The sequence below is a fragment of the Acartia tonsa genome, chromosome 4 (genome assembly GCF_053477335.1).
Source record: "Acartia tonsa isolate MP-2025a chromosome 4, ASM5347733v1, whole genome shotgun sequence".
Taxonomy (NCBI): domain Eukaryota; kingdom Metazoa; phylum Arthropoda; class Copepoda; order Calanoida; family Acartiidae; genus Acartia; species Acartia tonsa.
The window spans coordinates 28,913,874-29,047,250 of record NC_137263.1 but is presented as its reverse complement, the minus strand read 5'-3'; the positions used below and the strand labels follow the sequence as shown (position 1 = coordinate 29,047,250).

The 133,377-nt window shown below is 32.9% G+C and overlaps 14 protein-coding genes and 1 long non-coding RNA gene across 31 annotated transcripts; 4 read left to right on the top strand and 11 right to left on the bottom strand.

Moving 5' to 3' along the window:
- The first annotated feature begins 12,284 nt into the window (after nt 1–12,284).
- LOC145316680 (tRNA:m(4)X modification enzyme TRM13 homolog) lies at nt 12,285–21,534 on the top strand. 2 transcript variants are annotated; one of them, XR_013878648.1, is made up of 12 exons: nt 12,285–12,605; nt 13,011–13,151; nt 13,426–13,585; nt 14,019–14,117; nt 14,635–14,711; nt 15,027–15,237; nt 16,002–16,157; nt 16,580–16,701; nt 16,914–17,025; nt 19,929–20,012; nt 20,632–21,293; nt 21,473–21,534. XR_013878648.1 is itself a non-coding variant. In XM_080157346.1 (11 exons), the coding sequence occupies exons 1-11, from the start codon at nt 12,431–12,433 to the stop codon at nt 20,825–20,827; spliced, it is 1,533 nt and encodes a 510-aa protein (XP_080013472.1). In that variant the 5' UTR covers nt 12,285–12,430; the 3' UTR covers nt 20,828–21,534. The 2 variants fall into 2 exon arrangements, 1 of the variants encoding a protein (XP_080013472.1); XM_080157346.1 differs by having other exon boundaries at nt 20,632–21,534.
- A 1,634-nt stretch (nt 21,535–23,168) lies between these two features.
- cdm (importin-13-like protein cdm) lies at nt 23,169–36,870 on the bottom strand. The gene is made up of 16 exons (XM_080159433.1): nt 36,744–36,870; nt 36,427–36,552; nt 35,937–35,972; nt 35,401–35,536; nt 31,562–31,695; nt 31,020–31,130; nt 30,713–30,885; nt 30,348–30,486; nt 29,658–29,780; nt 28,894–29,423; nt 26,613–26,773; nt 25,958–26,084; nt 25,021–25,738; nt 24,209–24,309; nt 23,905–23,995; nt 23,169–23,709 (listed from the first exon to the last, which is right to left on the bottom strand). The coding sequence occupies exons 1-16, from the start codon at nt 36,816–36,818 to the stop codon at nt 23,599–23,601; spliced, it is 2,892 nt and encodes a 963-aa protein (XP_080015559.1). The 5' UTR covers nt 36,819–36,870; the 3' UTR covers nt 23,169–23,598.
- Mettl14 (methyltransferase like 14) lies at nt 36,867–41,239 on the bottom strand. Its single transcript, XM_080159439.1, has 7 exons — nt 41,107–41,239; nt 40,773–40,816; nt 40,014–40,537; nt 39,724–39,770; nt 39,427–39,497; nt 38,918–39,104; nt 36,867–37,465 (listed from the first exon to the last, which is right to left on the bottom strand). Exons 1-7 carry the CDS (start codon nt 41,177–41,179, stop codon nt 37,233–37,235), a joined length of 1,179 nt encoding a protein of 392 aa, XP_080015565.1. The 5' UTR covers nt 41,180–41,239; the 3' UTR covers nt 36,867–37,232.
- CRIF (growth arrest and DNA damage-inducible proteins-interacting protein CRIF) lies at nt 41,189–43,442 on the bottom strand. Its single transcript, XM_080155401.1, has 3 exons — nt 42,591–43,442; nt 41,801–42,171; nt 41,189–41,645 (listed from the first exon to the last, which is right to left on the bottom strand). The coding sequence occupies exons 1-3, from the start codon at nt 42,679–42,681 to the stop codon at nt 41,253–41,255; spliced, it is 855 nt and encodes a 284-aa protein (XP_080011527.1). The 5' UTR covers nt 42,682–43,442; the 3' UTR covers nt 41,189–41,252.
- Nucleotides 43,443–43,516: 74 nt separating this feature from the next.
- LOC145318092 (long-chain-fatty-acid--CoA ligase ACSBG2-like) lies at nt 43,517–62,312 on the bottom strand. 10 transcript variants are annotated; one of them, XR_013879232.1, is made up of 17 exons: nt 62,211–62,312; nt 54,508–54,626; nt 53,708–53,907; nt 52,595–52,699; nt 51,640–51,737; nt 51,201–51,318; nt 50,830–50,889; nt 49,819–49,919; nt 49,136–49,248; nt 48,639–48,735; nt 48,191–48,308; nt 47,753–47,901; nt 47,160–47,449; nt 46,491–46,835; nt 45,958–46,094; nt 44,482–44,746; nt 43,517–44,171 (listed from the first exon to the last, which is right to left on the bottom strand). XR_013879232.1 is itself a non-coding variant. In XM_080159434.1 (17 exons), exons 2-16 carry the CDS (start codon nt 54,523–54,525, stop codon nt 44,554–44,556), a joined length of 2,142 nt encoding a protein of 713 aa, XP_080015560.1. In that variant the 5' UTR covers nt 54,526–54,626; nt 62,211–62,312; the 3' UTR covers nt 43,517–44,171; nt 44,513–44,553. The 10 variants fall into 10 exon arrangements, 5 of the variants coding, with proteins under 5 accessions (XP_080015560.1, XP_080015562.1, XP_080015561.1 ...); XR_013879233.1 differs by having other exon boundaries at nt 43,517–43,945; XR_013879235.1 differs by having other exon boundaries at nt 43,517–43,903.
- Nucleotides 62,278–80,875, bottom strand: rictor (rapamycin-insensitive companion of Tor). 6 transcript variants are annotated; one of them, XR_013879231.1, is made up of 24 exons: nt 79,930–80,875; nt 79,202–79,415; nt 78,918–78,993; nt 78,510–78,590; nt 77,737–77,788; nt 77,103–77,217; nt 76,186–76,289; nt 75,905–76,006; nt 75,310–75,551; nt 74,728–75,096; nt 73,927–74,614; nt 73,546–73,675; nt 73,125–73,293; nt 72,724–72,875; nt 71,908–72,054; nt 71,568–71,675; nt 69,680–71,057; nt 69,020–69,145; nt 67,970–68,139; nt 67,552–67,659; nt 66,990–67,452; nt 66,710–66,868; nt 66,194–66,455; nt 62,278–62,637 (listed from the first exon to the last, which is right to left on the bottom strand). XR_013879231.1 is itself a non-coding variant. In XM_080159431.1 (23 exons), exons 1-23 carry the CDS (start codon nt 79,982–79,984, stop codon nt 66,393–66,395), a joined length of 5,271 nt encoding a protein of 1,756 aa, XP_080015557.1. In that variant the 5' UTR covers nt 79,985–80,875; the 3' UTR covers nt 64,422–66,392. The 6 variants fall into 6 exon arrangements, 1 of the variants encoding a protein (XP_080015557.1); XR_013879227.1 differs by lacking the exon at nt 62,278–62,637 and adding an exon at nt 64,422–65,154 and having other exon boundaries at nt 65,730–66,455; XR_013879228.1 differs by lacking the exon at nt 62,278–62,637 and adding an exon at nt 64,422–65,154.
- A 5,858-nt stretch (nt 80,876–86,733) lies between these two features.
- On the bottom strand, nt 86,734–89,027 carry LOC145318288 (uncharacterized). The gene is made up of 2 exons (XM_080159599.1): nt 87,628–89,027; nt 86,734–87,284 (listed from the first exon to the last, which is right to left on the bottom strand). Exons 1-2 carry the CDS (start codon nt 87,692–87,694, stop codon nt 87,037–87,039), a joined length of 315 nt encoding a protein of 104 aa, XP_080015725.1. The 5' UTR covers nt 87,695–89,027; the 3' UTR covers nt 86,734–87,036.
- A 106-nt stretch (nt 89,028–89,133) lies between these two features.
- On the bottom strand, nt 89,134–91,194 carry LOC145316679 (uncharacterized). The gene is made up of 4 exons (XM_080157345.1): nt 91,114–91,194; nt 90,757–90,888; nt 90,144–90,254; nt 89,134–89,949 (listed from the first exon to the last, which is right to left on the bottom strand). Exons 1-4 carry the CDS (start codon nt 91,191–91,193, stop codon nt 89,865–89,867), a joined length of 408 nt encoding a protein of 135 aa, XP_080013471.1. The 5' UTR covers nt 91,194; the 3' UTR covers nt 89,134–89,864.
- A 411-nt stretch (nt 91,195–91,605) lies between these two features.
- On the bottom strand, nt 91,606–95,316 carry LOC145316678 (uncharacterized). Its single transcript, XM_080157344.1, has 4 exons — nt 94,589–95,316; nt 94,170–94,256; nt 93,341–93,688; nt 91,606–92,991 (listed from the first exon to the last, which is right to left on the bottom strand). Exons 1-4 carry the CDS (start codon nt 95,292–95,294, stop codon nt 92,180–92,182), a joined length of 1,953 nt encoding a protein of 650 aa, XP_080013470.1. The 5' UTR covers nt 95,295–95,316; the 3' UTR covers nt 91,606–92,179.
- A 2,821-nt stretch (nt 95,317–98,137) lies between these two features.
- Nucleotides 98,138–100,405, bottom strand: LOC145316677 (uncharacterized). 2 transcript variants are annotated; one of them, XM_080157342.1, is made up of 2 exons: nt 99,211–100,405; nt 98,138–98,982 (listed from the first exon to the last, which is right to left on the bottom strand). In XM_080157342.1, exons 1-2 carry the CDS (start codon nt 99,298–99,300, stop codon nt 98,662–98,664), a joined length of 411 nt encoding a protein of 136 aa, XP_080013468.1. In that variant the 5' UTR covers nt 99,301–100,405; the 3' UTR covers nt 98,138–98,661. Both variants share the same exon structure in this region; 1 of them encodes a protein (XP_080013468.1).
- Nucleotides 100,406–100,470: 65 nt separating this feature from the next.
- Nucleotides 100,471–103,875, bottom strand: LOC145316676 (uncharacterized). Its single transcript, XM_080157341.1, has 3 exons — nt 102,687–103,875; nt 102,248–102,422; nt 100,471–101,780 (listed from the first exon to the last, which is right to left on the bottom strand). Exons 1-3 carry the CDS (start codon nt 102,765–102,767, stop codon nt 101,167–101,169), a joined length of 870 nt encoding a protein of 289 aa, XP_080013467.1. The 5' UTR covers nt 102,768–103,875; the 3' UTR covers nt 100,471–101,166.
- A 95-nt stretch (nt 103,876–103,970) lies between these two features.
- Nucleotides 103,971–105,228, bottom strand: LOC145318286 (uncharacterized). The gene is made up of 2 exons (XM_080159598.1): nt 104,440–105,228; nt 103,971–104,186 (listed from the first exon to the last, which is right to left on the bottom strand). The coding sequence occupies exon 1, from the start codon at nt 104,763–104,765 to the stop codon at nt 104,460–104,462; it is 306 nt and encodes a 101-aa protein (XP_080015724.1). The 5' UTR covers nt 104,766–105,228; the 3' UTR covers nt 103,971–104,186; nt 104,440–104,459.
- Nucleotides 105,229–105,695: 467 nt separating this feature from the next.
- LOC145316675 (uncharacterized) lies at nt 105,696–109,889 on the top strand. Its single transcript, XR_013878646.1, has 5 exons — nt 105,696–106,359; nt 106,753–106,819; nt 107,052–107,119; nt 107,548–107,666; nt 108,452–109,889. It is a non-coding gene; the product is annotated as an uncharacterized LOC145316675 (long non-coding RNA).
- Nucleotides 109,890–113,447: 3,558 nt separating this feature from the next.
- On the top strand, nt 113,448–116,665 carry LOC145315418 (uncharacterized). The gene is made up of 5 exons (XM_080155400.1): nt 113,448–113,519; nt 114,543–114,706; nt 114,957–115,043; nt 115,770–115,881; nt 116,289–116,665. The coding sequence occupies exons 1-5, from the start codon at nt 113,450–113,452 to the stop codon at nt 116,663–116,665; spliced, it is 810 nt and encodes a 269-aa protein (XP_080011526.1). The 5' UTR covers nt 113,448–113,449.
- Nucleotides 116,666–116,910: 245 nt separating this feature from the next.
- Nucleotides 116,911–126,731, top strand: LOC145315417 (uncharacterized). Its single transcript, XM_080155399.1, has 8 exons — nt 116,911–116,996; nt 118,711–118,810; nt 118,933–119,434; nt 120,700–120,858; nt 122,815–122,925; nt 123,406–123,544; nt 126,044–126,270; nt 126,540–126,731. Exons 3-8 carry the CDS (start codon nt 119,201–119,203, stop codon nt 126,729–126,731), a joined length of 1,062 nt encoding a protein of 353 aa, XP_080011525.1. The 5' UTR covers nt 116,911–116,996; nt 118,711–118,810; nt 118,933–119,200.
- Nucleotides 126,732–133,377: the final 6,646 nt, after the last annotated feature.

The following is a 133,377-nucleotide window of genomic DNA, read 5'->3' as shown; positions in this document are numbered from 1 at the left end:
GGGGGAGATAAAAAGACGAAATTCTTTAAAATCCTATTTTATTTGGGGAAGGGAGGGTAAATACTTCCACCAAAATGGTTGTTGGTAAATTTTTTGGTTTGGGGGGGGGGGATGAGTAAAATAACATTTTTTTCTTCTTAAATATACATGGTGCCTGTGACATCCCCAAATGCGTTTTGGGTGTGTGTATGTGGGGAGGGGGGTAAACAATAAACACACCCTTGGACATACCTGACAAAACAAAGTATTTTCATTTTTAACCTTTTTAGGGTGTCCCAAAGTGAAAAAAATTATGCATAAATAAGACACAGTTTTAATTAGTAATTAAAGGCCTGTTTTATGTCACTTGGAAACAAAGTAATCAAAAATTAAAAATTCTCAGTACAGAAAATAAGTTTATCTAACAAGATTTAATGCCAAGAAGAAGAATTGGAGAGAGCTAATAAACATACAGACATAGTATACAGTATTGGAGCCATTACAAATAAGCTGCTGAAAAAAATTAAAGGCATTTAATTTTCATAACAATGCTTCACTACTAAATGAATGACTGTCCCACAAAAAAAACATATTTAATTATTTGGGAATCGTCCCTTTCGTAACATGGCCCCATAAGGGGTGATTCGTTGCATTTTTAAAATGGCTTTTTATAGGTTATTTTAGGTTAGGTGATTTCCCCACAGGGTTAGGTAATTGGCTCCGCAGGGTTAGAGCCACCCCGCAAGGACTAGAAATAGGAGATAAGCTACTGTTTTAAATACAAAGAATCGCCCTATAAGGTGCGATGTTACGAAAAGGACTACACCCGATTATTTTTATATTACTATGTCACCTCACTTTTTAATAATTCACTATATTTTTCAAAAACCTTTTTTTCACCCTTATAATTAAAAATTTCTTTTGCCCACAGGGAGAAAATATTCTTTTTTTTTCTTTCTAGGTATATCAAATGGCTGGATTTTTTAATCATTACGACATGCATGTTTAAATATAAAATAGAGACAATGCGGGTTTTTTTTAATGTACAAAAGTAATTTTATTACAAGAAAAAAAGAGTATCTTTCATTAGAACTAAAAGTAGCTTTTTGTTCATGTTAAAAATCCTTTTTATGTTTCTCAGAAGGAATATTATAAAATACATGCATGCCTGAAAATTAGTTTAAAAAATTCGTATTAAAAAGGAAAAAGAAACTAAGTCGTCGTTATATTTATTGTTTGTTCTTTTTGGTGTAAGGTTTTTTTTAATGAAACTTTTTTGGATCTCGTTAATTCGATTTCTGCGGATTTTCTGGTTGCCAGAAATGAAATCTACGCATCTTTTTTAGCTAGATGGCATTTGTCTGGTTAAGATTGGATAAAAAATTCTTTGGTTGGTTAAATTTAATAAGTGTGTATTTTTATAAACTTGGCTTTTTCTTTAGTTTTATCTTTAAGCAAAGTTGCTGTAAATTGCATAAGGATTTATAAAAATAATATATCTGACCTGTCAGGGAAATAAAACTTCAAAATGATTTTATGGGGGCTAAATATTTACGAAATATAAAGTCACAAATAAAGCAAATGTAGGCATGGCTTTTGAACTACATAGCCACAGCTGTAATACTTTCAAATGTACAAGTTTTTTTATGGTGTTCAACTTTTTTAAAGAAATAATTATAGGTAATAAATAATCGTCCCAAAATCAAGGTTTTCTTTGCCATTTCGTTAAATCATATACAATTAAATATAAATGTTTTGGGTTAAGCTAAAAGTTTTAAGATTAAGGAAATTCTTAATCTCTCCTTCTGTGATATTTAAGAAAGTTTTTAAAAATTTAACTATGCACATAAAAACGGTGCAACTTTGTTAAAACTTTAACTGACTTCTCTGCTGTTTATCCATCAAAAGTTTGTGGCTTTATTAAAGAAAAGTTTGGCTCGTATACACGGAGAAAGTATTTTATTCTGAAGTCAAACCACAATAAAATTGTTTTGTATTTTCAACTTATTATGCACTTTTCTTCCTATATCTATATTTATTGGGCACAACTAAATTTATTGAAGTCAGATTTTAGAGCACAGCCGCTCTAAATAGAATTATTATACCGTAAACAATAATGGTTAGAGTAGGTGAAATGCCTTAGCACAAAACAGGCACAACTCATTACCATGCAGTGAGAACTTTCAGACAACTGTCGTGCAATCAATTCATTTTCTAAATTTAATTTTACTCCATTTAGGGAAAATATCCTTATATTCAAGTAACAGAAAGTCCATCTGTCTATTTGTACCTAAGAATCTCGCTAACCGCTGAACAGATATGGTCAATTTAGCTTCTCATGGGTACTAGGAAGTTTTATAACTATTATAGGGTAGGGTACAAACACCCTCTTAAGAGAAATTTCCTCAGTAAAAAATGTCTACCCTTGTCATACAGAAGCTTGCACTACTAAACATTATACAAAGCTTTCCTTTAAAAGTAAAAGAAATAAAACGTAACATGATTCTAACATAATTTAATTTGTCTCAACTCGACCAATGTCATCTTACATCAACGATTCAACATCTCCCACAGATTATTTAAACAAGGATGACAACTTCATAGTTGCGAACATTAACAAATCAGACAATTAAACAAAAATTAAAACTTAGAAAGTGCACTTTCAATATTCAAGAAATTAATTACAAAATGACTAATTTGAATGTAATTACAAAAAAATATTATAGAGAGGCTTTGCCTGTAAGTACCCTAGGGGTTATCCCCTAAAGCATCACCATTCCGAAAATTACATTAAAGGAATAATATGTTAAATGGTGTCAAAGATTTAAAACAGACACATGGTTACTTTTGAGTTTTGATTGTAGAGTTGCTAACTTTATATTTTGTCTAACAGGATTCATGACACAAAGTTTGAGATAAAATCTATAATTACACCTTTCCATCACAAAAGAATGTTTTTAACTGTAGGAAAGCTACGCTTTACACAAATTCTAATACATTAAATATTTGGGATAAAATAACAAATATTTTCCTACTGGTGAAGCACCTCTTAAAGTTTGTATGTCGTTCCGAAAGTCACGTTAATTCTTGTCTCTTATTGAACGATCTGTTCAAAAATGCTCTGTGGTAAGTCTAAATATTTCATATTTCTCCTCTCCAAATGTTAATTTTTTTAAATAGCTTTGAAATATCAGAATTTATTTAATGTCTTTAATAGACTAAACCCTAAACTAATATTACATTCATGTAAATATAAAATAAGACTACTACCACTCGTAGAAAACATTGCAAAAGGGTTTACAACGAAACTCTTGTCATTATAAAAAGAACATTCATTACTTTTCTGATTGAAGGAATAAGGGATTGGGGAGTGTAAGAGTCCGTCAGTGAGGAAAGATGACGCTTATCCTCTGCACTTAAATAGCTTCAACACTTTGAGATGTAGTCATCCTTGCATATTTGAATTTATCGTCAAATTTTAACTTTTTCAAATATGATCTGTATTATAAAATGATTTTTTTAATATGAAATATTTTCCCTTACTAAAAAAAAATTAAGTTTGGTTTCACAAATACAAATGGGTATGAAGTTGTTAATATTCTAAGCTGAAATCTGAATTTTTCCTGTTTTTTTTTACTTATTTGCTAAAAACTTTTCATCCTTGTTTCCTATTTTAATGGAAGTATAAGTATGATAATTTATAGTATTTTTATACTAAATTGGATAATATACAACTTTTTTTTGGTTGAGAATTTTGTAGAGAAAATATACATGAAAGAGAAAATATAATCCCTCTACAAGATTTCCCTTGGTATTTTTCTCACAAAATTTATTCCAAAATTATATCATACTTAAAAATTGAAGACTTTTTTGTAAAAATTATAAGAAAGCAAATTATTACAATAAATAAATAAAATATAAATTTGTAAAAGCAATGATAAATTATATTTTGTAAACATGATGATAAACACTTTTTAGGTTATTTTCCTTTTTCATATCAATCACAGTTTTTCTATACATTACAAGAAATATAGACTACTTTTACTTATCATTAATAAATCTTTCTATTTGTTAGATGGTTTGGTCCGCAAAGTATCTTACGAGTATTACTAATCCCTCCCTGCCTTTCAAAAAAAAAGGGAAGAATATTTTTCCTATGTCTAACCCCTCGGGGAGCCCCAATTCTGTGTTACGGGACTACCAAGTAAACCATATAACTTAACCTAACCTAACCTAGTGTAAGTCATGTTCATGTTCATGTTCCAATATAAAATCAATCGGGAACCGGACGAATGTAGAATTAACTTTAGTATATAACTTATAATAAGTTTAAATGGATCAAGTCGAAAATACAAAGTAGCGGAGTGCCTCGTTCTTGTAGATCGGTATTAATCGCGTGTTTAAATGCGATTCGCATTAATGTTTCTGGTTATACCAGAATACTTGTTTTACAATCTCTTGTGAGCCTTCAAGTAGTTGGCAGCCAGTAGTTATAGAATAAAGACCATTGATAAAAAAAAACTTGCTTTCGTATTTCCATTATGATCCCTTTTAATGTATAAAGTATTTACAAACGTTCATTGCATGTTTATATATTAAGTATTTTTTTATTTAAGTATTCATATAACACAAAAATATAAATATTCAGCAAAATTTTTATGAAATTCTAAAAAAATATGTAGTAAAGGATCTCTAAAACTACCGGGATATATTTTGTTATGCCTTTCAGTCAAGCTGTGTTTGTAGTTTTTGGGTAATTCGAGAGCCATACTTCCTTCATAGGCATTATGGGCAGAATCAGATCGTCTTTAAAAGAGCAACTTAATTATCGAAAAAAATAAGATCTAAAAATTTTAAAAAGGCTCCTAATATTAGATGTATAAATATTTGGTGTGTGGTAGAAACACCATTTTCGTTATTATTGTTGCAACAAGAACCAAATAACAACTAGAATGATTATTATGCATTTTACAATACCAATATTAAGACATTTATTCAACATATTTAATGCATATGTCAAATCAAAACGTTTTAATACAAATAATTTTTAGTAAAATATTTTATTATCATTGAAAAATGAATACAGCAACAGATATTTCCTTATATTTTATTTGAGTTTACCCAAAGAAAAACTTTTTACCATTTCTGCAAATCAAATGACATAACAGAAAGCTGTTTTATAATAAATTTGACTTGTGGAAAAGTTAAATTCTGAGAGGATTTTACTTTATTATGATTATAATAAGATTGTAATGTAAATTCTGTTTATGTGCTTTCGCCAAAAATAAATAGAATTTATAAAATTATAAAAAATTTTATAGAAATCTTTATTAAATGCTTTCTAAGGTCTAGGTGTAATTTATTGGTCTTGATGAAAACAAGTAAATGAAATATACTTTTTAAATTTGAAAATATATTTTGATTAAAAATAATTTGTAGTTATATAAAATTTGAAATGGAAGAGAATGGTGTCAACTGTCAAATGCATTGTTTATGTCTTTTTTTTATAACAAATAGACCAAACTATAGATTACTCATTATTTTTCGGTTTATAAACCTCAAATATAAACATAATAGCGTTGCTTCTCTATAGTTAGAGTAATTCCGTACGTCTTGCTGATGAAGAACGTAAGGAAGTATTGTTATACCTACATAAACTGTATAAACTTCAATAGTATATCTCGTGATACATGTACAATAATTACAAAAATTTTACTTTTCTGTAATGCTTTCAAATGTTATGTGTTATTTCGTCCTTATTTGCATTTAAAGAAGTAATTCAACTAATCTGGTAACATTATTTTCTCATATTCAACCAAATCAAAAGATTCATTATGCATCTTACGTTTCATGAAAAAAAATAAAAGCAACCCTTTGGCGGCCTCTAGAATATTTCTAATATTTGATTGCAAAACTAAATAAATGCACAGCGAATCCCATGAATAGTGGGGAGGGGATGTGGGGGAGTTGACTGATAAATATTATCAAGCTGTACACAATAAAAGAGGTCATGCACTAAAGCGGTAAAAACATAGTATATTTCAAATATTTTGGTATACTTTGGCCTTTTAGATTGATATTTATATAAATTTGCAAGAAAAATAACGTCTCTCCGATCCTTCATCACTCTGAGCCCTAAAATATTCAAACTTACCATTGTTTTAAGCATTAACCTGAAATCTATAATTAAATTTGGGAGGGCCAAGCTTATTATATAATAGAGATGTTTATGCTTTTTAAAAAATATGCCCATTGTTCAATTCATATCAAAGTTTGATGCTATTTTCTGGGGGAATGGGACACCCATCTCGGAAAATTGGCACCAGGGGTCCTAAGCCCCAAAAACAAAATTAAGCTAAATGCTTATCTGTAACATATTCTAATAACATCATAATATAAAAAAAAGTTTTGTCAAGTTATAATTGTCTATCTAAAGCATTATTCTAGATAACTACATAAATATATTGTCTGATAAGAATATAGATACAAGTGATTAAGTATACTAATTCTTAATCTTGTCTTTTCCTTAATCAAATTATTATCGATCTCTACAAACGACATAATTATACATCCTTCGATGTCACATTATATTATAATCTTTTGGTGTAAAAATACAACCTTTAGCTAAAGTCTAACTTAATTGTTTACAATAAACCCAGTCTGTAGACAATGAATTACAAAAATACGGGAAAAAATATAATTCTGTTGAACTTAACTGAGCAGCTTGGTCGCATTTTTTGCGCTAATTAATATTTTTTGTCTGAGTAACTATAACTTTTAAATCAATATTTTTCTTCACTATTTCACTTTAAATTATTGAAAGAATATTCTTAATTTACATTTTCAAACTTTTAATAAATGTTATTATGATATATGATAATTAATTATATAAGGATATAGCCAATGTTACTCCTATATTTTAATTCACAAATTAATTAAAATTGAATAAATGATGGTTTTCAGTTGGAATTATTAAACCAACTGGAGTCTGGGGGGAAGCCCCCTAAAAACCCTCTCCCCGAAATAGTTAAAATCTCTTTCCTCACGTACGTTTTGCTGTTCCTTTCCATAAGCTAGAATACAGTTTCCATTTCTGTATGTTGTTCCTGTGGTTGTGTCTGTGTTTCCCGCGTTTCTATAACCCTTCCATCCATTGTGAACCAAATTGTTGAGGAGAGCTTTGCCATACCTGTATCAAACACTCCGTACCTCCGTCGGAATATCTCTTCCAGCAGACATACATTCTTTCCAATATGCCCCTCTCTCTCTCTCTCTTCTTCGTATCTTTTTCACTCTCTTTTTCTGGCCTCTGAGAATTGTCCATAAAGAGTGAATAAGGAAGTGTATAGAATGAAGTGGAAGGTAAGAGTGGGTGCAAAGAAATATCTACAGGTCCTACTCCCTCTCTCTTCCTACAGGTCCTACTCCCTCCCTCTCTTCTGGTCCTGCTCCCTCCCTCTCCCTATCAACTCTCTCTAATACCTCTCATGTTTACTAAGAGATATAAGTTTTCCGGAATTGTAATGTAGGGAGTAGATTTGAAATCTGCATCAAATTTTAAGGATTTTTTATAAAATTCGTTTTTTGTATAATTCTTTATCTAAAAGCGGAAATACAAATTAAGTTAATTAATTTTGGCATCTGTGATTGGTGGATTTAAAAAATCTGCGCTCTGATTGGATGTCGTACATCATTCAACCAATTAGAGCGCAGGTAGTTTAAAATCCACCTATCCTATTGGTCAAAATTAATTAACTTAAAATGTATTTTCGCTTTTAGATAAAGAATTTTACAAAAAACGAATTTTATAAAAAATCCTTAAAATTTGATGCAGATTTCAAATCTACTCCCTACATTAAAATTCCGAAAAACTTATATCTCTTAATGTTTACCCATATTTTTTTTTATATCGCAGAATATGGTTAACCCCCCTCTCACCGCGGTGACGTATTTATACAAGAAAAAATTTATCAAACCACACTTTAAACTCAATGTGTCTCAATTTATCCTTATTTCTTTGGAGCGTGACTACTCTGAATCCAGAAGGAATAATGTCCAATAGAAAGAAGAAATGCTTCAATTTTAATGAAATGATTTTCTGTAGATAATTAACTTACATTTTTTTAAAGCGATGGTTTCCTACAATTAGGGTCGGTAAGTACACATTGCGGATAGTTCATATAGTTATGTTAATTGTGTTAGAATCGTACAAATTTAATTTAAAAAGATTCTTTGAGCTTCTATCGATTTTATAATGTTGATTCGTGGATGATATAGTGCGATGTTTTAGAAGATACATCTTTATAATCTTGGTAAATAGAATCCTATTATTTAGTTTTTTTGTATGAGAACTTTTTGAAAGCAATTTTACCCCTCTTATAGTTATCAGAACTTAATGATTAATGGCTTATTTTCTTCGTTTTTTATAACCATTAATAGAACATCAAAAAATATTTCAGTTTTTATTTAAAAAGTACAGTAAAATCAAAATATCAAAATTTATGTGTCAACATCTAAAAATGGTTTTAACGCATTTTTCTTATGCAAGAATGGCTGCAAAACGCTTCAAAGTTGAGATACAGAGTTAAAAATATATACAGATACTATTGGGGACATGTACTAGAACATTTTAAAGTTTAAAGGCCATATCTCAACCAGGGAGGTAAAAGATGGTAACCGAAATTGTTTCAAAGTTGTGTTCTCGATACATCTTTCCCCCCCCCAAAAAAAATCCCCCCCCCCCCCAATAAAAATTTTTTTTTTTTAATTTTTCTTTTAAATCTAAAATACGAAAAATTGGTTTGATTAAACCTCTGAGGCAAAGCCCCTAGAGGCTACGGGCGAATCCGCTAGTGTGATAAAAAGCAGACCATTTGAAATGGCGGAAGCACAAATTTTTGTCTGCAAATACATACTTGTATTCTATTAAATAATTCATTTCTTCAGTAAGAAGTTTATATTATAAAACAAGGATGACAACATCCATAAGTACCAAAGCTCAAAGGTTATAGATGGACAATTAGAAAAATTAACTATAGAGCAGTGTCATAAAAAAATAATAAAATCAATCACATAAAGTTTTAAAAGAATATTATGACGTGAAATTCTAGGAATCAATCTAGCAAATCCCAATGAAATTAAGTGGAAATGTGTTGAATGAAAATTTATAATTCCTGAAAATTACAGCCGTCTATCTTAAATATGAGTAGAGAAAATCACAAAAACCGGAAGCTTTGTGTCAATGTGTAGAATGTGAATCACAAAAAAATAGAAAATCTAGGAATTGATCTAGCAACCCAACCTAAATGCAAATCTTAATGAAATTTGATGGAAATTTGTAGAATGTAAACTTATTCAATCTCTGCTGTCTTTCTTGAATAGGAGCCGAGAAAATAGCGTTTCACCCATATTGGTACGGACTGGCTGATGGAAGGTCAGACAAAGTGAAATATAGAGTAGCTTTGCCAATAAAAATAAATATGCTTCCCATTACCTGTTTTGTTATGTTCAGCATAAGCAGATTACAACTTTTCCTCGGGGAGGGAGAGGACATTGGGATGTTTTCTACAGTAGTCCCCAAAGTTTTACAAAAACGATTTTCTTTGTTGGCTAATCAGTAATCATGTTTGGAGCCTTTAGTGGATTTTGGTTGATTGATTCATTGAGTTGAGTGTTCAACATTTTAACCATTAATTTAAATCTAAAATTAAATTTTGTTTATCATCATTGGGTATGTACACCAATTTATCGGCCATTGTCTTATCCCTTTAGATCCCTGACTTTTCCTACATAAGTTAAAAAGTGTATTGGTAATAATTCTAAAATATAGTGGATTTTGGTTGATATATTCAATAAGTTGAGTGTTCAAACGTTTCAACCACTAATTTTAATCTGCAAAAGGGGAAATTTTGTGTATCATCATTGGGGATGTACACCACTATATGTAGTACTGACCTAATACAGGTTTGCTTAATTCATTTCTCATTTTTAACGTCTTTAGTTATGATGCGTTGTTGGGCCAAGATTCGAACCTATCACCTCCCCAACGACAATCGGATGCCACGATTGCGGGTTGTTGGGAGGGGGTTGGTAAAATGGCCATACTTTTGTATGAAATGGCAAAATAATTACCATATTTGTAAAAAGTAAGGGTTTTGAACCATGGAAAAACTTTTTTGAGGGATTTATAAGGTTGAGGAGGGGAGAGGGGATACCCTACATAAAAACTTTTGAGGATGCCAATGGCCCATTAAACTTTGGGGGGAAATGTTATATAATTTCTAAAATATTATCCTGAAAAATTACACTTAAAGGGACTGTGAACGAAAAAATTCTCATCAGATTATCATACATTAACTTCATCTCATTCATATAATCAATGATAGGGCAAAACGGGCTCTCATTTCCTTAAAAAACTGCCTTTTCTGCTGATTTTTAATAAATCTAAGATTGGAAGAAATTTTTCCGGAGTATATATATGTATATGTGCAATTAATTGTCTTTTTCTCCGTCTATAGATAAAACTAATTTTTATGACATAATTCTCTATTTTTCCTAACAGTTAAGCCTACTTGTAATAGAATCCTTGCCAATGTATAGTTACTTAGTAATCGATACAATAAGCAATATTTTTTATTTAATATCAAATACATTAATAAAGCTAAAAACTGGTTTATTTATTACTAACCAAGTAACTTCAGTTGGCCCATCTCTACTTTTGATTACAAATCTTAAAATAATAAAGGTGCAATATTTTTTTTTATAAAAAGTCAGATAAACGTGTAATCTCAATATCCTAAGTGGGTTATATATTATCAGACACAATAAAAAAGGATATTATCATTTTAAATGACCTCTGAGATTCAACCCTTAACCCAGCCAGAAAGTAGCGTCACTATCGCGCTACTATAGCGCACGATATCGTGTAGCAATCGAGCACGAGTTCTTACGATATCGCTAAATAGTCGTCCAATGCACATCGACGATATGTTACGATAAATGGTCGAAAAGGTACTTAGAGCTGCGCGATACACCCACGAAATCGTAAGCGATATCGTGCCAAAATCGTGAATAAAAAGTACATTTAAAAAATATTTAACATCATGTAGTTTTGTTTGTAAATATTGTATGTAAGTAAGAGGTTGCATAAAGAACCCATTTCATACTGTGCATGCAGACAGAGAAAGAGAGAGTGAGAGACAGAGAGAGATATAGTGTAAAGAGAAACCATTCTCTGTACCAATGTATACTCTCAAAATTTTATATGAACTTTGATAGAGTATTTTTATGTTTATCATACTGAACGGCAATGATTTAAGGAATATTAAGACACACATTTAAAAATGTTGCTATTTAGAAAGAAAACTTTTTAAAAATACTTTTATTTGTAATATTAAACATAAACACATTATGACAATTTTAGTTATCAGTTTTATATTTATTTTGTTTGACAACAGAAAAAATGCAATATATTTTTTAAAATAATGTGAACTTCTAGCGGCCAATTTATAAACTATATTTCTCACAGAATGATGTTGATTATATGTTGGTTGTGTGTCTGTTTGTAAGTGTGTGTTGACACACATAAAATGCTATTGTTTACGATATCTTAGGGAAATCGTGGTTGCCGCGATTTTTACTACAAAATCGAATTAATTAATTAAGCGATTTTTTTCGATTTTTGCTATAAAATCTTAAATAAGATTTTGGCGATAATATACTACATATCGGATGCGAGTTTCCTTACGACGTTTCTAGCTGGGTTTGTAGACAGTGAGATACCTTTTTTTGTCAAAAACTTTTAAAACAGATCTTTATTTCCTAATTACTATGTTCTTAAAGCATGAATTGGCAATTTTATGTCAGAAAAAGAATCATTAACAGTTAGTAAATTGTTTCAACTATATATGACAAGTTAAATATCCCTAGAAACACTATAATAAACAAAAACGTTTAGATTTTCCTTGTTTTTCCATTTTTCCCTCCCAAAATGCCACAAAATCACGGCAAAAATACTCGATATTTTTGTTAATAGAACGTTTTTGGTTGGTCAGTATAGTGAAAGGTGCTTAGAAAATTGTTATGATTTGATAATCAGATGAGGATTTTTTACGTTCACACTCCTTTAATAATTTCATAAGCTTTATTTCAAAACTTTTTTTGTATTTGAATAAGTTTTAATATTGAATATGCCTGTCGTGAAATAATAGATATTAGAAAAGAATGTATTGAACATAAATAATATCAATTTTAAAATAGAAATAAAGTTTCTATTTTATTGTTGTTTAAATATTCTATGCCGAGTATAAGTGGCGCTCTATATCATATATGCTCATATTACTACGCGGCATTTCACACTCTAGATGCGCACCACTGCAAAATTTTGACAAGACATGCAAAAATTGCAAGAAATTAGCTAAAATTTCGCAAATTGTATCATTATTTGTCAACAATGGACGCAAACACAGATAAGAGTGAAACGGACAAAGGTTCTGTGAATGAAAAATCAATGCAAAGTAATGGAGAAAGTGAAGATTGTAAAGAAAAGTTGAAAGAAATAAAAGTAGAAAAAAATGAACCACCTTCAGTCCAACAACCTACTAAAGAACAGGAGAAAAAGTGTTCAGGTTATTTTATTATATGTTTTTGCTAGTTATTAATTTTATTATCATCTTAACTCTTTAATATTTTGGAATAAAGGATATTCTACTGTGAATTACTAAAGTTCATTTAATGTTATGTTAAATTCATTTTATTATCTAAGTTTTGGGAATGTAATTTGAATGTTATTGTTATTGGTTTATACCAATCTAACGACAATCTTCGTCTAACTATTTTTAAACAAGTTTTTAATATAGTAGGTAGGAAACTCCTTAATTTCTTCTTGCTGGCATGTTTCATTAATTTTAGACAACGTATTTAGTATTTACATTATTACCTATGTCTTTATCAATGGGTAATTAATAATTTAAAAAGAGAATAAACGAAACACACGAATTGATCTTATTTAGACTGATGAAAGTATTATTAAGGTACAGTCATTCAGCGGCCCGAGGCTGGCAAGTGTGGTTTCTACGTCCAACGGAAGAAAAGATTTTGTCGGATGGTTGTAAAGCCAGGAGCTCAGTATTGTGGGGAACATACACCTCTACCTGTCACAGAACATGAAATTGGTGGGTATATTTATATTTCGACCTCGTTTTTGAAAATATATGGCTTCGTAATATCCACTGGTAAACAACCTGTTCGTAGCCTTACTGAAAGATCGTGTATCGTATTATAGACAATTTTCTACATATATTTCATTTTACCAACCGCGGAAAGCTTTCCAAAATACAAAACGATAAATGAAATACCTACATTTCATAAATCTAAAATGAAATTTAATTTCCTTATTAATAGCCAAGTGATAACATTCGAGACTATTATATGAACTCAATTATTTAGGTTCCAAACCCATTTCTGAGCTTCGAGTCCCCTGTCCATATGACCCGAAGCACACCTGTTTTGCCAGTCGTATGGACAAGCACCTGAAAATTTGCAACTCTAAGCCGCCGCTAATATTACCTGAATATATTGTGCCTGGAATTAACAGTGGCCACCCAAGGTATATTTTCCAAAAGATTTCATGGATAATTTCTTTCTATTTCATTAAAAAGTTAAGGTTCACTTTATGAAAACGATAAAAAGTGAAAATGTTTAGTAAACTACGCCTTCTAGTTTCTAACAGAAATTTAATACCTATGAGATAAATCAAAATTATTAATGATGAATCTAAAAAATTAAAGAAATTATACCTATTAGTATTGATGTATACGTTTTCATATTTATCCCTAACAGGATCTGCGTCTGCTTGTCTGTAACCGCTGAACCGATATGGTTCTCCTTTACAATGTAGCATCTTATAAGTCTTAACAGCCCCCCCCCCCCCCCCCTGAGTATCCATAGAATCTTCTAGGGGCGTAGGCTCTAGTAAAGATATACTCGTAATAATGTTTTTCTAGTAGTAGTATGTTGATTAAACATTTTAAATCTTTTAGGTGCGCTGGACCCATTAAGTTTGACCGGCTAACAATAGCAGATGCCTCTGATGAGAAACTAATCAATATCATTGGACAACTTATGGCAACTTATAAAAAGTGAGGTTTTATTTTTTATGTAAATCTTATACCTATATCTAGCGTTTTTACTCGAAAATATATTGGGATAGCTTAATTCATTTTCACCAGGAAATGCTGTTTTATTCCACAGCTCCGGATGTAAACATTTTTAATGGAGAGAGCGATCGTAAGTGCTTCATTAACGTTGGCTGGGATATTGAAGAACCATGATGAATCAATAATATGACTTTGCACTGTATGTACTATATATATATACTAGCGGCTACGCCCCTAGAAGCCTCTAGGGGCACTGCACTGGTAGGAGAAGGAAAAGTCGACCTCATCCTATTTTAAATTTGAGTTTCCAAAGAGTTATAAAAATTATTTTTTGGGGGAGAGGGGGGTTAAGACACCCTCTCGAAAAATAGTTTAAAACCTTCCCATGACCTATAAGAAGCTTCACTGTAAAGGAGAACAATATCGGTTCAGTGGTTAGCGAGATCCTTCGGGACAGACAAAAAACGCTTACTACTTTATATAATAGGATATATTATAGGTTTGTTGATGGTAATATTGTAATGGAACATCTTGAACACAGTGCTATGGAGGAAGAATTAAATAAACTTGAATATGGTAAGTGTCCTTTTTATACAAAGATGCTCTAGATTTTCGCGTTTCATAAATTTCTAGGAGGATAGGAAAATAGCTTTAAACCACCCAAAGTTATTTATAAAGCCTAACTGTCGAGATTTTAGCTTCTGGCATAAAACTTTATTACACCCATAAAAAAGATACCTACCTAAATATTAAATTTTATAATTATGACAAAAATATGATTCAGGAAAATCATTTTCACAAAAGTTTGCTTTGCATTTCGTAGTTTTGTATTAATCATGAACAGGGATATCGCACCTGATAAATCTTTTTACACATTGATTTTATATTCAGGTCCAAGCGTACTGAAGCATTTATTCCAGAACTCCAGTCTTCTTGGCCAACTTGACAAGTCAGGGTTGTTAGAAAATGGAAATACTTTCATAGAATTCGGGAGTGGCCGTGGTCAGCTAACGTATTGGCTGACCAAGGCGCTACCAGATCCTTCCACCTGCCAGTTTATTCTAGTTGACAAAGCAAGCCATAGACACAAATTTGATAATAGGTAGGAAATTTGAATTTAATATAAAATAAATCTAAACTATAAATAAAAATGTAGAAGGCTTTTTGCCTTTGAAATCATTTCTTCATTAAAGTGTTGTCCTTATTTATTTCTGTAAATTTGATTTAAAAAATGGGATCTACTGCAGTTCACGGTAAAATATTGCTGGTAACGCAATTTTCCAAAAATCTATTAATTTTAAAGGCTGCTAGCTGCCAAACAGCTGAACGTACAGATCATGCCCGCACACTGTTTTAAGCGGCATAAGAAGGCCTACAAATAATCTGGAATAGCCATAAATCAATAAGGCATAATTATCTCGCAGTGCAGAGAAATGCGCGAAAAAGACCTATTTTACGCCTTTTTTTTCAGTGAAGCTTTCCCTGTGCATCATTGGATCTTGGCTATTCTAGATTATTTGTAGGCCTTCTTATGCCGCTTAAAATGGTGTGCGGGTATGATCAGTACGTTCAACTGTTTGACAGCTAGCAGCATTTAAAATTCATAGATTTTTGGAAAATTGCGTTACCAGCAATATTTTACCATGAACTGCAGTAGATCCAAAAAATGATTTATAATATTTTGACGCGTCCTTGAATACAGAACAAATAAGATCTATTATTCATTTAAAGAATTAAGCATAGCCTATTAAAGAAAAGTCACAACCTTAAAGACTTTTTTTCTATAGGTATGTATATTACAAAAAATAAATCAAAACACTAAAATTTGGTCATTTTGAAACATATGTAACTTCTTTATTATTTTAGGTTGCGGGACTGTGAGGATATAGAGCTGGTCAGATTGCGGGCAGATATTCAAGATCTTTGTCTAGCGGGTCTTTCACCTTACCTGACAGATCAGAAGGAGAGTGTCGTGGGCATCAGTAAACATCTGTGTGGTGCAGCTACTGACTTAGCAATAAGGTAAAAGCATAAAATAATTACAATACAAAAAAAGTTATTTAAGTTTGGATAATTATAGATATAATTTTTATTTTCTATATGAAGAAAATAAAAATAAAAGAACTACAAAATGAATAACAAATATCTGATTTTCCATGACGGTTTTTTGCTGATAATTAAATTAGCAACAAAGAATCCACTTGCCCTTTTTCCCACTTGGTAGCCTTGTAACATTACGTCACATTTATGGTTTTCAGAAAATTATTTTTTTTGAGCTTACAAATGATAATTCCCCATTTAAAACTAGACAATCGTTCAGGGTTGTTAAATTTATATTTTTCTATATTTCAAGGTAAGGATATATTTACATGATTTTACTTCATAACTTGGGGAAAGAAATTCAGCCTGGTTGCAAAATATTCACTCTGAAATGTTAATTCTAGATGCATGACACAGACTTTACGAAACACATGTTCCGACCTTGTTGGCATTCTTATTGCCCTGTGTTGCCATCATCGCTGTGATTGGGGTCCTTATGTTGGCAAAGACTTCCTTTTAGAACAAGGTATAGTATAATTTTGTCAAAACGTCAGATTATGGAGATTTAAACAAATAAATTCAAACCAATCTCTAATAGATAAAAAATATTATGAATTCACCAAATTTAGGACGGGGATCATTCATTATTTTAAAATATTTTCCGACATTAAATTAATATATACATCGCAATCAACCTATGTGGCCTAGTTTTTATTTCATTAATATTAAATTTTGTAGGTTTTACGGAAGATGATTTTCCCTTGTTGACGTCTATAACAAGCTGGTATACCTGTGGATCTGGTAAACCTCGTTCTGGTGGCGCTCCAGCTCCTCCTATAGACCATCAGGAACATATGCTTCCATTTTTATATAATAATAGTTCATAATATCATTTTAAGATTTGATTGCATTTTAATGGTTGACCGGGAGGGAATGGCATCCTTATACTAAAGTAACAGGATATCGCTAACCGCTGAACCGATATGATTCTCCTCTACAGGGTAGCTTCTCATAGGTCCTGGGAAGGTTTTCAACTATTTTGGGGGAGGGTACCACCACCCTCCCAAGAGAAATCACAAAAAAATCAATTGTTTTACGCAAGAGACTTCAACGCAACATAATTTCAAGGTGTAACTCTGAAACAAATCTATCAGCGTGGCCATATTCTTCAGTATACTGAAAATCTTCAGTATTCTTCAGTATTTGGAAATTGGGGCTTCAGTATTTTCAGTAAATACTGAATATTCAGTATTTGAAAATTTTATTCAGTATTTTTCAGTTTATGGAAATTTTTATGATTCAGTATTTTCATTATTTCTTAAATTCCAAAAAATTTTGCATAAATAAGATGTTTTTTCAAGTAGTTGATGTCAGATTTTTTTCGGCGCTTCGCGCCTCACTTTACTTTCCTTTAAATTACCCTATAACTTTGTACATTAATTTTGTTTTTTTATGGTAATCATAGACGTCCAAAGGGGGGGGGGGTAAAGGGGCGATTACCCCCCCAAATTTTTTTTCATTTTACCCCCCCCCCCCCCCCGTTTAAAATTTACCCCCAACCATTAAGGAGGGGGTATTTACCCCCCCCCCCAAACAATTTTCGGGGGGTAAATACTAGGGTTGGGCCGGATACTTTTTTGGCCGGATACCGGATATCCGGCTGATTTCAAAAGCCGGATATCCGGTTATCCGGCCGGATAACCAGCCAAATTACCAGATATTAAAGTAGTAAAAAAAAATTTCTTCAGAAATCTTATATAAATTTACATAAAGTTAAACTTATTCAGAAAAAATGTTCTTCTAGCTTCAATAATAAGAAAATTATAGCCATTTAAGATTTTAAAAAGCACAGATTTTTGGTGTAAAGTATAAAAAAATATAGAGCCGGATATCCGGCCGGATACTTTCAATATCCGGTATCCGGCCGGATATTGAAAATAACCCCCCCCCCCAAGCAAATTTTACCCCCGGGGTAAAAATTTTGGGTGGGGTAAAAAAAATTGCGACGCGCGAATTTTACCCCCCCCCCCCCCCCCCCAAAAAAAAAAAAGCGTCTATGATGGTAATATACATTTTTTTTCAATTTCATCTCAAATATAAATTTTTTAGATATTTGAGATGCTTTTATACAGTATTTTTTTCAGATATTTTTTTTGTCTATTAATAGAATGAATAATCTAAGGTGAGTACTTTGCATGATTATTAAAGGTAAAGTTTTTTAGCATGCTCTTAAATTAACTAAATAGTATTTAAGTTTTGTAATCATTTAAAATATTTATCAGTCATTTTCTGCTTAATTGGTGCAAGAAAATCTAAGAGGCAAAATTAAAAGGTCTTTAAAATATCCCCCAAATTATAAAGGTATGATATATGAAATTTTGAAATGAGGAATCATATAAAAAAAATACTAATTCAGTATTTGTATTTTTTTGTTCAGTATTTCAGTATTTTTTCTTATTTTAGGATTCAGTATTTTCAGTATTTCCTTTTTTTTCTTCAGTATTTTCAGTATTTTTTCTTATTTTAGGATTCAGTATTTCCTTTTTTTTCTTCAGTATCATTATTTTTTTGGTTGTGGCCACACTGAATCTTGATTATGAAGTGATTGATACAATATAGAACATGCTTTTCTGTGTCCGTAACAAAAATTGAATACGCTTTTCTAACGGAATAAAAAGGGGGGGGGGGGGGGGAAATGTGGTGACTCGTGCCACGACATACCAGCAATTTTATTTTGGGTGCTACTCCCTTAGTTTTAGAGATAATTGGGTGAAGTCTTTTGGGCTGGGTCACTTATTACCCCAACTAGAGGTATCTTTCAAAAAAAACGGCGGCGGGTCCGCCGCTCCCGCCGTTCGCCGCCAAAAACCTTTTGAGGTAGATCAGTAAAAAATATTTGAATAAAAAATGGCGGCGGTACCGCCGCTCCCGCCGTCCACCGCCATTTTCCGCCGTCGCCGCCAAATTTTTTTATTGCATTTCTCGCCGAATTAGGCAATTTGGAATCATTTGAGACCATATTATTTTTTTCAAAAATTTTTCCCCTTACAAACCGTCCTGTGGGCGGCGGAAAATGGCGGTGGATGGCGGGAGCGGTGGTAACGCCGCCATTTTTTATTCAAATATTTTTTGCTGATCTACCTCAAAAGATTTTGTTTCAATATCTTTATAAGCACAGGAGAAGCACTGAATTTAAGATATACCTTGATAAACGAGAATTTGAAAAAAATGACTAAGTCGGGGTTGGTTATAAGGGGAAAAATTTTTGGAATTGATTGTCCCCCCGCAGGGTTGGTTATAAGGGGAAAAATTTTTGAAAAAAATAACATGGTCTCAAATGATTCCAAATTGCCTAATTCGGCGAGAAATGCAATAAAAAATTTTTTTTTGGCGGCGGCGGAAAATGGCGGCGAGCGGCGGACCCGCCGCCGTTTTTTTTGAAAGATACCTCTAGTTGGGGTAATTAGTGACCCAGCCCTAAAGATTTCACCCAATTATCTCTAAAACTAAGGGAGTAGCACCCAAAATAAAATTGCTGGTATGTCGTGGCACGAGTCACCACATTTCCCCCCCCCCCTTTTCATAAGCCTTGAAAAATTGCATGTTTTCCTTTTAACTATCGGGCTAAAGATTACGGTTAAAAAGAATTGATTAAACCTTTCCTTTTTCAAAATTCATGAAGACAAAAGGATTCTTGATGTTATTGCTATAAACTACTATAAAGCTTGAGAATGAAAAGTATTGTGTCCAGGACTCTCCCATTGATGAGCTGGAACTCCTAGATGATGTTGGACCTTCCTTACCCGGAGCTCCAGAACCTGCTGGCAACAGAGACAGGTATGAAAGAGTTTCAGTCGACAAAGAATCAACTGACTTACTTTGTAATTTAATTCTAAAAGTAACAGGATGTCCGTCTGTCTATTTGTTATTTCCGAAGGATCTCACAAACCGCTGAACCGATATGGTTCTCCTTAACAGGGTAGTTTCTCATAGGTCCTGGGAAGGTTCATATCTATTTTGGGGTAGGGTACCACCTTCCTCCCATAGCCGCTAGTATTACGATAAAATATCAAATTTTGAATACTTCTAACGAGTGTTTAATATTTATACTTTGTATCTTTACAAGAGAAAAAAAATTGCCGAGGATTGTTGTTTGACCAATTAAGCCATGCTTAGCCCATTACACGATAAATAAAATTTTACCACAGTCATTTAGAATTGAATATTTTAAGTTATTTCAATATTTGTTACTAGCGGGTATGCCCCTAGAGGCTTCTAGGGGCACTTGAGGAGGGGAGAGTCGAATTTGATAACCCAATTTCTTATTTCAGATTTTAAAGAAATAGTAAAAAAAAAATTTTGGGGGGGCGATCGGTTCAGCGGTTAGCGAGATCCTACGGTACACACAAACAGACATCCTGTTACTTTATTATAAGGATTTGATTTTTTTTTCCAGATACACCCGCCTCCAGCTTGACCAAGCAACCAGAGAGGAGATAGGACGACAGTGTAAACGAGTTCTCGACTTTGCACGTCTCAAATATTTACAGAGCACAACAGATCTTGACGTGAAGCTAAAGTATTACGTGGATCCTTTCATCTCATTAGAAAATGCACTCATAGTCTGCACTAAGCCTCTAACCAGTGGATAGAGTTTTTTTTATATTTTTTTTGTATAAGAATGATGAAAAGCGAGAAAAAGGTGGGACAGACAAATGGTTAGGATATTTTTAACTTTGGATTTATAATACTTGGATATTTTTGTCGTCAATTTAGGTTGCTAATAAAGTTCTCAGATATTGGTTAATACTTTCCTCTATTTTTTTTTAACATTAATGGGGTTTAAAGAGAGTTCAAGTACGACTGATAAAATAACTCAAGAGTAGCTATTTCCATTTTTTTTAAATGGGATAATTACATATACATACGTTATACATATGAGTTACATTATTAAATTATTAATATAAAATTTCCGTAATTTTTGTCTGTCCTGTTATTATTTTTCTCTTATTTTCGCTCCTAACAATTCCAACCATATTATTTTCTACATCTCATCCTTTTTTAAATTTTGTTGTATGGATATCGCATATTAATTTACAAAAAGTTGTACTTTTTAAGGTGCGTGGTAAAAGAGAATTTAAAATTATTAAGTTGTAAAAAAAAGAACTGTTACAATGTCTTATTTGTCAATTTTAAATGGAAAAGAGCATCTTTATGTCGTTTTTCGCCTTGAAATAAATACTGCCAAAATTTTGTAATTCTCTCTTTTACCATGCTTCATAAATTTGTTTTTGTAGTATGTTATCAATAATGTGTAAAAATAAAATTTTTGCAACAACAAATACATTTGAATACCTTTCATTGTGTTATTTCATACTATTGGCAGCGTCCCTAGACGTCTTTGGGGAAAGGGCTACGTTGGCCCTTCAGTCTAAAATTTAGTTTTTAAAAGTGTTGGATAATTTCTTTAAAAAATCTTTATAAGCTAATAGGATAACTGTGAAGGTACTGGTCATTGGTTGAAACATTTATGAGTCTGCTATAAATTGTTGCATATCTTAGGATAAAGCTTTTCGTAGGTAAATTATTTCGTGTAAATTTTCTTCTCTGTTTAATGAACATCATGACAAAACGTGTAATAAGTTAGTTATGAATTTCTTAGAACAATGTTAGCCTCTATATTTATAATCGTCGAAAAATTTAGTCGATCTTGTCTCGTAGGTATAAAACAAAAAAATGATTTTGACTGCAAAAAAAATCCTTTTTATGGTTTAAAGAAAAATGGGATGAGATGGAACATATATTATGTCTATCCAGTGATCCTTCGCTTATCAGTTATCACAAACACACATCCTGATATTTTTATAAAAGAATCAATTTAGCTCTATCTATAAAAGCAAGGTTAATTAACTTTAATCATAAGTCCCATCCTTCTATTACAATCAATACAATGGTATTTTACAAGTTAACAAGGATGACAACATCCATAAAAGCGAAGCACTGAAACGGTAGGACAAACGGACATTAACACTTGTATAGTATCTGAACTGAAAAATCGGAACATAAATGTATAAATGTCGAATCAAAATTGTAGGTAAATTTGTTGAAAAACTGCTTATAAACAGGATAATGTTTATGGACATACTTACATTTTTGGACTTGATTATAGAGTTGCTTCGCTTATAATATTGTTCTTTGTTGTCCCAGGAATCAATATACCAAACATCAGATCAAACGGATAATTAAAACACTTGAAAATTTGTTGTTAAAAAAGTAGAAAAATCAACATGTTAGAGTTGCTACGCTTTCTAAATCGTACCCAACTACTACAGGAATCATCATGCAAAGTTTGAAATCGATAGGACAATTCTAACATGCCTAAATTAACGAATAAAAGCTATCTATCTTGGACGGACCGACCCTAATTATAGAAAAGCTTCGCTTTTAATAAAAAGAGGGAGGGAGGGGAGTAATGACATCTAAACTTAAACAGTGAGCAAAATGGTCTAAATATTGAGCTAGATTCTTCAAACTTGGTACATAAGCCAAGTCCTAAAGGTACTACATCTAAATGAGAAAAAAAATTCTAGATTTTTAGGTTAGGTAAGAAAAAAAAATGCGGCAATGGGATTTTTAGGCCTTTTATTGGCGGGAAAAAGGTATAACCAACAAGCGAAATAAATTAAAAATAATTTTTGGGGGGCAAACGGAGAGTTCGTGAAATTTTCAATGTGTTGCCCCCAATGACAGCTGAAAAACAAGTTAATTGTAAGTTTATACATCAAAATAGACCAAAAAAGGTCTGAAAACACCATTTCCGCAGGTTTTTTTTGTACCTAACCTAACCTAAAAACAATTTTTTTTCATTTAGGCCTATGTACCAAGTTTCAAGAGTCCAGCTAAATATTTAGGCCATTTTGCTCACTGTTTCAAGTTTAGATGTCATTATATCAACATTGTGTGATTTTTATAGATAAAAAGTATGCATGAAGGTTTTGAATAATTTCATATTTATTGACGGATATTAGAAAAAATATAATTAACAATACTGTAAATATTACATTCATGTTTACAAAATCAATATAATCATGCTAAAGAAAACTTTTACAAAAAAAAAAACTAAACTGAAAGAATATCGAGAAAAAAAAGTAAATATATTATGTACAAGATACTTATTGTAAAAAAGGAAAATTTAAAGCAATCTTCTTTATATTTTTATTTTGCTCACTTTCATTTGAGCAAATAAACTTGGGGTTTCATCCCTGAAGTAAAATTTATATCCCTTAGATTGAAGCAAAATTATTTCCCTATAAAAAAAGTCATTTACTTAAGTTTATTAGAGATGAAAACTACTCATTCAAAATAAAAAAACAAAATTTACATATTGAGTCTTGTGATGTTAGTATAATAAATTAACATTAAATTATAGTCCGTATTGAAGTAATTGAGTGGCATATTCAGAACCAATAAGATTGCGACAGATCAAAGAAAATTCTCTCACGGTTTCTTGGAGCTTTCTCTTATTGGCTCTCTCCTGAAAAATAATATTTTATAAAGTTTCATAAAGAAATATTTTGGTCCAACTTTAATCTAAAATAATGTTATGGTAAAAATATGCTATGTATAGTGTATACATAATCAATAAAAATATGTAATTGTATACCTAAAGAAAATATTTTACACTTGTAAGATAATGAGGAAAAAGATTTGTTGATACAATTTTCCTTACCCTAAGAACTGTAGTTTTAAATGTTTCTTTCTGTTCTTTTGTACAATATTCAGATGGGAAGTTTGGAGTTACCACCATTGCGTTCAGGTATCTGTAATAATAACAACTGTTAACTCGGTTTGATAATTCTTGGATAGCAAATAAAATACGTTGCCACGAAATACGAAATTGATCCTTTAATTTCTTATTTATTTTCCATTTTATTATCCGCGGATTTAATACATTGCACCGATAAACAACTAATGAAATATTATTAAATTTTACTAGAACTTTTTTTAACAAAGCAGATGTAAAATAAAATTACCTGTTCAGATTATCAAAATACTTTTTATTTAATGCAAGAAGAATATCCGTATAATAATCAAGGAATGTTCGGTTTGCCTCTCCTCCAATACATCTCATTATCTAGAACAAGTCAATTTTAAAAATTAAATTCATTTTGGCTAAGTACCTAGAGGTTGGCCTAGTACTCATTGCAGAAGGTTATTAATTCTATTATCAGGAAATAAATTGATCGAGAAATCGATAAATTGATGTACCCACCCATAATTATAACCAACAAAATTACCCCATATGAAGATTAAAATTATTGCTAGTAAAGTTTGGACACTGCACTGTTGGATTGTACTCTACAACCAAGATTTAATAAAAAGTGCCAAAGTTTCAAAGCTAACGAATGCAGGTATAAGGTATAGCCAACGGTAAATTAAATCTTAAATAATATTTTGGGGGCAAATGGAGAGGTCGTCAATTTTACGATATAGTGCCCCCAAAGACAGCTGAAAAACACGTATAGGTTTCGTGATTTTTTTTCCTAATTAATATCGTTATTGGTATAAGCTGTAACAAATGAGAGAACGTGTTATATATAATTTGGGGACCAATATAATAAGCAGTCCAGTGTCTTCTCCCTCCATGATATCAATTAACATCTAGCTATATATTAAAATGGCCCGTTGTATATGCAAATATATTTTGGTTTCAAACAATATTATAAATCAAATTCTTTATATTTTTACTATGTAATCTAAATATGGTGACAAGAAGTATTGAAGGCATAGAAATTATAATTATGGACGCTTAAAGAATTATAATAAATAGAAAGAAAGTATGAACCTGCATGAATAAAGCTTCTCCGTGACTATTAACCAGGGGAACCAGACTTTCTGCCTCCCTGGACACATTGATCAGATGCGTCAGGAATGTGGCAGCGGACTTCACCGGGTGCTGCTCAGGCATGGTCAAGGAGTGAATGGCACACTGAACCAAAATATTAGAATCCATCTCGTTGTTTATGAAGAGTCCTGTCTGCTTTTTTAGAACTTGTGCCAACATGGCAAAGAAGCAGTCAATTAGTTCAGTATGATCAGACATAGTCACCCCTGACTGTATGGTTCTAATGGTCAAGGCACACAGTTCATTTAATAATCCTTTCAGTGGCTGCTGCATATCTGCATCGCGGCCGTACATTATAAAGAACTGCTTGACAAGATCCAACGCAGATGGTTGTGGGGACACGCGGTAGCAAGCCATGGTCAGGTTTACAACATCCTGTGTCAGCGGTCTTATTTCTGCTTGCAAAGTAGATACACTTTGCTTTAACAACATGCAAACTGAATTTATGATCTCTGGATCATCTGTGTTGTGTTCACAAATACTGCTCAGCAACGGCAGACACTGTTTAACAATGACAAAGACTGGTTGCTGTGCTGGCTCGCCACGGCTGTCTGTGGGCCGGCAGGTTTCACTCTCTGGCTGGTCGTCAGCCCGTCGGGAGATATTCAATGTTTGAAACAGTGTGCTCATCAGTTTTAACACAAATATCACTTTAGCCCTAAACATAAATTATTAGGTATTTACAAAAGCAGAAAAAAAACTCATAAAATCCCCAAAATATTCTAAAAATTTTAATTATATTAACTTTGAAGTTTTGGGAATTTTGATGGTTAAGGGCTGTTTTTCCACACTAGATGCTTGGGGTGTAACCGCTTGTTACCAAGATCAATAAAGAAAAAAATGTTAAATAGCCCCCCTTTAGATGCTATTTGTTTACCTTATTTGTGGATCTGATTGTTTAGTACTAGCAGTGCCCAGGGAGCTGAGCATCTGTAAATGAGGTGCAACTATTGGCTCCAGCCGGGGCAAGATGTGCTGGGATGGCAGCAGTGATAACATCTCACCTAAAAATTTTATATTAAAAAAAATATAATCTTATATGGTGGAAAAATACGGATTTTGTAGAAAGGTCACTAGGTACCCAAGTATTTTATGAAATTATTTTTAAAAAAATCATTTTATGATCATTTTACTTAAACACAGATAAATATCAATGTTTGTTAAATGCTCTTTGGTGAGTAATTCTTGTTCTTACAAACAAAAATACTCTATTAATCTAATGTTATTGTTGAATTACTTCAACTTTAGTATTTAATTTTTGAGAAATGAATATAGAATACGTGAATATTGTGAGAGATTCTCGTATAAACTGATTAAATATTTCTTCTAGTTGCTAATATAACGAGACCCTCCATCAACTCCCCTTATCTCATCCCCTCCCACTGGAGGAACAAACTGTCCAATAAATGAGGACCATAGCTTAGTAGCAACCTAAATTCACAAAATTTCTGCTGTCATAATATCTGCGTTTTCTTTATCCATAATAAAGAATACATTATTGCGAGTAATTTTCTATTATTGTTTAACCTTACCTAATGGATACATTAGTCTAATAATTTCATTAGTTTGTAGGTTATTTGACTGTATGGCACGATGAATGGCTTCAATAACATCTCCAGCAAATGGCTGCATACACTCGTTACAATCTCGGGAAATGTCCTTGAGAGCCATTGTAGCTGCTAGGCTTAGCTCTAAACCAGATTATTATTATGTTTTGCTTAATTTAATTCTAATCATTGAAAGAAATATTTGTCTGCTAAGGGGGGGGGAAGTTCTGACACATTTGCGTAAACCTGGTGTATAGGCTTTATCTTTGGACTGAGAGGATAGGTTATTAGGGATAAAATCATTCTTAATATGATAAATTTCCCCCAGATTTAAGCTTTTTTGGATAGGCCTCCAGGTTCCGGAGCTCCAGGCCTCCAGGTGGTCTCTGTACAGGTAAAAATTAAAAATAAGATTTTTTTTTGAAGAGTTAGAGGTTAACTTATAAAACAAAATATGCTTCTTTTTGATTGTTATTCACATATTTGAAGAAAAAACATACATATTTTGTCTCATAAGCTGACATCTAACTCTTAAAAAAAAAATTTTTTTTTCATTTTTACCTGTAGAGAGACCACCTGGAGGCCTGGAGCTCCGGAACCTGGAGGGGTCATCTCAAAAAACGCCTATCTCAGAAAACGCCTATCTCAAAAAACGCCCATCTCAGAAAACGCTTATCTCAAAAAACGCCCATCTCAGAAAACGCCTATCTCAAAAAACGCCCATCTCAGAAAACGCCTATTTCAAAAAACGCCTTTTACATAAAATGCCTACTAGGTTTTAAAAAATAAATCATAATTTATAGCCAGTATTCAATAGAATAATAAAATACTTGTCATTCATGATCTATTATATATAACACAAATAAACAGTTACCAAATCAACCAGTCAATAAACTATGTACAAAGATGGATAAAATGGTAAATTAAAGAGTAGCTGCTATATTAAGAGAATAGGGAAGGTTTAAATAAATGGGGGATGGGAGAAAATTATTGGAGGGAGAACTCATTAGAGGAAAGGGTTTAATTATTGAAGCTTATTCAAAAGTACATCATTTTTTAATCTGATAAAAATAAGAAGGAATATAGGGAAAAGACATTAAAATACCCTCACCCTATTTTTTCCCCCAAAATTTATCATCTATGGAAAGTAAGATATAACAAAATTGCTTAATAATTTTAATTTTTTATTTTGAGGAACAGCTATATAATTATAATTAATTTATAATTTATGATAATAATTCTAAACTTATCTTTTATTTTAAGGAACAGCTATATAATTCTGATAATTTTAAAGCATATCATACTCAATAAATATTTTGTATATTATTTGTGTATGTTAATAATTATACAATATGAATCTAAAATTTCTTTTAAGCATAATAAAAGCCAGATCAAAATTCCACAACTTCTTTATGAATATCTCTTAACAAATTTACTTGGAGGCTTATCCAAAAAATCTTAAAACTTGGGAAAATTCATTATATAAGAATGATTTTATCTTTTATAACCTATCCTCTCCGTCCAAAGATAAAGCCTATATTCACTGTTTACGCAAATGTGTCAAAACTTCCCCCCCTCTTTTTAAAAAGCAAACCTTTAGTATGTTGTTGCTCAAAATGCTTTAAAAAATAAAAAGTGCCTAAGGAATGTACAAGAGTGACATTATACTTCAGGGATAGATATTTTGAATAAGAAGATTTATAATGTACATATTGTACAATATTCACAATACCTTAGACTGGCATGTTTCACTACAAGACAATTTTTAAAAATGTAGTAGGCATTTTATGAAAAAGGCGTTTTTTGAGATAGGCGTTTTTTGAGATGGGCGTTTTTTGAGATAGGCGTTTTCTGAGATGGGCGTTTTTTGAGATAGGCGTTTTCTGAGATAGGCGTTTTTTGAGTATAGCCACCTGGAGGCCTATCCAAAAAATCTTAAATCTGGGGGAAATTCATCATATAAGAATGATTTTATCCCTAATAACCTATCCTCTCAGTCTAAAGATGAAGCCTATACACCAGGTTTACGCAAATGTGTCAGAACTTCCCCCCCCCCTTAAACACAACGCAATTACTTCTAAGCAGTGAAGCTAGTATATAACAACGCGTAGTCCACCAGTAACTTAAAGTTAAAATTCAATCATATATCTTATCTGGAATGTAATATGCTTACTTTTGAGGCGTTACTTTTTTTGGTATAATTTCAATTATCTTGTTAAATGGTTACATATGAATATTTACAATAGGATAATATCAATCTGTTCCTTGGTTAGCCAGGGCAGCTGTTACAATCGGAATGACATGTGGCAGAAGCTGTGGAGCAATTGCAAGCCAATCAGAAAATCCGCCAATGCAGTCCAATACTGTCGAGTACACACGCATATTCTTTGTAAAGGGAATGAGCGCGAGCTTAGATAAAAATCTTGACAGCAAAGGGTTGGCGTCTTCCTCCTCTGAGTCAGCTAATGATTCAGCAACAGCATACCACGCGTGAAGGCAGGATTCTAGCGGCGGCCATGATCCTTCATTCGCTAGACATGCAGTTATTGAGACGTCCAGATTTTGTAACAATGTTTCCAGTAATATATCGCGTAGTATATTGAAGCTGTACATAATCGTATCCGCGACGTCTGTGCGGTAGCAACGGAACTGTTCCCGTTGGTCAGCTGTCCACAAGTGGTCCTGTGGGTCGTACATGGACTTGACAAGCATGGTTTGTACAAGGGCTGTATATACAGGACCAAATAGGGCTACACACATTTCATACTGTTCCGGCTCACATGCAATTATATCGTCCTTAAAAATTAAATCATAAGAAGATACTTGTACCTAATGGTTTTACCTTTTTCTTTACATTTAAAGAGTAAGATGTTTGTTTGTGTGTCCATTCTGATATTACAGACTGCTTCACAGGGATTTAGTGATAAATGAGTTTCAAAAATGAATACCTAGTCATTTTATTACTTAACAAATTGTAATAAATAAGTATTATCACAGAAAAAAATCCAGCTTAACTTGATTGAAGCTTACCTGTAGAATATACCAGAATCCGAACGGCATTTCTGAGATGGTTTCATGAGTAGGAAACTGGGCTGGACACGATGATGCCGCCAAGATGGCTGATATCATACGCAATACACATTCACGACCCTCCTGAATTAAGCATTCTTTCTTTTCAAAATATTTGATTGTTGGTGACACAAAAACGACCACAAAGGCTTAACTGTACTCATAGAAGTACAATTCCGATATAATAAATGGAAATTATTTTTGTTTACTTAGGTAGTCCCAAAAGAATTTGGAAATTTAATCCGTTGAAAAGGGCAAAGATACGAAAAAAGAAAATCTGTTAGAATAGTAACCTTAAAAATCAATCGAAAAATTGCTAAAATTAACCTTTTCAATTAAATAATCAAAACTGTCTACAAAACTTAAAATACTATTCTTATATATCACTACTAGCGGCTAAGCCCCTAGAAGCCTCTAGGAGCACTTAAGTCGACCTAATCCAATTTTAAATTTGAGTTTCAAAAGAGTAAAAAACCAATTTTATTGTGGGGAGGGGGTGAAGACACTCTCCCCAAAAATAGCTTTAAACCTTCCCAGGACCTATAAGAAGCTTCACTGTAAAGGAGAACAATATCGGTTCAGTGGTTAGCGAGATTCGGGACAGGCAAAAAACGCTTACTACTTTATGTAATAGGATAAATAAACACAGACCTGAGAGGTTGTAGACCAATCAATGAGAAGTCTAGAATGTGATTCTCCGAAGCTGATGAACAATGAGAGGACAGGTATAGCACACTCATAGCTTCCCTCGTTCATGTACTCATACAACAGCTTGTCCAGTGGTAATAACCTATGAAAAAGTTAGTTAAACAATGATGACAACAAAATAAAGAAACATCTATGATGGACATATCTTATAAGGTACAATTATGGAATAAATAAGTGCTCTATACAATAATACTAGTAATATACATAAACAATTTTACCTTATGTGTTTAAAAATGTTCGAAACGCATGTACGATTTTAGGGACATTTATTAAATAACTGCATAAAATATTATCATATTGAGACTAACCTTTTAAGTAGATTCATTAAATGATTTGGGTATTTATGTGTCTCTGGATGGGTGACCATACTCGAAAGGCTTTCAAAGGCAACGTCTGCCAATTCTTCATCTTGAGTGGCAGCTAGAAGACGCTCTATCAGCTGCTCAGATTCTTCTATTGGTACTCCAAACTGAACCCAAGCCTTAAAAATAATTTTCAAAGTTTTTAAAAAAGTTATTTGAAACGTGTTCCTAAAGATGCTAAGAATCTGTTTTTATATATAATAAAATTAAAGTTAATAAAATGAGCGCTAAAAGACATTATAAAAACCAATACCTGTATACTTTTACATGCTTGTACACTCACTTCTGAATTACTTTGTTGACTCATTACTTGGATAAGAAAATCAAGAACATCTTTCAAATTGTTTGAAAAACATGCACGCACCTTAATAAAATCAAAATATAAGATAAAACATTTAGGGATCTTAGGGGATAAGACAATGGATGATAGAATGCATCCCCAATTTATGATGAACAAAAATCAAAATAATAAATTTAAAAGTTTGGATACTGAAGTGAATATTTGTTCAACCCATTCAGATTTAATGAAAGTCCTAAAGTTTTAAAGCTAGTTAATAAATAAATGATTGTGTTTATAAAACTTTATGGAGCAGTGTGAAGTTTTCACTCCAATGTCCCTTCCCTTCCTGCCCACATCTCAATTGGAAAATAAAAATAAAATAATATTGACTCTAATCATGTGACTGGACATTCTTCAATCAAACTTGTTTAACTGTGAAAATATAATACTATACAAATAGTACCAATATTTTGTACAATTTAAAGAGTTGCTGCGCTATTAAAACTAATCCCTACCTGACTGCGTCGTTTAGAAGTCAAATAAATGGTAGTGAATTCTTCAGGAATCACAGTCAGCAACTCCAGTAATAATAGCAAAGGACGTAAATTTTCTGCTGATATCAGAGGTTGAAATTTATTCATCAAATCCTGGGTTTTAATAATCTTTTATCTTCTCCTCTTTTTTTATTGCTTGTAGCATACCTAGATATGTTAAAACTTAAATTTTATGTTAGGAAAAATATGTATTTTTTTGCATTTCACTAGGTATGACCTTTGAGCAACCAATATTTCTTGATATATAAGCAAATGGTTTAATATTTCAACTATTCGCTACTTCTAGATTTTGTCATCCTTGTTTTATTTTTTATAATTACTTAGCTCATTAATGACATCGTCCTAGTCTAAAGTAAATATAATGAAATATGTCGAATTTTCATCACCCTTGATTAAAAACCAGTTCTTTTATACTTTTAAAGAAAAACCATTTTATTTAGTAGGGTGGGTCGATTTTGGGATTTCACATTAGTAGACATTGGCAAGGGATACTGGGCCAATATAAAACCCCGTGAAACTTGAAAGAGGTTTTAAAATCCAAAAACAACGGGCGCGCGGGGGATATAAAATGTGCCCGCCCTCTTATAAAACCAAAATTAGAAATATCTTCAAAAGTTCAAAAACAGGCATGTTGCATATCAAAATGACCGCATTGAAATACGGATTACAGATCTGAAAACCATTTTTAAAAAAATTAAATCAGTCTGAAATGATTTTTAAATAACCTACCAAAATGAACAATTTTGACTAAATCAGCTGTTTTTAGGTACTTAATGAGATCTTATTCGAACTAGGAGCAATATTTTTCAAAACGGTTTTCAGATTCGTAATCACCATTTAATGCGGTCATTTTGATATGCAACATGCCTGTGTTTGAAGGAGTTTAAATTTTTGGTTTTATAAGGGAGTGGGCACTTTTTATACCCCCCGCGCGCCGGCAGCCATAAGAGCCAAGTCACTTTAAACTTGAATGGGGCTTATAATACATATATATGACTTCCACAACTTATGATAACAGTAAAATCTAAAAAAAAGGGGGAAATGGACCCAGCCTACCATTTAGATTCTTTTATCTTATTAAAAAAATTTTTTATTACTGAGAAAGAAATATCATCATTCCATTAATCTGATTGCATTTTTACAAGTCAAACGTCTCTTGTCAAATTAGATTATACAAATATTCTTTTTTTAAAAGAAACTTTTGCATTTTCTGCAATAAATATATGTATTATGAATCTTCCAAGAAAAGTATAAAATCAATCACAATAGAGGTTCTCATTTCAAAAGGGTTACCAAACTATTGCAAAGATCTCGTAATCCATGTATTACTAGGCACAATTGAAATAAAAACTAATGTTTATTAGGTACTTGACCGTAAAAAATCCCTGCTTTGTTTAATACCTAAATAAAAAAAAATATATAAGGTGCATTATTTGCCAAATGTACCACTTTTCTGCACTACCTCTCCGATTTTGTTAATACTCTATATTTTGGTCTGTTGGGTCATTCAAGGATGCTGGATGGCCAAAAAAAAGTTTCAGAGTCCCTGGATGTCTAGATATCTAGCTATCTATGAAGGTAGGTAACAAAAATGTAAAAAACACCCATTTTTTCACAATTTTAAAAATGAATTTTTTCATCAATCTTACATCCAATCTATACATTTTATACACCAAAATGATCGTTTATTCATGTAAAAAGCGCACATAATGCTATTTTGGCCAAAACTCTAATTTTACAGGGTGTCCAACAAAAAGTGTATTTTGGATATCTAGCGTAATACCCAAAATACCTGTCCAAAAAAAATCATTTTTTTTGGCTTAAATCCTGTGTTTTATCTGTGTGCATATGTGGTATATAGCGGTTCGGACCACCCGGGACTATAAGGTTGTCAAATTTCACTTTGGGACACCCTGTAAATGTGATTTTTGCGTCTGTAGAGCTAAAACTTGGTCCAAATTGGCTATTTTTTTCAAATTACTCTAATATGTGTCTTAGTATGTTTGGACATAGTGTTTTCTGACCAGATCAGTATTTTCATATTTTTTGGACACCCTGTATTTTCAAAAAAAGAGAAAAAAATTTTTTGTTTTTTTTTAAATTTTTTTCTATTTTTAAGTTACTTAAAACTGTCATATAGATACAGATTTTGACTAATAACAATAATATTTGCCTATTTTACAAATTTTTACACTTTTGGGACACCCTGTGCATGTTTTTGAAAAATGATGGTTTTTGCCCATTTATGGGGGGAAGGAGTCGTTTAAGGGCCATAGACTATTTCTTCATTTTTGTAGAACTTTTTAAGACACATCATTTGTTATTAATGCAAAAACCGCAAAAACCGAACCGTTTTGCCGTTATTCACCGCCAAAGGCGGAATTTTTTTACGTTTTTGCCGTTCCGGAGGTTCTAATGGGCATTTGTGGTAAGAAAACGTTGATTTATCAAGATAACTGTGAAATACTTTTATTTAGGTAATTTAATTTACTAAATTTCATGTGAAGTAAATTTTTTTGTATATCCAACCGATTTTTGTCAAAAGGAATTTCAAATGCACATGATTTATGTTTCTTTTATCACTTATGTTATAGCAATTATTTATGTTATATTCACTTCATTTTCTTGTTTTAACAATTGAAATCCATCTCGACGAAAAACGGTTAGCTACACAAAAAATTTTACTTAATATGAAATTTAGTAAATTAAATTACCTAAATAAAAGTATTTAAGAGGGATCTTTATAAATCAACGCTTTCTTACCACAAATGCCCATTAGAACCTCCGGAACGGCAAAAACGTAAAAAAATTCCGCCTTTGGCGGTGAATAACGGCAAAACGGTTCGGTTTTTGCGGTTTTTGCATAAATAACAAATGATGTTTCTTGAAAAGTTCTACAAAAATGAAGAAATAGTCTATGGCCCTTAAACGACTCCTTCCCCCCATAAATGGGCAAAAACCATCATTTTTCAAAAACATGCACAGGGTGTCCCAAAAGTGTAAAAATTTGTAAAATAGGCAAATATTATTGTTATTAGTCAAAATCTGTATCTATATGACAGTTTTAAGTAACTTAAAAATAGAAAAAAAATTTAAAAAAAAACAAAAAAAAATTTTTCTCTTTTTTTGAAAATACAGGGTGTCCAAAAAATATAAAAATATTGATCTGGTCAGAAAACACTATGGCCAAACATACTAAGACACATATTAGAGTAATTTGAAAAAAATAGCCAATTTGGACCAAGTTTTAGCTCTACAGACGCAAAAATTACATTTACAGGGTGTCCCAAAGTGAAATTTGACAACCTTATAGTCCCGGATGGTCCGAACCGTTATATCACATATGCACACAGATAAAACACAGGATTTAAGCCAAAAAAAAATGATTTTTTTTGGACAGGTATTTTGGGTATTACGCTAGATATCCAAAATATACTTTTTGTTGGACAACCTGTAAAATTAGAGTTTTGGCCAAAATAGCATTATGTGCGCTTTTTACATGAATAAACGATCATTTTGGTGTATAAAATGTATAGATTGGATGTAAGATTGATGAAAAAATTCATTTTTAAAATTGTGAAAAAATGGGTGTTTTTTACATTTTTGTTACCTACCTTCATAGATAGCTAGATATCTAGACATCCAGGGACTCTGAAACTTTTTTTTGGCCATCCAGCATCCTTGAATGACCCAACGGACCAAAATATAGAGTATTAACAAAATCGGAGAGGTAGTGCAGAAAAGTGGTACATTTGGCAAATAATGCACCATAAATATGAAGATAAATGATATTTGTTCCTTGATGGGATTTTCCCAAGTGTGACCAATACTGTGTATGACCAAGCCGGCCACAGCCACACATATTCTAGTGAGCACAATCTTAGGACCAGTGTAGGTTACCACTGTGTCCATAAGGCGCTGCCGTAGGCCTGGTATCTAAATATAATTTCATAGGATATTTACTTATAGGACAACTTTCTTATGGGTTGAGTGTCATCTTTTATATGATTTTGCTGATTTAAAAAGTTTGAAAATATTTGATATTATCATGATGACCAGACATTTCTAAGGATTTAATATTTAAGGTGTACTTTCTTGAAAAAAGACAAATATAGACTTATCCTCTACTAGCGGCTTCCAGTCCCCTTCATTCTCCATTCTGAGACCTCATGCAGAAAAATGTTTTTTTTTCTCGTAAATAATGAGCCATATACTAGAGCAGAAACGTTTATAAAGTTAATTAAAAAACAAACAAAAAAGCTTCATATGTATTCTTCTTACAACTTTTTTTACTATGAAAGGACTTATTAACAAAAAAAAAGATATTATCTAATACCTGTTCAGGTTTCAGTTCCATCCATCCTCGGGAAACCTTAATTTTAATAATTAAAAGGCGTGGTTGCACGAAGTGCATTTAAACTTGAATTTAGTGAACTGCATATTTCATTCTGTTCAATGGTTTAAAACTACATCTATAGGACAAATATTTGAAAGAATTTTAAGTTTCTACCAGGTAGTTTTAAAATATCAAGACTTAAAACTCATATTTTATGGATATATGCAACATAAATGATTGTCCAGTTTTCACAAAAACAGCATGATGACTATTTTGATGGTGCCTAATTAATTGCTTTTTATTGTAATACCAAATTATAGGTATATGTTAGATGGTATTCTTATAACTTATGCTTGCAATCAAACTTGTTAAATGCACTTCATGCAACTATCCCTTTGGGTTTATTTTATTTTGATTTAAAGGTTAATTGGTAATTTTTAATAAAAATAGTTTTATCTTAACATCACTTAAAAACTAATAAATAATTCACCTTTAGTGCCAGACAGGAGGCGCCAAAGAACTGTACTTCCGGTGCTTTATTTTGTTGTATAAGATCCCAAGAAAAGCTCCAAGCTTGAGGAGATATCTGTGCAACTGTTAACCACTCATGGGTTGCCTAATATAATATTGTTAATGCTATAAAGAAATAAAAAGTTATGGACAATGAAATTTAACCTTTATGAAAGTCAATTGATACATCATTTATTGAAGGCAAAGTTGTGACTGTTCTTTAACTTTAATATGATAAAACTTGTGTAAAAAACTTGTTAAAGAAATCTTATTTGGCAAAAAGGTTCCCCTATTTACCTGAGTAGATATTGATTGATAGAATTGAAGAACAGCTTGCTCCACATTCTCAGCTGTAAATGCCACAGCAGCCATTTTAAAAATACTTTACTTTAGCAATGGATATACCTATTTTTCATTATGTTCTGAAATATCTTGGGTGGTTAGAACAACACACAATAATGTTGTCCGTGTCAATTTCTTTAACCATTTAACAATAACATAACCAACAAGCAAATTACAAAAGAAATAGATATTTATACGAAGATTTTTTCATTGCTTTGAGCAATTTGTACCTAATAACATTAAATGCAAGATAATTTAAAGAAATAAAATGTTGATGCGACACATTAAAAATATTATTTTTACCTAATGCACTAAGAAATATGAAATTTTAGAGATAATGCACTATTAATTATGATAGGTTGTTATTAGGTAATATTATTGTAAGCAGCTTAAAGCACAAATCACAAAAAAATACATCAATATAACTAAGAATTCATTTTTTTCTCAAGTTCTTCCTGTCCTGGGTCTAGAATCCCGCCCACCGGCGGTCATTATTCTTTTCTTGCCGCCGACACCACCTCTGCCACCACGCGCCGCCGACTTTGGCGGCGGAGACTTAGGGCGGAGCTGCTCGATTCTATCAGTGCAGCCGGTGGTTAGGCCATTTGCCATGTAGGATTGATATTTGTTCCAGTCATAGTTGCTGTTGGATAGATCAGGACCAACTGTTAGCCATCCTAAATATTTTACATTTAAAAACTTTGTGCTACAAAATCAGTTCTCTACGTTGTTAGAGTTACATAATAAAAAGAAAAGGATAATGGATAAAAATCAAGCAATTGAATATTACGACAACAAATGTTATACCTATCAACATAGACGTCCAAGGGGGGGGGGGGTAATGGGGCGATTACCCCCCCCCCCAAACGGCACCCCCAAAATTTTTTTCATTTTACTCCCCCATTTAAAATTTATCCCTACCCTGGGGGTGCCGTAGGCACCCCCAACCATTTAGGATGGGGTATTTACCCCCCCAAACAATTTTTGGGGGGTAAATACCCCCCCAAAAATAAAAAATCTCTAACAAAAAAAATTTTTCGCGCATTTTTAATACTAAATTTTTGATAAAATTTAAATTACCCACCCCAAAAAATTTTACCCCGGGGGTAAATTTTGGGGGGGGTAAACCAATTTTACCCCTGCCAACAGATTTCAGGGGGGGTAATTACCCCCCCCCCCCCAAGCAAATTTTACCCCCGGGGTAACCCCCCCAAAACAGAATTACCCCCCCAAAACAGAATTACCCCCCCTTAAAAAAATTTTACCCCCCCCCCCAAAATAAAAAGCTTGGACGCCCCTGCCTATCAAAGCTTTTTTGAGTAACATGTTCCTACTAGTTACCAATCTTCATTTCCATACCAAAGGGGGGGGGGGGAAATGTGGTGACTCGTCACACGACATACCAGCAATTTTATTTTGGGTGCTACTCCCTTAGTTTTAGAGATAATTGGATGAAATCTTTTGGGCTGGGTCACTAATTACCCCAACTATTGGTATCTTTAAAAAAAACAGCGGCGGGACCGCCGCTCCCGCCGCCCGCCGCCGTTTTCCGCCGCCACCAAAAAAAAAATTTTATTGCATTTTTTTACTGACCTACCTAAAAAGATTTTGTTTCAATATCTTTAAAAGCACAGGAGTAGCACTGAATTTAAGATATACCTTGATAAACGAGAATTTGAAAGTCCCACCGCAGGGGTGCTTGTAAGGGGAAAAATTTTTGAAAAAATTAACATGGTCTCAAATTGCCTAATTCGGCGTGAAATGCAATAAAAAAAATTTTTTTGGTGGCGGCAGAAAACGGCGGCGGGCGGCGGTCACGCCGCTGTTTTTTTTTTTAAAGATACCAATAGTTGGGGTAATTAGTGACCCAGCCCAAAAGATTTCATCCAATTATCTCTAAAACTAAGGGAGTAGCACCCAAAATAAAATTGCTGGTATGTCGTGTGACGAGTCACCACATTCCCCCCCCCCCCCTTTAATCACCAAAAAAAGCTTAAATAGAATTCCCATGCGCGGTTGTAAAGCACCGGTTTTTAATCTTGTGCAATAAAGAAAAAAATTTTATTAGAATACTTTACACACATTTAGTTTAAGCTGTCTCGATTACTACATAAAATTATAAAACTGACCTGGCCTTATTGACTGATCCCTGCCAAATATATGAAGCCTTCGTTTTCCCAGGCAAAAGTGTTCAGCAATATGAAACATTTCTACTGGCTTCTCGAGAGAACCATGCTCTGGCTCCTCGTCAATAATGAGATCAATGTCAACATTTGCGTGGATAAAGTCTCCGTCTGTAGAGCGTCGTACAGTTCCCTAAAATAAATCATCATATAATCAATCGTTACAAGGGTAAGTAAGATCCTCAGGAATCAGAGCCAGAAATTATTTAATCTAACACCCGGGTCATTACACGACCATTGTAAGGATTTCTAACTAAATGGTAATATGTTTCGTCTATTCAAGGATCCAAGCAGATGTTAGGTGGTACTGTTTTTAACGGCTTAAGTATGATCTTATAAAAATAAATAAGAGTAAATATTAGCTTCACTTCTTTACAGATGGTAAAATACTGCCTCCAAAAAGGATTTTTAATGTTTATATTTATAGTTGAAGATATTACAAAAATGTAATTTACCTTAATGCCCATTAAACAATGTTCTTTTGTTCTTGTAAGAACAGCTTTTGGTTCCATCAGTGAATGTTGACCTGAAAAATAAAATACTTAAAAACAAACTTTTCATTTGCTTATACAAAATACCAAATAAAAATAGTTTTATAATAAAACAACATCAAACCTAGTCAGTCCTCATAGTCAAAGTTGAAATCAATTATATGAGCTCGTGCCAAAAATATTCATGCATATGTTTTTATCTCAACCATAGATATGAAAAAAATAAAGGCAACAACATGATGTAAAAATATATTTTCAAACCTTTATTTTTCATATTGGTACGAATCCAGCAAATATCTTCACAGCGCCTAAAAAATATATTTATAGTTACCTAACTTGCAATAAGTGACGTAAGGAAATAATGTAAGGGAAATTTGAATATTCAAAATTATATTAATATGTTTAGTAGCGAAGCTACTCTAAGGATCGAAACATCTGTCTGTCTATCTGTCCGTATGACACGTAATTGAGAATCGTGATTTTCTCGGCTTATATAAATGTAAAATAGTTTCTGATGTTCGAGAGAAATTGTTATTTTTTATAAATCTGACCTGAAGCCCCAATTTTGTAGACAAAGCCTGCCTAGATCCAAGCCATCACTGCTGCCACACCACAAGAAGACAAAGCTACGCTGTGCAGATATCTCTACAATATCCAGCGCCATAATCTTGTCCCAGTCCCAGAACTTTGTATTCGAAACTCCATACGTACGACTGTACTCCTCCAGCGGGGGCTCAATTAGGATAACATCAAACTTTGTGTTCAACTGTTTGAGGTCATAGTTCTCCAGGTCGCATTTCAGGTACATTGGTGGGTGGGCAGTGGTGGATATCAAGTCATCCTTCAGCCTAATCAATTCCTGCAATTTTGGATACTCTTCAAATCTATTCGTCAAGCCAGTATCACGGATAAAGTTTTGCGGACGTTGTCCAGTGTCAACAAAGTTTTGGCTATAATCATTGTGAGGGTTCAGAGATTGGGTTCCTTTCAGAAAGGCGGTGGAGTCTCTAAACTCTTGTTCTTTGCTTTCATCTTGTTCTTGTTCTTCTTGACTGTCAACACTTAGTTCTTTCTTCTAGAAATATATTATTACAAATTTTCAAATATTTATAAAATTTGTTTTTGGCACTAACAGAAAAATGCCCAATGAATTTCAAGAAGTTGCACATGAACGAGGACAACTAATTATATAAGTAAAGCTCCAGAAACAAGCGAACAATATAAAATTAAGTTGTTCGATATTCTGACGAACAAACCCTTAAAACTTTAAGTAAGCTTTGTTAATATAAATATTAAATATTTTTTATTACCTTTTTAACATCTGAACCTAATGCTTCTGATAAATCATCAACACCTTAATATATTTTGATTTATTAATTACACTAAAATAAACAACGGTTATACTAATATATGTACTTGTTCCTATACTTCGATTAAATTTTGAACTAATATATAGATATTCATTATATGCCTATTTATATTAACTAGGTACAAATTCTTCTATAAAAAATGCTCTCTTATAAGAAAAGTCACTTTATATTTTTAAATGGTAGACTTCTCTCTCATTTTTTGGCTTCGCAATCATGGAGGTTGTCTCTATTTTTTTACTATTTTTTTGCATTGAAAATATATTTAAAACCATACCCAATGAATGTTTCAACAGTTCTTTCCTTTTCTTTGATTTTTCCCGTAACTCTTTGACTAAATTACTGGGCATTTTTTAACATCTGCAAATATCAATTAATTTTTATTCATATCAAAAGTTAACTAAAGTTTTAAGTTAGGTGTATTTATGAATTTTGAGCTTTTTTCTCTAAATTCTCAGCGCGCATTTTCTTTTTCAATTCTCTTTCTTCTTTTACCAAAACCTTTTCTCTTTCCTGAATTTTCGTTTTCATAATTTCATCATTAGGATTAACATCATAACCAAACTCCTCCTTAAGTTCAGCCAAAATTCTATTCCTCCTCTCAGTAGCTCCCAGGGCCAAGCGATTTCTCTGTTGAACTCTGGTCTGCCAGTTGGCCACGTTGGTGGCGTGCTTAGCAAGGTTCTCATCAATCAGTTTTTCTCTTTCCATTCTTATTTTGATCAGATCTTGTTTCTCTTGGTTGACTTGATCAATCATTTGTCTTAAAGGAACAGGTTGGTATAAGCTCTCCCACTCCTTGAAAAAAAATTTATACTCTCATTTTCTTTAACAAACTTACATGGCCAATAATAATTCTAGTAAAAGCTAGTTTATCCAGGTTTTTACTAAGGATCTCTAAAACAGCCAGATCCATTAAACTATGCTTTTAGGGAAGTTAAATATTAGAACATTGACAATCAGAAAATTTAAGAAATACTACATATCGATATAACATTATTTTTTGTAATTTCAAGTGTAAATTTTTCCTTTGCTAGCTGCACATCCTGTTCAGTTGGCCACAATTCTCCAGGATTAATACCGGTCATCCTACTGCCATATCTACCAAGCATTGTCCTTTTAAATTTGCGTCCTCTGTGATTGTCACTGTACTGAAAAGAAACGCCAACATATGGCGGTTTACCATTAAGTATTTGGCGGTCAGAGGCGGCTAGGCGAGATTTGTTGCGCCTGGCTTCAATATATTCGTCTCTTGCCTCTCGTTTTAAAGCTTCAATTTGTTTTTGGTATTCAGCCATTTCGTCTGACTCTTCAGCTATTTCGTACATGTCAGTTTTTTTGCCTGTAAAACAATACATTAACAGAACCAAATTAAAAGGGATAGTTCCATGAAGTGCATTTAACAAAATATGGATTTTTGAATATCTGATGAAAACGGCTTGTATCCTTAACTTCTTTAACAGAAGCTTAAGATTTCGGAAATTGCTGGTACGAATGCTTTTCAGGTAGTCTTTATTGAAGTCTTAGGGCGGTTTTAAGCTAACTTTCCTGTCATCCCCCACCCGCTCCTAAGTTCAACTAGTACAATCATAGACAAATAACCAAGTTTTATAGAACACTGTCTTAAGGCCCGTAGGACCTGTAAAATGACGAAGTCCACAATGAACTAATTTACCAATAGTTGTAATTGTAAGTAACTGGTATATAAAGATATTTTTCTCTCAAAAAATGACAAAAAAATTACCTAATAAAACAACTTACCTTTTCTACTGAACGGATTCCAACTGGATAAAGAACGTACACTAATTTTATGCTCAGCAAGCACCCGTGAACATTGACGAATACTTAACATTTCTAAATATTCAAGTAATTCTGAAATATATACATGATATATTAAACCTTTTATATACCTGCAGCCGGTCTATGAAAAAACGATAACGGCATTTGATAAAAACATAATTCCGTTACAAAAAATAAATCTAATCTTAGATGATATACTTAAAAATATATCGTGAAAAATTTAGTAAAAATAGTTCCGGGGTAATTTAATGTTTATAATTTAATTTTTTCCTGATTTAGTCATTTAGGATTAAATTCAACACAAATTTGATAAAATTAAAATCTAAGATTACCCCACTAACAATAAAAAAAATAACACAAATTAAAATACTTTCCCCTAACAAAAATATATATTATATATTGAATACATAACAATCACAACCTGCAGTTTAAAATTTTACGCGGTGTTTGAACACATAAATGTCGCCTTTGCATAAAAATAAGACTTTTATGGTCTTAACTCGCAATGATAAAAATTTGAGACAGGATATCCTAATGTGTTTACAATGATAAAGAAATAACAAAAACTGTAAAAGCCAAACTTTTCATTTATTCCAAGCTAAAAGTGTTCCGGCTTAATCAGACAAAATTTATATTATATTCATTTGATATAAATCTTATTTGTTTTTAATGTAAAATTCCAAGACACAAGATGAAATCTTAACTAAAGAAAAATCCTGCAGCTGGGCAAGCTAAAATTAAATTAAAATAAATAATTTTTTTATTGGAGGATATCATTCGATTTAGAAAATAGATACCAGCGATACATACATAGTTGCAGACAGAGTTCGAGTAACAAAAGTAGACAACTTTAGTATTAACCACATCTGTTATTAGAGAAAATAAAATTTTACTGATATTGTTTATTAAAACAGTTTAAAAGTCTAGTAATAAAAATATTTATGGATCACATAATTTTTTACACTGGAAGCTTTTGGAAAAAAAAACTAAAATATAAATAAATAAAATTCTTCTAATTTCATTTTTAATACATAAAAATTGAAAATATCATTAAAGTTAACAATTTAACAATTCATAACATTTAAACAATCAAACATTTCCCTTGCCTACCAGAAATCAGGTTATTGCATTGGACTCGATGACAATATTTTAGTCAAATAATATGGATAAAAAATAATCCCTAAAGCTCGTGTGGAACTACTAAATCTTTATGCGAGTTTCAAAAATTGGTGATTTCACTTAAATTGAAAGGTTAACAATTTTTTTTAATTGAACTTATTTTTAATTCATATTTCATGTTAGAGCTCTCACATGGGCTAGAAACATGTTTTTAAGAGAGAAAAATCAGTGAGTGTTCCATGGCCGCCCAAGATTTTTTTGATGGCATTGTAATGACGGTTTTTAAAATGCTTGCGGGGAGGGGGGGGGGGACAATCAAATGTATTTCTTAAAATTTGAGGTGGTAAATTGAGCGTTTCAAATTTTGAGGGCGGTAAACACCCCTTTACCCAACCCCCTCTTGGACGTCTGCTACGTCAAACCCTAGATACGTCAAACAGTAGATGCGACAAATGCTAGACAGACAAACAGTATATGCGACAAACCCTAGACTACGACAAACGCTAGAATTTTTAAAAAACTTTATTGCAGCCGAGCCCTAAAAAGTATGGATCATTGTTAAAAAATAATAATTCTACCGTTTGCGTTTCTTTTGTTCTTCGCATTCAGAAAAAAATCTAGCGTTTGTCATGTTCTAGCGTGTGTCGCAATCTAGCGTTAGTCGCATTTACTGTTTGACGTATCTAGGGTTTGTCTGTCTACTGTTGGTCTGTCTAGCGTATGTCGCATCTACCGTTTGACGTATCTAGGGTTTGACGTAGTACCAAAATTATATTACACATTTTGTAAATAAAAGATTATTGCTCTATGCATCCCACAGGCTAGTTCTATCAGTGGTTGCATACATATTTTCTATCACATCAGCGTACTTCTTCTCCACTGCATATCTTTTTAGTTTCATAGTGGGGCCCAGCTCACCCCCACCCACACTAAAATCTTTTGGAAGAATTGTAAATTTTCTTATCTTCGCTGCTTTGCTAGGTGTCTCCTTGTTCACTCTGAAATCAAAAATTCTTACTGATAGCTGTTAAGAAAATGTGCAAAATTTTGGCCAAATAACGTATTATAAGTCCAATAGAATTAAAGTTAAAAAGGCTTAATCCTTACAGATCGGGCCCCAATTCCCACCTTATGAGATCGGGGGTGGGAATTTCGGCTCCTGTTACAGATAAAGACGTAAAATTTTTTTCTGGTGGTTCATGTGTATTTTCAGAGAAAATTACTTTTTCTAGTCATAGCGCCAGCCGCTAAATTTTAAAACAGCTGTAAAGCGGCCAATTTTGCAGCTAGGATAACCAAATTTTAGGACGAACTTTTATTTTTCATAACAAAAAAATTACTATTTCTGATCATCGCCGAAAAACGGCAAATAACGGAAACCGCCATTTTCGGCGGTAAAATGGCGGTCGGCGGCGCCAATTAATATTTTTATCTGTTTATTGTTGCTCAAGGATTTACCAAAAAAATTTTATAGGTCTCTAGCTGTAATAGAAGCCACGATATTCATGATATATGTCTCTAGTAAAAGCCGGACAAAAAATCGGTCATAAAGTCGGTCAGGGAGCGGTCAAACGGTCATAACACCACTTTTCTCAGAAGGTCATTGATATTCAAGTATTCACCAAAAATTTTTTTTAGGTTTTTACCTTATACACAAAAGTCATAATGTAGAAATTAAGATTTATTTAGAATTTTTTTCTAATTTTGGTGCTACCTAACCGACTTTTACCGGACACCACGACCGACACAGACCAGATATCCTAATAAAATCAACTCTTGCCGACGTATAATTATTAAACTTAAAAAGTCATGAAGTCACAGCTCTCCATCTTACCTACAAAAAATGACATTGAAAAAAACTAGAGGGGGGCCTCTTGGAGCCCCCCCCCCCCCTTCGATCTGTAAGGGTTAAGTAACTTACACATGTGCTCAGAATCAGAATGGAAAAGTAAAGGATTCAAAAAAATTTCTTATGATACATCAAAGATACATGGAGCCAGGGGAGTTTTAAAATGACCCGAAATCAGAGCACCATGTAGGATGGTATTGGGGAGTGTCTGTGAATCATGCCATGGACTGGACGTCATGGAGGAAATAGCCTTATATTCTGGACTGCATAGTCAAATAGAGAGACGCGTTTAGTAGTAGTAGTACATATATGTTTTAATGCAAACTTTAAACGTAGCACTTTGATAAAATTAAGACTTACATTTCCACCACACTAAGAATAGCATCATAGACACCATCATATTTATCCTTATGAGCAGCTAGATCAGAAACACTCTCAGGTTCATGACCACAGGATCTGCAGTACTCCCAGGCACACGCTTCCAACTGATCTGTTATCTGTAAAAAGGAAGAGATAAAATAATAGACAACAATCTTCATAACTAAAATTATCATGAAAAGAATTACTCCTTTGGTAGCTTAAGATTGTTGAACGAAAAGTCAACATTATGATACAAAATGTTATGATGCAAATGAAACAAAAATATATTTCGTGCATCTTTCCGAATATCTTGGATATTTCGGTTTTATTCATCTTAATTCAGCTTTAACGTAATTGAAAACTTAATGCAAAGATGAATTGAAAGAGGAAAGTAGCTAAATATTTCGATTCTTTATCACCATGAAAAGATTTTTGTTAAATAATTTAATTGATAATCGGAAAATTTAAATATCAGATTTCGTCGAACAAACATTAGGACAATATTTGCGTGTTGAAATAAAGCTTTCACTCACCTCAAGAGAAGCTGGATCGATAACAGCTCTAACAGTAATCAAAAGGGCCAAATGCTTCTGTTTATCCCCCACCAACATACAATTACTGACCAAGTCAGGCAACAGAGCTTTGATCTTTTCCTCAATAGGATAGGGAGCAATATTCTTTCCGCCACTAGTAATAATAATATCCTTGATTCTGCCCTTTATTGTGACGAATCCGTCGTCATCCATTGTAGCCATATCTCCTGTCAGCAACCAGAATGCGCGATCAAAAGTTTCTCTTGTCTTAGTAGAGTCAGATAGGTAGCCCATAAAGACATTCCGACCCTGAGCGGCCACCTCGCCAATCCCATCTTGTGGGTCCTAAATATAAGTTTTATTATATTATAACTCTGGTCTCTAAAGATCCTCTATGCCAAATTATTTTCAAAAAGAAGGCGCATTTCAAGTATAAAACTATTAAGTTTATTAAACTGTGCATGAAAGAAAGCAATGTTGAGCACCTTCCTAAAATGACGTTAGGCATATTTTTTTGTAATCGCAACTCATTTTACATTATAATTATTTATTCACTACTTTAACAGAAACCAAAAAATGACTGACATGACAGCTACATGGAAGGTGCTGAACATAACTTGCCCTCATTCGTGAATTGATAAGAGTTTAACTTGAATGTATATTATATACCTTGAGATGAAGCCTTGTCTGTGTTCCTGGAGCACTCTGACCAACACTTCCTATCCTAATTTTAGCACCTCTCTCCTCAGGATCATAAATATTGGCAGTATGATTAGGAATCTCTGTCATACCGTACAATTCTGACACAACAATGCCAAGACTTTTCAAGAATTCAATGGTTTCTGGGTTGAGGGGAGCAGCACCGCTATACATACCAGAAAGGCAGCGGTCCAGGCCAAGTTTGGAGTGAATTTTACCCAGTAAAAGTTTCTCTGCCAGTGAGTATTTAAGGCCGAGACCTGTCAAAAGAAAACAATCAAAAGTATATTTTACAACTTTGGAAAACAAAAGCAAAATATAGAAGAGCACTAATAACCTTTCTCTTTATTTAAAAGATAAATAAGTCACAGTTAATGACTTTCAGGATATAAAATTTATTATATATTATATATTAAATTTGTTAGGTTTCGTAAAAATGGTAAAATATTAAATGATTATTACAATGTTTAGAAAAAAAAATACCTAGAAAAGTCTATTGGTAATATATAAATATTATCACAATGTGAATAACATCACACCTAGTGGTGAATGAAAACAAATACCTGTCCCGCCAGAAAGGATTGAGTTGTGATGATCAGTGGCAACACTACGGCACCAGTCCACAAGCTTGGCCTTACCCCGGCTCAGTCCTGCCAGCTGAGACTCAAGCTGGGAATGCATCTTTTCGTATACACGGGGTACAGCGACAAATCTGAATTATCATGCCATGATAAAAAAAGGTTTAAATTTTTCTTCATAAAAGGTTTAGATCTTGCTAACCGCTGGATCGAACTGTTTCTCCTATACAGTAAAGATTCTTTCAGGTCCAGGGAAGGTTTATAACTTAAACTATTTTAAGGAGTCCCCCCCCCCCCCCCCACGTATTCATAGAGGCCTATAGGGGCGCGTAGCTGCTAGTATTTATCAAAACACCAGAATTATGTAAGATATTAAGAGAAACTTTACCAAAGTACCTTCTGAGAAAAATATCCTTTACTTACTTAGTAGGACGTACTTCAGTAAGCGTTTTGAGAAGTGTTCCTTTAAGAGCATCTTTATCGGCAAAATGTACAGTTCCACCACCACTTACTGATAACCATATATCAACAATTTGAGCAACTACAAAATAAACAAAATTAGCTTTCATGATATTTTACACCTGTTATAAAGGTAGAAAATAAGTAAAAATGCTCTTTATAAAAAGTGAGCAAACGATGGGGTTTTTAACGATTGATTTTTTGGGACATAACGTGTGCTGCTTAAAAAGGGGTTAAGAGAGGCGTGATGTGAAAAATTGCGTGAGGGGGCATAGGCAATCATCAAAATATACTTAAGTTTTATTTATCTGTTCCAACAATTAAAAACAGGTTTATTCAGGTTTATTAAGTAGTTAATGGAGGATCTTTCAACGGAGGGATATTTGACGACTACTTAAGTATTGAATTTTACCTATATGTGATAAAGGCAGATAAGAAATGATATGTTCTTCACCATATCTAAGTTTAAAATGTTCTACAGCACTGGCACAGGTCCATGTCAAGTTGTCCTAAAAAATATAGGTATTGATGAATAGGGAAACAAAATAAAAAGCTCAAAATTTGAAGTTGAAAGGAATTACATGACTGAAAGAAAGGGGGCATCGTGGCACTGTAGTAGCACACTGAGTTACGGTGGTGAGAAATCTGCGAGGGTAAGGAAATAATGAGAACGAGATGGTCTCATGAGATAGCGAGTCAAGTCATAATTTGCTTGAACGTGGAGCTTACGCTGGTCCTGGTGGCTACTCAAGTGTCTTAGCCTACCTGAACACGACTTAAGTCCAAACAGTAAGAAATTATGGCTGATCAATTGCTTTGCCTTTCAGAATTGAGATGTAAATTAATCCATTGGCAACTGGTGTAATTATATTTTTTTATAATTATGAAAAAAACCGCGTAACTAACAACCTGAGAAAGTAAGGCTCCTTTAGGATTAGATGTAGTTCCTGAAGTGTAGCAGATAATTGCTGGCTGGTTTATGGCTTGATTCTCTAATCTGTTCTGTAGTTCTCTACCATGAACTAAATAAAGATTATGGTAGTACGTGATATTAAATATGTTAAATCAAAGGAAAATTTAGTTTTAAACAAGGATATAATCATGCAGTGTCAATTCTAAATAGCATTTAGTACACGTCTTAAATGTTACTTGGCCATGATTATAAACGTTTAGCTTTAAATCCAGTTAATTTCTGCTGGGTTAGAATTGGTTCTGAGGCCTATTGACAAATCAAGTATCGTTTTGTATTATACGAAAATTTTCCACTGATAATAAAAAATAAAATAAAAAAATCTTAAGGTCATCAAAACTATAGGTAGGTAATTATTTTACTATCCGCTTCCTATAATACGAATCGATAAATATCTATAATATTTCGTAAAATAACTGAAAATATTTACCAACTAAAAACCTATAATAACGTGTTACTTATTCTTATTTTATACATCTTATTTTATACATAGATAATCATTTAATGATTTATGAAACAGTAAAACGGTAAATGAGAAACTTTAATTAGCTAAATTTGTAAATGGTTAAAACGCTTCTATTTTTTTAATTTAAAGAATACCTAATAAAACGTAAATTATTACCAGAAGCGCCAATATTCATAAGCTCATTCCATGAGATGACCCCATGTTCAACAGGTTTCTCGCCATACATCACAATAGCTTGCAGGTCAGGTAAATCATCTCTAAATTAACATGCCATGTCATTTTTATTTGCAATGGGCCGATAATTTGATATTATTTTGCACACTTTAATTAAATAGGTGAATTTAATTATACATTTATGCACAAACTGCAGTTATCTTTCAAGTTCTTTTTCTTTTTCAAATTAAAAGGAGGGAGGCGGATGTGTCACTTTTTGAAACCAAAAGTAAAACGTGCATGATCTCAGCCCATAAAAGAGTTTTAATTCTAAAATTCGGCACAGCAGTTGCTTTTGTGGAGAACAATATGGAACTGTGAAGAAACGGCGGCGGAACCGCCGCTCCCGCCGAAAACCGCCGTTTACCTCCGATTTTTTTGCCTTTTTTCGCCAAATTACAGTTCTCAATCATCTGAGATAAACTTTTTTTCTCATAAAAATTTCCCTTACATTTTCACGTGACACTTGTAATATTTCAAACATGTCAATATTAAAAAAATTGCAAGTGTAAAATCTTACAAGTTTTAAGTGAAAATATAAGCGGAATTTTTATGAGAAAAAAAAAAGTTTATCTCAGATAATTGAAAATTGTCTATTATGGCGAGAAAAGGCAAAAAAATATTTGGCGGGAAACGGCAGTTTTCGGCAGGAGTGGCGGTTCCGCCGCCGTTTCTTCAGTTCCATAATGTTCACTAAAAAAGCACCTGCTGTGCAGAATTTTAGAGCTGTAACTCTTTTATAGGCTGAGATCATGCACGTTTTATTTTTGGTTTCAAAAAGTGGCACATCCGCCTCCCCCCTTTAAAGAGTGGGGGCCCGGGGGGAGGTAAATTTTTCCAGGGACGATTTATCTTGGGAGGGAAAAGCGAGATCCTGGGGTCCACATAGATAGACAGACAGACAGACAGACTCACAGAGATCTTGTTACTTTTATAAAATGAATTTATATTAACCTGAAAGGAAGTATTTTCTCTAGTTGATGGTGGTCTTCAACAACAGCTATATTCGTCTTACTAACATTTTTTATCAGATCCACAGCAAGAATGGAATATAACTATACAGGGACAAGGGACATGGATTCTCGAAAACAATCCTCTCTGAAAAATTTCCTTTATTTCTCCCCTTAATTCAATTTCAAACCAGTTTAACTCTGTGTTTACTCTGATATAATATTTAAATTATCGGAAATTTCAAGTCGAAATATAAGTCGCATGTGAATTGTTTTTGTATCTATCTATTTAATTTAAGAGTTCTTTGACTGTTTGTTGTTCTAGCTGGTACAGTTATTAAACATCAAATCTGATAAAAACTGATAAAAAAATGCCTGTGTTTGAGTTGATAAAGTACAGAATGTGAATTGTTGGTTGTATAAACCCCGGATGAAAGGCCTCCAGCAAATATGGCACCAACCGCAGACGTAAACCATTCAGGAGAATTATTACCTACATTAAAATTTTTTAGTACCGCGGCTATTACATAACTGAGGTATGTTTGTCACTTTATCCGTCGACGAGACCTAGTTAAGATTTAAATGACTAGTTAAATGATGAATATCAATAATTTAAAACTTTTAAAGCTTAGGATAAAGTTAGCTAGCTAGTGAAAATGTCACAAGCAGTGCCTTGTTGACAAGCAATGCTTTAAACAAATTTCAATGCTTGCTACTTTTGACATATTTGTATTATTTCAAACATTATGATTATTGAAATTAAACCTGCGTTTAGTCCATCCAACGATACTTGAAATTTTTTTTTTTACTTTACCTATGATTGCAACTGTTCTATGAGGGTTAAGGCCAAGCTCAATGAAACCCTTAGCTGCTGTGTTCATATCATTAAAATATTCTTCATACGTCCATTTTCTAAACAAACAGATTTCAAATTTCTCTACGATAATATTGTTTGTATTTTTATACTTATCTACTCAATAAAAATTTTTGACAAAAAAAGATAAGAACTGTACATTAAGATATATAAGTTTTCCGGAATTTTAATGTTAGGGAGAGATTTGAAATCTGCATCAAATTTTAAGGATTTTTTATAAAATTCGTTTTTTGTATAATTCTTTATCTAAAAGCGGAAATGCATTTTAAGTTAATTAATTTTGACAAATAGGATAGGTGGATTTTAAACTACCTGCGCTCTAATTGGTTGAATGATGTACGCCATCCAATCAGAGCGCAGATTTTTTAAATCCACCAATCACAGATTAACTTAAATTGTATTTCCGCTTTTAGATAAAGAATTATAGAAAAAACGAATTTTATAAAAAAAAATCCTCAAAATTTGATGCAGATTTCAAATCTCCCACAAACTTTAAAATTCCAGAAAACTTATATATCCTACTGTACATACATATACATTATACAGCTACAATGTTTATTTTAAGACTTCGTTTGATTTTTATAAAATAAGTTTAAAAGCCCTTGTCAGTTGGTACATTGACAATTTATAAATGAAAAATGATCTTTCCAACGAAATTTTAATATAAAAGATAAGACTATTAAAATATTCCTTTTCCTGACAACTTGTAAACTAATAAAATTCAGTGTTTAGTAGGTATTATTTTTTGTTTTTCCTTTAAGATTTTTGTAGTCTATAAAGTTTTATGTCTAGAATAATTTATCTGTGAAATTTCGAGTGTCTGTTGAGTCTTGTCTAGAATTTATTTAAGTTCGTGTGTCTAGAAAAAGGTTGAGCTTTGTAGACAAAATATTACCTGTCTCCACTGACCAATGCTATGTTTCCAGGAATATTATCCACAGTTCTCTGAATACAAGTGTAGCAGGATATTGGTTCGATTCCCGCCAATCCTTCACCCATTCTGAAATATTCATATATAACCATTATTTCAGAGTTGCTTAATAATTCATTTGGAGCACTACTACATTCCACTCACATTTAAAAACATTTTTTTTAAAATAACCCAACCCAGTGGGTTTTATTAATAAAACCCGGAGGTTTTGGGGTTTTATTGGGTTTTATTTGGGTTTTATTAATTTTTAAAGATTATTACCTAGGACATTTTAAATATATGGATAAATCCTTATAATAATGTAACAGGATGTTTGTATGTTCCAAAGGATCTCGCTAACCACTGAATCGGTATGGTTCTCCTTTACAGGTAGCTTTTGATAGGTCCAGGGAAGGTATAAAACTATTTTGGGGGAGGGTATCACCACCCTCCCAAGATAAATCATTCCTAGAAAAATTACCCCCCTCAAAAAAAAATTCTTTTTAAATCTTAGGTAATTGGGTAATCGAATTCAACTCCTCCCTCCTTAAGTGCCCCTAGAGGCCTCTATTTTTAGAGGGTGGTGGTACCCTCCCCAAAGTAGTTATAAACCTTCCCAGGATCCGTGAGAAGCTACATTGTAATTAGAGAACCATATCGGTTCAGTGGTTAGATAGTTATTTGGGAACATATTGATAGACATTCCGTTACATATATATAAAAAAAAGCGGTTAAAATGCAATTTACAATAGTTAAACTAAAATGTTTTTTATAATTTCTATTAGTTGTTTAAAAATGATCCTCCTTATAAGTCAAAATAGAGTTAACATTATCGAATAAAGGTACATGTTAATAAACCGGTTTTTTTTTGAGTTTCAGTCTCCCCCCCCCCCCAAAAAAAAAAAACTTAGTTTTTTTTATGCCAACCCTGTACCCAGTGTGCCTGTTACTTGTTTTTACTTTAATCATACTACCTACCTATCCATTTACTGAAATAAAATACCCATAGACATTTTAGGCATAAGGCTAGTTTTATTTTTATAATTAAATGAATCTCAATACATTTTATTTGAAACTCTATTTGTGTGTACCTAATACCTGAGTTGTACAACTCCGTCCAGTGTGACAGCTGCTGGACTGGTAGCAGGCAGCACTCTGTCCGGACCCACTCCGAGCCTTTCTCTGGCTGCTGCATGTGGTCGGGTGGACAAGCTGGCAGTACTTGTGATCTGCAGACCTGAAGTACTACTGCTGTTCCAGCACATATCTGACCACCATGGCCGTCCTGTTTTCCATATCTAAACAAAACAAACAAAAATCATAAAAATCTTTCATTTCTAGTACCGATAATATAAAGGAATCCAACAACATCCAATGCAAAAAGTTTTTTTTCATTATCTCAGGTCCTGCTTATTCAAAATGCCTTCATACTAATTTTCCGAATAATTTTTTTATAATTTATATGTCATTTGTGAAAGAAAAATGAATGTAGAATATACATGGATATTATGACAAGAGAAAAATTGTCGTCAATTTAGGTTGCTAATTCCCGCTATCATTTATTGTTGAGTTCGTTTATCCATTATGGGGGGTGATTGATGTGGTAATGGGGGGGTCGTTATTTCACTTTATTAGAGAATATGGAAATCTGGTGTAAAATCCAAGTAGTAATAAATACACTAAAAGAAATCAAGACATAAAATAATTAAATAGTGTCTAATAGTCTAGATTAGTTCCCAAGATATGCAAATTTCAAGTTAAAAGCCACACACATATACATCATACTTAATTGGCAGATTAAAGAAAGACAGACAAACAATTTTTGAAGACCAATGATTTGATTTTGGAGGTCATTTTAAATTTTTAGATTGGTGGAAAAGGCATTAAGATATATTAACCTTAGATATGTGTTTCATTTTTGTAGAAAATAAACTGAAAAGAATCACAGCACAGTAAATATAAAAATCCAGGTAACTCTAGTTCACTTCAACATTGCTTTATACATCCAAACATCTTCCTGAAAAATGAAATCACCTTTAGAGTGCCTGATAAATCAGCTGACTAGGATAACAAAACTATTTTGCATTTAAATAGTACTTTTTGTCAAGTACATTTTTGTCACAAACTTCACTTATAAATTTGTAAGAAAAAATACTTAAATGAATTGTATGCTTTCTTATTGATAACTAAATGTTTTTAGACCTAGGGTGACGTTAGTTGCGCTTTCAAAATTAAACTTTAGACATAGACACAAGTTTTGCACTTTAATCTGTGCTCACGGCTATCTGTTATTATCACAGTGGAATTTTCAGAAATTAAAACAAAATATTTAGGTTATTTTTGAAATAATATTTAGCAAAGGAGGTTTTTAGGATATGCTATCTTAAATACTTGCTAGCTGCTGTGCCCCTTACCTCAAGGTTCTCTGTACTCAAAGGGGTAAGAAGGGGACAGAAAATAGTATAAAACCATCCTTATGCACAAGTTTTAAAAAAATAGCAAAAAACTTTCCCAGGAACTATGTGTAAAACGAAAAACTCTAGCCTTAAAATATATATTTTTAAATTTTGGTGGGGGGATTAGGAAAAAGCAAATACCAAGGAAAGAACGAAAAATTAAATTTTACCCAACTATCATCTAAATATTATTGATGGTGAATTGTATATTATTTGACCACCATTGTCATATTTCTCTCACTAAAAAAGTATGGTCTTACCATAAAATTATGAAGCTACAGGAGGGTAGAAATTTTAAAACTTGGGGTTGTGGGTAATCATTGATTATAATTTACAAATCCTTAAATCCTTCCTGATCATAGTGTAGTACTTATTCTTTGAAAACTTAAGTTTTTTTCCACCGTAAACCTCCATTTTCCGCTTTCTCCCCATATCTTAGTAAAACGCGTTGCAAACGCTTTTGTGTAATATGCTTTAACAAAAAAACACACACGTAGCTCTGTACTCAATAGTTATAATAATGTTTTTCCTTGTGTTGTTAGGCCAGAACCAAATACAAAATGTACTTAGTTGACCAGAATTGTTAATCTATGAGGCATTATTATATTGATAAATACTAGATAAGTATAAGAAAACTAACTGCTCTACCCAGGGACAAGGGAATGATATTCTGACAAAACAACTCGAAAGGGAAATTTCCCCACAACCCCCTTCCCCTTTTCCTCCCCTTCTATCCCACCCCTCTTCAGTTACATGACAATAACAAAATATACCACCAGATACTTTATAAGGTTTCGTGATTTTTTTTTTGTAGAATTGTTGGTTAAAATAGCTACCCCTGCATCTGGCACATTATTTACGAAAATAACATTTTTCTGCATGAGGTCTCAGATTTTGATAAAAACTTCCAGTCCCCTTCATTTGGTCATAAAACTAAGGGCTGGGTGATTTTTAACCTTTTTAATCCATTTAAAGTCCGATTTTTCGCGCATTTTCTCACTGTGGAAACACCACAGTGAGAAAATGCGCGGAACCACTTGATGAACCGTGCAAATTTTTTGGACTTAAGCTTTAAGGGGTATGAACATCTTATGGTTTCAAAGTCAACCCCCTAGCCCCCCGGGGCTCAAAACCCCCCTAAAAATGAACCTAACCTTAATTTTCTCAGAAACCATTTGACCAATAGGGATGATTTCTTAAACTTAAGCTTTTATGGTTATAAACTAACTTCTAGTTACATTCCCACCATTAAGGAGCACAATTAACTATAAAACATCATTGGCGGTCGGACCGATTTTTAGCAGGTTTTAGGCTATTTTTATATTTTTCACATTTTTCTCCATATCTCCAGTGTTTATGGTCCGATTTTCAAAATTTTTTCAGTTACAGATATCAAAATTAAATTTCCCGTCGTTTAAAGAAACAACCATGAAGGCCAGACTGCCTTTTTAGCAGGTTTTAGGCTATTTTTATATTTTTCACATTTTTCTCCATATCTTCAGTGTTTATGGTCCAATTTTCAAAAAATTTTATGTTATAGATATCAAAATTAAATTTCCCGCCTTTTAATGAAAACAACCATGATAGCCGGACTGCCTTTTTAGCAGGTTTTAGGCTGTTTCTTTATATTTTTAACATTTTTCTTCATATCTTGAGTGTTTATATTCCGATTTTCAAAAAAATTTCAGTTAGGTATAGATATCAAAATTAAATTTCCTGTCTTTTAAAGAAAATAACCATGACAGCCAGACTGCCTTTTTGGCAGGTTTTAGGCTATTTTTTATGTATTTAACACTTTTTTCCATATCTTCAGTATATATGGTCCGATTTTCCCAATTTTTTAAGTTAAGGATTTGAAAATTAATTTTTTTGTCGTTTTAAGTAAACAACCATGGCGGCCAGACTGCCTTTTATCAGGTTTTTGGCTATTTTTATATGTTTTACATATTTCCCCATATCTTTGTCTATTTTGATCCAATTTTCAAACTTTTATGGGATATCAGTATCAAAATAGTTTTTCCCATTGTTATGAGCATCTTTAATATAATTTACTTTGACCATCGTCATCATACAAAATAAAACAAGGTTTCATTTTTATTTTTTCCAATAAATCTATTCTTGATTTTAGTAAAAACCTTTTAAATCTACCTATACGTATTCCCATCTACGATTTTTTGTGCTTCGCTACTTATGGATGTTGTCATCCTTGTTGATAACATAAATTAGAGAGTTATGAAAAATGTTAATCTAAATTATTCGTAATATTTTGTTACATGCTGCAAATAATAAAGTATTGTTTTTAAGCTTAGCTTCTCTTACTTAATATTTCAAGGACCTTAATTCCTTCACATAAACCTGTGCAAATTATTAGTTAATATATATTTATCAAAATTGTTTATCTTTATCATATTTTGTTCTTCGCAGAGACTGAGGTAAATTACATTTCAAGAAAAACTATTTTAAATCTGTCTTCCCCAGGATTATTCATTCTTACAGAGAGGGTGCAGCACATTACACTTTAAAGGGGGACGTAACTGAAGCTTTTTTGATGCTGGGGGGGGGGGGGGGGGGTTTTCTCCGGAACCACTTGATGAACCGTGCAAATTTTTTGGACTTAAGCTTTTAGGGGTATGAACATCTTATGGTTGCAAAGTCAACCCCCTAGCCCCCCGGGGCTCAAAACCCCCCTAAAAATGAACCTAACCTTAATTTTCTCAGAAACCATTTGACCAATAGGGATGATTTCTTAAACTTAAGCTTTTATGGTTATAAACTAACTTCTTGTTTAGAAGTCAACAACCTGCCGCCAACTCCTAGCCCTCCAGGACTCAAAAACCCTAAAAATGAACCTAACCTTAATTTTCTCAGAAACCATTCGACCAATAGAGATGATTTCTTAAACTTAAGCCTTTATGGTTATAAACTAGCTTTTGGTATAGAAGTCACCCCCCTGCTGAAACTTAAGCTTTTATGGTTATAAACTAACTCCTAGTTTAGAAACTCCTAGCCCTCTGGGGCTCAAAAAAACCCTAAAAATGAACCTAACCTTAATTTTCTCAGAAACCATTCGACCAATAGAGATGATTTCTTAAATTAAGCTTTTATGGTTATAAACTATCTTCTAGATTATAAGTCATCCCCCTGCCGCCAACCCCTAGCCCTCCGGCGCTTAAAAAATCCTAAACATGAACCTCACCTTAATTTTCTCAGAAACCATTTGACCAATAGGGATGATTTCTTAAACTTAAGCTTTTATAGTTATAAACTAACTCCTTGATTAAAAGTCACACCCTTAAACTTAAGCTTTTATGGTTTAAACTAAATTTTGATTTAGAAATAACTCCTAGATTATAAGTCATCCCCCTGCCGCCAACCCCTAGCCCTCTGGGGCTCCTAAAAATGAACCTAACTTTAATTTTCTCAGAAACCATTTGACCAATAGGGATGATTTCTTAAACTTATACTTTTATGCTTATAAACTAACTATAGTTTAGAAGTCACCCCCCTGCCGCAAACAAAGTATAGAGTCCCAACTCTTACAAAATTGATAGACATCCTTCTTCTCCTAAAATAGTAAAATAAATCTTTAATTATTAATTCATTACAAAAAGTTGATTTTTTCCCATAACAGCTGAAGTCCAAAATATCTGCACATTTAATAATGCTGTTCCTGAGAAAACTGAGGTTAGGTTATTCCTCTGAAAGCATGTTTAAAAAAAATTACTGGAAATTTAAGCTAAAGTATATTTTTAAGGGGGTTTTTGAGCCCAGGGGGGCTAGGGGGGCTAGGGGGTGGGTGACTTCCAAAATAAAATTTATAACCATATATCTGCCAAACAAAAAAGTAGTTTATACACATAAAAAATCATCTCTTTTGATCAAATGGTTTCTGAGAAAATTAAAGTTAGGTTCATTTTTAGGTTTTTTTTAGCCCAGGAGGGCTACGGGTTGGCGGCAGGGATGGGAAGACTTCTAAACTAAAAGTTAACTTATAAGCATAAAAGCTTAAGTTTAAGAATCTATTAATCAAATGGTTTCTGAAAAAATTAAGATTAGGTTCATTTTTAGGGTTTTTTGGAGCCCCGGAGGGCTAGGGGTTGGCGGCAGGGGGTTGACTTCTAAACTTGAAGTTAGTTTATTAGCATTATAGCTTAAGTTTAAGCAATCATCTCTATTGATCAAATGATTTCTGAGAAAATTGAGGTTAGGTTCATTTTGGGTTTTTTTTGAGTCCTGGAGGGCCAGGGGTTGGCGGCAGGGGGGTGACTTCTAAACTATAAGTAAGTTTATAAGCATAAAAGCTTAAGTTTAAGAAATAATCTCTATTGGTCAAATGGTTTCTGAGAAAATAAAGGTTAGGTTAATTTTTATGGGTTTTTTTGATCCCCGGAGGCCTAGGGGTTAGCGGCAGGGGGGTAACTTCTATACCAAAAGCTAGTTTATAACCATAAAGGCTTAAGTTTAAGAAATCATCCCTATTGGTCGAATGGTTTCTGAGAAAATTAAGGTTAGGTTCATTTTTAGGGCTTTTGAAGCCCCGGAGGGCTAGGGGTTGGCGGCAGGGGGGTGACTTATAAACCAAAATTTAGTTTATAACCATAAAAGCTTAAGTTTAAGAAGTCATCTCTATTGGTCGAATGGTTTGTGAGGAAATTAAGGTTAGGTTCAAAATATAAAAATAGCCTAAAACCTGCTAAAAATCGGTCCGACCGCCAATGATGTTTTATAGTTAATTGTGCTCCTTAATGGTGGGAATGTTGTCAAAAAATTTCAGCATTCTATCTTTTATAGGCGCTGAGTAAATCCCATTTCCCCCATAGCGTTACGGACTGACTGACGGACGGACAAAGTGAATTATAGAGTAGCTTCGCTACTAAAAATTTGAATAAACATTATTTTCAAAACAGTGCAGTGTAGAGATAAAACTTTATGAGATAAGAAAACAAATCATAAGCAAATAAAATCGGTTAAATAGTATTTTTAGTGTAACAAGATAAATTTGAGTACTTTAATGAAAGTAATTAAGAAAACTAAATGTATTTTCATCAGAAAACGTCTGATTTTTAAAAGAAGATTTTCCAACGAAAGATTAAACAAATTTTACCTTGCTATTTATGCAATGTATGACACACTTTAAAAGTGTATAGTTTTATTTAAGAGTTCACTGATTTTGTAATTACATAATGTTAAGGACAAATGAAAAATACAAATAGCTTAACTATTTTTGTCCATTTATCTATTCTCAATAGAAACCTACTATTTACTAAAAAGCCACTTGTTATCATTCTTAAATTGTCTAGTCACCTTAAATATAATGCATGTCTTGTTAACTTAATTACGGTCTTCTTTGTAAATTAGCTTTGCGATGCGATGATACTTCAAATAATCTTTGTTTTTTTTCTTCCTTAATAGCTAATTGGTACATCGAATTCACAGTTGATTAACTTTTCATAAAAAGTAACTAAGCAGTGTTTGTAGCTACTCTACACCTATGGTAAAAAATAACCCAAGAACAGAACCATGACATCTAAGCTTTTTATTGTAGAGAGGGATAGTATCAACAGGATAATAAGAGAGTGAAAGTAAGTAATACATATCTAGCAGGATAGATAAATTGACTCAATATCTCTATTTTTTATAAATAAGTTGAAAATTTCAAATGGGTGTCGCGAACAAAGTGATCCAAAACTAGGGTAAAGCGGGGCGAACTCGGTCTTTTTTTCGGTTTTTTGAACCTGCAAATCGTAAAAACTATTTTTTTTAAATGGGACCAAGACCAGTAGAAAGATCTCGGAAAAGTCGATCAGGTCCTAAAGGGACGTAAACCTAGGACATTGGGAAGTTTGTCAAAATTGATCTCTAAAACGGCACCGACTTCGCCCCGCCTTGAGGCGAAGTCGGTAGGGCATTTTCAAGCTTCAAAAAATCGATGACGTATTGATTTTATTACAGCATGCCCAAAAGGTAAAAGTTGCTAAATGTAATAAAGAGTATGCACAAAAAAATTTATTAAGATAGGTCAATTTTTTCTACCAAAAAAAATAATTTTTTCCGAAGTACGCGAAATTTGACTTTTTTTTCGAAAATTTTTTTGATAAAAAACATAAAAATACTACTAGAAAAAATAGTTTTTTATGACTTTAAAGGCCTGATCCTTAAAATTCAGGCAATTTTGAATAGATTTGGCCAAAAAAAAATTAGTTCTATTAGCAAAATTTCCTAAAAAAATCAAGTTGAAAAAAAGAGAAAAGTTTGGCAAAATCTGTGGTCGATTTTCCAGCTTCAAAAAACCTATGACATAGTGATTTAATTACAGCATGCCCTAAAGGTTAAAGTTGCTAAATGTAATAAAGAGCATTCACAAAAAAAATTATGAAGATCGGACAATTTTTTCTACAAAAAAAAATAAATTTTTTCTAAGTACGAGAAATTTGACTTTTTTTCTCGAAAATTTCACTTTTTTATATAAAATTGAAAAAGTTAGTATAAAAAGTGAAAAAACCGAATTCGCCCCGCTTCACTTTTAGTCGATTTAAGAAAAAACTATATAAGCTTTTTTAAAGTTATAAACGGAAATGGATAGCCTATTAGATTCTTAATAAGTCCCCTGAAGACGTCTAAGCTCTAGCTCTTACCAGTTTTTGTCCAACTTACCGTTTTTCCGACCGAAGCAAAAAAATAGAAAAAAAATTTTTTTGTCGTCCGACTTTAAGACCCAATAAGTACCCTAAAAATTCATCTCACAAAAATTTCACTTTATACTTTTTTGTAGGCAATTTAATAAGGAACAAATTTGATTTTATGTTTTTTTCTGTCAGTCGATTAGAACATGGAGAAAAATGTCATTTAATGAAGGTGGTCAAAAAAATACCGACTTCACCTCAAAACCGAGATCGCCCCGCTTTACCCTATAGTATTTAAATTGACGTTATATAATTTAAAACTTTCTTTGACGTAAACCTCCTATTAGAATATGCAAAATTACCCCTTCTCAAGATAAAAAAATTATGGTGGTAGGTTAATCCACAACCAATCTAAATGTATTCTCAAAAAGTTTAAGGCAAATGAATAAGAGAATATGTTCAAAACTTTGGGTACCAGTCCAATGTTGTCCCCTACCTCCATGTAAATAAAGGAGTTTTTACCTTCTTGTTTTCACATATAATTCATACATTTTAGCACTTCTTGTAAAAATCATTTTATTGCATCTTATCTGAATATAACAAAGTGTGAATTAGGCGCATCAAATTAAATGAGTTAGGAAAAGCCATAGAATTAGTGTCCAACAATAAAACATTTTTACAATTCTTTGAAATAGATTTGTTTGGGCTGGGTTTCAGAAAAAGAGAAAAAGACTCTAAATCCCATTACTTTAAATGTGTGTTTAAGCCTCGACTTGATTTGAAAAAGAAAAGTTAAACTCTCTTATTATTTAATTTTCCTCTAGAACTGCATAAAATTCAACTCTAGCACATTTACAGTTGAGGGTGGGGATGGACTATTGTAGAGATTGCGTGTTCCTGGGAAAGATGATGCTAAATACATCTCATATATCTCCCATAATAAAGCTTTCTGTCAGTAACAATTCAATATATTTGAAATAAAAATATCCAGAAACAATTTATGAACCTTGAACATGTGGAACAAATTACTAAAAAAGAAATTATTCTTTTTTATGGGAAAAAAACATAAAATAATTAACTTTCGATGCTTAGTTCTTACGTGTTAGCCAATTCAAATATTAAAGGATTTCCAGGGCGACAAGGTGCATTTTTCATAAAGATATTTTTATTTCAAATAGGGTTTCATAAATATCATTAGTACAATACTTGAGTAAAGCTATAAAATGAGATGTTTTAAGTGCCATATATCATCAAATCATGTGATCTCCCCTAATATGTATAATTAAACCCCGAACCACTTCATTATGCAATCTACATTTTCCTGGATATTTTGTCTACGGTAGACCATAAGTGTAAATCTTTACAGTACATTGTTTCTATTTGTTAAAGCAACACATATGATAAAAGAAAAAGATTCTTTTTAAAGTAAAATGCTTATATTTCAATCAAAATCTATATTTTTGTATTTTTTACCGATCCACTTCATTATGCAAATCAAAAGAAAATCAATGAGAAAACGTTTGTTTTGCCCTTTTCTCCACTTTTTAAAATTAATTTTGATAAAATAACAATTTTTTAAGAGATTTATGCATTAATTATAATGAAAAACAGTTTAAGGTAGATTTTATTGATTTTTCTAAATAAGAAATAATTGAAAAAAAGAAATTCTATCCCTATCACTTTAGAGGACAGCTGCCGACCCCCAGTCTTATGGATGAAGCTAAATACATGTAAAAAATAAAAATTTGTCTGAAAAGTATACAAAAATGTTTTTTGATGTGTTAAAATAATCCATTTTAAAATCTTGATTTTGAGGATGATGGCCTTTAAGATGCTCTTACTGGTGGTGATGGTGAGCTAAATGTTATCAAAGTGCATGCCCATGAAGAAAACTTATATATTGAACTATGGTCTAATTTTTGTAGTCATAGCAGCCTCCAGCCAAGCAATATTAAAAAAGAAAAAAATTGCAATTTTAATTACTAAAATTCATAAAGTAAATAATGTAGTTTTTAGATAATGGTTATATTTCATGTCGAGAGGCTCCACTGGAGGCTGCTATGACTACAAAAATGGTACATAGGTTAATAGACAAGTTGTTGTAATGGTCATGTACTTAGATAACATTTAGCTCACCTTCACCACCAGTAAGAGCATCTTAAAGGCCATCATCCTCAAAATCAAGAATTTAAAATGGATTATTTTAACACATCAAAAAACATTTTTGTATACTTTTCAGGGTAATTTTTATCTTTAACATGTATTTAGCTTCATCCATAAGACTGGGGGTCAGCAGCTGTCCTCTAAAGTGATAAGGATAGAGTTTCTTTTTTTCAATTATTTCTTATTTAGAAAAATCATTAAAATCTACCTAAAACTGTTTTTCATTATAATTAATGCATAAATCCCTTAAAAAATTGTTATTTTATCAGAATCATTTTTTAAAAGTGGAGAAAAGTGCAAAACAAACGTTTTCTCATTGATTTTCTTTTGATTTGCATAATGACGTGGATCGGTAAAAAATAAAAAATATAGATTTTTATTGAAATATAAGCATTTTACTTTAAAAAGAATCTTTTTCTTTTATCATACGTGTTGCTTTAACAAATAGAAACAATGTACTGTAAAGCTGTACACTTATGGACTACCGTAGACAAAATATCCAGGAAAATGTAGATTGCATAATGAAGTGGTTCGGGGTTTATATTTAATGAAATGAACAAAAACCATGAATTCTAATGAGGCGAAGCATATTTTTATTATCAATATCATAATTATATAAATGAAAATTTGTATCAAAATTAAGCAACTATAAACAAATAATAATAATGTACAACATCAATATCGTATAAATTATAAATCAAAACAAATATAAGCAAAACTGAAATATAAGGAAAATATTAAAAATATTAGGAATTGCTTTGTGTAAAAAAAAAACCTGACAATGCAGTGATAGGAAATTGGAAGAAAAATATTCTTCTTAACAAATCTTTCATTATACGTTAGTGATCAGTTTGAAAATTCAAATAAAGCTTAAAATATAGTTTTTAGAAAGTAGGAATTTCGAGGGCTTTCTTTATCATTGATCTATCCTTAAAACCCTGATTTAATTTGTTTTAATAAAAATATACTAACTGTAAATTTACATTATTTTCACACAGAAATGAATGTAATCAATTAACATTAATAATGAAATAATTCGTATATTCAAATCAATTTTCAAACGATATTCACTCAGAATAGAAATCAGTTCTTTCATTTTTGAAATCATCAGTAAAAAAGTTTACAAAATCAGAACTTCTTAGCAAAGGTTGAGTGATTATTAAAAATGTACCATTATTTTAAAACTTTCCCTTTGGCAAATCAAATTTTAAGATACAAATTGATGCTAATGGGGAATAAATTCACAACTTTGATATGTTTGTATTAAGAGTTATAACATTTTCTAACATATGAAAGTCATTTTCTAAACAAGTATTAAATAAAAGTTTGATAAAAATTTGAAAATTGACATTAGTTCCAATCTAACCATGTATAATCTGACAAAGTGGCAAATTGTAATCAATCTATTAATTAATAAGAGTTTATCGATGTACAGTAAGCTTTAACAATTATTTTGGAATTAAAAGTAGAAAATAATAAGGCAAAAGTACGAAGTATGGTCTTAATTACATTAATTATATTACAGGCTTTTATCTACGAAAAGGCTCTCAAGCACAGCACTAGGAGAGGCACAACAAAGTCAACAAATATTTGGAATATGTCAACAAAACTTGAACAATATACAGCGAGAGCGCAACGTGAGTTAACGCGCGTTTTCTCTTCCTCGCGATTCCTGTACATTACTGAGCTTTGACTATTTTTGAATTGGTGGAGGACTTGTTGTACATCTAACAATGTTCAAACGTACGATCTTTTAAAAATTATCAGCCTATCAGTTTATTCAAAAAGACCTTTCGTAGTTTTTCCGGTATGATGAAAAAATTCTACCCTCATTTCAGAATTTAGAATAAATCTAAAACTTTTAGAAAAAGTAAAAACTTGTATTTTGATTAATTTGTGTATTTATGTTATTAATAAAATTATAACTAAGATCACTATTGAAGTATTGGCAGTATAAAGTTATTATTAGACTAAGAATGTGCTATTGAGTAAAAAAGATTAAAAAGCATAAAGACAGTGATAGTTTTTTATTATAATTTCAGTACTTGTTTACATTATTTAGTCTCGGATAGAAATTCTTGGTCGTTAACTATTTCTTTAGGTTTGATCGTATTTTTTCATACTTCTTGATTCTCATTATGATTTACATTACTACTTAGGTATATTGTGAAACTATTTGTTTTCTTTTTTTTTATTTGGCTTGAACTCAAATGTAATGCCTTACTAATAAAAATCAAAAATCTTCACTACTAGTTTAAAAAGCACATTTTAATTAACTTTCTGTTATTTTCAAGTCATAGCAATTTATAGTATTGAAATAGCTGCACTTTTTTAAAAATTACCTTACTATTGTTATATAGGGACAATCTGAGTCTTATTTGTATAAATTACGATGTGATTTATCATAAAAAAATGGTAAAAATCAGTTCATCTTTTAAGAAAACAAAATCTTTGACCATGTATTATTATCTGAATATATCTTAATTTGTCCAGTTTAAGTTGGTAAACATTTGGCTTGTAATTATTAGAGCAGTCTCTCTCTTAGTTTGTTGTTGTTATTGGTTTCCCAGAGGGATAAATTATATTCTTTGCTTCTATCTCCATCTAAATTTCAAAGAAAAATATATATGACAGAAGGTATTAATTTTTTAAATTTTATTATGTTTTCTTCTGAATCAAGGAGTGGCCCAGCATTTTTATGACAGGGAGGGATTGGACAGAATGTGAATAATTGGGTTGGGTTAGTTAAGGTCAGGCATAGTTTGTTTAGGTTAGCCCTTAGCAGTGCAGTGGATAACCTACCGAAATCTAATCTCAAGGGTGCAAAATAGATTAAAGTGAAAGTGCCGGTTACTTGCCTGAATAGTATTAACTGGTGTAAATAACTGATGTATAAATTTTCTCGCATTAGCTTTATAATCATATTCTGTAAGAACAGCACAAACATCACTGTAGAAACAAAGGTCTTGGAAAACTTTCGGTACACGTCCACGCAATTTGTTCAATCCAATTTCCGCCTAAAAACATTCACTTTTAAATGAAATAATGTTTATGATTCTCCTAAAAAATTCGACTCTGGCTAAAATTGTATTAATTTTAATTTTGTTGCAATCTTGATGAAGATTTGAGATTCCTTACCTGTTGCCCAAATCTGAGTGAGTTCAATTGACCAATAAAATCCAAAGCCTCCGTCTTAGCCGAGTCAAAATTGATAGGTGGTTCAATTGAATCTTGCGAATTCTTTCCATTACCCTCTGCTAACTGATTGTTACTTGTGGTTAGCGAAGGATTCCAGGACTTACGCTTGACCTCTGGACTTTGATTGGAAGAGGGAAGGCTTCCTGATAGCAGCAAAGATGACCGAATATCATCCTTTGTAATGGATAGGGAAGCAGCTCTTGGCCGAGCAGACGGCTGTAGGCGGCAACAGGAGAGACAATTAGCAGGCGAATGACGATGGGAGCTGTTTAAGAGGGCGCCAACCATGACAGGCAGGTCGAGACTGTGAGGGGAGCCAGGTTTGCTGGAACCTTGTGGTGGATATATCACTTTTGAGTTGAGGGGAAACACCAGGCCCCAATACGTAGAATCCTTTTCAGTTCTAAATTAAAATTATGCATTTATTTAAAAACTAAACTTATTCAAAATTAAACCGATAAGAAATATGTTTATTAAAATCAAATCATAACATTAAAAAAACCTTGTAATGTTAATAGCAGGTCGGACCAAAGGCATCGGCAGTGTTCTGATAGTTTCGGCTATAGACATTCGCTTTCCCAACACTAAGCTTGGATTTCTGTGGAGGTGTCTTAAAAATTAAAGAAATGTAAATTAGATCTAGTAAAGTTAAGTTGGATCTAGTGCAGTTAAGTCTTTTTCGCGCATTTATGTGTGCTGCAAGATAACTGTGCTGTGCATTATTGAGTAATGGTTGTTCCCGATTATTTGTGACCTTCTTTAGTTGGTAAAAATTTTGTCCAAACATAATTTATACGCGCAACCGTTTGGCCCTATCAGCCTTTACTCAGTTTTTTTTTTAAGATTATTGTTCCAAGAAACATGACAAGCACCTAATTAAAAAAGTTAAAAGTTTTCTTTTTTTTAAATGTAGGGCCTACCTGTATTCCAGAGACCAATTGTTGCTATCCTGTCTGGACAAAGACAGAGCTGGAGGGTGCCCTGACCCGCTCACGACGGAATGGTCTCCGTCCTCGGATTCACTTAGTTGGGGCCGTCGCTTGATTCTCGTCCTTGCTAACGACCCAAGGCCATATGGATCATATACACCCTGAACATGTGGAAGCAATCAAAAACAAGTAACATGCAATCTCATAATGTATGTATATTACGGTGTCCCAGAAAAGTCATTTTTTTTAAATTTTGACAAGCACACTATCTAAACCTAGCACTCTAAGGAAATTATTATGATTGAACCCAAAAGTTCTGGGTCCATTATTTCAGCTTTATGTAAATTTCGAATTTTTAACTTCCCCCTTATGAGGGTCAAAATTTTATTGCATCAGAACCATGGCTTCGGGGTGCTCCCAAAAGAGGTCTTAGGGAGTAGAATCAGGAATCAAAGTCCGTTTTAAATATCTCGCTCCTAATTTTAGGAAAATCTTAAAAACCTCGGAAAAATGACAATTTCCCCAAAAGCCATAAAAATGGTGGTTTTTCAGTTATTTCTCAGGCTAGAAGCGAGATATTTTTAAACGGACTTCTACTCCTCAAGACCTTTTCTGGGAGCACCATGAAACCATAGTTCTGATGCAATAAAATGTTGACCTCCATATGGGAAACTATCCGAAACTATAAAGCTGAACTAAATGTCTTTTAGAGGTACCAGTGTTCTTGTAATGAGTAATGACACGGTTTACAATAGTGTGCTATTTTTTTTCTTTTTGGGACACCCTAGTGTATATTCATCGAATCGTTTAAAAGACAGTTTTCTTTGCGGAAAAAAATGAAAGAATATATTCTTATTTTGTTGGTCCAGAGGTACCAAACAACCTAACATGTTTTTTGTCTTTGTTGTGGAATTTTATTTATAATACGATACATAATTACATAAATCTAAAATGTTGTAAGTAGTGGTAATTATGGACGTCAATATATATTTTTTTGTTCCCCCCACAAATATAAAGCAAAATTTTCTTAATATAACTTACTCTTTGTCCCAATGATCCATAAGAGCTGACACTGCTTGCACTGGTACCAGGCTTTATGTTAGAATGGACTTCATGTTTGGTGGCTGTAAACGCTATTCCCATTGATCCTTCTATCCGACTTATATCCTTGAAAAATGCAAACATTACTTACTTATCGGCGTTTTGCTGCTTTAGCAAATGATAACATTATTTTAACAAAAAAAAATTTGGATTGACTGCAGTTCACGGTAAAATATTCCTGGTAACCTAATATTTCCAAAAATCTATGAATTTTAAAGGCTGCTAGCTGCCAAACGGCTGAACGTACAGATCTACAAATTATCTGGAATAGCCAAGATCCAATGATGGACAGGGAAAGCTTCACTGAAGAAAAAACGCGTAAATAGGTCATTTTCGCGCATTTCTCTGCACTGCGAGATAATTATGCATTATTGGTTATGGCTATTCCAGATTATTTGTAGGCCTTCTTATGCCGCTTAAAACAGTGTGCGGGCAAAGTAAAAGTAGGAATATGAGATCATGATTCTTACAAAAGATTCTAAGTTAAATAGGTATTCTTCCAACTCAATTTCTTTATTTCACCCTTTTATACCTTATTGCCTTTTGTTACATCCCAAAACCAGTTTCATTAGTATTTCCCGGCATATTTATACAAATTACCTTAGATTCAATTCCAGTTCCAGATGAAATAGAGGTAATAGAAGTATCCATCTGATCACCAGATGGATCTGGCAATTCCCTGCCAGTGTGACTAGATCTGCTTGTATCCAACTGAATGTTGGTCCTGCTGGAAACCGGCGATTCAATCTCTATCCCTGTACTAGTAGCGGGACCCTCCGACTCTGTTCTACGGCGCACCACTTGTTTCACAGCCTTCTTCTGGTGGGCGTGGTCGACAGGAGTTGACTGGGAGCAAGGTTCCTCAAGGATTTTTTCCATAGAAAATATTTCGCCTGGCATGGTGTCTGGTGACGCTGGTATTACAGTTACAGACGATGCCTCCTCCATGCTAAAATTAAGCTTTAATCCACCGCCGCCACTTAAACCTGACAGCACACCGAAGCCCCCACCAACAGAGCTCCCTTCATCCTCGTCAGTTTTAGTCCCTCCGCCTGTACTAGATACCGGGGTTCCCTCTGGCGGTGTGCAGCCGGATGATAATGTCTTACTTCTTCTCCTGAAGCTGTTCCTAATTTTGGCAATACTGGAGCCAAGTCTACCACTATCAGACAACCTTCTGCTTGACACCCCGACACCACTGGTTCTTGGTTCTGATTTGCTAGTATTGGTTCCGTTGCTTGACCCTGCAAACCAATTAGTTATTTTTTCTGTAAATTTATTAGATGCTTGTGGCTCCGCCGAGGATCTGCCCGTCTCAAGAATGGTTTGTGAGGCTATACTGTCCTCAGTACATTCACTGGTAGTTTTCTTCCTGCGTGATTTTTGAGTGGAACTCTCCCTAGAGCTGGTGGTTCCTATAGATTCCTCAATTAGAATTGTCGGCCTGTCCTCCACAATCCACGAGTCATCTAGATTATTATCCGGCTCTACAGTAGCTGTAACTGAACTGTTTGCTTCCTGCTGTTCCATCATACAATCCTCTGCACATTCCCACCATTCATAGGCTATGGGCCAGGTTTCAGATCTTGAATGTCTGACAGTTGCCCAACCCCTACTTCCTAAAGCAAGGGCACCTTCCCTTGTAGTTGCAACTAGGCCTAATGCATAAAACGCAGTGCCTTTAAGCGATAGAATATTACAATTTTCAGCTACGTTGACCAAAATATTAATGATCCCCTGCTTTTCAAGATGAGCAGCACCCAGATTTGAAGCAGCGACGCTGCCGAGAGCCCAAATAGCTGCTTTGTATTCTAGCCAAACCTCCTCCATTCCAAAGCTGGAGTGACGAGACGAGTCAATGCTTGATGGAAGGCCAACAGATGGACGAATTTCATGGAAGTTCACCGAATCTAATTCTCTCAAGCTGTCCATCATTTTCCAGTACGTTGTTTCTTTCAGCAGCACATCAAATCCATCACTAAAATAAAAATATTGTTATTTTAGTTAATGAATTAAGTTTCAACAAAAGGGAACAGCTGTTAAGTAGTGTTTTTTTTTAAGGCTCTTAATAAAAACACTAGGAACTCTTACTACGAATCAACTTAGCTTTTAAAATGCTTGTTTCAACAAATTAGTTGCCCTTTTATATGATAACTAGCGGCTTCGCCCCAAGAGGTAATTAATTTTTTTAAAAATTAAGTACCACTGGAGCTACCACCACTAATTTCAAATTATTTTTTTTTAAATAACCTAAAACCACTAGTGCTTACCGAGATCTTAGGGGACAGACAGACGGACGGACGGAAGACAGACATCAAAATACTTGGTATTATAGATACAGAAAAGTAGCCTAAAACCAACCTAAGGCTAAAATAAAAACAAAATAGTCCAAAATTAGAGAACTTAATCAATTCAGTAGTTATTGAAATCTTATGCTTCAGACAACGAACCTACTACTTTATATAACAGGATAAAGAAATGCCATTACCCTGTCTGTGCAAGTTGTCCATATAAGTGAGGTGGTACATATGCATCTCGTTTGTCCTTGTTTTGCTCACTGCTCCGCCGACCATACATTCCAAATCCGTCCAAACTCCTAAAAATGAATTACAACATACAGCCGCTTTGACAATATAAAACGTGTGGTTTTAACTTTTAACGTTTCTGTATTTATATATAACTAAGAGAACTTGAGGGGAAAATGATAAACCATTTAATTTTAGTTTTAAATAGATAACATTTTTGGTGAAGGCGAGCTCATTTTTCTGGGGGCAATTTCTCCTGGAAGAGTAAAAATAAGATCAAAACATTAAACTATAAAACTTTACCTTTGATGAAGAGTAAAGCAGTCATTTAGAAGTCCCTCGACCATGAGTACAAACTTTTTGTTAAATGTTTCTGCCCAATACGCGAGCTCAGATTTGAGCCAATCTATGCTGTACATCACATTGAATCCACTACTGGATAACAAGAATCTAAAAAAAGGGAAGATAAGTTTCATACCTTCATTTTACTATAAAATATTTTTTTTACGAGAAAACAAACAGGAGTTAAAATTTCCATTGGGGTGAGGAGAGAAATTTAAGAAAAGCCCAGAGCTAAAGGACAAAAATGAAAAGGAAAAAAGAATGTATACACCTCTGCAAATAAATCTTAGTTGAAATAACATTCTTGCCAAATTAGGTAGGTATTTATATTGGTGAAGGGAAAAATAAGTTAGAAAAAAAGAAAAACTGGGTGAAGAATACTGAGTTTGTAAAGGCGAGTTTGTCCTTAATTATAAAGAATTTTTCAACATTTCTGCTAAATTTTAAACAATCTTTAACTTGTTCTTTAAGATAGTTTCAGCAGGGACCTTTTTCTAAGTGGATTGGAGGTCAATGAACGACACATTTGTGTAATCCTGACTAATGATAAACAAATATTTTTCTGTAGATTGAAATCAATGGTTTATAAGTTTGATTCTTGCTATTTTGTAACGCCAAATCAAGATTTTTAAAACTTGATAATAAAAATTTTAGGAACCAGTACAATTTACAGCCAAATGTCAGTCACCTCTTCCCTTCTTGTAAAACATTCGATGTTCTAATTATAGCAAATGAGTCTTTAAAAGAAAAAAAAACATTCTAAAAAGTTATGATTACCTGACAAGTAAGACCCTGCCTCGTGGACCTAATCTCTGTAAAGCTTTGTGACCACTCTCACATAACAAACTTGATTTAGCAGCAACTAGAGCCTCAAGATACATCTTATCATCACAAACCTCCTCTAGAACTGTTAGAGCAGCAACAGATACCTAAATCAAACAATTGAGTTTTGTTCAGAATTTTCGTATGTATTAACTTTAAAATGCATCCTCATTGTGCAATTTAATCAAATTATTTCTCGATTCATTCTTTTGTTAGCTACAATATTTTAGAGAGAAATTAATAAATGATTTACGTTAAAAAATTATTAATTTAGTATAGATATAAAGTCTATGAACTACCCTCTAAAATTTTTTTCTTTAATAAGATATGAAGATGTGGAACAAATAAAAACTAACCTGCAAAGAATTATCCTTTAGTTGTTCAACAAGAAGCTCAATACCAAACTGAGAGAAGCTTGGAAAGCCCATCCTGGCCAAAACTCCCAACCATCTGATTGTGTAAAGCCGCCCAGCTTCTGAGTGGCCAGATAAGGCCTTGCTTAAGATAACTCGCCAGTCAACAGATCTGTACATAAAAATTTGATAGAAAAGATAATTTTTCAATAAATCATGCAGTAAACCTCTAAAATGTGGGACCCCCCCCCCCCCTCAAAAAAAATAATAACAAATGGAACTCATATATAAGCTTGTCCATACACCCTTTCCCATTAAAAAAATCTTGATATTCTTGAAGTACAAAGTATAATTTCCATTTTCTTTGGGCATGAGAGAAGGGACTGTAACACCATTTATTCCATGAAGACAAGAATAAACTAACCTGTAATCAACACAAGAAACCACAAGCTTCAGATACACATCCATTCTGTTCCCTAATAGACTTAAAAGCATTGATCTGGCATCCTGTCTTTCTAGAGACATTCTACCCTGTTCTGTTGAGGTTAACCGGCCTAAATATTTAAGTAGATTTATCATAGCTTTTAATTGCTAATAGTAATATTTTTCACTAAAAAGTTGCATGCAGAGGGTACAAATGGCAGCTTGAAAAATTTTAGTAGCTTACGATACAGAAAACAAAGTCTGGAAAAGTGTCGAGGAAAGTAATTATTGTTAGAAATACTAATTCCTTAATATCTGGGCTAGGATACAAAGTTAAATTCAGATTACTTAAGATAGCAAGTACAACACATTGAATTATTACCTATAAATAAGAAGTAAAGTTGACAGGCAGTGTTACTAATTCTTGATGGAGACAACATACAATCATGGGCAGACGCTGAACCTATCACTTCTTTCACACACTCAAATATATCCGCCAACAATTCGTCCAGATATAGTGAGCTATCTGGTTCAACTGCCGTTCTCCGCTCAATATCTGTATTGTGTACAATAGAGCTGACGAGAAAATCAATAAGACTAGCACCTATCCGAGCATGATCACGCGTTCGCTGAGTGGCTAACTCAAGTCGGCTAAACATATTAGAGGAAGGCTTGAAATAATCCGTTAGCTTTTTGATGAAAATTTTGTAATTTGAATCCTCAAGGCGTTTTAGTCCCTCACTGGGCCAGCGCAAAACAGACATAACTGCCTCCCATTTCCAGGACTGGGGATCTCGATTTGGTATAACTTGAGACTCTTTCACACCCGCCATAGTTGCATTTTCAATGGCCACACTGGTTGATTGAGACAGTGGGGCACTACTGGGAGTGGGGGCTGGAAGGGACAGGCGGTCGCCAACAAAGCTTTCGCCAGTAATAAAGCCACTGAATTGAACTGCCTGTTGGAGAAGAAGAGATTGTGGGCGGGGACCAAATTTCTTCATGGCATGAAGTCGCTGCAAAGCAGAAACTGCTGAAGCCGCGCGAACTGATTCTTGTTTGTTGAATTCCTATAAACATTAAAATATGTTTTATTATAAATAAAAGAGTATTGCTTTGTTCAGACAAATTAAAGGCTTCAATTTAAAGGTTTATAAAGGAAGGTATAAAAATTTGAACTTACCAAACTGCTCATGGCAATACGGTCAGCAATCTCTGGTAAACACTGGTGCATTGTTCCAACTTCTCTTGGCAACAGCTGTGTGACTAGATGAAGAAGTTGGCCCAAAAGAACAGTGGCACGCACAGACAACACTGTATCACTGCTAGTGATCACATCTATGAGCGCACTGGGCAGCTTGCACTCCAGATAGCAGGAGAGCAGCAGACAGAAGTGGTTTTCAATTAGGTTGGGTCGACTCTTCGATAAATGGGGGAAAATATCCCGACCTTCTGCTGCAACGAAGCCCTCCGCGAGTTTCCATGATTCTTTTGGATCTGAAGGATCAGCTGTTTGCATAGCAACATCAAATTCTTCTGTCCAATCAGGTACCTGATAAAAAAAGTTTGAATTCAATTTTAAAAATGTTGACATATAAAATAAGATAGATGGGTAATTTGTGTCCCCGCTAGGTAATGTACTGCTTAAAAAATTCTTAGATTACATTAGAAAAGCCAAAAAGTTTGATTTGTTAAATTTTAAATCATTTATTTTTCTTTTTTTTTGTAATTCTGATTGCTGATTAAGAAACTTAGGTTAATTTACCTGTAGATTTAGAGATTTATAGATAATATCCAAAACCAGCCTTCTGGTCTCGTAGGCCACCTTCCTTGACTGATGTGTCTGTATGGTCAACACCTCCACTAGTGTTTGGATAGGTCGAGTTATTAGGCTGGGGTTGTTCAGATGCAGTATACCCGACCAGGAGCGTAGCATGGACAACAGTGCTGTGCTGGCACCCTGCAAGCGGATCTCATAAATTCGCGCATCCTCTGGCTTCTCGTTTTCTAAGTAAATAAATTTAAATTTATCATGTTAAATAATCAGAAATATTATTGTAATTGTTTTATGGTGTATAAGTATGACATACAAAAATAGGAATTCAACTCATTATATCTAAGTACATATAAATAACTGTTCATAAAATAAAAACTTCATTTATGTTTTCTAAACTAGAATTACTCGGAATAAAAAATATTAAATCCATGTTAGTTGGTTAAACTTATAGTATCAATACTTTTCAACCAATTTTAATCTACAAAAAGGGTGGGTGATGATGCATCAATTTAACGTCCATTGTTAATGTTATATCCCTTAAGATTCCTACAGCAACAATCTTGAAGAATTAAAGAAAACTAACCTCCACGTAGGCGTAGCTCTGTAAATGGCCCGACTAAGCATGAAAGATCCAGACCACATTCATCACGAAACCAGGGAATATTGTATAAGCGGAGAAGACAACCTGATAAACAAGTAAAAATATGAAATATCGTATGGTCTAGAGAAAATATCGAGAATTCCTAAAATAATAAAATTTGTAGGTATTAGAGTTATACAAAGTTATATACCTATAGTTAAATAAATTGGGATAAGTATTTTAGGCTCTTTACGCTGAATGCATACTGAAAACATGTGACATACCTATGATTGTTTCTATAATATTGGGCGGAAGGTCTTGGCAGAAAAGTATTTGACGAAGATATCTTACACATCCACTGTACACAAACAATGAAGGATTCTGACAGCTGAAATTAAATATAACACATATCATATAACTTCTAGAGGAGATTATAGATTTTTCTGGAAGACATAACTTAAAAATAAAAAGCAAAGAATGATATGCCTGGGTATATTATATTAATGCAGTAATACAAAAGGGGGGAGGCGGATGTGCCACTTTTTAAAACCAAAATTAAAACGTGCATGATCTCAGCCCATAAAAGAGTTACAGCTCTAAAATTCGGCACAGCAGTTGTTTTAGTGGAGAACAATATGGAACTGTGAAGAAATGGCGGCGGAACCACCGCTCCCACCGAGATTTTTTTGCCTTTTTTCGCCATAATAGACAATTTTCATCAATCTGAGATAAATTTTTTTTCATAAAAATTTCCCTTATATTTTCACTTGACACTTGATTTTTACACTTGCAATTTTTTTCGCAAGTGTCACGTGAAAATATAAGGGAAATTTTTATAAGAAAAAAAGTTTATCTCAGATGATTGAGAACTGTCTAATTTGGCGAAAAAAAGGTACAAAAAAATCGGCGGGTAACGGCGGTTCCGCCGCCGTTTCTTCACAGTTCCATATTGTTCTCTACAAAAATAACTCCTATGCCGAATTTTAGAGCTGTAACTCTTTTATTGACTGAGATAATGCGCGTTTTACTTTCGGTTTCAAAAAGTGGCACATCCACCCCCTCCCTTTTTGGTCCTAGTTTAAGTTATGATAAAGCTGGCGTTGCAAGTACAAAAAAAAATTAAATTCTAGAGTTAAGACTGTCTTATTCAGAAACTTCCCATGGATACTTCTTATATTACAAAAACAAGTAAATGGATTACCTTAATTGACAAAGTAAGGCTAAGGATGCCCGGCGAAAGTTATCTTTTTTCTTTTCTCCCTTCTGAGTAACCGCTATCAAAGATTTGACAAGTATTGGTGGGAAGCACTGAGGACCTAATCAATAATAATATTAATCTTTTACATGCATCAATTCAATTTTGATTTATGTAACTTGTGTGTAACTCTTTTCATTTCTAAAAGTTGAAAGTGGGGTAGGGGGAGTGTGACTCTTTATGAAACCAAAACTAAAAGTCGAAGGAAGAAAAATAAAAAAAGAGTTGCAACACTAAGTTTTGCATGGCGTTGCTGAAACCCTTTTTTTTTGGTTAATTTCCTGTGACTTTTAGTTTTAGCTTCAAAAATAAAATACACACGCCCTACATTTCTATTAACATTATCAAAATTGGAATTCAGCATATCTATCTAGAACTTTTTGATTTTAACTTTAAATAAAATTGAAATATTTGAGACTTTATGTCGCAAAGGTTAAAAGCTTATTAGCTATATTGTTTTGCTTGAACGGAAGCATTTTTTATTTCTTAAATAACAGTTTTGGTAAAGACTTGCTTTATCTATTATTTGAGTCCTTCTATTTTGGATGTCATTATCACTGTTTTATTTGTAATTACTCACCATGCATAAGCAATTGTTTAACTAATTTCACAGCCTGGAGTCTCTCATTTCTAGCAATGAGGCGAATAAATTAGAGGCATTGATCTTGATTTTTAAAAAAGACTAGTTCAGTGAATGATCAAGAGAAAATTACCCAGCAGAGACTGAATTTTTAATCATGGCTTTAGAAGCTTACTGAAGAAAACACACTAAATTTCGAAATCCGCATCTGTTTCGGATGAATACGCCAATATTTTGATACCTAATTCGATAAGAATCCGAATTCGAATTTATGGAAAATGCATGGATTGCCATCCCTGATAGAAACATGTTTTTTTTTAAGAATTACATATTTCATAATTTAATATTTAGAGAAGAATCAACATCATTTTATGTAAAGGGGGGGGGCGAAAGTGACACTTTTTGAAACCAAAACTAAAAGTCAACAAAGGAACTCAACTAAAAAAAACAGTTACAGGTCTGAGATTTTGCATGGCAGTTGCTTTATAGGGGTACAATATGGAACTGTGAAGAAACGGCGGCGCAACCGCCGAAAACCGCCGTTTCCCGCCGAAATTTTTTTTGCCTTTTCTCGGCGGTTTTCGGCGGTTGCGCCGCCGTTTCTTCACAGTTCCATATTGTACCCCTATAATGCAACTGCCATGCAAAATCTCAGACCTGTAACTCTTTTTTTAGTTGAGTTCCTTTGACTTTTAGTTTTGGTTTCAAAAAGTGTCACTTTCGCCCCCCCCCCCTTACAATCTATCTAGATATAAATTTATTTTGCTATTCCTGTTATCCGAGTCTAGATCAATGATTCTAACAATGAGGAGATGCAGGTTGACGGCTACCAAAGAGCTTACATCTTGATGGTTCTAAATATTTGATTTATATAATTCTAAGGTACAAATGTCAGATAAATTAATGCTAATTAGGTACCTAGGTACTTTTTTTTGAAAATGTAGCGACATCTGAATAGTTGAATGATTAAGGTATTTAATTTGATACCTACTTTTTAACAATGTTTCGTCTAGTTAGTATAAACGATGGGTAATCGAAATATAGGCAGTGTTTACTAAGTATTTCTTCTAAACAATAAAAAGTAAGCTTAGAACAAGCTTATGGAGATATATTAAGAGTAATTCTGGTCGTCTTTTGTGTGATATATTACAAATCTTAATCAAGTAATTTAATACAGTTACCTTGACGAGGTATCTAACTGAACGTAGCGTCGCAGATCTGACGTCTCCATTATCACTCAGTAGAGGTATTCGTAAACTAAGATAGAAAATTAAGGTAATCATAATATGTCTTTGCTCACTAGATAAATAATGATTTCACAACAATAATGGCTATCTATCTTTGTCTAAGTCACTTAAACAAATGAAATATTTTTATGCACTTCCTTCTGACACAACTCGCGAATCATAGTTTTTAAAATTAATGAACAGAGAATTTGATAGGTATACAAAAAAATTTTACTTACCACAATAAAATTTCTTTGATTCTAAGTCCTAGGTCTGTAATTCCGTCCCTGGGATCGACCGTGGATAAAAGCTTGATTAGAGCGGAAAGATATTGGATCTTTTTGTGATCGCTGACGCCGGCTTTGACACACACGTTCTCGAGTATTTCGAGCATGTGGTCGACCCGGCTTTTGCTTTCGTCAAATTTGATTTCATCTTGTCCGCCTCCACGCTCTAAAACATATCAAAAGTACAGGTTGAGCAAGTATAAGGTATAATAAACAAGTGAAATAAATCTTAAATAATATTTGGGGGGCAAATGGAGAGGTCGTCAATTTTACGATGTGTTGCCCCCAACGACAGCTGAAAACCACATATATGTTTCGTGATTTTTTCCGAATTAATTTCATTGTTGGTAGAAGTTGCAAGTTTAAAGAAAAACAATCAAATATTGTTTGGAATAAAATGTAAGATTAGTTCACCATTAATAAGTAAAATCAAGTTAGTTATATCTATGAACCAGGAAATGTTAGTTAATGTGATCACGTATCAGATTTTTAAAAAAGTTTAATTCTCAACAAAAACCAACTTACTAGACTAATAAAAATATTCAAGCATAATATACTAAGTTTCGTAATTAATTGATCCATACAATCTCGGGAAAGGAGATTTTAATCACAATTAGCCAATCTACGTTAATAAATAAAATAATTGTATATATAGTATATATAAAAAGGAGAACACAAACCTCTCCTAGGGAAACGTTTATAGCTTCTGGGCTGAAGCCCATAGCGTCCAGCCATTCTAGGGTTCACATCTTTCTTTATTCCATCTTTAAAAAATACATCATTCTGTTAAAATTATATTACTAGGTATAAAATATTTAATTCAGGTTTGATTCAGAATCCCCACGATCGAGATTTCACATGTAGAATAAACTCTTTATTAATATTGCGACCATGAATATAATACATTTGAATCTAGCTTTTAAATTATATAATCACAATGACCGGCCGGGGTGTTTCATTATGTATGAATCACGAGATACATATCTGACATCAAACACTTCATTAAAAGTCCAATTTTGATATGTTCTTATGTACCCACTAAATCTTATTATAAAAATTCAACTTTGTGTGATTATTTAAAAGTTGATAAGGACTTTGTATGTGTAAAATGTAGAAACAAACATTACAGGATTTCACCAACAAAATAATATATCTAATGTTAAATAATAATTTTCTAACAATTTAAGTCACGATTATATCACAAAATAATTAACCAAGTAAATTTTAATACGCCCTGCGTACAAATACTTGAATTTATCAACTCAAAGTACAAAAATATTAATATATATATGTACATATAAAAAAATCACAATAATATTAATTCCATAACATTCATTTAATATCAAAGTTTTGGTATGTTTATTTATCTCACTAGAACCATTAATAATGTAATTCGCTTATTATTATCATAAATTTCACAATTGTATATGATTTTAACGAAAAAACGCAAAATAATCTTTTTTCTTCGTAAACGTGCTTTGGAAGATATACGCTTAAATGCGCAATAACATATAAAATGCCGCTATCTATTATAAAAGGCAAATTATTCCTTATTATAAATTTATTCCTTTTTCGCAAATTAATAACTTACATTTGTTTAGACTACCATAACTATGAAAAAAAATTGTCAAATATTTTTAACGTAAAAATTTGCATATATTTTAAATTAAATAAATATTTAAGGCACCGCACCATCCCAGTACCGTAGTGAAAGTTAAACCCCCTTTGAAAAAATCCCCCCCCCCCCCCCATACTGTGGACAACATATCATAAATTTTGGTCCCTTTAATTTTCAATATATAAAACGAATCTATAGGGGGTAATAAACGGCATATATGGGGTAAAATATTATAATTAGGGGTTAAAATTACAGTAAGAAGGGTAAAATACACACATAAGGGGTAAACTTTTCTTGGTGGGAAGGAAAAACCCCGCACATGCAGGGGTACAAATATTAGATATATATGTAGTTTAACATAAGCATACAAAATAATAGTAATAAAATTATTACACATATTTACATATTTTTATGCATAGTTTGGTACTTTCAACCTGGGTTGGCCGTTGCATAAGCTGAAAATAACAGTTTAGGACAAACATATTCAAATAAATTTTGACGTTTTTTGCCGTTCCCGAGGTTCTAATAGGCATCTTTGGTAAGAAGACGTTGATTTATCAAGATAACTGTTAAATACTATTATTTAGGCATTTTAATTCATTAAATTTCATGTAAAGTAAAATTTTTTGTATATCCAACCGATTTTTGTCAAAAGGAATTTCAAATTCACATGATTTATGTTTCTTTTATTACTTATGTTTAAGCAATTATTAATATTATATTCACTTCATTTTCTTGTTTTAACAATTGAAATCCATCTTAGCGAAAAACGGTTTGCTGCACAAAAATTTTACTTAAAATGAAATTTAGTAAATTAAATTACCCAAATAAAAGTATTTCACAGTTATTTTAATAAATCAACGTCTTTTTACCAAAAATGCCCATTAGAACCTCGGGAACTGCAAAAAACGTCAAAATTCCGCTTTTGGCGGTGAATAACGGCAAAACGGTTCGCCGGAGGTGATTGATGCATAAATAACAAATGATGTGCCATGAAAAGTTTTACAAGATTGAAGAAATAGTCTATGGCCCTAAAACGACTTCTTCCCCCAAAAAAGGGGCAAAAACCACCATTTTTTAAAAACATGCACAAGGTGTCCCAAAAGTGTAAAAATTTGTAAAATATTCAAATATTATTGTTATTAGTCAAAATATGTATCTATATGACAGTTTTGAGTAACTTAAAAATAGAAAAAAATTTTAATAAACCAAAAAAAAATTTCTTTTTAAAAAAAATTCAGGGTGTCCAAAAATAGGAAAATATTGATCTGGTCAGAAAACACTATGGCCAAACATACTAAGACACGTATTAGAGTAATTTGAAAAAAATAGCCAATTTGGACCAAGTTTTAGCTCTACAGACGCAAAAATCACATTTACAGGGTGTCCCAAAGTAAAATTTGACAACTTTATAGTCCTGGGTCCTCTGAACCGTTATATACCACATATGCCCACAGATAAAACACAGGATTTGAGCAAAAAAAAAAATATTTTTTTGGACAGGTATTTTGGGTATTATGCTAGATATCCAAAATACACTTTTTGTTGGACACCCTGTAAAATTAGAGTTTTGGCCAAAATAGCATTATGTGCGCTTTTTAAATGAATAAACGATCATTTTAGTGTATAAAATGTATAGGTTGGATGTAAGATTGATGAAAAAATTAATTTTTAAAATTCAAGTCTTCATATTTTAAAAACTACGTGGTAGAAAATTGAAATTCTTTCAAATATATGCCATATAAATGTAGTTTAACCAATCAATCAGGACAAATTATGCAGTTCACAAAATTAAGTTCAAATGCATTTCGTGGAACTACCCCTTTAGGCAGATTTTAATTATTTTTACAGACAAAACATTTTTTCTTACTATAATTAAAACTAATTTTTAAATTTTTAAAAATAAATTTTTAGTGGAGTATTTAGTTTCAGAACACCTTATAGCAGTGTCTACGTTGTTCCATATTTTAACAATGCAAACATTGGGAAACGTTTCTAAGGCTTTATGTTTAGGTAAAGGTACTTTTAATTTTATTACTCTGTTGGATAACATTGGTTCAAAGATATTATTGAATGAGTCTGGCACTTGTCCTGCAAGGAAACTTTTTACAAAGCTATCTATATTAACTATCATAATATCTTCAAGTTTAAGTAATTCAAGCATTTTCAAGTAATGGATCTACATGAGCATTGTACTTTGCATTGGCGACATATCTCACAGCTTGCTTTTGTTTTAATAATATTCTATTCATTCCCTCACATTTAGCATTACCCCATGTTATAACTATTAGGGTGGTTGGAGGTTTAAGCTTGGTTAGGTTAAGTTAGATTAGGTTATATATAAGGTTAGGTTAGGTAAGATTAAGTAGCCCTGCAGGGTTAGGGTCTCCCACAGGGGTTAGAGTAGGTTAAAGGTTAGTGTGGTTGTTACCCCCAACATGAAAATTTTACCCCCCATATGCGATTTGATAAAAAATCGATCTCATGTGCGGTCCTTTGCTCCCTATGTTTGGTTTTTTACCCCCCTTACTTCAATTTTAACTCCCCCAAGCATTGTTTATTAACTCCCCACGTGTGGTTTTTTCTCCCTATGCCAGATTTGAACACTCCTATATTTAAATAAAACCTTTAAAAATGTGTAATATATAGTTAAAAAATTTGCCACTGAATTTTTTTTACATATAGTCATTTTAATTACCCTTCTTCCCTTATACTTTAACACAGATATCGATGGAGTGTCCAAATATTTACAGGTGGCAGTGGCGGGTTGAGGTTCAGCCAAGAGAGGGAGTGTATGTCCTTGTTGACACTCTTGTGCATCTTTTCAGGGAGACAAGGAAAGGACAATGAATGAAAATTAAATTGTTTTTTTTTTCATGATTTCCTAGAGTATTGGAGAGTTTGAATAAAGAATAAAATTTATTCAAATAAAGACAGATATATCCATTAAAATAATAGCCACTAACTTTTTCTCAACAAATTCCATTTGTTCGCACATTATTTTTTTTTGTCTTCTAAGGTAATCAGTACAAAATACACTTATCTCTCACATTCTTTCTTTTTAGCAAAACAAGGATGACAACATACATAAGTAGCGAAGCAAAAATGTTCAGTAGTCATGAAAAATAAAGGAAGTTAACAAGAGGGAAAGAAGAACACAAGAATTGATGATATGATAAAAATCCAACATCTACGTAAATTAGTCTTTTGTTGCATGACCAGATCGACATGATATAGAAGTCGTGAAGATCAATTTCTCCCATAGCGTTACGGACGGACAAAGCTAATTATAAAAACAGATATATCAAATGGTTACGATAGCCATTTCTCCCAAAAGCCAAGACAAGAGAAGAAAAAAAATTTATTACATTGTCCCATCCCTGTAATGATGTTATTTCTGCTCTACTAACTCTCTATCTATAAAGTTCTTCCTTCATTCTATATTAAACTCTCTCATTCTCTTTATAATAGTAATCCTAAAGTTCTTCTGTCCTTCGTGTGTAACAGAACAATAGCAATTTTATAAGCAAAAACTTTTAAGTCACACTGTTTTTAATGGTATGATATTAAATCTCTGAGAGACAGAAAAAGAGTGAGCATTGGGTCGCGCGCGGAACCATCTAAAGTTAGTCTAAGGAAGCAATTAGTGGCAAAGTCTAAGCTTGGCTGCTCACTTTGCTTCATCAAAATAAGATCAAAGTGTGGAAAGTTTGTGACAAATTATTATCTTATTAATTTAATAATTATTTAATAAGTTTTTTTTGTGAAAAATAAGTTTTGGTTTTGGAAATATCAGAGCTTTGTCTCACCTCATTTGTATCTCAATTTTTATCTCTCTGCTGTGAATTATGTTAGGGATGGGCTGGGGCTCTGATGGCCAAATCTTTTATTTTGGTAATGGAGCAATTACTTACAAAGCTTTCCAAAGTGCCAATTGTTTAAGGGAACTAAAGAAACAACAATTAAGTCAAACATGAAACTTCTTACTATAATACAAAGCAAAAAGATGTCTGTCCTTCTGTTCACCCGTCCGTCCGCGTGTCTACCCGTCTGTTAGTCCGTCTTTCCGTTTATTTATTCGTCTGTCTTTTCATATGCCATTTGTCTTCATAAGATCGTGCTAATCGATGAACTAATTAGGATGTGTCTTTTATGGAATATAGTCGTCCAGTGAGGCTTTCAGCTGTTCCTGTAATTCCATCTATCAGTTCGCCATTTGTCTATGGAAAAAATTAAACCCAGGAAAAAACACAAAGCGCTGGTGCGAAGCCCCTAGTATCCAATGTCGTACTTTTGATTATTCACTCTCCTACATATTTTCATTGCCGTTTATTTTCCAAACATAATTCAGGAATGAACTCAAATTATCATAATTCACGCGGGAATCGTTTTTATATGTAATAAACTGGCGGCCACCCAGGACGGAATTAATACCATAAAAAAACCTAGTTTTTACCACTTTTATGGTAATATTTTTGCCCTAAATTGGTAAAATTTTACCAGAAATAGGGTAAATATGGTAAAAATTTACCAAAAATTGTGGTAAAAACGGGTGGTAAAAATCACGAGAAAGTGGTAAAAAACGACCTTAATTATAGAAAAACATCGCTTGTACACAAATCGCAAAAATAAAAAAAAAATTGTTTTCATTATTATCTTTATTGATTGAAACACTTAAACATATTTTTTTACATAATGATTTACATAGGTACGATAGCGCGATACTATATAGGTATATATTCACAGAAATTTTCTTAATTAGTCTATAATTCTAGACGTGGTTTAAATGACCAAATATTACATAGTTTTATTCAGATAATATAACTGCATGTTTAATCGGTTTAAGCTGAGAAATTAACACAAATATACATAGGTTTTAAACTGTTTTTAACCTATTTTTAAAACATATATCAAAAATATACTATGACACCAATAGAATTAAACTGCAGAGCCTAAATTTGAATTAAGTCCCCAATAAACTTTTTTGAGGGGATTTAAAAATTAATTTTACTGTTGCTGTGGTCTTTTTTGATCAGAGCAAAAGGTCTTTTTTTATTTGGGTAAAATTCGTAGCTTTTAGAGTGTTTTGCTTCATAAATATAGTATTCTGGTATAGAGTAAAATTAGGCCTTTTGATTTCATCTAAATTAATTCATTAAAAACTTAATTCTTTACAATATATCAATGAATTAACTTTATCGTGTTTGTTTTCCATCACTTATTTAAAACACAAAAAAATTGGCTGTAAAGGGTTAAATAGTGAAAGATGACAACAAACGTTTACGCAATACAACAAATTTTTTTTTGTCACATATACAAATATGATAAAATATAAGATTATTCAAACTTATCTTTTTAAATATTTTTAAAAAGCATGTATCTTTTATGTGTATAGTTTTCATTCTTTTCATTTTAATTAAATAAAAATTATTTAACTACATTGGAAATAAGTCACTTTGTGAAAACACTCTTTTTTGAATTGTAAAAAACTGAAATGAAACGAGACTCTTAATTGGTTCAGACTTCAGAATAATATGTTTTATTTTAATGTTAAATTTCTTCTATATAAATTATTGTTTTAGAAAAAAATTATTTGCATCGAACAGAGTAGAGTTTTTATTATTGTATTGATATAATCTGAATCACATCAAATTGTTCTGTAAGAAACAATTTAACCCCAAACTAAAAAATGCTTTTGCTTCCATCAAAATGATCACAGCAACATATAAAATTGATTTTTAAATCCCCCAAAAAAAGTTTATTGGGGACTTAATTCAAATTTGGGCTCTGCAGTCTGATTCTACTGGTGTCATAGTATATTTTTGATATATGATAAAAAAATAGGTTAAAAACAGTTTAAGCTGAGATCTGGATTCTAATTGTACTTTATACTAGAACATTTTTATACACAAGAAAAATATATTACGAAGTTACTTTCCATTATAAAATTTTCAAAAATTTGCTATATAGGAATAGCGGTTTCAAATATAATATTATATGAATATTCTCATCGTCAGAACAAAACTGTCAAAACTGTCATATAGATTAATGTACGTACAAATTAAAGGTGGTTAAACATATTTTTGACTCAAGATATCTTGATATATATCACTTTTTTATCACAAATAGTTTATATATGATCTGACTGGAAGGACTATTATACATCAGCTTACTTTTGTCCTTCTTTTCTTTCCTTTTGCCTCTTGTGAAAGAAGACGCGGCAGTCTGCACACAAATAGGTGCATTCGATGAGTCTTGTGTTTGTTGGCAGCTCGCTTCGGGGACTGCGTCCATGGGCGCAGGTCTTGATTTTCCCCGGTGTTGCAGTTCTTTTGCGCCTACTCAGTTTTGATGCTGGCGGGATTGTAGGAGGGGGTGGTTCAAACATCTCCTGCTCATCATCTGACACTCGATACACTGAAATTAAAATATTTTTTAAAATTATTTTTTTGTACAAAAAAATACTTCAATTTTACAATAGTTTTTTTTTCTAGCCTAACCTAACCTAGTGTATTAATAGAAAGAGTAATATTTCTAGTTTTAGCCTAACCTAACCTAGCCTAGCCTAGCCTAGCCTAGCCTAGCCTAGCCTAGCCTAGCCTAGCCTAGCCTAACCTAACCTAACCTAACCTAACCTAACCTAACCTAACCTAACCTAGTGTAATAATACAATGTATTACGGCATTTTCTTAGTGCCTAGTACAGAAATGTTTCACTATATGCTTTGGGCACAGTCGCTAGTATAAATATTGTACTATACCTGGGCTTTTTGGTCCTGGATTCTTTATGTTCTCATAAATTATATCAAAATCCGGTTTGTTTTCCATCCTGAAATTAAACAATCTATACTACAAAGTAAAACGATTTTTGTTTGTATGTAGCGAAGGATCTTGCTAACCGCTGAACCGATCGGGTTCTTCTCATAGGTACCGGCAAGGGAAGGGAGTGGCAAAAGAAACTTTAAGGATATACTTCATATTAGAGGGTTTAGCGTACAGAAAAATCATTTACAACACAGTCGCCAGGATAAAGTAGTAAAAACAATTTTTAAAAAATCTTACTTTGCTGGTGTTTCCATAACAGTGATTTCCTTAACCTCGTTCTCATCCGAATTTTCTGGAGAGCCAGCTGTTTTGTTCCTGAATTAAACAATATATATATAATAATCTATTTAAATTAAGTAGTTAACTTTTTGGTTCCACATTTACCCCTTCCACCTTACCCAGCTAGAGGCGTACTTGCTAGTACTTGCTTTTAATAAATAAAGGAACACGTTGAATTTGTCTTTACAGAAAAATCATTTACAACACTGTCGCCAGGATAAAGTAGTAAAAACAATTTTTAAAAAATCTTACTTTGCTGGTGTTTCCATAACAGTGACTTCCTTAACCTCGTTCTCATCCGAATTTTCTGGAGAGCCAGCTGTTTTGTTCCTGAATTAAACAATATATATATAATAATCTATTTAAATTAAGTAGTTAACTTTTTGGTTCCACATTTACCCCTTCCACCTTACCCAGCTAGAGGCGTACTTGCTAGTACTTGCTTTTAATAAATAAAGGAACACGTTGAATTTGTCTTTACAGAAAAATCATTTACAACACTGTCGCCAGGATAAAGTAGTAAAAACAATTTTAAAAAAATCTTACTTTGCTGGTGTTTCCATAACAGTGATTTCCTTAACCTCGTTCTCATCCGAATTTTCTGGAGAGCCAGCTGTTTTGTTCCTGAATTAAACAATATATATATAATAATCTATTTAAATTAAGTAGTTAACTTTTTGGTTCCACATTTACCCCTTCCACCTTACCCAGCTAGAGGCGTACTTGCTAGTACTCGCTTTTAATAAATAAAGGAACACGTTGAATTTGTCTTTACAGAAAAATCATTTACAACACTGTCGCCCGGATAAAGTATGAAAAAATAATATTAAAAGAAATATCTTACTTTGCTTCTCCTTCCATAACAGAGTCTTGTCCGACCTTCTGGTCATCCTTTTGTGCCGGACATTTCTCGGATTGCTCCCTGAATTAAGCAATCATATTATAATTAAATAGTAAACTTTTTATGGTCCACATTTACCACTCCCACCTTACCCCTAGAGGCATACTTGCTAGTTTTGTAATATATAAAGGTGAATTTGTCTGTACCGAAAAATCATTTACAACACAGTCGCCCGGATAAAGTATGAAAAAAGATTATTAAAAGAAACTAGTGGCTACACCCCTAGAAACCTCTAGGGGCACTTAAGGTTGGAAGGGGAAAAATCAACATCTTCCCATTTTAAATTTGAGTTTCAGAAGAGTAAAAATATTTTTTGGGGGAGGGGGTGAAGACACCCTGCACAAAAATAGTTTAAAACCTTTCCAGGACCTATAAGAAGCTTCACTTTAAAGGAGAACAATATCGGTTTAGCGGTTATCCTTCGGGACAGACAAAAAACGCTTACTACTTTATATAATAGGATATCTTACTTTGCTTCTCCTTCCATAACAGAGGCTTGTCCGACCTTCTGGTCATCCTTTTGTGCCGGACATTTCTCGGATTGCTCCCTGAATTAAGCAATCATATTATAATTAAATAGTAAACTTTTTATGGTCCACATTTACCACTCCCACCTTACCCCTAGAGGCATACTTGCTAGTTTTGTAATATATAAAGGTGAATTTGTCTGTACCGAAAAATCATTTACAACACAGTCGCCCGGATAAAGTATGAAAAAAGATTATTAAAAGAAACTAGTGGCTACGCCCCTAGAAACCTCTAGGGGCACTTAAGGTTGGAAGGGGAAAAATCAACATCTTCCCATTTTAAATTTGAGTTTCAGAAGAGTAAAAATATTTTTTGGGGGAGGGGGTGAAGACACCCTGCACAAAAATAGTTTAAAACCTTTCCAGGACCTATAAGAAGCTTCACTTTAAAGGAGAACAATATCGGTTTAGCGGTTATCCTTCGGGACAGACAAAAAACGCTTACTACTTTATATAATAGGATATCTTACTTTGCTTCTCCTTCCATAACAGAGGCTTGTCCGACCTTCTGGTCATCCTTTTGTGCCGCCGGACATCTCTTGGATTGCTCCCTGAATTAAGCAATCATATTATAATTAAATAGTAAACTTTTTTTTGGTCCACATTTACCCCTCCCACCTTACCCCTAGAGGCATACTTGCTAGTTTTGTAATATATAAAGGTGAATTTGTCTGTACCGAAAAATCATTTACAACACAGTCGCCCGGATTAAATACAAAAAAAAGAAGTGAAAAAAATTTCTTACTTTGTTTGTGTTTCCAAACAAGCGATCTCCTCTTCCAAAGAAGCAATTTTTTGCTTTGCTGCCCCAAGGTCTTGTTTTATTTTCTGCATTGTCTCCCATCCATCGTCGTCCCTGAAAAAAAAAAAAATAATAATAAAGTAACAGGATGTCCGTGTTTATGTACCGAAGGATCTCGATAACCACTGAACAGATCGGGTTCTTCTCATAGGTACCGGCAAGGGAAGGGAGTGGCAAAAGAAACTTTAAGAGATATACTTCATATTAGAGGGTTTAGCGTAGCTGCTAATTTGAAATATCAGGGGTGTATATCCTATATGGGATCCCCTGTTCAGGTGGTGGGGGGAAAATAACTAAAATATGTGTGGTAGGACCAACAATTTTAGTTCTTTCAATATTTCTCCATTTCCGTCCCTACTTGGTGAGATAAAAATAGGTGGGAAAAAAATACAAAATTTTGTACCACGGGAACAAAATAAATCTTGTGCGTAATGTACACCCCTGAATGAAACTATAATTATTCGCCATAACAATAATGTTTATCCTTCTCTTTTCAATCCGGCTACTACCACCTTCCGAACAGAAATAGAATGGTAACAAAAATAAATAAACTTACGTAGTGCAATCCAAAGTTAGGTTCAAATCTTCTGTATCAGACGATTTAGGAGGGGTATCAGGCAGGTCAGCCAGCTTAGCAGGCAGCTCAGGCTCAGACACACTCATTTCGTTCTTCTCTTTTTCGCTATCACTGAAATATATAAATATATATTATATATCCCAGGTAATCGGACCTTTGCCCAAAGAAGTAATTACCAAAAAATATGTAATATGTATTTATGTAATTATGTTGTGATGGATTGTCGAATCCGATTCGATGAATGGTTACCAAAATATAGCTAGGGACGGACGGACGGACAGACAGACAGACAGACATCATTCTACTTCGTTTTATACATATTAAAATATTACTCACCCACTTGTGGTTTCCGGCTTCTGTTCTTCGTGCTGTTCGTCTCTCTCTAAGTCGGCTGCTGCGGCTGACATGTCGGACATTCTATATTAAATTTGAAAAGAAACAAATTATCACTGGTAATTAAATTTTCATGAATAAATGTCCAAAAAACTGACGTAGGGAATTTTAATATAATAGGGTCCAGCAAGATCACATATTGGTATATCTTATATTGTAAACAAGTATATAGACAAATTTCATTTACAAAAAGTTAATACAAATTTGAAACGTTCTCTTTTTTAATTACAGCACATAAACCTTACGGATTTTACCATGGAAATCTACCACCGTATTAATTAAAACATTCCCTACGATAACTGTCATATATATAATATTTATATACAAAATTAAACAAATATATAAAATTAACAAAAGCTAGTTGTGAATACTTTTTTTCCTTAGTTTAGGGGGTAAACTACAACTGCTATATACTGAATTACAAAAAATGCGACAGATTATACAACAAAAAATTTTCAGTTTAAGCTCTTAACTTTAAGCTCATTAAACTTAATTGGTGGAAAGGGGTAGTTTCACAAAATGCATTTGAACTTAATTTTGTGAATTGCATATTTTTCTTTGTTAAGATGGTAAAAGTACGTGGTAGAAAATTTAACTTTCTTCAAATTTATGCCATATAAATAGAGTTTAAACACATTTAAACAGGTTCAAATATACGGTTCACTAAATTAACTTCAAATGCATTTTGGGAAACTACTCCTTTCTAGATATTATAAAAAAAAGTTGAAGATGAAACTTATGAAATAAAAAAAAAATTACATATAAATATATATATACGTAAAGTCCTGGAATTATTGGGATTGACTGGGACCTATCAGGTCTTCGTCTTGTTCTTCGTCTTGTTCTTCGTCTTGTACTTCGTTTTCAGACGAAAGTTCCGACGAATAATACTTGTCTCCATTCTGCCAGGGATGTATATTCTACATGGTTCGGATGTGTAATATTTTTTCCAAGTCTGCACAGGGATGTATATTATATTTCATTAAATATAAAGAAAAAAAGGTAATAATTAAGAAAACTGAAAACATTTGTAAATTTTAAAAATTTTTAGCCGTGGACAAACAATATTTCTTGTGCAGAATATACACCCCTTTCCCGAATCAGCTGTAATGTAGCTGCCAAAGATACTGTAATTGTTTATGTTCTGAGAACATTGTTGAGAACTTGCTCTCTGTGGTGGTCTGGAGCTTGATCTTTTCTTCTTCTCTAACTCAGCATCTTCAGGCCTGATTCCCTGTTCCCACAATCTTTGCTTCTTCATGTTGGCCTTTACTCGTTTGTTGGCATCTCTTCTTGTCCGAGTCTCACCACGCTGGCCGAAATCGGGCAAATGTGTATTTGTTCTGTTCAACATTTGCTGCATCCTAATTTGGTTAGGTTGCTCACTGAGTTGACTATAACTACAACCTGGCTCTGGACTGAGTTGACTATAACTACAACCTGGTTCTGGGTTTACGTCTTCATCAGGATTTGATGTGCCTGCGCAACTTTCAGCATAATCCCGGCTTGAATTTTGTGCTCTGCTCGTGCTTGCTCTGCTCTGGTTTCTGTACAACACCGCTTCAATTTGATTCGTTGATGGAAATGTTGTTTGTTTTCTGGGACGTTTAGGAACTTCTTTGGTAGGCTTTGGCTTTTGGGCCACTTTTGCTTTTGGCCTGCGTTCAACTTCTTCTTCTTCACTACTACTACTACTGCCAGTTCCAGTGTCTGGGTCTGATTGATGACCTTGATCTGTATCATCACTTTCTGGTGCTTCTTCTTTGATGTCAGAAATTAATTCACCTTCTTCTCCATCTTTTTTCCACTTTGCTTTTTCTCCTACAAAGAAATAAAAAATGTTAAAGCAAATGTACATAATTGTAGCTTCAATATTATTTCCATACCTATATGAACATTAGTTACTATTAATCAGATTCAAATGAAAACAAGCAATATTTTTTACCCTATATTTATATGCCAATCAAAGATAAAAGGGGGAATTTTGCATTGGCAGTTGCTTTATAGGGGTACAATATGGAACTGTGAAGAAACGGCGTCGCCACCGCCGAGAACCGCCAATAAAAGCCCCAAAAAAATTCGGCTGGTTTTACTTTTGGTTTCAAAAAGTGTCACTTTCGCCCACCCCCCCCCCCCCCCCCCATTTATTACATTAAGACCTGTAACTTACCGTCAATGTTGATGAGTTCTAAAATTTCCCTTTGGTTGTGTATAGAAACATTTGAGCCTACTGCAACAACCTCATAATGACCCAGGTGGTTTTCAATTATAATGGCAAGTTTGGGTAATATTATTCCACATGGATGTATCCGAATTTCCTTACTTGCTTTGCCGTCATTCTTGCCCTCAATGTCCTCAACCTCCAAAATTTCGTCACTCTCGTTTCTGTCATCTTCGTTATCCACCTCGAATGATGGTTCATTTGAGTCCAGCTGTAAACTTCTCTTGGTTTTTGCTTCGGCTTCCAATGCGGTTTGCCTTCGCTCCCGGTTCTTCTTTGGAATGATCGGCACATCATCTAAATAATTATTATAGTCATTATTTCAAATAGTATAAATGTTACCCAACCCCCCCCCCCCCCCTCCAAGGAAATAGCTTAAAATCACCGCAGGACCAATACACAGAAGAGTAGAATCCGATCCCCAGGACACAATTAATACCATAAAAAACCTAGTTTTTACCACTTTTATGGTAAAATTTTACCAGCCTATACGATTTAAAAGGTGGTAAAATTTTACCGTAACCTCGATCGATTCAGTGGTTACTGAGATCTTAAGCTTCTGACGGCCGGACAGACATTAAGCTACTTAGTATTATAGATAGCGGCTGCGCCCATACAAATTTTAGCCTAAAACCCTGTCAGGGCCTGTACGAAGTTTCCCTTAAAACAAAATTAATGCACAGGGTTTTTATCTAAGACTACTTCTCAACTAAAATATTAATAAACTTAAATTTAGGTGATACAGTTCCTACGTTTTTCAAACTATAAATAACAATACCTTCGGCATCCTCATCATTCTCATCACTGCTGCTTTCCTCCACGACACTTGTTGCCTTTCCAGTCACCTGTCTCTCGTTACTGTTGCCTGTAAATAATTAATTTATACATTAATTTTATACGTTTCCAAACAAAAAGCAAGTACTGAAAACATTTTTTCCACCCCCCCACCCCCCCTACTTGGTGGAAAAAAAATTTTAAAAGGAAATGTGTTGTAGGAGGGATAGAATAAATAAATCATAGAGTTCTTTAAATATTTTTCCATTTTCCCCCTACTTGGTGAAAAAAAACTAGGGGGGGGGGGGGAAGAAAAATTTAAAAAAAATTAGTAGCAGAGGAAAAAAAATCTTGTGCAGTATATACACAATACGAGGAAAGATAAAACTTATAAATAATAATTAATGTTCAACAAATATGTACCTGTGATTGAATTATTTCGTCCATAAAATTCTTTCTGTCTTTGCAGTGGTGGAAAGTTTGGTGGTGGTTCATCATCTTGCATTGGCACTGTATCATCAAGATTTCCCACATTTTGGGCCTCATCGTCTGTTTCACAAATAATTATCTTCTTCGACTTTTTCGAGCCCTTTCCTTTTCCATGCTTCTTCCTTTTGGAGCTTGTGATGTTTTCAAATACATTTACTTTGGGTTTATTATTGGACTGGCTGTTGACAATTGGATCATCATATAACCTATGTGGCTTTACTGGTTGCTTTACTGGTTCTGGAGTTACTGCTGGATTCTCCGCGGGTGGTATGCGAAACTCATTCCCAATCTGATCATCATTTGAATTCATTTCAACGTCGTCGCCTCCGTCATCAATTACAAGCTCACCATTGTTGCTTTCTTCATCAGCAATGTTTTCCATACCATTTTCTTCAACAGCATTGCCTTCAGCATCATTGTCTTCAACAGCATTGCCTCCACCATGATTGCCTTCACCATCATTGTCTTCACCATCAGTGGATTCATCAGCAGTGGAATCATCAGCAGTGGAATCATCAGCAGTGGAATCATCAGCAGTGGATTCATCAGCAGTGGTGTTCATTCTTCCGATCTTTCTATTTCTGGAAATTACTGTTGCTTTCTCACTGGCATTGTGAATCTTTGTCTGTTCTTCACTCATTTCTGGTTTCAAATTTATTGTGGCGTACGTATATTACATTACAGCTCTTGCTATAACCTTCTTATCACTATGGACTGTCTTGAAAAATTGCTTGGGGTTCTTTGCATTCCCAATGTCTGCATAATTTTTGATCTGAAATGCAGTACTCGACTTGTCATTGTTTCTTTTCAAGTAAATCTGGTTCTTTCCTTGAACTTCGTGGGGTAAGCAACCCATTGAGTGGCCACCTAACATGTAGTAAAATTTCTTGTCTTCGGCTGTAACACCTGGTGTTGAAGTTGTGATTGTCTTCGGTTTAATACGCCGCTTAATTCTTTGTATCTCTGCAGGGGCCAGATACAATTCACACATCTCTAAGGCTGATCGTTTCTGTGGCTTTTCCTTCTTGTCTCTCTTGTCTTTCTTGTCTTTCTTGCCTTTCTTATTGCTTGTCTCCTTGCTTGGCTTGAGTTCAAAAACCTGTTCGAACTTGTAGAGGGGGGTTGACAATGCGCGTTCTTGTTTTCGCGTTACCAGCGCTCGAAATAACCTCCAGCAGACAGGATCATCATTAGGAATCATATAATCTTCGGCTCTCTTCATATTTTCACAAAAACCAGTCGCGTCCTTGGTAAAAGTGTGTTCGAAATTGCGCTTGAACCTAGATAAAAAAAGGGTTTATATCAAAACAGTCTCAATATATAACATATAACATATATCAAGAAAAGATGAACTAAAAGTCTTGCCACATAAAAAAATACATGGTACAAAATTGAAATTCTTTGAAACATATGCCATAGAAATGTAGTTTAACAATTTAACAAGAATACAATATGCAGTTAACATTTCGTGAAACTACTTTTTTAACTAAAGAACATTGAAATGCATTTTGTGAAACTACCACTTTCACATTTAATAGACGCGGAATAGATGCGATAAATAATTGAATTACCTACAAGCTTGTACGTGGTTCCTCACTAGAAAAAGGTCGCTTGAAGACACATAGGTTCCTGTTCTCCACAAATTTGGTGGGATAGCTTCATGTAGGTACGTCTCGTTAAGCACTAACTTACAATGATCCAAGAAACGTTCCACTGAAATAATAATGAAATTTTGAATTAACTATGCATAGGTACATGTTTATTATTGTACCAGGGGTGTATATTCTGCACAAGATTTATTTTCACAAATAAAATATATATATAAAAAGATTATTGTACATGGTCACCTGCTAGCAAGAATAGGAATGCCCCTTTTATTCGGTTTATTTCCCTTGCCCCCACCTCCCTTCTCCCTGTTTTAAACGTTTTCTCATCATGTCAAATTTACAAAATAATATTTACTTACCAGTTTCGTCATCAATAAGTTCCGGAGCAGTCCAAAAGGCAGCGGTGATGCGGGCGTCAAAGGTGAACTGCTCGAACACGACATATAGGAAGGTGATGGTGTCTCTGCATACTTTCAGTAAGGTTTGCCAGCCTTTATCCACTTTCAGTGAGTCATCGAAATTTTGGATGAAAAAGACAATTTCTTCTCTTCGCATATAACCATCTTTTTTCAAGGGGTCATGGTTCTGTATTCTTTCTTTGTAAAATTCTGGTGAGAAAATACGGTCCACGACAACATCCTGATTCTCACTAGGCCCTTTATTCGCCTCCTCTTCAAGTTGCTCATCCACATTGGTCAGTCTTCTTAGATCAGTCACCAAGGTTTCCACTATTTTTTCGGTTTTCTTCATTTCTGTTGTCAGCGTTACAGTATTTTCAGCCATATCTCTTGATACACTGTCTTGCAGGTCTTTGATTTCATTCTTCAGTAATTCATGGTTTGTGGACGATTTGTTTGCCAAGTTTCTGATGGACGCATTAATGGGCTCTATTTGATTTTTCATGTGTGAGGTGAAGAAAGTACGTAGCTGCTGAAATTGGTTCTGAATTTGGTTCATAACGGCCCCGGTGAACAAATCCTTAAAATTAAACATATTAAACCACATATTTTCAAGTCTTGGTATTTTAAAAACTACGTGGTAGAAAAGAAGACTATCCACAAACAAGAGCAAGTGATCCTAAGCATCTTCCATCATTTTTGGACTTTGACAAACAAAAAAACTTGGTAAAATTTGACCAACTTTTTGGTAAAAATTGACAAGGTAAATTTTTAGGCTAAGTCCAGATTTTTGGACTTTGACCAAAAAATCAACTTGGTAAAATTTGACCAACTTGTTTGTAAAAATTTACAAGGTAAATTTTTATTGGTCAATGTTTACCAAAAATTTAGTCAAATCTTACAAGTTATTTTTTCCAGGCTAAGTCGATATATATCCTAAATAATTGTAATTTGTATCCTCTGGATGACAAAATGAAATAAAAATAATACCTCGCTTTCTTCCATCTCACCAGAAGGGGCAGATGATCCCTGGGGTCGTGATGACTGGGACTGGGGTCGTGATGATGTTGCAGGAGGAACTACAACTCTCGCGGTCCGTTGACTCGCGGAGGGGGGCCGTGGCCGTGGCCGTGGAGATGGAGGTGGGGTAATCCTTATTGGCCTTATTGGAGATGTTGTGGTTCTAGTTGTGTTCTAAAAATAATATAGATAATTATTGTAAAGCATTACTTACCGAGGATTATAGTTTTAAACAACACCGGCATTATCCTAATTTTTTTCTTCTATTTTTTAAAACTTTACCCTCCCCCCCCCCCTCTCCCGACAAAATGACTGTGTTAGGTTATGCTAGGTTAAGTTATATGGTTAGAGGGACCCAATTTGTTCAACGGTTAACGAGATTTGTTGGTACAAACCCACAAACAGACACTCTCCTCCTGGCATGATAAGAGAATTACAAATAAATTGTGGTAGGTTAAAAAGGAATTAGATGAAATGTATAGTTCATGAAATATTTCTATACAACAATTAATCATGTGCAAAATATACACCCCTACCTATTATTCTGGAATCTTCAGGAAAGGTGTATGTTGGAAAAAATGTCCTCACTTTGTGGACCAACCATACTGTTTTATCACGACGGCAGTCTGGGACAAAGTAGAGGTCTTGGCAGTCTGTATAGAATTGATTACTTTCGAACTTTCGTTTGTTGGCATTCCTTGTTCCCCTGACAGCCAGCTTTTCATTTATGTACGGTTTCACTGTGTGAAATATCAACAATCTAAATATGTCATTTATGTCATTAATGGCTGTTAAACGGAAAGGTATGTTGCTGGTGAAATCGTTATAGCTTAAGTGTTTGATCAGCAATACACGGAAAGAAAGTTATGTTACATTTTTAAAAATTACATTAAAATTTGTAAAGAGTGGGGGGGGGGGGAGAAGTGACACTTCTTGAAACCAAAACTAAAAGTCAAAGGAACTCAACTAAAAAAAAATAGTATTACCTGTTTGAAACCTCTTTAAGGCCAAAATTATATCCTCGGATGTAAGTTGATATCACATGATTGGCACTTTCGAAAGCATAACAACTGAACGCCATGGATGGTCCAAATCGGCGGACATGTTCCGGCATATGGTAAAGCATGTGAGTATTGTAACTCAAGCACGATTCGCCGTACATCTCCGCCAATTTTGAGTTCAGGACCATTATCATGGTCTTGAGCTCAGCCACACGTTCAGTTGTTATATGCTCTTCGAGACTGCGCAATATGTGGAATAAAAACTTGCATATCAGACGTTGTTCATCTTTAAGATTTGCCAACTGGAAAAAAAAAACATTGTAATAATTTAAGGTAAAACTAGCTGTTTCGCCCCTAGCCTCTAGGGGCTTCGCCCTATATACTTATTGGAAGTCCACCCTCCTCAATAGAAATATATATATAATATAGCACACGTGCGCAAATTTAAAAAGAATGTTATTGCTATACAATATAATGAAACTGAAATAAGCTTTAAATTCTAAAAAGATTATAATATGGTAAAAACCTACCTCTGCATAAAATATCATATGGTAGAAGCCCAGTACTTTGAATTCAGAACTTTTCAAATTGAGGGCTAGCTTCTTCTCTGTCAGGCGCATGATGGACGTACGGGGAACGCGATCAAAATCGCCAACAAGCTTCAATTGATCGTTGATTTCATCTATAATTGGAGTTACTGCAGTTCATGGTAAAATATGGGTGATAAGGAGAAAATTTTCAAAATTTAAGTTCTTTAAACTTTTCAAACTAACACTCTTTTAAGCGGCATAACAAGGCGTACAAATAATGTGTAATAGACATAAATCTAAAAATGCAGAATTTTATCGCAGTGCCGAGAAATGCGCGAAGAAAACACCTATTTTACGCGTCATTTCTTTAGTCAAATGCAGTACATCCCTGTAATTCTCTCCATTTGAACTAAGTCTTCTTCTTCCAATTCTGGATAACTATTACGTCCTTTCTTCAGGTACGTCATCACTTTCTTTACATAGCCCAGGTGCAACGCGTGCATCGGATCACTGGGGGTATCTTGTATTAAATCCAAGCTCGGGTCAAGGTCAGAAAAACTGGTTTTCATGTTCTGATTATTTTCCTCTAACTTGCGGAATTTCTCGTCAGACCTCGGCGTACCCATATTTTGACTGTCACTGGGGTAAAATACATTCATTGATTCGAACAATACCAAGTTCTTTTGACGGAGATAAGTCTGTGAAAAAGCCATCCCTGGAAGGTCACAGTGTGGGCATCCATTTTTTGATCCATGGCCAAGAATGCCGAATACATCGGCTCTGGCAACGGCATCGTGGATGATGGTTCTACATTGAAAGGTATGTCCAGGTAATCCTTCTTGAATTAGTTTGTTGATGAATCGGGTAACATTATCCAGAAAGTTGTAACTGTAGGGACGCCTCCTCGTCTTCTCAAATATGCTGACTGGCAATATAACACTGAAATCCTTGTTGAAGAATAACCTGAAATAATAAAGAAGAATTAATAATAATAGCATTTAATACCTTAGACTTAAAATTGTAGTCACTGATTTATAAAACGTAAAGGCTGGTAAAATTTTACCGTAAAAGTGGTAAAAACTAGGTTTACTTATGGTATTAATTAAGTCCTGGTATACAGTAAGACAGATTTTTATATATGTATGCAATAGAAAAAAGTATCAATTGTAAACTTAGTTTTCTTTCTTATTTGTTTATTGAATGGTTTCCTAAACTTTGGCTTTAAAAATCTGGGCTGTCAATTGATGTAAAACAAATATTTTGATATCCTTTGAAATATAGGCTGCCAATCCTAAAAAATACCTTTTCGAGGGTCATGCTGTATATGAAAAGAACTTTATCCCAACCCAACCCTTTCAAATCCACAATATATTAATTACTTACCTAATCCAGACAGTATAATAGGAGATATGAGATCCCTGAGCTGCTTTCACTCCGTCGCCCGAGATGTCAAAAGTTATATGATCATCAACGGCCTGTTGTCCATTCAACCGTTTAAAGTCTGTGATGGCGTCTTGGAGGATCTCATAGGTAGGGAATCTGGAAAAAGAAATATATTTTTAACTAAAACTTGCACAATTCAAAGAAATTTTGCACCATCGGGCTCCAAATAATATTACGATGAAAAGTAATGGAACAACGATGACAACATCCATAAAAACCAAAGCACTGAAACGGTACGACAAACGGACATTAACAATTGTGAAGTATCTGAACTGAATTTAAAAATATTAAAGTCGAACCAAAATTGAATGTAAGTAAATTTGTTAAAAAAAAATGCTTCAAGAAGGATAAGGTTTATGCACATACTTAAATTTTAAGGAATTAATTATAGAGTGGCTTCGCTTATAATATTGTTCTCAAGTTGTCGCAGGAAGCAATATACCAAAGAATGATCAAACTGATAATTAGAACACTTGAAAGTTTGTTGTTAAAAAAGGAGAAAAATCGACATGTTTAAAATGGACGTACGGAAATTCTGGTAATGATTATAGAAATGCTACGCTTTCTAAATCGTATATAAACATACCTGCACTCAATCAGTGAACCAGGAGCATTTGTAGGATTATATTTGTTTTCTTTGATTTCAACTTTGTATTTGGGTTTGAATAATGTATTATATGACGGAAATTTGAAAATACACGAGCGTTTCAGAATCGCCAGGATGATTCTAACTTTGTTGTGAGAGATGGGGTTGTCTAGAACACAAACGCTTCTGAAATCATTAACAATTTCTTTCTCAAGTTCTGTAAGATGTTTGAAGCGATCCCCGTCATGATCGCCATCAGGTTCGTCATCAGGGTCATCGTCATCATCTGGGTCAAAATAATCTTCAGGTATATCAAACAATTCGACGTGTTCCCAGTCCTCGGCATCTTGAATGCTGTCATTGTCTGCATCATTATTATCGTTGGTATTATTGTTGTTAATATTGTCTACAACAATATTAATGTAGTCCGTTTCTTCAGGATTGTTATTTAATCGCTCCAAAACTTGGTTTGCGTAGCATTGATAACATATACTTTCGGTTTCCTTTGTGAAGTTGGTATTGCAGCCTGTACAAACTTTACCTAAAAAAATACGATGTTAAACATGATGTTTTATAGTTATAAACCTTCCCGGGACCTATGTGAAGGTACCCTGTAAAGGAGAACCCAATCGGTTCAGTGGTTAGCAAGATCCTTTTGAACAGACACACAGACATCCTGTTACTTTAGTATAAGGATAATGCCGTAAAGAAAAACTAGTCAAATTAGAAAGTTAAAAAATTAAAAATTCCAGAAAAAGTAGATAAATGTAGAGAGTGGGTGAAGGTGGGTTAGGTTAAGGGATCCCATGTAGAATATACACCCCTGGAACAAGGATATCTTGAGACAAACTTAACTAACGTTTGATCAAACCAATTGTTTGAAATTTAGATTGAAAGGAAAATAAAAAACAAAAATTGGGAGACAATGTTTGTGGGAATTTGGACAAACAAACAACAAACAGACAGACCGACATCGTTCTACTTTATATTACAGATATTGTAGGTTACCTTTTGACGATGCAGTTTCGTTCTCATATTCCACATCCATCAAATCCTCCTGCTGTTCTTCTTCTAGTAATGGCTGACTGTCTTCACTTTGTTGATGTTTCTTGCGCCAGTATTTACTTCTGGCTCTCGTTGCATTACAGAAGAGTTTTCTTATGGACCTCAGTTTATGCTGCAACTGGAAAAAGATTACATAATTAGTGAATTACTTATTTAAAATAATATAGGGGAGTTGTTATGGATCGTTATTTGGGCAAGCTACACGTGTCAATTGATTACAGTACATATGACTATACTGGTGTAAGAGCAAGCATGTTTATAGTGCGCTGACTGCAAGTGAAAAATAGAAATTAAAGTCGAGCATAGATTATACTTTAAGTACAGTAATGAAAAGTAAGGTCTCATCTTAAATATGTAGAAATAATTAGTTGTAAAAAGTCACCTGTACATTTTTCCTCTTATCTCCACTTCTTATACGCTTCAGTAGAGCTTTAGAGAGTGTACCAATCAAATTGTCTCCCATTTCAATAACGTCTAACAGGGGTGTATAGGTAACTCCTGAAATAAGAAGTATATGTTATAATCAGGGATGTATATTCTGCATGGGATCCCCTGCTCAGGGGGGGGGGGAAATAAAAAATAAGTGGTTGGAGGAAAAAAAAATGTAAAAATTAAGAAAACTGAAAACATTTTTTCCATTTTGCCCCCCTCCTTGGTTAAAAAAACTAAAGAAATGTGTGGTAGGAGGGATAAAATAAATGAAATATAGAGTTCTTTAAATATTTTTCTATTTCCCCCCCTACTTTTTCAGAAAAATCTAGGGGGGAAAAAAAATAAAAAAATTTGTAGCAGGGGAAAAAAAATAAATCTTGTGCAGAATATACACCCCTGGTTATAATAATAAGGTTATTACTTGTTTACATATAACGAAAGAAGGAGAAAGTAAAAAAGGGGGGGGGGGGAGTGACACTTTTTGAAACCAAAATTAAATGTCAAAGGAACTCACAAAATAAAGAGTTAGAGTTACAAACATAAGAAAATACCCTTATTTATTCTTTGATTGTCTATAAAATTAATTAAACTTACCTATCAAAATTGTGATCCAATTATACATACGTCATCCAGCGTTGGTCTGACATTTTTTTACTTTGAAAAAAATAACTATATACAATATACATAAAATTTTGTTTGTTCCAGTCCTGACCTGGATAATACCTATATAAATTTCCTGCCTTCCCTGAAAAGCCGACGAACGCATATATAATCAAGCCCCACTGGTCGTGACTTTTGCAGAATTCTGCAGTTGCATGGAGTTTTATTATAACAACAATGTTGAACCCAGAAAATTTGTTAATTTGCTATAAAATAAATAATAATAAATAATATAAAACAACATAACAAAAATATCAAAAAACAAAAACAAAAAATAAAACATATCAATTAAGATCTCCTAGAGAGCTATAGCCAGAAGCTTAAAAAACTGTACACGTGCATACGTAATCGTCGGCTTTAGGGGTAAATAATGTTTATTAATGTTTATATGCAGGAAATTATATATCTGCACGACCAGTGGGGCTCAATCACTGTCACCATGGGTACTTAATTATAAAATATATGGGCGCTGCAATCAAAGAGAGGTTAACGTAAATGTTCTGAAAGAACAAATTGATGTTATCCTCTTAGGAAATACCCCCCCCCCCCCCCCCCTAGAAAAACGGCCCCTGGCCTCTACCTAGCCGTATAACTTAACCTAGCCTAACCTAACCCAGCAATTTAGTTTGGGGGGGGGGGGGGGATGGGGAGTTAAATAATACAAACAAAATTTTCTAAGAGGATAACGCCACAAATTACAATTAAAATTCGCTTTCAGCATGGATATCCGGAGGCTGGATGAAATCGCCGGCGGCGAGCTCGGCTTCTCCTAGCTTCTCCTTTCTCTTCCCTGAAAGGAAAGAACATTGAATTAAAAATGAGAAAACTAAAGCGTTTTTTAATGAAGAAACTCAAAGAATTCTGAAACATTTTTTGGTTAAAAACAATTTTTTCCCCTGCTACAAAAGACAACTAGCCATGAACAAGAGCAGGTGATTTGAAGCAACTTCCATCATTGATCCACTTATTTCTTTTTTCCCCCTCCCCTCCCCCCCCCCCCCGGAGCAGAATATACACCCCTGCAATAATTTCGTAGTTTTTACCTTGTTACTCTGGGTTTTATTTAGAAAAAAGGGCTGACGTTGGTGAGGAAAGGTGCACAGTCGGCTTCATGGTCAATGACATATCTCTCGGTATCATCCAGGCGGGGTCTCTCGTTCTCGTAGAGATTCTCGGGCATAGGTTCATTCTTCTTTAAGTGTGTCTCTACCCAACCGTGATGGTATAACAGTTTTACTATTTCAACAGCGTCATCAATGCCACATGATTCTTCTTGAACTCGAATATTTAGCTTGGAGAAGAGTCTCAACATCCTAACCATGAGGGCGTCCCATCTGTCATGCAGCTCGTGGTATTGGTATGGATCCATCCTAATTTGAGGAATGATTATTTTGTTTGTCTTGTTTATTTTTGGGATGGGTGTGATTAATGTTTTTTAACTTTCCGGTATTTTATTTGTCCTTAAACAAGGGGGGGGGGGGGGAAGGCCTGGAGCTCCGGAACCTGGAGGCCTATCCAAAAAATATTAAAACTTGGGAAAATTCATCATATAAGAATGATTTTATCCCTAATAACCTATACTCTCAGTCCAAAGATAAAGCCTATACTCCCTGTTTACGCAAATGTGTCAAAACTTCCCCCCCCCCCCTATTTATTTAAAACAAATTTTGTAGCAGGAGAAAAAAAATAAATCTTATACAGCTAATATACACCCATACCTGTTATTATGATGTACGCGTACCCAGGTGATTGACTTGAATAGCCTGTTATTCAGAACTATCTGAAAAGGTAGAATATTTAAGAAATAAAAAATTACAAAATAAAAATAGCTCGTATTCATTCGAATCCGGTGGATAGGAACAGGTGTTCTCATTCATACGCAAAAAAACTAGGTAACTAGCATATCGTATTATATGCATGGTTTTCTACGAATATAAAAATCTAAAAGCATAAGATTAAAAACAGTTATTTTTAGCCAGTGCCTCCGGCACCTCTGGGCAAAAAAAGTAGTTTCATTCTTATAATTGTACTCCTATATTTGCGAAAATCCGTTTATACTACGGTGCAAGAAATATATTTATTAATTTTACATTTAAAAAAGTCCTGTATATTACGTAAGCTAAAAAGAGTCCCAAAAATGGGAGAAAAAACGAATACGAAGAATATTTTACAAAGAATTTTCAATAATTAATGATAAAATTTGAATTATAAAACAGAATGTTACATATTAACTTCAAAATTCACTGTAATTTAACTAAAAATGATTACTAAAATACAAAAATGCACCGTAGTCATATAGTCCAGTTGAATATTGCGCCGATGGAAAGTTACGGTTGCCAACATACAGATTGAATAGGTGGCAAAACACTTTGCAAGACAGTTATATTTTTAATCGTAAAATTGCAACGAATAATAACATTTCATGAATTATATAAGTTATGCAGTTTTAATTAATTAACCGGTAAAATATTAAAATGATATTATATACATAAGGTGTTTTTTAAAGTTTGGCAACTTTGTCGAGCACGCTGATTTGATCATCTGAAAACAGGGTTACGAAAGTTAAATTAATGTAAATTTTTTTTAATGTGAATGTAATATATTTTTGCAATGACTTAAATGAAATATCATCGATAAAATATAAAAAAATATATTGCAATGGATATAAAAGAAATATTTTTCAATATAAAGTTGTATACCTGTACAGAGCATGTGCATGAATGCCGCTATACCGATTGAAAACTATTGTAAACAATGAGTGTTATATTTCAAGTCTCTTAGAGAAAATACGTGTTATATCCAAGTATGATTGACAGGAGATGGTCCATGTCACAAGATTTATATGAATGTCAGTTAAGAACGCCTAGAGAGCTGATATTCAGAAGTTTAAAAAAGTACGTGTCCACCTTCAGTCTTGGCTGTTAGTATATGGACCCTGCAATCAAAGAGTGGTTTGCGTAAAAGTAAGTGTTTAAATAATTTTAATATAAAAACATTAATAATGTAGGACCTTGAGCGTACGGTTTTAGGCTGCCTTCGATTAACGGTTTAAGTTTTACTAGCAGCTATGCCCCTTAGAAGCCTCGAGGGGCACTTAAAGTAGGAAGAGAAAAGTTGAGGCCTCATCCTATTTTTAATTTGAGTTTCAGCTATAGATTAAAATAAATAAAAAGCTTCGTTGTAAAAGAGAACAATATTAATATATTTATATAATAGGATAATTGTTTTAAGCCTTTTTGATTTGATCTAAGAAACACTTTTTATCCTATTCTTAATATTAAATAATCCGGGTTTAATATATATAAATGTAAAAGAAATATTAATAAATTATATTTAAATTGAATATTGTTTTTCAGGTTCAGCAACACTGATTCATCAGAAATAACTATTTGGGCGCTGCAATTAAAGATTGGCGAGATAGAAGTAAGTGTTTAAATAATGTAATAAAAAAATCAATATAATTTAGGACCTTACGCATGGTTTTAAGCTGCTACGATAAACTGCATTTGTTTTATAATTTTTTAAACCTTTTTGATATATGATATAAGAACGACTTTTTATCCTATTCTTAATATTTAAAGTATTCTACTATTAATATATATAAATAATAATAGAAATATTAACAAATTATATTTCAATTAATATTGTTTTTCAGACTTAACCAGGAATCAGATTCGTGAGAAAATATATGGGCGCTGCAATTAATGAATGGTTTACATAGAAGTAAGTGTTAAAATAATTTTAATAAGAACATGGATATTTTAGGCCATGTTATTAAGACTATCCTTTAACGAAACCTTTTTAATTCAACCTTGCTACGAAGCCTTGTGTGATGGTAGAGTGTTTGAGTTCTTAGGGAACCACACTAATTACATAATATTATCTTGAGTTAGACAGGTTTTATAAGCTGTAAACAGACTAATACAATTAGATATGTCATTATCTTTAAATTATTTATTATAATCTATATAATAGCACCTTTGAAATAAGCTCATATTATATCCAACCTATATTCGCCCTTTAAGGTTTATGATTGTTTTAAGCGTAACGAATTTTTATACCCTTAATAGAAAGATATTATAAGATGTGTTTTATGTAAAATAATATTAAAAATATATATAAATTATATTTCAATTAATATTCTTTTTCAGGTTTAGCTTCGCACACAGCTGGGTGTATTCTCTGATTATAAGCTGACCGCAATTCGACCGTGGAACATTTCTTGCACCAACATGAAGCTGTTGCCATCAGAAATTCATGGCCGTTAAAAGTAAGTGTTTAATTATTTGTAATAAAAGATAGTTGGAATAATCCTACACGCAACTACGGCAACACCTCGGCCCCAAAAGGTAGTTTCCATGTATACAAGCATAACAAATATGAAGTTAATATACACAGACACACATCGAACTACCTTTATGAAACTGTATACTAAATTATATTAACAATTAAGCTATTATTAAATTTATTAGATAGATATTAAACTGGTTAGACAAAAGTTAATACATAAAAATAATGTACTAGATAGGTAGCTATTTAAAATTAGATTTTACTACTTTATATTATTGAAACAGTACATTCAGGATATTATTAAAATCTAAACAGCATTACATTCATCCTCGTGCATGTTTACTTCGTGAAGAACAGCTGCCAGTTCGGCAGCCTGGGCAGCGGCGGGCAGCAGAGGGGAAGGACGGCAGCGATTAAGATGTGTAGTAATCCATCCATGCTGATATAACCTCTTACAAACCTCCCTCTGGATCTCGACATTGTCAGTTCTGGCTCTAATCTCTAGACTCTCTCTTAAAACTAACATACGACTATTTAATTCATACCATAACTCCAAATTCCCGTTATAAGACATTCTTAGTTTCTCTCAGTCTGGTTATGTATTGATAACTGAATTAAACTTTCTCTAATAAGCAGGCACGTACACAAGCTGTATCTACTTTCTCCATGAAATTTTCCCAAAACAGTTAACTTTCCTTTTTGTAAGGCCTTTTTGATTTGTTAATCCTTTAATTGCTTAATTTAAAAATGAATATTCTTTTTCAGGATTTTGGAGTTGAACCAGTTTTGAAGTGTGGAGCTTTGCAGTTCCATGGAGAACAACTAGAGTTCCATCTCAACATGTAACAGTCACAGATTATACAAAAAATTTCATTATTTATTATGACGACAATGTTGAACCGAGAAAATATGTTAGTCAGTTAAAATTAACAAATAATTTACAGAACGATACTAATAAGTTTTATTATGACGATCAATGTTGAACAGAGAATATTCTGTTAGTCAGTTAAAATTAACTTAAATAAAGCGTATTGATTACAATCAGTGTTTATTATGACGACAATGTTGACACCTAACATTCCACAAGCTAAAATTCTAAAAAATATTGACTTTAACATATAAAGCGTATTGATTATACAATCCGCCCAATCGGTGTTTATTATGACAACAATGTAGAACCGAGAAAATTTGTGTCAGTTAATTAAGTTCTACTCGAGAGCTCCAAACATTCCACAAGCTAAAATTCTAAAAAATATTGACTTCATTACACATTTGACAGGTGTATGGTATGTTATTTACAGAAACGATACTAGTAAGTTTTGTAGTTTCAGTATTGACCTGGATAATATCTATATGACCTGTTATGTTATAATATGAAATAAATTCTAAATAAAATCATTATCATCATTATATTTTATTTGCGATTTTTATCATTAAGTAGAAGGATGTTTGTTTGGAAAAATCTGGACTTAGCCTAAAAATTTACCTAAAAATATTGACAAGAATTTAATTAACAAGTAAGAATGGAAAAACCTACCTTAAATACTGGAGATCTTGAGGCAAGTATAAACTTGTGCACTTTTAATTTGGAGGTACTAGTTTCTATCAAACAATCAGTAAACTCTGGATCCTCAAAACAATTCTCCAGGTCACCAGAGAGACAGGATACTGCACTTTCAGGTCCAGGTTTTATAACTTCCAGCCAAATAGTCAGAGTACCTCCAGGTAGGAGACTTGCCTGATTGTTCTTCAGTACATTAATCTCCATAAAAGCAGCATTACAATTTCCCTCTCCAGGTGGCACTGTTATCAATCGACATTTAGGCATCAGTACTAGACTGTTGTTATCTTGGATGCCAATCTTTTGTAGTTTCAGTATTGACCTGGATAATATCTATATGACCTGTTATGTTATAATATGAAATAAATTCTAAATAAAATCATTATCATCATATTTTATTAATTTCATATTCCATATAACGAAAGCAAATAGTGCTGAGTAAAAGGATGTTTGTTTGGAAAGTATTAGGTCTGAATATTTCCTCATTATATTTTATTTGCGATTTTTATCATTAAGTAGAAGGATGTTTGTTTGGAAAAATCTGGACTTAGCCTAAAAATTTACCTTGTCAATTTTTACCAAAAAGTTGGTCAAATTTTACCAAGTTTTTTTTTTTGGCAGAGTCCAAAAATCTGGACTTAGCCTAAAAATTTACCTTGTCAATTTTTACCAAAAAGTTGGTCAAATTTTACCAAGTTTTTTTTTTTGGCAAAGTCCAAAAATTTGGACTTAGCCTAAAAATTTACCTTGTCAATTTTTACCAAAAAGTTGGTCAAATTTTACCAAGTTTTTTTTTTTGGCAAAGTCCAAAAATTTGGACTTAGCCTAAAAATTTACCTTGTCAATTTTTACCAAAAAGTTGGTCAAATTTTACCAAGTTTTTTTTTTTGGCAAAGTCCAAAAATTTGGACTTAGCCTAAAAATTTACCTTGTCAATTTTTACCAAAAAGTTGGTCAAATTTTACCAAGTTCATTTTTTTTGGCAAAGTCCAAAAATCTGGACTTAGCCTAAAAAAATACCTTGTCAAATTTTACCAACTTTTTGGTAAAAATTGACCAAATTGCGTTTTTTTGTCTAAGTCCGAAAATTCGGACTTAACCTGAAAAATAGAGTTGTAAAATTGACCACATTTTTGGTAAAACTTCCAAAAGTGGTAAAATTAAAAAAAAAAAAAAAAAATTTAAATTTAGGCTTCATTGTATAGAAGTCATTATTTTAAAGTACTACAACTGATTATGAAGAGCTGTTTTTTATTTAAAACACAAAAAACGGGTTTTTTTGTTTCGTCAAATTTTACAAAAAAAATGGTAAAATTTGACTAATTTTTTGGCTAAAATTTTTGCTGGTAAAATTTACCACGAAACTGGTATATTTTACCAGGTTGACCAGCTTTACCACTTTTCTGGTAAAACGACTCTTTTTTTATGGTATTTCGTAGAACCTGGGCACAGGGAGTCAGGAAACCTTTATGTTGCCAAAAATAATGTCCTGACTAAAACAAAACATATGAAAACTAAAAATTTCCTCTATATGGTAACAAAATTCCAAATAGGTAAAAGGATTGTTGCATGAAGTGCATTTCAGAAAAAAATTATTTCAGATATAAGTCAAAAGTATACCATCAAACATATATAATTTTGTATTACAATAAATAACAAACAATTAGACGGGTAAACATTCAAATGCCCCGCCTCAAAAAGCCAGTAATAGAATTTAAAGTTAATATTTTGGACTTCCCATCAAATTCAAGGTAAATTATTCAGGTTTAAACTTAAACCAGGGGTATATATTTTGCATGGATGACCCTGCTAAAGTGGGGGGAAGAATTATAAATATAAAGTTGGGAGAAAAATGTAAAAAAATTAAGAGAAATGAAAACATTTTTTTCCATTTTTCTCTTCCTTGTTGAAAAAAAATCTAAAAGAATATGTGGGATAATATAATAATATGAATAAAATTAAGAATTCTGAATGTTTTTTTTCTATTTTTTCACCTTTCTTGATGTAAAAAACTAGTAGGGGGAAGAAAAAAAACATTTTGCAGCAGTGGTAAAAAAAATTATTCTTGTGCAGAATATACAACCCTGACTTAAGTGTTAAGTGGAGGGGGTTGAGTTTCTATAGAACAAAACAATGAGTGCAGGGGTTGTTAGTTTGTTAGTTATATATATGCCATGAGAGGGGGGGTAGAGGAAAGAGGTAAAAGGCTATATAATGCAGGGAGAGGATGGGTTGATCTGTTTATTACACTAGTTAAGTTGAGTGTTCATACATTTCATCCACTAATTGTAATCTACAGAAGGGTAATTTGTAATTCAAAGAAAATTATGGAGTAGCCCCTCTCTTTACTTGGAATTGTAAAACTTTTAAAAATCTTTTACATGTTTATGTTTTATATGTTATGTATTATTTATATGTTTTAATTGAAGAATAAGAATTAATTTAATTACTTTAAATTAATTTAGTTTCATGATTATGTTTAACAATGGTAGATGAATTTTTGCTAGCATTTTAATTTGCTGACCTGTATGCAATCCTAATCATACTACTAATGCTTGATAATTAGTGTCAATTCATTTCAGCAAAGATAAGTTTTTAAATTATATTGGGGACCCTACAATATTGTTAAATCAAATATTAGAAGAATAACAGTATTATTGAATATTTTAAGATAGTTAAGGCTCTTTTTCAAATAACTCTATCTATGATCATTTCCTATTTTATTTAATAGTAATGTATGAACACCATGCATGATGTATTTATTGCCATGAAGGGGGGGGGGGCGAAGAAGAAGTGACACATTTGGAATTTTGGGGAGAGGGGAGGGGATACATTAGGAAAGGGAATTATATGGCATGTATAATAAATTCTCTTAATGAGGGTGGGTAAATATCATTATCACTTATGCTTCAGTAATAGTAGGGGGGGGGGGGGCGAAGAAGAAGTGACACATTTGGAATTTTGGGGAGAGGGGAGGGGATACATTAGGAAAGGGAATTATATGGCATGTATAATAAATTCTCTTAATGAGGGTGGGTAAATATCATTATCACTTATGCTTCAGTAATACCTACAATAATAAAATGTCTATTTTAGTAATTTTTTTTATAAATTACCATTTTTGAGCATTTCAATCAGTTTTTTTAAAAACTCAACATATTTTTTCAAAATTATTTGAATATTTTGTCACAAAATAACAAAGCAGTTTAAAAATTCTATCTATAATGCTTATTAGCGCTGTTCAGGGTGTTCAACCCCAATAATTAACATTGAGACCTTTAAAATTAGGCGGGAAATTAAAATACCCTATTGCTGGGTTTCTCAGGCCCGGGCTATGTGATACCTCGTCCAATTAGACATCACTAAATTGGTCGTCATGCTGTTTTTGTGAAAATGAGCCATCTTTATAAATTTCATATATCACAAGAATACGATTTTCAAGTCAAAAAAAAGTCTCCCAAAACTTAATCCTGCAAATTTTATTGTTCATCTTGTTGATTAAACTCAAGACTGAAGAGGGTGCAATGTCCACCGAAATATATTTCAATAAATAGCTGGGAAGTATAAAAGACTTTTTCACTCAGTGAATTTATCATAATTTAATGAGCTTAATCCGTTTTAATTTGGATCTAATTGGTAGTGTTTATATGTCTCAGAATAAACATAAGACAATATATAAAATGTTTTATAAACTAAGTTAACCTTCTTAATGTTATAAAACAGTTTTTTTAAACTTTCAATGTCATTTAGTGTAACAAATAAAGACGAATCGACAAATTAGTATTGAAACTCTAGAATGACTTAAATAAACAGAATCGCCAGGGCGTGACATGATATAGAAAAATGAAACAAGTCAACACTGCCGTGTTAACATCAATGATAATCTTTATAGTTTTTTTCATTTATATGCGTATAATCTCTATAAATTTTCTATCCCGACCAGGGGGTATACAATCTTGTAGAGCATGACTGGGCATGGCAATTCTTTCTAAAATCATTCTATTATGAATAGTTATCTTCATACTGTCTTCTGTTTGTCTTTGTGTATTGCGTTACACATTGCATCTTTTCGGTCTTGTTAATTTCATAATTCCTAGACCAAAAGAATTACATTATATATTATATGTACAGAAAGATTTTAAAGTCTTAATATCGTATCCTAAAAATGTACAATAATTAAAGACAATATATTTCAGTTAAAAATGAGAAGAGAAATAAATGTTTTTATGTTTTCAATTTCTTTGGTTCCATCATATTCTTTATTAAATCCAGGTATACATATATAAAATAATCCAGACAATTTATGTCCAGAAGTAAAGCAGCAACAATTAGGAAAGAACAGCAAACTTTTAAATTTAAATTTATGAAATTTCAAGTTTTAGAATTCAAATGTGAGTTGTTTTGTTAGTTTTAAGTTTAATAAAAGGATGGCAGCACAATAAAGTTAGCTTCTTGTAAACTACATACTTTGTTATTGAGAAAATATTCTGAATATAATGACAAAAAGTTTAATTTATGAAAATTGCAAATTTTGGGGATCCCAACGTTAATCTCACTTTATCAATGTTTCTTTATTATGACAAGGTTTTAAGTGAAGAGTTACTTTTGACTTACCTGTACCTTTGTGTTATATCACATCACTAAATTGGTAAATATATTGTAATAATGCATTTTTACATTAAAAAAAACTTAAAAGGAAACTGGAAAATTCATCCCTGGTATTATACATTATATATAATATATATTGTATATTTTATAAAAATTATAAACCTTGTAGACCTGTACCAGTGTACAATCTATGAAAAGTTCAATTAAATATTCAAAGTTCGTATTTTTTTGCAGAAATGTGACAGAAATTTTATATTTTCAATTTAAAGCTCACAAAAACTAAAATTGCATTTACATTTCTTATAAAAATGTGTTTTTTTTTATCGGAATATGAATTGAGTTTATTGGTTCTGTAACTTTCACAATAGGATTAAAGTGCGCAGAATTTGATAAAATTAATAAAATTCGATCATTCCCAGTAATAGACAGTAGACCGGATTAATTCCCTTCCAAAGCTCAGGTCTTTATTAAAAAAGGGATTGGAAGGGGGGGGGGGGGCAGTGATTCGGCCCTGCTCATTATACCTTTATTATTTTCCTGGGGAGATGGTGACTATGCTAACAGTTAATAAAACTTTTAAAAATGCAAAATGGTTGGAAAAGCCCCACCCTAATCTGGAAGAGGGGTCAATTAATGGTCCATTGACAAAACAAGAGATTCTAATCAATAATTTTCTTCATATTTTAGGTATTGCCATAGGAACCCCAATTCCCATACCCAAACTATTTGGCAAGAAAGAGACTCATGCGCATCACCATACTGAATATCCAGAGTATTATACTGATCAATATCATCATCATTTCTTTATAGATCCTTATCACAAGTCTGAGAAACCTCTGGAGTTAAGCCAGGTAATCGCCATTCTAGCACTGGAAATATAACTCGTAGGAAAACTAGTATGCCCAATTTTTACACCGGCCCAAAAATTGTTTTAAAATAAATAACAATTTGTTTTTCTTTTTTTATGTGCACTATAATTATCAACAAACTAAATTATAAAGCATGGGGTGGAGATTGAGGGTGACCTATTAAAGAGATGCTATAAAAAAAAAACTTTATTTTGATGTAAACATCTTAAAATGAGCCCATACATTTTTCTAGGATGAGTTTGAATACCTTTACCATCCATCCACTGAAAATCCAATTTTTTATGGCGACACTAAAACAACAACTAAAATTAAACTTAAGGTAGAAATATATTACAAATAAAATATTTTTCAAATAGTATCAAACAAAGTTGTAGTTGATTAAATAATGTACGCAACAAACCCTATACCCAGCAAGATATTTCGCCATAGAGTCGCCTTCGAGCTCGTGCAATATATGAACCTATTCCTATGCTACTTCGAATCCCATTCTTGCATAACTTAGTCCACAGGCTGAATTTTACATATCCGTCCGACATGTTTTCAAAGTCTATTCTTTCTACTAAACAGACTGGTTTCAAATACGATCAACCTTGCACTAAATTATGTCAATATGAATTGTAATTTGTTAAAATATAAAGATATTCATAACTTCTTTTCAATTTTATATCCTAGACCATGCATTTAAACTTTTAAATTTTTAAGAGCGTTTTACTTCAGAGATGTCCCCCTTTTTCTTGAAATTTTTATTAGATCATATATTTCTATGCTTCGCCACTTATGGATGATATCATCCTCATTTAAAAAAAAATATATTTCCAACAGGCACTTCAAAAATCAAAATGCAATCATAACCATAAAGCTAAATATTTCAATTTATGTTGATTTTATGGAGTTCTGACAATGTTTTGTTTTCTCAATTTTTGTGTTTCCAACAAAGTTTGATATAAATTGATTTTGATTTAATCTTGGTTGTTGCATTGAACTAACGTCACCGAGATATTAAAGTAAATAAGTACAAGCATTTTGTTACAGGTTTTACTTTTAGGATAGCGCAAGTGGTCCATACAAAGTTGATATATTTGAAGAACCCATCAGTTTGACCCAACAAGTAACTCCAGTACAACCAAATAGCCATGGAATTGTTCATTTGCCACAAGGTTAGTTGGTAAAAATTTAAATATCATTTTTATGAAAACCATTATTTGTCAAATTTTAGTTTATAGGAACTAAAACAAAGATGTCTTAATTGATAACAACGAAGATAATCCTTAATCTATTCTAAATTTAATTAGGAATTAACTTTTAAAGTAGCCGTGCATAGACGTCCAAGCTTTTTTTTTTTTGGGGGGGGGGTAATTCGTAATTTGGGGGGGGGGGGGGGTAAAATAAAAAAAATTTAGGGGGGAATCGCCCCATTACCCCCCCCCCCTTGGACGTCTATGTAGCCGTGCTCATAATATTGTGACTAAAAGATTCATCAAAAAACTCGTGACTTAAATATACAAAACAAATTATCTGTCTCTTTGTAAAACAATAATAATAATATATAAATTTTGTTTTCCAGTGACTTTACCACCTCACCACCTATCTCATGCCCACAACATTCACACCCTTCCAACTTCTGTATCAGCTGTTCCATCTGCAATTTTTCCTGCTGTTCCTATATCTGCCCATCCAGCTGTTCCAATATCTGCCCTGCCAGGTGCTCAAACACTTGTGTTGCCATCTGTTATTAACTATGTTGGCAGCACGGACACAGATTTATTCTCCCAGCATGAGACATCCGACGAGAACTCTCTGCAGCTGCACCACCATCCTGAGGCCGAAGATTATCATCACTATGAACATCATGATGAATATGATGATCCATTTGAGCCCCATGCCGAGAGTGAGGCTGATTTTGAACCCTCTAATTATTACACATTAACAAGGAAAATTTAAAATTATTTCAAACTTCATTTAAGAAATAAAAATATAAGTTAAAGGGTTAAGGTGATGGAAGCCGTTCTGATATTATCAATTGAACACACAATCCAAACCAAAATTTTGATTTTTATATTCCCGTAATTTATTATAATGAACTTAAAAGTAATTGCTAATTTTTATTGGGATTTAATTTTAGCTTCCAATATAAACAAGGTAATGATAGAAATTATTTATGTGTGAAAATTTAAAAATTAAAATCCAGGAATGATATTCTGATAAGTCGGTCTGAACCTGATGATAATGTAACCTATGTTGATACTAAGGAAACTCTGGCCACTGCACCCAGGTAACTGTTGATACTAAGGAAACTCTGGTCACTACACCCAGATAACTGTTGATACTGAGGAAACTCTGGTCACTGTACTCAGGTAACTGTAGATGCTAAGGAAACTCTAGTCACTGTACTCAGGTAACTGTTGATACTAAGGAAACTCTAGCCACAGTACTCAGGTAACTGTAGATACTAAGGAAACTCTAGCCACTGTACTCAGGTAACTGTTGATACTAAGGAAACTCTGGTCACTACACCCAGGTAACTGTTGATACTGAGGAAACTCTGGTCACTGTACTCAGGTAACTCTAGATACTAAGGAAACTCTAGCCACTGTACTCAGGTAACTGTTGATACTAAGGAAACTCTGGTCACTACACCCAGGTAACTGTTGATACTGAGGAAACTCTTGTCACTGTACTCAGGTAACTGTTGATACTAAGGAAACTCTGGTCACTACACCCAGGTAACTGTTGATACTGAGGAAACTCTGGTCACTGTACTCAGGTAACTGTAGATACTAAGGAAACTCTAGTCACTGTACTCAGGTAACTGTTGATACTAAGGAAACTCTAGCCACAGTACTTAGGTAACTGTAGATACTAAGGAATTTCTAGCCACTGTACTCAGGTAACTGTTGATACTAAGGAAACTCTGGTCACTACACCCAGGTAACTGTTGATACTGAGGAAACTCTGGTCACTGTACTCAGGTAACTGTAGATACTAAGGAAACTCTAGTCACTGTACTCAGGTAACTGTTGATACTAAGGAAACTCTAGCCACAGTACTTAGGTAACTGTAGATACTAAGGAATTTCTAGCCACTGTACTCAGGTAACTGTTGATACTAAGGAAACTCTGGTCACTACACCCAGGTAACTGTTGATACTGAGGAAACTCTGGTCACTGTACTCAGGTAACTGTAGATACTAAGGAAACTCTAGTCACTGTACTCAGGTAACTGTTGATACTAAGGAAACTCTAGCCACTGTACTCAGGTAACTGTAGATACTAAGGAAACTCTAGCCACTGTACTCAGGTAACTGTTGATACTAAGGAAACTCTGGTCACTACACCCAGGTAACTGTTGATACTGAGGAAACTCTGGTCACTGTACTCAGGTAACTGTAGATACTAAGGAAACTCTAGTCACTGTACTCAGGTAACTGTTGATACTAAGGAAACTCTAGCCACTGTACTCAGGTAACTGTAGATACTAAGGAAACTCTAGCCACTGTACTCAGGTAACTGTTGATACTAAGGAAACTCTTGCCACTGCACTCAGATAACTGTTGATACTAAGGAAATTCTGGTCACTGCACTCAGGTAACTGTTGATACGGAGGAAACTCTGTATTTTTAAAGCTTAATAATAAAGAGAAATATACAATACACAATAAGGTTCATGAGAATACAAAAATATAAAATGAACCTTTAAGGGCATTACCAATTTACTGACAGACCAACGAAAATTTGAAAATTTGAGTACACCCCCCTCCCCCCCATGACAGAACTCAATGAACTCTGGCCGCAGCGCTCGGCTCCCTAGTCTGCCTAGCCGTTGCGCTCGGCCCCATTGCCTGCTTAGCTGCAGCGCTCGGCCCCCTTGCCTGCCTAGCCGCAGCGCTCGGCTCCCTAGCCTATAACCCAACCTAACCTAAAATAGTTGTTCGTTGTCAAAGAGGATAACGCCGATACATTTTCTAAACCTCTATGTACTGCTCTTAAGGTCAATGAGATCAACCGCAAAGCCAAGAATAACGTTTGATTCAACTCCATCTATCAAATTTAATCTGCCCGCTCAACAATCCATCAATACTTCAGTTCAGGTAAAATAGTAAAGTGGTAGTTGATGTCAGATGTAATTAGGAAGATAATGACGTATAGAGATGCAATGCAAATTTTTCTTATAAAAAATTTACAGTATATTATTACAGATTTTATTTTCTAGATAAGTGATGAAATTACCAAATTATTCCATCTACAAGACACAAGTAGTCTGAATCTTGACTATAATCCAGGATTATCATACCTTTCAAACTACAGGAAACAAAAATATTTTTTAAACATTAAATTCGTACTGTTCCACTCTTCCCTTTATAAAGAATGGGAATGGATGTAGAACTAAATATAAAGAAAAGGACAACCCAGCCAATATTCCCTTTCCTATGTTCTTTTGCTTTAGACGAAACCCTTAACAGTTTTAGACTTGCACTTATATGCCACCCCAGCCCCAATCTAATAAAAATTATGAAAAGCTATTATTGTTTCTGATCAGACATCCGCATCTACTTTCTGGTTTTTCTGCTGACTCAGATAATTCTATTAATAATGATGATGACATCAACAAGATTAGAGACATAAGGGGTGATACTTATGATGGTGGCCATACAATTAATCTCGAGTTCGAATCCCAAGTTGACAGCAATGCTTTCAAGAATAATTATTATGAGGTTCGTTTTCTTCTTAAAATGAAGCATTTCTACATCCTTGGTGTGTCCGTTTATACGTCCGTCTGTATACAGTACGTCAATGTTAAACATATTGTTTGACACTGCTTCTCTATAATAGTATTTTTTTCTTTTTCTTGTTTCATTTTTCCATTGAGCAAAATAATAAAGTTGTTCATCTTGGTTTTTATATATGTTGTAAATCTTTGTTTAAACAATAGCCAAAAAACAGCTTTAAAGCTCTACAACTTCATAGTCTAAGGTAATTTGTGAATTGCACTGCACATACAAGCTAAACCGAAAATCTACTTTTTTTGTAATTAAATTCCGCCTTTTAGTTATCACAAATTAAAAATGGTATTATTTTTCATACTATATTTATTACTAGCGGTTACGCCTCTAGAGGACTCTAGGGGCACTTGAGGAGAGAGTCGAATTTAATAATTCAATTTCTTATTTTAGATTTTAAAGAAAAAGTAAAAAAAAATATTTTGGGGGGTGGAAATTTTTTTTTTTTTTTGGGGGGGGGGGATTCCCCCCATCATTTTTAATTTTAGTTAAAAAATGTAAATAAAAATTATTTTTTTTTGGGGGGGGGGTATTTTTCATTTTTTGGGGGGTTGGGGGTGTCCCACCCCCAAGAAAATAGTTATAAACCTTTCCGGGACTTATGAGAAGCTACCCTGTTAAGGAGAACCCGATCGGTTTAGCGGTTAGCGAGAACCTTCGATACACACAGATACACAGACAAACAAACAGACAAACATCCTGTTACTTTATTAAAGGATGAAGAATTATTTTTATTGCGAAGCTACTCCTTAAGAGTTATTGTCTATCCTTGCGTTGTTTCTCATTTTCTCTTATACTTTTTTGTTTCTCTTTTATCTTTCTTTAATACTCTTAATGATTGGCCGTTTATTTTTGCTTATGACTTAAAAATCTTCGCTGCTATTAGACTTATCGTTCTTGTTTTATGTTTTAATAGCTTAATCAAATTATAACATGTTAAATTTTATATGGATGGTTTGGGGTTATTTCATTTTAATAAAAAGTATGGATTTAGGCTATTTTTCTGCCCTTCCATATCCCTTAGTATATAGAGACCCGAAATGCTAGGGGCACAGCCACTAGTATTTTAAATATTAAGGACATCAATATTAATTATTCTGCATTTTATCATTTGCTTAGCATTTTTTGATGTTTAATTATTTTATTTTTTTAAAAATTCATCGGAGTGAATAAAATTACTAAAAAATTCCTAAAATTAGGATCCTTTCTCCACCTCTGTGGTAGGTCTAACCGCTGGAGAAACCGCAGAGACAGGAGGCAGAGAGGTGGGGGCTCAAGTCACAGGGGAAGGAACTCTAAAATCTTTTTTCAACCCATCACACGAGGCCCAGCAACATAAACCAATTATTTCAATTCAGGTAACAGCTATTATTTTAACATTTACATATTCTGGTAAATCTGCAATGCTCACGTGTTTGGATACTTTCACTTCTTAGGACCAAAGCTACTCTATAAGTGTTTTTGTCTGTCTATAATGTTATGTTGTTCTGATTTTATTAGCAACCTTTCAACATGTTTGCAGGGTAAGGGTCAACTTTTTAGGCACTTTCTCTTTTAAGCTACTCTATAAATGTTGGTGTCTGCTCTGTTAGTCTGTAATGCTGGGGTGTCCCAATTTTATTACCAACCATTCAACAAATAAATATATGTAAGAAAATGAGAAAATTCCTAACATAACAAGAGTGGACTGAAAGCTTACAGTTGGGGAAATAGTATCACTTGTCACTTGATGGTCCTCATCAGAGTCGTGCAGAAGAGGGGTGTATCTAACCCCCTGGCAAAATAAATTATCGACAAACAGATTTAAACAGATCTTTTATTAAAATATAAATTCTAAATAATAGTCCGTTTCTTTAATATTAAAACGCTAAAAATCAATATATGTGTCCATGTTCGCTTGAGCTACTGTGCTTCTGACCTTCAATTTTATGAATTTTGTTATCCTTGTTTTTATCATTTTGTCCTTGCATCTTCCTAATTGTTGAGATTTTATCATTTATAATTTGTACTTTTCATCAGGGAGGGAGAGATAAATCATAAAAAATACATCTAATCATTTAACCACAATTTTCTAAGATTCTTAAAGCAAAGTTACACCCTGAGGAATTAGGGAGAATATTATTTTCTCCCTCATTGTCCTATGACTGTAACCCTGGCTCTTATCTATAATACAAAGTAGAACGATGTCTGTCCGTCTGTCGGTCCGTCTGTCCGTCTGTCCGTCTGTCTGTCCGTCTGAAGCTTAAGATCTCAGTAACCACTGAACCGATTGGGCTCTACTCTTCAGGGAATATACCTACTGGTCATGTGATGGTTTTAAGCTATTTTCTTGGGGGGTGGGACATCCCCAACCCCCCCAAAAAATGAAAAATACCCCCCCACCAAAAAAAAATTTTAAATCTAAAATACGAAAAAATAGGTTGATCAAACCTCTTGGGGCAAAGCCCCTAGAGGCTAGGGGCGAAGCCGCTAGTTGTTGTATATAATAAGACAACACTCACAAGTGTTCCTTTCCGTTGAACAATATCTTACGGAGCATGAACAAATTTCTAAAGCAGAAAACATTTAAGGCTCATAATCTTTTTATAAATCATTTAAACCAAGGACTTGAGTCAATACTTACAGTGACACAATTATTATGCGATAAAGCAGCAAAAATTATTATCAATCATTTGGTTTGGAAGTACAAAATCCACATTTTTTATTTGAATTGCTTGCTGGTTATACTTGTTAGTCAAAAACACTTAGATACTCTTTGTTACACCAGCAAATTCGAATCAGAACAAGGATGACAAAATCCATAAAAGAGAAGCTCTTATATTAAACGGTATTTCAAGAACTTAATGAGCAGAATATCAATCGTCAAGTCTAAACAAAGTTGTATATGAATGTGATGAAAAATTACTTAAATACAGAATACTGTTTAAGAGCATATGTACTTATATTTTTCGAATTTGATTATGGAGATGCTTAGCCTATGATATTGTACCTTGATATTATATGAATCAATGTTCCAAAAATCAGATGGCTAGGATATCATACAAAAAATGTTCTCAAAAAAGTTTCAAAAATCAGCATGTTTTGAATAGACGATTTTAGAGTAGCTATGATTTACAAACCGTACATCATGCAAAGTTTGAAGTCGATTTGACAATTCAACCATAATTGAATTAATAATAATATCCAACAGTTCCCTAACTACGGACAGACCCTAATTATAGAAAAGCTTTGATTTTAAAAATATGCTAATCTAAATAATTTCATAGCATATCAAAACAATGATTTTTAAACTGATGTAATATAAAATTGTTTAGAATGAAGAGTTGGGAATATCTGACATGGTAAATGCTTACCATACATACAAACAACAATGGACCGCAACAGATAAAAAGAAAATGGTTAAGGACGCCAGCAAAGCTTTACAGGTCCATTTTACTACTTTTATTCTCAACCTCACGGCTCATGGCGTTTGCATGAAAAGTGCTTTCTCACAATATGTACCGGTTGAGCACTGATAACCCCCCACCTTATTGTTAATATAATTTTAAAAGATTAGATTTTTTCATATACACAACCTTTGCAGGGGCCCTAACCCTGCGGATCCTGTAACTGCAATGCCCCTATCCGGCGGGGCCGCCCTTGCCCAATATAACCTAACCTTACAAAAGTAATAGACTAAACCCTCCTGAAGTTTATTTAAAAATAAAGGGGTGGGGTTTTCATTGCTCAAACAGATGCTTTAAGCGCCGGATGACAAATTTACAGCCATTTTCTAACACATGCAGTCGCTGATAGGTCAACAATACTCGTTTTTTAACGAAATATAGCCGAGAAACATTTTTAATAGGCTGTCACTAATTTTGACCAAAAGTAACAATGTTTAAGTTATCGGTTTGTTTGTTAAGGATTACTATTCAAGATTGCGTAACTACCACAACACCCACCCCAACCTGGATCTCAAGAGTCCAGATTTTGATACAGATGAATATGGAAGACCAAGAAGTAAATCAACATCAAGTATCTATGGACAAAATCTGCCAAGCAGTAAGTTTCTGGCTCTTATTTAGGTCAAATAGAATGGTCTGATATATTTAACATTCTATGACCTCTAATACAGCTTACAAGGTCATGCATATTCATAAGTTTTAATGGTCAAAAAAGTTTTTTTACGAATATTATAAGGTCATGCATATTCATAAGTTTTGATGGCCAAAAAAAGTTTTATACGAATATTACAAGGACATGCATAATCATATTCATAAGTTTTCATGAGCTAAATATTTTTATACATTTCTATATAGATGAAAATTATTTTTAAATATGGGGGGAGGGGAGAGTCCCATTGCTCTTTACGGTACTTTGTGCGAAAGCACCCAACCTGTAATATTGCATTTGTAAGACAAACTAACTAATTACATATTTGCTGTGCTTAAAAGAAAAGAAGGTTACATGAGATGAAATTCTTTAATTAAACTTTTCTCCGTCTAATCAGCATCGACCTTGCAAAAAAATTGAGTTTATAATTAGATTAAGTAAGAAGTTATATTTATGAGAAATAACATAAGTAGACAGTACACGGTTAGTTTTTTATTAAATGAATAAGTTAGGGTACAATGTTTGGCACTTTCGATATAAGTAAATGATAATAACAAAGCCACAGAATACGATAATACCTTCAGAAAAATCGATGAAAATAGTTTTCATACTAAATTTTAGTTTTTTATATTTTTTCTAAAATGTCATGACAGAAGATGCAAAATGTCGTCTTAGTTTTTTGAAAGGATTAATCTTCTCTGAAATCTAAATTATCAAAATATTTTTTTTGGTAAATGATTATACGATATATGTCAAACATTTTATCAGAAAGAAATATTTAAAATTGTGAAGTAGAAACCTGAATAATTTTTCTTGTGGAAATAGTTTTCTGCAAATGTTGATAAACATATGTCTGCTAGCATTAAGATGTTTGTACTGTCAATACACGTTGGGTTTTATTTAAAGAATTTCTTTAAAATGTTTTTTTTTTTACATTGTATACCAATAACGCAATATTTGCTATCAGAAAACCCCCGACTAAGACTCGCCTACGACCCGATCTTTTAGGATTGCTTTGTAATTTACATTTTTGAAAGTCTTTCAACAGTATACACAGCAAATTCTCTCTTTTTTAACTAACTTTCCGAATAATATACCTAAAGCATTTGAATTGACAAAGGCTATGCTAATATTTTTACCATTCAAGTTTATTTAATATTCTAATAAATAGCGCAACCCTCCAAGTTTATGACTACTTTTCATGAACATATGATCTAAAGAATAAGCTCTGACGCAATGTCATATAAGGATATTATAATATTCATTAAAAAAATTGTTATTTTTGCATATATGTTACATTTTACAGTGTTTTGTGGCTCAAAAGAAAGACAATTAAAAATTATTTCATATTATATAGTTTAAATTACATAAGATAACCTAGAAATAGTAAAAAATTCCCTTTCTTTTTTTGTCGCAAAAGAGATTTCAACAAAGATTTTCATTAAAAAACACCTTAGTGTAAAAATTAAAAAGTTTAAACATGGTCACAAAAAGATTCAATTAGTTTATTAAATGTTTCATTTTCAGCAAATGACGATTAATCTCTATTACAAAGAATAAAGTATAAAAAGATATTCTCGTTTTAATTTTAAGCAACTTAAAATGCATTTTAATACCTTTTAATGATTTATTTTTTAAAACATCATTTTATAAAATGTTATTGATTTTTAAAGTTATATATTAGAATGTTTTTAAATTTTGTTAACATTTTGTTTTAAATGTAGAAAATTGGTAATTCTAAACATTCAAAAAATGATTTTATTAAATTTTCATCACTTAAATTGCATGTTTGATGAAATTTTCAACTGATAATTCAAGAAAAATCGTTTAAGTTTTATTATATTTTACTTTGAAATGTTAAAAAAATATATTATTGTCAAAAATGTGGAAGTTATACTTTCCTCAAAAAAAGACCTAAAACATGCAAATTAACATGTGTAATGGGATTTTTTTTCTTTCAGGTTTAATTTTAAGTAATTATTGATATTTTTTGTAAAATGGATTTTATATAAAAAGTTTTAAAACTCGAGTTATGTAGTGGTTCTAAAAAAGGTTGCGAATTTATGCAATTTTCTTGCAAAAAAAATTTTCTAGGATTTTAAAAATAGCAAAGGGTGTTATTAGACGTACTTTCAGATACAATTGCTAAGTCATTTTGGCCAAACACTAAAATAAAGTTTTGACATCTGAGGGTCTAACCGTGAGTACAGACGCATGTATCAATACTTAATGTTATTGATTGACCAAAAGTGCAACACGGATAATCAACCTGAGCATTAAAATTTATATAAAAGTAACAAGATGTGTATCTGTCTGTACCGCAGAATCTTGCTAACCGCTGAACCTATATAGTTCTCCTTTACAATGAAGCTTCTCATAGGTCCTAAGAAGGTTTATGATAAACCAAAACGGATCGCTTGTAGTATAGTAATAATACTCTTTTTTCAGAATCATCCAATAGCCAATTTGTATCTAATACTGGAAGTGTACCTGACGACTTCCTGTTTTCTGCTCCTGAGCTGGATGATGGCATGCCAGAAACTCCTGGAGAGATGATGGACTTTGTGCAGAGAATGATGCACAGGGCAATGAGGAACACCGTCAACATGTTTAAGAGGATGAATATGAAGGAGAGTGGGATGCACATGATTAACCAAGTTGGTTACACGGCAGAGGTCAGATTTATTAGCTTAGTTACTTTATAACCGTGGGAATGCCTGTACGTCTTACTGTAAGGATAATAAAGTAACCTTACTCAAAAGATGTAAAAACTTTTAAATAACAATTTTACGACTAGTTTTTTTGGGACTGCTAGAAGTTGGGCCTTCCTTTACATTAGAAAATATAACCAACACAGACATATAAAAAAAATTCTCTAAAAAGCACAACTTATTTGAAGATTGGATGATTCTTTAAATCGCCAAAATTCACTTTTAAATTTTAGGAAATGTTGTATCAGATGACAAAGCATTATGGGAACGGTCAGCTTGAACTAGCAGACTGGATTCCTTTGCTAGCGGTCATCTTTGTTGGTGTAGTGGGTGCTAGTGCCCTATTTCCTAACACAATCACAACTATTGGTGGCAGAAAGAAGTCGACAAGAAAACAGGAACAACATAGAATTCAATTTCAGTAGTTTTAGGCAACCTATTTTCATTCAACCTTAGTAATTATTTTCATTTGCATTACCAACTACTGGAGAGAGGCGAAAAGAAAGTTGTTTATTCTTTGTCGAACTATATAGGAATTATAAAAGTCAAATAAATCACCCTAAAAATAAAAGAACAGAAATTCTCCAAAAATGTCTGATACTATAGTTTATACTTTTCTAAAATTGTATCTCGAGAATCTTGAGAATAATACATTTGATATTTATGGAACGGATCCATCCTATCCGAATTTTCAATATTTGTCAATTCGTTGCTGATCGATGCAAAGCACAGACTGTCAACTTACACACTCTGAATATAGAAAATCTGAGCTGGATATTCAAATCATTTTAGTGGTGAGCCAGATCGGGGTGCGCCGAATTTCAGCCAATCACAGCGCGGCATTTGATAAATTGCTGTGCTCTCATTGGTGGAAAGTTGGCTCACCCCGATCTGGCTCACCACTAAAATGATTTAAAGATCCAGCTCTGCTCCACAAAAAATTTAGGTAGGAAATAAGATTTTGTGCATAAACATTAAACATTCTATATTATAGTGACATAATTATTTTCTTATTTGTAGTAATTAATATGATTAATTATGTGCCTTCTAATTAATTATAAAGTTAATATAATAATGACAAAAAAACCTAGACCCATTAAGAAAAAACATTCATATTCTGTACTATGTGTTAGCATGTCAAACGCATAACTATGGTTTATGTTGTTAAAAATCAGTAATGTTATGTAATCATTAAAAGTTAGTGATGCTTTATCTCAAGAAAATTTTTATTTAAATTTTTTTCTAGAGTCTGCTCCGTAGACCACTGTAAGTCTCTAAAAATGAAACTTCTAAATGAAATTTTGGAACTAAAACAGTATTTATGTATGAAATATTCCTTCATTCCTGAAAGTTTCTAAAATAAAGAGGAGTATCTAATTATTTATTTACTATGAAAACAAGGATGACAACATCCATAAGTAGCGAAGCACAGAAAATTGTGGATGGGAATACGTAGAAGTAGATTTAAAGTGTATTTATTAAAATCAAGAATAGATTTATTGGAGAAAATAAACACGAAACCTTGTTTAATTTGTATGATGAAAACGGTTAAGGTAAATTACATACTAGATGCACATAACAATGGGAAAAAATACTTTGAAACTGTTAATGCAAAAAAGTTTTAAAATTGAACCAAAAATACCAAAGATATGGGGAAATGTGTCAAACATATAAAAATAGCCAAAAACCTGCTAAAAGGCAGTTTGGCCGCCATTGTTTCTTTACTTAAAACGCCAGAAATTTAATTTTTATATCTTTAACTGAAAATTTTTTGAAAATTAGACCATAAACACCAAAGATATGGGGGAAAATGTGAAAAATATAAAAATAGCCAAAAACCTGCAAAAAGGAAGTCGAACCGTCATTGTTGTTTTCTTCAAATGACAGGAAATTTAATTTTGATATCTATAAGTGAAAAAATTTCGAAAATTGGACCATAAACACCAAAGATATGGGGAAAAATGTAAAAAATATAAAAATAGCCAAAAACCTGCAAAAAGGAAGTCTGACTGTCATTGTTGTTTTCTTCAAATAACGGGAAATTTAATTTTGATATCTTTAACTGAAAAAATTTTGAAAATCGGACCACATACACCCAAGTTATGAGGAAAATTTGAAAAAAAAAAAATAGCCTAAAACCTGCTAAAAAGCGGTCCGACCGCCATTGATGTTTTATAGTTAATTGTGCTCCTTAATGATAGGAATGTTGTCAAAAAATTTTCAGCTCTCTATCTTTTATAGGAGCCGAGAAAATCACGTTTCCCCCAATTCATTAATTACGGACAGACGGACGGACGGACGGACGGACAGACGGACATTGTGAATTATAGAGTATCTTCGCTACTAAAAACTGTTCTTAATCTTTGTACTTTTCAACTTTTAGAGGCTAGTCAAATTTATTTCTTCAATAATAGAGAAAGTGATTTTTATACGCATGTTCAATTTCTTTGACGTAATACAAATTAAACTGGTAGAAGAATTGTAAACATGAAATATAATTAATCTTATCTACTTGATTGTTAAAAGCGAAGCTTTTCTATAATTAGGATCTTACGTCCGTACGTAACAGTTACCTCTTTTCGATATTTAGGCAAGAATGAATTGTTTAAATTTTTACAACCATTTTTTAGTATAATACATATAATCATTCTAATTATCTGATTTTTGAAAGATTGATTCTTATGGCAACAAAGTACAATATGTTAAGCGAAGCATCACTATATATATCTGTCTATCTTGAGTAGGAGCCGAGAAAATCACGTTTCCCCCAATTCATTAATTACGGACAGACGGACGGACGGACATTTGGAATTATAGAGTAGCTTCGCTACTAAAAACAGGAAAAGGAAGGACGTCACAGGCGGGGGAGTCAATAGTTCGAGAAAAAAATACTGAAACCTGTTTTGGCATTTCTTAATTTTAATAGATTAGGTGAATTTTATACATTTCATACACATATACGGTTATACAAAATATACAAAGCTTTGACGTCCTTCAGGTTTTATAAATTTATAAAAGTCTATTATTGTGTTAACTTTTTTAACATTATTAGGTTAGTTTTCATCTTAATTGCTACCTGCACATAAATTATATGTTTGGTTGGCTCTCAGGACAATGTTGAAGGAGACAGTGAGGGAATTATAGAGTCTGCTATCTCCCAGCTTGAGAACGGGATCCTTATTCTGTCCGCCATCAAGGATGGTGGATCTTGCAGTGAGAAGCTTGCCTGTACACTCGGAAATGCTTCAAAAGTATTAGTTTTGTAGCGAAGCTACTTTTCAAGTTTATTTCGAGACTTAATTAATATCTGAAACAAACAAAAAAAAGTTTTTGTTCGCTTCGCCGTGCATAGAAATATTATATTATTTATTATATGTCAACATACCTAAATAAATCAACAAACAATTTTTAAAAATTAATTTTAAAATTTTTCAGGAATCCTTTGCATCACCTGAGACAATACTGAGTATGATAGAGTTTATAATACCAGACAGATACAGCACATTCACTAAATCTTTCCAGGCAACGGTCAACTCAACTGACCAACTCACATGCAGTGCGGAATGTAGAAAATGTGTTGATTTTTAACGCAATGCACCTTTATAATTTTTTAAAAGAATGTGAAGCAGCTTTTAGTGCCTAATAAAAATTGACGTCATACGATACAAATGATCAATGATAGGCCAGTATACATTGTAATTACCCAATGGTAAAATGTATACTGGCCTATCATTGGTCTTTTGTATTGTATGACGTAATTGTTTTAGGCTCTAAAGGCTGCTTCAAGAATGTTTGTATATTGCTACCAAAACAAATTTACGATTATACTAAAGAAAAGTATATAAGAATATAAAAAGTTTCTAGTCTCTATGGGTGTGATACCAACTCCATATTTATTTCTTTTGAAAAATGATTTGTTAGAGGTAAGATTATTTTTTTCTTGGGATCATAACTCTTAGACCTAGACCAATACAAAACTTTCCTAGAAGTTGTGAACTCTTTAAATAGAAAAAAATAAACATCCTCTGCATCCTATAATAATGTTATAAGTATAACGCATATAACATCTTTTTTAAACCACTTTTTTCTTCTTTTTTGTGCTCTCGTATGCTCTAAATGCCTTTAAAAATATGTTTTATTTACTGGCAAAGTATATTTCAAATTGTCATTCATTTCTATAAAAAAAAATTTGACAATTCATTAATTTTGGATATATTTTTTACTTTTGATTTAGTTTGTTAACTTTCCTAGTCAAAATTAGAAATCAAATTAGAATGTCATTTGTATGTGTACCGTTTTTAATATGGAAATATTTTTTTGAAGGATAGCTACTCTATAAATAAGATATTCCGTTTTTCAGTCCAAGTTAGTAACTTTTAAATAACTGCAAATTTTCTTGTTTTTAACGAATTTTGCTATTTAAAAAGATTAAAATACATTCAATCAGCAATTCGACAAAAAAGTCATGCTTGGTAGTTTGATGGAAATAATTAGCAGTCCTCTTTTCATCAAAATTATTAATTATGCATTTGTAAATGTTGCGCATATATGGACAATATACCTTTGTAAATTTGCCAAGAAAAACTTTTTTAATATATACTGAAAGAACCTAGTAAAAGTGGCTGACTCAGATTATGACGTCAAAAAAAATAACCAATGAGAGGCCACTATAAATTTTACCATTGGTCAATTACATTGTATTCTGGCCTCTCATTGGTTAATTTTTTTGACGTCATAATCTAAGTCAGACAGTTTTACTAGGTTCATACTGAAATTTTATAATTTGCTTTTTGAACATCTATCCAATTATTAAACAATTTACATTTATATGTTTTCTAAAGAAATTTTTATTTTGTGTTTGAAATTGTGCGTCGTAATTTCCGCGTAAATATTAACACTAAGGTTTTATTTTACTACCAAAGTCAGAAATGTTCATAATTAAATTGTTTTTTAGCCAACACGCTTGTATTTATAAAGAAAAGGCCACATGCTAAAGTCTAATGATATTTCTGTTTCTAAAAATATGTTTTTAACGGAAGTGATGTTACACAAAATTCAATCCTATTATATAAAGTAGTAAGGTTTTTTACCTGTAGCGGAGGATCTCATTTCTACTTTACAGAGCAGCTTCTCTTAGGTCATGGAAGGTTTATAACTATTTTGGGGGAGGGTACCACCCCTCCCCCACCCCCCAAGAGAAATCGCCCCTAGAAATCTTTTTTCTCTCTAAAATTACAAACAAATTTAACTTCCCCCTCCACAAGTGCCCCTAGAGACTCAAGGGCGTAGCCGCTAGTGATGTAAAGAGAGAGGAATAGTTATGAATAATATCTAAAGAATTTTACTTCCGTCCGGTGCAAAAATAATTTCATGCGATTTCTAAAATATGAATAGTTAAAATTTGTTCATTAATTATGCCTAACATTGTCTTATTAATAAAAGAAGCTTATTTTTAACTCACAAGTCACAGATTTATGTATTTTTATAGCTAAGTAGTAAAAATTATTATTCTTATTCATAAATTCTACCATTTCTTTCTTTCTTTTCACTTCTCTGAACAAATTTCATTTATTTATATTTTATTTAATCATATTTATTGTATATTTTTATACATAAATGAGCATAATTTTCTGCTACTTTACAACATGAAAAGTAACGCAACTTCGTCTAAACTTAAATAAAGATATTTATTTTATTTAAAAAAGACTTATGTTTCCCTGTTTCAAAAAAAAGGTTATTGTAGCTATAAATATAATTAACTTGATAATTTAGAATCAGTCAGATAATATTTGAATCTCCTAATCTATAATTGTTATTTTTGTAACCAAGAAATTTAGCAAAAATAAATATTATATTCTATATTCTTTTTTTTTTTACAAAATAACAACAGCCTTTCTTAATTAGTTGTCGAGAAAATCGCGTTTTCCCCAATTGTGGATTGACATACGGACGGAAAGAAACAGTTTACTATAAAACAGCTTCATTACTAAAATTGGAAGGGTTTGAAAGCACCATATAGGTTTAGATTTTGCTAATGTTTTTTTCTGTAGCTTACTGTAAAATTGTAAAATAAAGATCCATATAAAAATTACGCAGAGATATTCAATGAAAACTAAGTATTACATAGTTACAGCCATAGGGAGGGAGGAAAGATTTGTAGAACATGTTTAGAGTATTAAAGATATCAAATAATGTTTGGTTTTTATGGATTCAAGGATAGGACAAGAAAGTTAATCAATTCTTTCTCCCTCTAACTCTTTATGGAAAAATGGAAATTTTAAGGTGAAAAGAAGGATTGTTAATTCATGAAACCATCACTGTCTGTCCTAAGTTATTCCCTTGAGCTAGACCCTTCCCTGACCCTTTTATTTGATATAATCAAATCAGTATTTTTATAATCATACATGGCGTTGTGTAGTAAAACAATTACCTCTTTTATTAAATTTAAAATTATAGAATTACAACTTTATTCTTCAATTTTTAATTAACAAATTATTTATAGAAAATTAAATTTTACTCTTTTCATCACTATAAAATCAAAATGATTAAAGCAACAAATTAATTTCTTAACATAGAGAATGTCAGTGTTTCTATTCTATTTAACCACAACACGTATGTTCGCCAAGTTGCGTAAACCTTTTATTTAATTCCATATAATCAACATAACTTCACCTGTCCAAAACAACATTAACAAATTTTACCAAAGTAGAATAATAATCAGATTAAATCCGACTTCCCATGATCAGTCTATATACATATATGTTATTATAGTATAGGAAAATAACAACCCGTTTAAAGCATGTTGCCGATTTTTAGTAGCGAAGCTACTCTATAATTCACAATGTCCGTCCGTCCGTCTGTCCGTCTGTCCGTCCGTCCGTCCGTCTGTCCGTCTGTCCGTCCGTAATTAATGAATTGGGGGAAACGTGATTTTCTCGGCTCCTATAAAAGATAGAGAGCTGAAATTTTTTGACAACATTCCCATCATTAAGGAGCACAATTAACTATAAAACATCAATGGCGGTCGGACTGCTTTTTAGCAGGTTTTAGGCTATTTTTTATATTTTCCAA

Coding starts and splice junctions, on each gene's coding strand:
- CRIF (XM_080155401.1), bottom strand. CDS start 42,681: ATGTTAAGTATTCGTCAATGTTCACGGGTGCTTGCTGAGCATAAAATT. Junction 42,172..42,590: donor GAATCCGTTCAGTAGAAAAG/GTAAGTTGTTTT, acceptor ATTGTTTTACAG/GCAAAAAAACTGACATGTAC. Junction 41,646..41,800: donor TATCGATATGTAGTATTTCT/TAAATTTTCTGA, acceptor AGAAAATGAGAG/TATAAATTTTTTTTCAAGGA.
- LOC145316678 (XM_080157344.1), bottom strand. CDS start 95,294: ATGAGTGAAGAACAGACAAAGATTCACAATGCCAGTGAGAAAGCAACA. Junction 93,689..94,169: donor GAATGATGAGGATGCCGAAG/GTATTGTTATTT, acceptor ATAATTATTTAG/ATGATGTGCCGATCATTCCA. Junction 92,992..93,340: donor AGAACTCATCAACATTGACG/GTAAGTTACAGG, acceptor ATTTCTTTGTAG/GAGAAAAAGCAAAGTGGAAA.
- LOC145318092 (XM_080159434.1), bottom strand. Junction 49,249..49,818: donor TATGAATATTGGCGCTTCTG/GTAATAATTTAC, acceptor ATCTTTATTTAG/TTCATGGTAGAGAACTACAG. Junction 48,736..49,135: donor AAGGAGCCTTACTTTCTCAG/GTTGTTAGTTAC, acceptor TATATTTTTTAG/GACAACTTGACATGGACCTG.
- cdm (XM_080159433.1), bottom strand. CDS start 36,818: ATGGCTGCTGTGGCATTTACAGCTGAGAATGTGGAGCAAGCTGTTCTT. Junction 29,781..30,347: donor ATTGGTCTACAACCTCTCAG/GTCTGTGTTTAT, acceptor TGCTTAATTCAG/GAGGGTCGTGAATGTGTATT. Junction 26,085..26,612: donor TAGACTAATGTATCCATTAG/GTAAGGTTAAAC, acceptor TAAAATTTTTAG/GTGAGATGTTATCACTGCTG.
- LOC145316677 (XM_080157342.1), bottom strand. CDS start 99,300: ATGCGCCTGACAGAGAAGAAGCTAGCCCTCAATTTGAAAAGTTCTGAA. Junction 98,983..99,210: donor ATATGATATTTTATGCAGAG/GTAGGTTTTTAC, acceptor TTTTTTTTCCAG/TTGGCAAATCTTAAAGATGA.
- LOC145315418 (XM_080155400.1), top strand. CDS start 113,450: ATGAGAAGAGAAATAAATGTTTTTATGTTTTCAATTTCTTTGGTTCCA. Junction 113,520..114,542: donor ATATTCTTTATTAAATCCAG/GTATACATATAT, acceptor TTCATATTTTAG/GTATTGCCATAGGAACCCCA. Junction 114,707..114,956: donor AACCTCTGGAGTTAAGCCAG/GTAATCGCCATT, acceptor ACATTTTTCTAG/GATGAGTTTGAATACCTTTA.
- LOC145316680 (XM_080157346.1), top strand. CDS start 12,431: ATGGACGCAAACACAGATAAGAGTGAAACGGACAAAGGTTCTGTGAAT. Junction 13,586..14,018: donor ATTAACAGTGGCCACCCAAG/GTATATTTTCCA, acceptor TAAATCTTTTAG/GTGCGCTGGACCCATTAAGT. Junction 16,702..16,913: donor AGACTTCCTTTTAGAACAAG/GTATAGTATAAT, acceptor TAAATTTTGTAG/GTTTTACGGAAGATGATTTT.
- LOC145316676 (XM_080157341.1), bottom strand. CDS start 102,767: ATGGGAGACAATTTGATTGGTACACTCTCTAAAGCTCTACTGAAGCGT. Junction 102,423..102,686: donor ATAAGAGGAAAAATGTACAG/GTGACTTTTTAC, acceptor ATCTTTTTCCAG/TTGCAGCATAAACTGAGGTC. Junction 101,781..102,247: donor CGAAACTGCATCGTCAAAAG/GTAACCTACAAT, acceptor GTATTTTTTTAG/GTAAAGTTTGTACAGGCTGC.
- LOC145315417 (XM_080155399.1), top strand. CDS start 119,201: ATGCCACCCCAGCCCCAATCTAATAAAAATTATGAAAAGCTATTATTG. Junction 120,859..122,814: donor AACCAATTATTTCAATTCAG/GTAACAGCTATT, acceptor AAAATTGTTTAG/AATGAAGAGTTGGGAATATC. Junction 123,545..126,043: donor TGGACAAAATCTGCCAAGCA/GTAAGTTTCTGG, acceptor CTCTTTTTTCAG/AATCATCCAATAGCCAATTT.
- rictor (XM_080159431.1), bottom strand. CDS start 79,984: ATGGCTGGACGCTATGGGCTTCAGCCCAGAAGCTATAAACGTTTCCCT. Junction 75,097..75,309: donor ATAAATCTCTAAATCTACAG/GTAAATTAACCT, acceptor TTTTTTTATCAG/GTACCTGATTGGACAGAAGA. Junction 67,453..67,551: donor CCTGCTATTAACATTACAAG/GTTTTTTTAATG, acceptor ATTTTAATTTAG/AACTGAAAAGGATTCTACGT.
- LOC145316679 (XM_080157345.1), bottom strand. CDS start 91,193: ATGTCCGACATGTCAGCCGCAGCAGCCGACTTAGAGAGAGACGAACAG. Junction 90,255..90,756: donor CTAACTTTGGATTGCACTAC/GTAAGTTTATTT, acceptor TTTTTTTTTCAG/GGACGACGATGGATGGGAGA. Junction 89,950..90,143: donor TGTTTGGAAACACAAACAAA/GTAAGAAATTTT, acceptor TGCTTAATTCAG/GGAGCAATCCAAGAGATGTC.
- LOC145318286 (XM_080159598.1), bottom strand. CDS start 104,765: ATGGATCCATACCAATACCACGAGCTGCATGACAGATGGGACGCCCTC.
- LOC145318288 (XM_080159599.1), bottom strand. CDS start 87,694: ATGGAAAACAAACCGGATTTTGATATAATTTATGAGAACATAAAGAAT. Junction 87,285..87,627: donor TCCAGGACCAAAAAGCCCAG/GTATAGTACAAT, acceptor TTTTAATTTCAG/TGTATCGAGTGTCAGATGAT.
- Mettl14 (XM_080159439.1), bottom strand. CDS start 41,179: ATGCCCAGTAATTTAGTCAAAGAGTTACGGGAAAAATCAAAGAAAAGG. Junction 40,538..40,772: donor TAGGTTCAGATGTTAAAAAG/GTAATAAAAAAT, acceptor ATATATTTCTAG/AAGAAAGAACTAAGTGTTGA. Junction 39,105..39,426: donor ATTGTTTAATGGGCATTAAG/GTAAATTACATT, acceptor GATTTATTTTAG/GGAACTGTACGACGCTCTAC.